The sequence below is a fragment of the Rhinoderma darwinii genome, chromosome 1 (assembly GCF_050947455.1).
Source record: "Rhinoderma darwinii isolate aRhiDar2 chromosome 1, aRhiDar2.hap1, whole genome shotgun sequence".
In the NCBI taxonomy this organism is placed as follows: Eukaryota; Metazoa; Chordata; class Amphibia; order Anura; family Rhinodermatidae; genus Rhinoderma; species Rhinoderma darwinii.
In genome coordinates this window covers 375,103,776-375,247,954 of record NC_134687.1, presented here as the reverse complement: position 1 = coordinate 375,247,954, position 144,179 = coordinate 375,103,776, and the positions used below count along the sequence as shown (strand labels likewise).

Here is a 144,179-nt window from a genome sequence, read left to right as displayed (position 1 = left end):
TGGCCCATTCTGGATGAGCGAAATATGCGTGCATCAGCAGAGCTTCCATACGACCCAATGTCTACCATTGTAAAACAATAATTACTGTCAGCCAAGGCCAACAACACGATGGAAAAATACTGTTTGTAGTTATAGTATCTGGAGCCAGAGTGGGGGGGCTTCTTCACACGAATGTGCTTCCCGTCTAGGGCACCAATATAATGAGGAAATTGTGTGGCGCTACTAAAATCTTCAGAAATACTAAGCCAGTGCTCTGTCGTGGGCTGAGGCATCACTGTGGTCTTTAATCTCTGCCACAGCACGACACAGGTGCCTGTCACAATGCCAGAAATTGTGCTCACTCCCAGAAGGAATTCAAAATGTAAGGAATGGTAACTATTTCCTGTAGCAAGAAATCTACATGCGTGAGAAAAACACACAAAAAACAATTATGTAGGACATGACACCCACACACCATCGTGTAAGCAGTAATTGTATAAACCTCACATACCTCAAGGTCACAAGGAGTCACTCCTCTGGGGAAATGCAGCGCTGCATGTTTGTGTCCTGGTAGGTGATTCCTGTACGAATCTCCTCCAGCAGAATATCAAACGTGGCCACAGACATGCAGCAAAACAACCTAAATTTCTCTGGGTGACGCCAGAGGTCATCATAGAGGGTATGAAAGTGCCCTTTTGAGGTGCGTTGTGCCACAAGAGGATGAACCCAAATCCTCCCTCTTCTCCGCGTTTGATCCTGTAGAATGTAACGGCGCTCGCAAATCGCAAATCGCAGAGAAACCGTCCACACTAGCAGCACACGGCCCAGCGGAGTATACGGCATCATTTTGAGGCGAAGAAAATAAGGCGGTAAACACTGTAAAGTACCCAAAGTATTTTGCAAGCAGCGAAAACTATGAGAACATGTGCACACAGCAAGCAGGTGTTTGTGAAGGGTGCCTTTTTGTAGGCTGGCCTCCCCATAACGCCAGCCTCCGTTTTTTTACGCGTGTGAAAAACGCATGCCATACGCGCGTAAAAAATGCAGCAACGCGCCATAAACGGATGACACACGCAGCTACAACGCGCGCAATACGCAGCGTTTTTTGCTCGCGCAAAGTGCACACGCTCGTGTGAATCCGGCCTTAGGCTGAGTTCACACTGAGTTTTTTGCAGGAGGAAAATTCTGCCTCAAAATTCCGTTTGAACTGCCTGCACGCGGTTAGCCGCGATTTTCGCTGCATTTTTCGCTCACACCCATTGAGTGACACGGGCAAAAATGCCGCGAAATACGCTTTCTCTGCCTCCCATTGATGTCAATGGGAGGTCAGAGGCGTACACGCCCGAAGATAGGGTATGACGCTTCTTTTTACCTGGAGAGTTTTTTACTGCCGGTTTTTGGCAAGGTTTCTGACGCGGTTTCCGCGTCGAAAAACGTGTTAAAAACTCTGTGTGAACAGGGCCTAAAGCTAGGTTCACACGCTGCAGTCAAAATGTTTTAGTTTTTTTTGTCATGACCACAGCACTTTACCGCGATTTTGCAAATAATGCATTTTCACGGCAAGACAACGCGGTCTCAGCAACAAAAAACAAAAAAACATTTTGACCTTGACGTGTGAACCCAGAATTAGCATAGCTTCTACTTATATAACATGACTACAGAGGAGATTATTGTAGTCAGAATCCACTAAATAATAGAAATCTGTAGGCCAGTAGTAAATACACCCAGGAGTGAAACGGTACTAAAATAGGTAATGAAGATATACTACAAAGTGATATGTTTTTATATTTTATAGCTGTTGGTCTCCACCGGTCTATAGATTCTCTAACTTTTGATGCATAGCATCCCTAAACATTGCACTTCAACACAAGGGGTTAGTTGAAATGTTTTACAATATTACCTATCGACCATATTGATGCTTCTCAGGCCAATAGATTTGAAACACTTTGCTTGCGAGAGGTATACTGGATCTACATGTTGAACACCTTAATTCCCACCGGCCTTAACGAAATCTCCGAAACAATACTTAAACACCAAAAGTTCCCACCAAACTACTACAAATACAAAAAAAGAATTTTCATTTTATACGCATTTGTCCCAATCGAAAATATCTATATATGTATTTATATCCTAAACACAATTTTAAACATATAACTTCTCCTGGTGACTCACACCTGCATATATAGGTCTATCCTTTTATTTAAACATGATTACATACATATTAACGTAATGAAGTTATCACTTTAATTGAATATATTCTTCTAACATTGATCAACGGACAGTTCAAACCTAACATTTTCCACTCTATTCGGGATTAGGCCAACTCTGTTGGAGTAATAAACTGACACAGTTAAACACAATGTAATGCAATATAATGAGACTTTCATTCAATTTGGATATACTGTAACTACAACAAGGAATAGAAATCTGCCACTACGGACATCAAAACAATGTGTTGATCAATTACAACAAATCCCCTGTGTTACGTACAATAGATTTGAACACTATTATAAAGTACCAAGACACCGTAATAATCTCCCTACTCTATTTACATGATCTGAGTAAAAGAAAAAACCTTCCTTATTGGATTTTTTCCACTTACACTATTAATTACGTAGAGCCTAGCAACAACGGCTGCTAAAGAGGCTGTACCTCCGACCAATGAGTGCATAGCTCCTGCGCATATACAAAACACACAAGCCGCTCAGACGTTACATTGTATCCAGCAGCTCCTCTCCCAAAACAAATCCCCCCCCCCCCCCCCCCCGCTGTACCCTAACTTTTATTTTATTTCATCTTTCAAATCATTTGACCTGCTTCTGTTTTAAATACGTAACCAAGCTATCCAGCAGGTCCGATCACCGGCCATGCTAGAAGAATGGCATTTTGCCGATCTCCAGAATTCAACATTAAACTCAAAAAGGGAGGATAGACATATTAAATATGGAGAAACAAGAAATAGTAAGATTGCAAAGAAACATTTCAGTATGAAATTTCACACTGATATTATACCATTCAAATTGGCATTGTTCAGAGAATAGGATGTCTTCAATATTGTCAATGTGGATGTCGGATTGTAGCCAGTGCACAGGATTCCTTTGAGGAACCACACAGATGGGGGACACAAGCCATTGTTTGGGGACTGCAGCTCAATGATCTATATATGTAAACTACAGAAATGATCCTTCTTGGTTACATCCCAGTCCATGGTCTGACATCATCATACACCGCGTTCCAAATTATTATGCAAATGTTATTTTTCGCTGATTTTCCTAAATAGTCGATGCAAATGACAGTCAGTATAATATTCAAGCCATCAACCGTTGGAGTATAATGCGAATTTTAGAACAAATCTCCTAATGATAACAGATTTTTTTTCAGACGTAAAAAACTCAAAATGCACTGTTTCAAATTATTATGCACAACAGAGATCAAAACATTTTAAAGGTTGTAAAGAGAACTAAAATGGTAATTTGTTGAATTTGCAGCATCACAAGGTCATATTTACAGAAATCAAAAGCTCTTTCAATCCAAAAAAAATTAGCAGGTCAAGTTACATGTTAACATAGGACCCCTTCTTTGATATCACCTTCACAATTCTTGCATCCATTGAATTTGTGAGTATTTGGACAGTTTCTGCTTGAATATCTTTGCAGGATGTCAGAATAGCCTCCCAGAGCTTCTGTTTTGATGTGAACTGCCTCCCACCCTCATAGATATTTTGCTTGAGGATGCTCCAAAGGTTCTCAATAGGGTTGAGGTCAGGGGAACATGGGGGCCACAGCATGAGTTTCTCTCCTTTTATGCCCATAGCAGCCAATGACACAGAGGTATTCTTTGCAGCATCAGATGGTGCATTGTCATGCATGAAGATAATTTTGCTACGGAAGGCACGGCTCTTCTTTTTGTACCACGGAAGAAAGTGGTCAGTCATAAACTCTACGTACTTTGCAGAGGTCATTTTCACAATGTCAGGGACCCTAAAGGGGCCTCCCAGCTCTCTCCCCATGATTCCAGCCCAAAACATGACTCCGCACCTCCTTGCTGACGTCGCAGCCTTGTTGGGACATGGTGGCCATTCACCAACCATCCACTACTCCATCCATCTGGACCATCCAGGGTTGCATGGCACTCATCAGTAAACAACACAGTTTGAAAATTAGTCTTCATGTATTTCTGGGCCCACTGCAACCATTTATGCTTGTGAGCATTGTTTAGGGGTGGCCGAATAATAGCTTTATGCACACTTGCAAACCTCTGGAGGATCCTACACCTTGAGGTTCGCGGGACTCCAGAGGCACCAGCGGCTTCAAATACCTGTATGCTGCTTTGCAATGGCATTTTAGCAGCTGCTCTCCTAATCCTATTAATTTGTCTGGCAGAAACCTTCCTCATTTTGCCTTTATCTGAACGAAACCCGTCTGTGCTCTGAATCAGCCACAAATCTTTTCACAGTACGATGATCACGCTTACGTTTTCTTGAAATATCCAGTGTTTTCATACATTGTCCAAGGTATTGCACTATTTCACGCTTTTCGGCAGCAGAAAAATCCTTTTTCTTTCCCGTATTGCTTGAAACCTGTGGCCTGCTTAATAATGTGGAACGTCCTTTTAAGTAGTTTTCCTTTGATTGGGCACACCTGGCAAACTAATTATCACAGGTGTCTGAGATTGATTACAATGATCCAAAGAGCCCTAAGACACAATACCGTCCATGAGTTTAATAGAAAAACTAATAATTAAATGTTTATGACACTTACATCCAATGTGCATAATAATTTGGAACACGGTGTAGAATCAAACCCTCCCAAGCAGTTCAGTCTTAAAAATCTTGTAAGTAGATGCTTCTCAAAGTAAGGTTGTAATGTCTATGGCTGCGGGCCGTCAGCTCCAATTCCCCCCTGACAGCTGCAGCCACGAGTCGGCAAGCGCTGGCCCCAGCCTCCTCCTCAGGAGACGCCAGCGCTCGCTTCCACTCACCTCAGCCGGATCCCGTAGGGGATTTTTGATGAACTTTTAACCGTGAGTACCCTGGACTATAAGAGGGGTCCAGTCCCCTGCTTCTATGCCTGAGCATTGTTGATGTTTCCTAAGTTTGTCTATATGATGGCCTCCTAGTGTGTTCCTGTTTCCGGTTTCCTTTTCCTGTTCCTTTACCTGTTCCAGTTCCTGTTCCTTGCATTCCATACTATCCTGGTCGAGCACTGTGCTGGGCCAAAGTCGTGTCGTGCTGTATCCCACGTCTGACCTGCTTCACCTCGCCTGATGTCTACCTGTTGCCTAGTCCCAGCCGAGCCTGCCTTACTGCTGTCCAAGCTGCCACAGGTACCTATACGAACTATAGACATTGACCTGCGCCCTGTTGGCCAGCTGCCATACCGCCAAGGCGGTACGGCCCAGTGGGTCCACAGACCCTTCGTGACAAAGGTGATACACTTTGTATGCATCGCATGGTACACAATGAATCATTGTAGCTGTTTAAAGGTTACATACCCAACCAAGCATTATTTTTCAGTTTATATAAAAATATACTCAACAAAAAAAGTTTAGTAACTCCGTATATTGCATTTGTACATTGCATTTGTACTGATCCTGGGCTACAGACCGTATTATAATCCAAAGCTGCATTCACAGTTCTGCTGGTTCTCATTAGAAACAGACAACAAGCTTTTCTACAGACACACCACCAATATTTGACTAAGCTCTTATAACACAATTGAAGACTTAAGGGAGCTTTACACTGGGCGATCGTCGGGCAGACAAGCGTTCATAGAACGCTTGTTGCTGATAATTGCCCTGTTTCAAAAGGGCAGTGATCAGCAGATGAACGAGCAAACGCTCGATCATCTGCTGGTCGTATCGTTTTAAAAAAGAAAAATATTATCGTTGTCGGCAGCACATCTCCCTGTGTAAACAGGGAGACGCACTGCCGACATGATAATAACATATGGGGACGAGCGATCAGTAACAACCGCTCGTCCCCATACATAGCTCCTTGTGACAGGAGCAAACGAGTGCCGATCAATAATGTCTCGTTGATCGACGCTCGCTGCACCGGCCGAATATCGGCAGGTGTACAATGCCCTTTAGTTTTCCCTTTATCAGTATGTTTTCCCTTTATCAGTATGCAAATTAATAAAGCACACTTGAAGCAGACATAGAGCCAGCAAGGACAATTGTGAGTAGAATTAAGCCAGTAGAATTATGAATACGGACTATAATACAGGCTGTAACTCCTGGATCAAATAAAGGATTGCACTATTTGCTGATAAAGAGTATTCGTTCAATTTTCTATAGAGTATCAACTGCAATGTATTTCTGGATCAGTACAAGATAAGTAATGCAATTTTTAAACTTACTGAAATTTTTATGTAACCTGTAAAATGTTGTTCAAACACGAAAATACAATTTTAATATAAAAATTAGTTTTGTACTGTAAACTGAGGAGTGGTTACATTAGAGTCCATGTTTTGACATCATCAGGCTAAAGTTCATATAACAGAATCAAAAACCCCTAGGCTTGATTGGATTAATGGTACCCGGTGTGCCAAAAAAAGTCACCAAAATCATGAATTAATTTATCTCATTCCAGGCATTGCATCTTTTACAGAAAAAACTCCAGATATGATATGAGGCCCATCAGCATCAAAGCATAGAAAATAGATTCGCAAATATTTGCACACATATGTTTACGCAAACATTTGCGACTAATTACCCTTTTACGCTGATCTCGCCACTTTAAAGCGGGCTAGGCCTAGTGGAAGGGACAGAGACACTAAAGCAGCAGGACAAATTTACAGTAATGTACACCTGAAATCGCTCGCAAAAAAAAAAAGCTCTTAGCTGGCATGGATTTCACTTTGTGGTGCACGTCAGGCCAAGATGCAACAAATTTATTAAGATGCGTGCACCTCTTTTGTCTTAATTTGTCGCATCTTACTCCAGTGGGCTTCAGTCTAAAACTGGCAGGCCAGTCTTAGTAAATCCGGGCCAAAGTTGATTATATAATATATTGTTATAGAATATATTGAGCTTGACACACTTGTACTTCTGTTATTTTCTCCTATTTGATGTTTTAGTTATACTATAATTACATCTACCCCAATGTTTGCCATTGTTATCTTTAAAAGAGCTCTAAATATTTGTTTTAAATTGTGTACACTGATTTAAAATGTACCTAGTACAAGTGGCAAATAAGGCTTGAATTTCTTTATATCATACTGCCACCTAGTGTGCAGTATGCAAACAACAAGCAAGTTTAAATGCTCTCTAGTACTGCAAAATGAAAGAACTGAATATATGGATAGAAAACATGTATTCACAAATTGTGAACATCTTCCATAGACTGAACTATACTACATAGCTTGGTGTCATCTGCAAAAATAGAAATAGTGCTATTAATCCCATCCTCTATATCAATAATAAATAAGTTGAATAATAGTGGTCCCAGCACTGAACCCTGGGGTACACCACTTATAACCGGGGACCATTCAGAGTAGGAATCATTGACCACAACTCCCAAGATACGGTCCTTGAGCCAATTTTCAGTCCATTTAAAAACGTGACTTTTTAAACCTATAGACCAAAAAGGGGTATTCCCAGAATCGACAAATATCACCTATCCACAAGATTGATGAAAATTTTCTGATCGCTGAGAGCCCCACCGAGCAAGAGAACAGGGGTCCCACACCAGCTGTTCCTCCTCACTACTCGATTACAGTGAGGAGGACATTAAATTGAGCAGCAGTTGAGCCATTCAAAGACTATGGGACCGACAGAAACAGCTCATCGCTGTACTCAGGTGTTTCTGTCAGCCCCATAGACAGAAAAATGGAGCGGTGGCCGCCGCTCAATTCAAGCTTCTCTTCTTTGTGGGGGTTGCAGTGAGGGGGATCTGGGGTTTTGGGACCCTTGTTCTTGTGATCGGAGGGGGTCCCAGCGGTGGGGCCCTAAGTGATCAAATAATTATCACTTATCTTGTGGATAGGTGATAATTGTCAATTCTGGGACAACCCCTTTAATTTACCCATTAGGTGTCTTTGGGGGACAGTGTCAAACGCCTTTGCAAAGTCCAAAAAGCTATGGTTTATTACTCTTTCTACGCCAGTTTTCTGCCATGGAACAGTCGTAAATGCCTCAAAAGCCGCGATTTGCTGGGAAAAAAATGGTGAATTTTGATTCATTTTCGACACTCACACCACTTTACTAAAAAGTGGATGGGCATAAATGATAGCGTAAATCTACAACAGCTTATTGTTGGACTAGATTTGATTTTTTTTGCCATATTGACGGCCAGAGATAAGTCTAATTTATTAAGAGGCTTGCGCGTTGTCTTTAACCCTTTCCCGCAAAATGACGTGCCAAGTACATCATAGTGCAGGGGGTGATGTATGGAGCAGGCTCACACGCTGAGCCCGCTTCATACGTTCTGGGTGTCAGCTGTGTATTACAGCGATCACGCTGATCCTGGTCGTTTAACCCCTCAAATACTGCGTTCGCGATTTACTGCAGCATCTGAGACCAGGGCGACCTTAGCTCCCCAAAAAGTTGGAATAAAAAGGAGCATGAACAACAAAGCACTAGAAAGACCCTGGGAGTCGGCGGCCACATGAACAATTTCTATACATCATTTGCCATAAGGCAAGAAAAACCCTGTTTCCCAACTACCTACTGTATATAGAGAAAATTTTTAAATATAACTTTTATTATTACTATTCAGAGGAACATTAGAGAACCACACATTATTAAAATAGTAATATAAACCTAACGGTGAGTAACCTGTAAGGCACAGTGCCTAGATTTTACTGTGTTTGATAGCACATTAAGCCCCCATTACACTGGCCGACTTTGGCCGATTCAGCAAGCACCGATCAACGAAACATCGTTGATCGGCGCTCGTTTGCTCCTGTCACAAGGAGCTATGTATGGGGACGAGCGGTCGTTATTACTCTGATCGCTTGTCCCCATACATTATTTTCATGTCGGCAGCGCGTCTTCCTTTTTACACAGAGAGATGTGCTGCCGACAACGATAATATTTTACTTTTTTAAAACTATATGATCAGCAGATGATCGAGCATTTGCTTGTTTATCTGCTGATCGTTCCCCTGTTTACACAGGGCAGTTATCGGGAAAGAGCGTTCTATGAATGATCTTTTGCCCGATAATTGCCCAGTGTTAAACCCCCCTAAGTGTCTATTAGTGTTTAAGCCAGCAGCTGCAGTACGCTGTATCAACACTATCTAACCATATTTGTCTGTCAGCTAAAACATTATATTCAAATCGGTCAGCTCCCCGACATTTTTCGCAACATATGTAGCGTCTTCAGAGGTTTGGGGCTAATGGCGGCGTGCTCCAAACTTCTCCTTTTTATAAACTCATTCCTAAGTTGCAGGATCGATGTCAAAGACACGCAGGACCTGCTGACACTGAACCCGTCAGTCCCACGGACCTGACAGATACAGGATTTAGCACTAGATACAGCTAAAAAAATATTTCAAAAAGATGTACATAGCCTTTAAGAGACCCTCAAATATTTTTCCCACGATGGACGTTAAAGGCTATGGACACCTTTGAGGGCATTTATTTTTTTTTATAAATAAATTAGTCAGTGTGTTTAGTGTAACTTTGTTCAGAAACGTAGATGTAATAGATTACAGGTAGATCCTGCATGCCGATACTGAACGGGTCAGGTCCGTGGGACTGATGGATTCAGTGTAAAACAAGCGATACAGCTGTTCTGTATATAGAATACAGAACAGCTGTATCTCCAAAAGTAAAACGATTTTTTTAATAAAGACTAACTTCAAAGTAAGGCCCCATGCACACGAACTTATTTTTTTCCTCCCGTAAATACTGGCGTAAATACGGGTCCTTTGTCACACGTATTCGACCCGTATTCCACCAGTATTTACGGACTCGTGCCCGTAAATACGGGTCCGTTGTCACCAGTATTACGCCCGTATTTATGGACCCGTTTTCTCTGCACTAATTGGCAGCCCCTTTTCTCTATCGGTACTGGATAGAGAGAAGGAGGCAGTCCTTTCGGGCAGAGTTTCCGTAGCGATTGAAAGTAAAAGAAGTTCATACGTACCCCGACCGTTGTCTTGGTGACGCGTCCCTCTTTTGACATCCAGTCCGACCTCCCTGGATGACTCGGCAGTCCATGTGACCGCAGCAGCCTGTGATTGGCCTGTTATTGTCTGCAGCGGTCACATGGGATGAAACGTCATACCGGGAGGCCGGACTGGTGGAAGAAGCAGGGAGCTCTGGGCAAGTTAACTTTTAATACTATTAACTCCAGTGGTAGTCACTGTCCCGGGTGCTGAAAGAGTTACTGCAGATCAGTTAACTCTTTCAGCACCCTGGACAGTGACTATCCCCTGACATCGCCTAGCAACGCTCCCGTAATTACGGGTGCACACACATAGCCACCCGTAATTACGGGAGCCCCATAGACTTCTATGTGCCTGCCCGTGCCGTAATTACGGCCTGAAATAGGACATGTTCCATATTTTTCAACGGCCCGGGCACCTTCCCGTAAGCATGGGCCCGTAATTACGTTAGTGTGCATGAGGCCTTAATAGATGCCTGTCAGAAACACGATATACTGCAAAAGTATTGCAGAATATCGTGAAAACGATCTAACGATCGCTGGTTGAAGTCCCCTAGGGGGACTAATAAAAAAAAGTAAAAATGAGTCAAATAAAGTTTTTTTGCATGTAAAATTTTTTTTTCAAAATTTAAAGTTCAAAAACCCCCCTTTTCCCCATTTTCCCCTAGAGCATAGTAAAATAATAAATAAACATAATTGGTATCGCCGCATCCATAAAAGTCTGAACTATTACAATATATCATTATTTAACACGCACGGTGAACGCCGTAAAAAAAAATTTGTAAACGGCAGAATCTCTATTTGTTGGTCAGCTCATCTCCTACAAAAAAATTAAATAAAAAGTGATCAAAACGTCGCATGTAGCCCAAAAGTTATGGCTCTCAGAATTTGGCGACACAAAATACATTTTATTTTTTACATTCAGGTTTTTACTTGTAAAAGTAGTAAAATATAGAAAAAAACTATATATATTTGGTATCGCCGTAATCATATTGACCCACAGAATAAAGTTAACATGTTGTTTTAATTGCACAGGGAATTCCGTAAAAACGACGCGCAAAAAACAATGGAGGAATAGCTGTTTTTTTCATTTTCTACCCCACAAATGAGGGACTGCAGACGGTGGGGGGGGGTGTCAATTCACTGCCTGTCCATACAAGTCTATGGAGAGGGGAGGCGAGCATAGAGAGAGTGAGTCAACAACACATGCTGCAGACAAGTTTATGGAGGGGGAAGGGTGGGCAGGGGGAGGAAGCAGGAGCAGAGTAAGTGAGACATCGGCTGCTGGTAAGATTTCTATGTCACACCAGTGCTAGATTCTCAGATACACTTTTTATTACTGCTGTATAAACTTCTTCATGCTGATATATACACTAGTCCTTCTCAATGAATTGGAATATCATCAAAAAGTTAATTTATTTCAGTAATTCAGTAATTACTGTAATTCAGTAATTCAATTCAAAAAGTGAAAATCATATATTATATATATGGGGTACTTGACGGGTGACGTCACTCTCTGGCCGGGGTGTGTGTGTGTGTGTGTGTGTGTGTGTGTGTGTGTGTGTGTGTGTGTGTGTTAGAAATAGGAAGGAGGATTTTACTGTTCTAAGTGTGCAGTGTATGGATGACATGATAGCTGTTAAACTCTGCCCACTAGCTCATAGATAACTGATAATTAGCGATACAGCCTGCAGAGGGGAAACTGCTGAAAAAAGCAGAATACAAGTCATATAGTGGCCAGACAGTGTTATTCCTCATATACACACACATGGCAACTTATTCTGAAAAGTCATCTGAAAAGTTAGGCACGCTTTAAAGATAAAACAAGTAGAAATATCGAGGCACTCACCGGATTGCAACAAACTTCTTTATTTCTGGATCTCGGTCAGGATGTGGAATAAAGCCTACGGCCGTTTCACGTGCGTACACGCTTTCTCAAGGCCTTGGCGTCACTTCCTCTACCTGCCTTTTTATCCACATAGCAATACAAAACGTTATGCAACAAATTACTAGAAGACAGGGAAATACACAATATATAATACGGTGGAACAGTACATCATGTTATATCAAAATGAAGTAACAATATGTTACTATTTATTCATTATGTTTAAAAACAACAAGGTTCTTTTATGTTAGAAAGGCACTAAGATCATTCCGGTCATTAAGGCCGAGAGGTCCTAGTGCCCCTGTCTGTGAGATGATTTCAGCCTCTTTCTGTAATAAAACTCGGTGCCTGTCTCCTCCAGCCAGTAACGGTTTAATGTGAACTATACCCACAAAACGCATGCATCTTGCATTACCATTATGTTCCTCCTGCATATGCTGTATCAATCTAGGACAGCCCTCACTTGTGACTAGTGATCTAATGTGTTCACGAAATCTAATATACATAGGTCGGATAGTTTTACCTATATAAAATCTGCCACAGTTACAGACAATAGCATATACAACATATCGAGTTCTGCATGTTATCAGCTCATTAATTTCAAACGCACAGCCCCCTAGATTAAGGTTCCTAGTGTGAATGATGGAGTTGCAATAATTGCACTGTCCACATTTGTGATTACCTTTTGGTCCTATGGCTGATAACCAATTGTCCTTTCCCTTCTCTTTTTGGGAAAAGCGACCTCTAACTAATATGTCCTTCAAATTCTTGCATCTACGGAAAGAAATTATTGGTTTCCTAACTGCAACTTCCATTAGTAAAGGATCATTTTCTACGAGATACCAATTTTTTCTAATGCTCATGCGGATAACATCGCTCATTGGACTGTGACCAAAGGATAGAACAAACCTTTTATCTTCTTTTGCATAGAATTTTTTCTTTCTCTTTGTATTGTGTTGTAATAGAGATGACTGTTTATTGTTACTAGCTTTATTTAAAGCTTCTTCTACCAATCTAGAGGGATAGCCACGAATTTCTAACCTTTTTCTCATTTCATCTGCCTGTTCAAGGAATATCACATCACTGCTATTAATTCTTCTTAAACGTAGAAATTGAGCATATGGTAAAGATTGAGTTACATGTTTAGGATGATAACTATCATAGCGTAAAAGTGTATTAGTAGTTGTGGGTTTTCGATATCCTTTTGTTTGTATCTCACCCTCCTCTATCGTCACATATACGTCCAGAAATTCGATTTCCTGATCACCAAACTTATGTGTAAAACTCATATTCATGCTATTTTTATTCAAGTACTGAACAAATTCTAAGAATTGTTCCTGAGTTCCAGACCACACTATAAATATATCATCTATATAGCGCAGGTATAACTGTAAATATATAGCATAAGGATTAGAAAAATTATAAATCATTGTTTCCTCAAAATCTGCCAAAAAAAAATTGGCGAAGGTTGGGGCCACTGGTGTACCCATCGCCGTTCCTGACTTTTGGCGGTACCAAATATCATCAAATTGAAAAGAATTATGACCCAACACATACAGTAAAGCTTCACAAATAAAGTCAATAAATGTGGGGTCACCTGTTGTGTGCTGCAATTGACGTCTGACTGCCTGTACACCCGCATCCTGTGGGATGCGGGTGTATAGGCTCTCGACGTCAATAGTAGCTACTTTAAAATCCTGCTGCCAACCAAAACCCATCAGAATGGATAGAAAATCCTGAGTATCCTGTAGATATGAAGGAATATTTTTTAATAGTAGGCGCATAACCCAGTCCAAATAGCGTGAAAGTGGCTCAGTAACTGACCCAATTCCTGCTATAATTGGACGCCCAGGAGGGACTTCAATTGATTTATGTAATTTTGGAATAAAATACCAGTATGGTCTTTTTGGGAATGGTATAATTAATTTCTCTGCAAAACGCTTTAAAGATGGGTGTCACTCCCTTCTTACAGGTAGGTTATCAGAACAAAAGCAATCAACAAGAATTTGTTTACTTAAAAAGGCTCTGTCACCAGTTTATAAGTGCCCTATCTCCTACCTAAGGTGATAGTCGCTGTAATGTAGATAACAAAATTTTGTTGTTTTTTGTTTTTCTTAAAAAAACGTTTATTTTTGACGGAGTTATGACTATTTTTAGTTTTGTGCTAATTTCTTCTAAATGCCCAACTGGCCGTTTTTTTTACTTTTGACCAAGTGGGCATTGTAAAGAGAAGTGTATGACACTGACCAATCAGCATCATACACTTCTCTTCATTCATGTTCAGCTGTACTCACAGCATAGCGTGATCTTACTCCCACATTAAAGAGGCTCTGTCACCACATTATAAGTGCCCTATCTTGTACATAATATGATCGGCGCTGTAATGTAGATTACAGCAGTGTTTTTTTTATTTAGAAAAACGATCATTTTTGACGAAGTTATGACCTATTTTAGCTTTATGCTAATGAGTTTCTTAATGACCAAGTGGGCGTTGTACAGAGGAGTGTATGACGCTGACCAATCAGCATCATACACTTCTCCCCATTCATTTACACAGCACATAGCCATATAGCTATATCGCTATGTGCAGCCACATAAACACACTATAACGTTACTGCAGTGTCCTGACAATGAATATACATTACCTCCAGCCAGGACGGGATGTGTATTCAGAATCCTGACCACTTCTGTAGCGTCTGTGATATTTACAGCACAGCACAGCGAGATCTCGCTGTAAATGACAGCTTACAGCGTAATCTCGCGAGACTACGCCTGCTATGCTGTAAATCACAGTGAAGTGCCAGGATTCTGAATACACATCACGTCCTGGCTGGAGGTAATGTATATTCATTGTCAGGACACTGTAGTAACGTTAGTGTTTGTGTATGTGGCTGCACATAGCGATATAGCTATATCGCTATGTGCTGTGTAAATGAATAGAAAGAAGTGTATGATGCTGATTGGTCACTGATTGGTCAGCGTCATACACTTCTCTCCACAATGCCCACTTGGTCAAAAAGTAAAACACGCCCAGTTGGTCATTAAGAAACTCATTAGCATAAAGCTAAAATAAGACATAACTCCGTCAAAAATGATAGTTTTTTTCCCAAAAGTTATGGCTCTCAGAATTTGGCGACACAAAATACATTTTATTTTTTACATTCAGGTTTTTACTTGTAAAAGTAGTAAAATATAGAAAAAAACTATATATATTTGGTATCGCCGTAATCATATTGACCCACAGAATAAAGTTAACATGTTGTTTTAATTGCACAGGGAATTCCGTAAAAACGACGCGCAAAAAACAATGGAGGAATAGCTGTTTTTTTCATTTTCTACCCCACAAATGAGGGACTGCAGACGGTGGGGGGGGGTGTCAATTCACTGCCTGTCCATACAAGTCTATGGAGAGGGGAGGCGAGCATAGAGAGAGTGAGTCAACAACACATGCTGCAGACAAGTTTATGGAGGGGGAAGGGTGGGCAGGGGGAGGAAGCAGGAGCAGAGTAAGTGAGACATCGGCTGCTGGTAAGATTTCTATGTCACACCAGTGCTAGATTCTCAGATACACTTTTTATTACTGCTGTATAAACTTCTTCATGCTGATATATACACTAGTCCTTCTCAATGAATTGGAATATCATCAAAAAGTTAATTTATTTCAGTAATTCAGTAATTACTGTAATTCAGTAATTCAATTCAAAAAGTGAAAATCATATATTATATATATGGGGTACTTGACGGGTGACGTCACTCTCTGGCCGGGGTGTGTGTGTGTGTGTGTGTGTGTGTGTTAGAAATAGGAAGGAGGATTTTACTGTTCTAAGTGTGCAGTGTATGGATGACATGATAGCTGTTAAACTCTGCCCACTAGCTCATAGATAACTGATAATTAGCGATACAGCCTGCAGAGGGGAAACTGCTGAAAAAAGCAGAATACAAGTCATATAGTGGCCAGACAGTGTTATTCCTCATATACACACACATGGCAACTTATTCTGAAAAGTCATCTGAAAAGTTAGGCACGCTTTAAAGATAAAACAAGTAGAAATATCGAGGCACTCACCGGATTGCAACAAACTTCTTTATTTCTGGATCTCGGTCAGGATGTGGAATAAAGCCTACGGCCGTTTCACGTGCGTACACGCTTTCTCAAGGCCTTGGCGTCACTTCCTCTACCTGCCTTTTTATCCACATAGCAATACAAAACGTTATGCAACAAATTACTAGAAGACAGGGAAATACACAATATATAATACGGTGGAACAGTACATCATGTTATATCAAAATGAAGTAACAATATGTTACTATTTATTCATTATGTTTAAAAACAACAAGGTTCTTTTATGTTAGAAAGGCACTAAGATCATTCCGGTCATTAAGGCCGAGAGGTCCTAGTGCCCCTGTCTGTGAGATGATTTCAGCCTCTTTCTGTAATAAAACTCGGTGCCTGTCTCCTCCAGCCAGTAACGGTTTAATGTGAACTATACCCACAAAACGCATGCATCTTGCATTACCATTATGTTCCTCCTGCATATGCTGTATCAATCTAGGACAGCCCTCACTTGTGACTAGTGATCTAATGTGTTCACGAAATCTAATATACATAGGTCGGATAGTTTTACCTATATAAAATCTGCCACAGTTACAGACAATAGCATATACAACATATCGAGTTCTGCATGTTATCAGCTCATTAATTTCAAACGCACAGCCCCCTAGATTAAGGTTCCTAGTGTGAATGATGGAGTTGCAATAATTGCACTGTCCACATTTGTGATTACCTTTTGGTCCTATGGCTGATAACCAATTGTCCTTTCCCTTCTCTTTTTGGGAAAAGCGACCTCTAACTAATATGTCCTTCAAATTCTTGCATCTACGGAAAGAAATTATTGGTTTCCTAACTGCAACTTCCATTAGTAAAGGATCATTTTCTACGAGATACCAATTTTTTCTAATGCTCATGCGGATAACATCGCTCATTGGACTGTGACCAAAGGATAGAACAAACCTTTTATCTTCTTTTGCATAGAATTTTTTCTTTCTCTTTGTATTGTGTTGTAATAGAGATGACTGTTTATTGTTACTAGCTTTATTTAAAGCTTCTTCTACCAATCTAGAGGGATAGCCACGAATTTCTAACCTTTTTCTCATTTCATCTGCCTGTTCAAGGAATATCACATCACTGCTATTAATTCTTCTTAAACGTAGAAATTGAGCATATGGTAAAGATTGAGTTACATGTTTAGGATGATAACTATCATAGCGTAAAAGTGTATTAGTAGTTGTGGGTTTTCGATATCCTTTTGTTTGTATCTCACCCTCCTCTATCGTCACATATACGTCCAGAAATTCGATTTCCTGATCACCAAACTTATGTGTAAAACTCATATTCATGCTATTTTTATTCAAGTACTGAACAAATTCTAAGAATTGTTCCTGAGTTCCAGACCACACTATAAATATATCATCTATATAGCGCAGGTATAACTGTAAATATATAGCATAAGGATTAGAAAAATTATAAATCATTGTTTCCTCAAAATCTGCCAAAAAAAAATTGGCGAAGGTTGGGGCCACTGGTGTACCCATCGCCGTTCCTGACTTTTGGCGGTACCAAATATCATCAAATTGAAAAGAATTATGACCCAACACATACAGTAAAGCTTCACAAATAAAGTCAATAAATGTGGGGTCACCTGTTGTGTGCTGCAATTGACGTCTGACTGCCTGTACACCCGCATCCTGTGGGATGCGGGTGTATAGGCTCTCGACGTCAATAGTAGCTACTTTAAAATCCTGCTGCCAACCAAAACCCATCAGAATGGATAGAAAATCCTGAGTATCCTGTAGATATGAAGGAATATTTTTTAATAGTAGGCGCATAACCCAGTCCAAATAGCGTGAAAGTGGCTCAGTAACTGACCCAATTCCTGCTATAATTGGACGCCCAGGAGGGACTTCAATTGATTTATGTAATTTTGGAATAAAATACCAGTATGGTCTTTTTGGGAATGGTATAATTAATTTCTCTGCAAAACGCTTTAAAGATGGGTGTCACTCCCTTCTTACAGGTAGGTTATCAGAACAAAAGCAATCAACAAGAATTTGTTTACTTAAAAAGGCTCTGTCACCAGTTTATAAGTGCCCTATCTCCTACCTAAGGTGATAGTCGCTGTAATGTAGATAACAAAATTTTGTTGTTTTTTGTTTTTCTTAAAAAAACGTTTATTTTTGACGGAGTTATGACTATTTTTAGTTTTGTGCTAATTTCTTCTAAATGCCCAACTGGGCGTTTTTTTTACTTTTGACCAAGTGGGCATTGTAAAGAGAAGTGTATGACACTGACCAATCAGCATCATACACTTCTCTTCATTCATGTTCAGCTGTACTCACAGCATAGCGTGATCTTACTCCCACATTAAAGAGGCTCCGTCACCACATTATAAGTGCCCTATCTTGTACATAATATGATCGGCGCTGTAATGTAGATTACAGCAGTGTTTTTTTTATTTAGAAAAACGATCATTTTTGACGAAGTTATGACCTATTTTAGCTTTATGCTAATGAGTTTCTTAATGACCAAGTGGGCGTTGTACAGAGGAGTGTATGACGCTGACCAATCAGCATCATACACTTCTCCCCATTCATTTACACAGCACATAGCGATATAGCTATATCGCTATGTGCAGCCACATAAACACACTATAACGTTACTGCAGTGTCCTGACAATGAATATACATTACCTCCAGCCAGGACGGGATGTGTATTCAGAATCCTGACCACTTCTGTAGCGTCTGTGATATTTACAGCACAGCACAGCGAGATCTCGCTGTAAATGACAGCTTACAGCGTAATCTCGCGAGACTACGCCTGCTATGCTGTAAATCACAGTGAAGTGCCAGGATTCTGAATACACATCACGTCCTGGCTGGAGGTAATGTATATTCATTGTCAGGACACTGTAGTAACGTTAGTGTTTGTGTATGTGGCTGCACATAGCGATATAGCTATATCGCTATGTGCTGTGTAAATGAATAGAAAGAAGTGTATGATGCTGATTGGTCACTGATTGGTCAGCGTCATACACTTCTCTCCACAATGCCCACTTGGTCAAAAAGTAAAACACGCCCAGTTGGTCATTAAGAAACTCATTAGCATAAAGCTAAAATAAGACATAACTCCGTCAAAAATGATAGTTTTTCTAAATAAAAAACACTGCTGTAAACTACATTACAGCGCCTATCAGATTAGGTAGGAGATAGGCCACTTAGAATGTGGTGACAGAGCCTCTTTAACGTTACCGTAGTGTCAGGAGAATGAAAAGACATCGCCTCCAGCCAGGCCTTCAAAGGAGATGGTCAGAATCACGATATACTGCAATACATTAGTATTGCAGCATATCATGCAAGCGATCCAATGATCGCTGCTTCAATTCCCCTAGGGGGATTAAAAAAAAATTAAACGACAGTTAAGAAAAAAAATGTATGTTCCAAAATAAAAAGTATTAAAAGTAAAAAAAAAAAACCTTTTCACATTTTTGCCCTAAATCAATGTTAAAAAAAATTAAAAGTTAACATAACTGGTATTGCCGCGTCCGTAAAAGTCCGAACTATCACAATATGTTGTTGTTGTTTAACCCGCTTGGTGAATGCCGTAAAAAATATATATATTAAACACGCAAATTGCTGTTTTTTGGTCACCTTACCTCTCCAAAGAAATTTTAATAAAAAGCGATCAAAAAGTCGCATATACACTAAAATGCTATCAGTGAAAACTGCAGCTCACCCTGCAAAATTCACACCGCTAAATTGATGTAAAAATTTAAAAGTTAAGGCTCTCGCAATATAACGACACAAAAGATTTTTTTATTTAGCAAATAGATTTATTTTTTTAAAAGTGGTAAAACATAAAACAAAACATATAAATTTGGTATCGCCGTAATCGTATCAACCTGTAGAATATGGTGTATATGTCGTTTTTACCGCCTGATGGACGCCGTAAAAACAAAATCCCCATTTTGCCCATTTCCCCCCACAAATAATTTTTTTCAGCTTCCCAGTACATTATGCAGTACAATAAATGGTGCCATGAAAAATTAAACCTTGTCCCGTGAAAAACAAGCCCTCATATGGATATGTCGACGGAAAAACCTCAAAAATGATAGCTTTTGGAAGGTGGGGAGGAAAAAACAAGGGAAGGGGTTAACAGTTGACTGGGGCAGATCAGGCAGATCAGAAATTTCACAAACTTACTTGTGGTAAAGGTGGCATCCTTTAAAATATTTGACTTTTTCCTTACCAAGGGTGTATCTCATACGTTATGGCAAAAAGGCACTTCAGCGGCGAATGATATATTTGATAATTCCTTGCTACTAATGGCTCTAATTTAGGCTGTCTTTTTTTAAATCTAAGATGCTTAGCTATCAATCAAGAACTGTATCGCGGATCTAGCTACGATCTAGCAGGAACTAGAGCAGGTTGAAGTGAGAGCTGCATATATTTTCAGTTCTTATTTCAAAACCCCTGCTTCTAATTATTTTTTTTTTTCAAATGTGCTTATCATGAAATCCTCACCATTCAAGTAGAAATCTATAAGTTGTGATGGTATCAAAACTTATACAAATATTATCAGAAAGAAATACTCCATTAGAATTAAGCAAGATATCAAATAGGGGTTCAACATCTTCAAAATGACATGAACCATAAACGTGTTCAGAATCATTCCTCAGACAAGAAGCAAACAATTAAACTAATCAACAATAGTAAAAACTAGTAAAAACAAGTAAAAATAAATAATAATAAACGACATATACATCGAATACACCCTATCAACATCTTCAACACTTTCGATATCTCCAGCTCCACGCAACCAGTTTTTATCTTACACTTTTTTCACATATATGTATTTTAACTCAATCCGTTTATTAGTCAATAAAACTCTGGCTTTATTTATACCATCCCTAAGAACCAATAATGCGGCACAATCTAAAATACCTGTAAATTTAAAACGAAATGAAGACAGGAAACACTATACCTGAATTAGCCGTTCCCGATTCCTGGATGTTATATCTATTAGATCAGCTGTCAGAGCAAAATAATGACGAAGCGTTCCAACATAGTAATTAGTGTGGACCGCAATCAAATTCACCTGCTCAACCGGATATAAAGTCCACTGACACTTGACAGAGTTTCTACGGAAAGCCATGATTAAGGACGCAGACCACGTCTGAAACGCGTAGGCACCTGCTTATTCATCCCAATGAACCACGGATACCAAAGACACACGGACTATCCACTTTTAATTTCGTTTGTCCAATAAAACTTGGAAGAAGTTTCCATTCTTAATAGACACCTTTGGTCTCAGAGCTGGATCCTTCCATTTGTTCTTCTTGTCTATCCAACACGTGTGCCGACACGAGGACCCGAGCGCTATAGGCAAGGCGAGTTGCCTGCACAGGTGAGCTGGAGGACTCCTCCTATCTTCTCTTACACTCTTGTTTTAAAGCTAAGCTTCTTGGCATAGCTAGAGCAGTAGAAATGAGAGCTGTATATATGCTTTCAAAAATAGAAGTGTTAATAGTTGTTTTTTTACCCTAACCAAATCCCCAACTGCTGAAATGCAGTCCATACTTGCAAACTACCTCCACCATGCTTCACTGTTGCCTAGTAAAAACGAAAAGAAAAGTATCAGCTCACTAATGCTTGAGGGTGGAGGTTCAGGCATGTATAAAGCAGGTGCATGGAACTCAGGTACTGGGCTGGGCCAGGTCAGATGCAGCCCAGACAAAAAAAAATAGGTGGTTCCAGCAGCCAAGGGAATTTTTTAATTCAAAAAGTTTTATTTAGAATAACATGTTAAAAACATGGACGTGTACACTCCATAGAAAGGGGGGTAGAATCGCTACCCTTGGCTGCTGGAACTACCTATATTTTTGTCTTCACTGTTGCAGACACTCATTATTGTACCACTCTCCAGCCCTTCGGTGAACAAACTTCTTCTGTTACAGCCAAATATTGCAAATTTTACTTATGTTTTTGTACATAGGCATGGCCTAGCAGATGCATGTCCGTTTTAAAACGGACAGACAGTAATACGCTGCAGTACAAAAGTATTGCAGTGTATTATAAAAGCGTTCGGAGGATCGCATATTAGAGTCCCCTAGTAGGACTAGTAAAAAAGTAAAAAAAAAAGTTTAATAAAGTTAATTAAAAAAAATGTGAAAAAAATTAAAAACCCACTTTTTCCCCTTACAAACTTCTTTACTATTAAAAAAAACAAAATAAAGTAAAAAAGTTACACATATTTGGTATAGTTGCGTCCGTAACAACCCTGACTATAAAGCTATTACATTATTTAACCCGCACGGTGAACGCCGTAAAAAATAAAATAAAAAACAATGGAAAAAAAAATTCTGTGAATCCTGCCTTAAATAAAATTTGATAAAAAGTAATCAAAAAGTCGCATCTAATCCAAAATGGTACCGATAAAAACTACAAGTCGTCCCACAAAAAAAGCCCTCATACAGCTGCATCTGTGGAAAAATAAAAACGTTATGGCTCTTCAAATATGGAGACACAAAAAACAAATAATTTTGAAAAAAAAGTGTTTTTTACTGTATAAAAGTAGTAAAACATACAAAATCTATACACATTTGGTATCGTTGCAATCATAACAACCCGTTGAATGAAGTTATTGTATTAATTATACCACACGGTAAATGGCGTAGATTTAGGACGCAAAAAAATGTTGGCGAAATTTCTTTTTTTTTTTTTTTTCTACCCCCCCCCCCAAAAAAGTTAATAAAAGTTAATCAATAAATTAGATGTACCCCAAAATGGTGCTATTAAAACATACAACTTGTCCCGCAAAAAACAAGACCTTATACAGCTATGTTGACACAAAAATACAAAAGTTATAGCTCTTGGAATGCGACGAAGAAAAACATAAAAAATAGCTTGGTCATCAGGGTTTAAAATAGGCTGGTCATTAAGGGGTTAAGTATGTAATTACATTGTGATTGATAACACTTAGGGAAGATACACACGAACGTTGCGTTTTTGCGCTTGCAAACAATGCTGCGTTTTGCGTGCGCAAAAAAACATTTGACAGCTGCGTGTGTCATCCGTGTCTGATGCGCGGCTGCGTGATTTTCGCGCAGCCGGCATCATAGAGATGAGGCTAGTCGACGCCCGTCACTGTCCAAGGTGCTGAAAGAGCTAACTCTTTCAGCACCCTCGACAGTGAATGCCGAACACAATATAGAAAAACCTGTTGAAAAAAAAGAAAAAGTTCGTACTTACCGAGAACTTCCCGGCCGTTGCCTTGGTGACGCGTCCTTGGTGACGCGCCTCTCGACATCGGGCCCCACCTCCCTGGATGACGCGCCAGTCCATGTGACCGCTGCAGCCTGTGCTTGGCCTGTGATTGGCTGGAGCTGTCACTTGGACAGAATTGTCATCCCGGGAGGTCAGACTGGAGGAAGACGCCGGGAGTTATCGATAAGTCAGAACTTCGTTTTTTTTTTACAAGTTCATGTTTATTGGGATCGGTAGTCACTGTCCATGGTGCTGAAACAGTTTAACTCTTTCAGCACCATGAACAGTGACTATCTCCTGACGTCGCGTACCGATAATTTTTTTGCCGGGTTCGGCCAAAACGAGTTCGGCCGAACCCGGTGAAGTTCGGTTCGCTTGTCCGGCTTCGCTCATCGCAAAGACACTCCGTTTGGATGTTCGGAAACAGAAAAGCACGTGGTGCTTTTCTGTTTACATTCATCCTTTTGACAGCTGGTGCGCTGTTTCAGTCGGTTCGCACGGAAGTGCTTCCGTGCAACCTGCGTGGTTTTCACGCACCCATTGACTTCAATGGGTGCGTGATGCGCGAAATACGCAGAGTTATTGAACCTGTCGCGCTTTTTGCGCAGCAGACAAACGCTGCGCAAAAAGCACGGACTGTCTGTACTGCCCCATAGACTTGTATTGGTCCATGCGTGCCGCGTGAAAACCACGCGGCCCGCACGGACCGAATACACGCTCGTGTGAATCCCCCCTTATATAAATATACTATGTTGCACACTGAATCACTAGCTTGAGAAAAGCCCCAGTGTGAGGACTGAAACGTTGCTGAATGAGTGAATAAACACCATTTCTATTTATTTCTAATCTGGAGTGCTGCCTCAACTTCTATTCAATTACATTGTGAACATAGACATCTGTAATATGTATCAACTCCTCACATCTTAGGCCCCATGCACACGAACGTGCTTTTGCGGCCACAATTCCCCCGAAAATCCACGGGAGAATTGTGGCCCCATTCATTTCCATGGGGCCATGCACACGACCATAGTTTTTACGGTCCGTGCACGGACCGGGAGCCCGGACCGCAGAAAGAACGGACCTGTCTTATTACGGCTGTCTTCTGCAGTCCGGGCTCATTGAAAATAATGGCCGCGGCCATGTGCATGTGTAAAGGCAGGAAGGAGGTGAAGGGAAAGTGAGCCCTAATCTACCCACCGCCCTGTCCCTGCCTACTTGCAACGACCCGCCCTAGGCGACGAGGTACAACTGGGCGGCGGTCCCTACGCTGGCTAAGTGCACAGGAAGACAAACAGGGAACACGCAAGGGAAGGGGCAGTAGCCACGGAACGCCACGAGGAAACGGGGCGGCGAACGAACAGTCAGGACCAGGACGAAGTGAGTACACCCGAGCAGGCACAGAGACAGAAGCAAGCCAGGGCAAGCAAGCAGGTCAAGCAGAACTGCAGCAAGGCAGAAGCACGGCAGAAGCAGGCTGGAGCAAGCAGCAGAGGCCAGGAATCCAAAAGAATTACAAGCACTGAGGGAGAGCACAGGGCAGGTAATAAAGGGCAGGGGGCGGAGCTAACTCCGAGAGACCAGGCCGCGATAGGCTCTCCCACTCCTGAGCCTGCCACCCTGGTTGGTGGGAGATGGTGTCAGTCGAGCAGGTCTGGCCTCAGGTGTGGATTGATTAATCCCAGGAGTATAGCTAGATGAAGTACCTGGCAGATCCCTAACAGTACTCCCCCTTTTATGAGGGGCCACCGGACCCTTACTAAGGGGACCCGGTTTAGTGGGGAAGAGGAGGTGGAACCTCCTGATCAATACCCCAGCATGAACATCATGGGCAGGTACCCAAGTCCTCTCCTCCGGCCCGTATCCTCTCCAATGGACCAGGTACTGGAGGGAGCCCTGGACCATCCTACTGTCCATAATCTTGGCCACCTCGAATTCCACCCCCTCAGGGGTGAGAACGGGAACAGGAGGTATCCTCGAGGGGGACCAGGACGGGGAGCAGCGTTTAAGGAGGGAGGCATGGAAGACGTCATGTATGCGAAAGGATGGGGGGAGCTCCAGACGGAAGGATACAGGGTTGAGGACTTCAATGATCTTATAAGGTCCAATAAATCGGGGAGCAAACTTCCTGGACGGGACCTTAAGGCGCAAGTTCCTGGACGACAACCAGACCAAATCCCCGACGACAAACCGGGGGTTAGCAGAACGTCTACTATCCGCCTGAATCTTTTGTGCGCTCTGGGACGCCTCTAGGTTCTTCTGAACCTGGGCCCAGACAGTGCACAGTTCCCGATGAACCTCCTCTACCTCAGGATTATTGGAACAACCAGGGGAGACGGAGGAGAACCTTGGGTTAAACCCGAAATTACAGAAAAACGGGGAGACCCCTGACGAGTTACTGACCCGGTTATTCAGGGAAAATTCAGCAAGGGGAAGGAATGAGACCCAATCGAATTGACAGTCAGAGATGAAACACCTTAAATATTGTTCTAGAGACTGATTAGTCCTCTCCGTTTGGCCATTAGTTTCGGGATGGAAGGCGGAGGAGAAGGACAGATCAATCTCCAACTTTTTACAAAAAGCTCTCCAAAATAAGGAAACAAATTGTACCCCTCTGTCAGAAACGATATTGACTGGGGCCCCATGGAGACGCAGGATGTGTTTCACAAACAAAGAAGCTAACGTCTTGGCGTTAGGTAGCTTCTTAAGGGGCACAAAGTGGCACATCTTGCTGAAGCGGTCGACTACCACCCACACCACCGACTTGCCCTGAGATGGAGGCAAATCGGTGATAAAATCCATGGAGATATGGGTCCAAGGTCTCTGGGGAATGGGCAAGGAACGTAGTAGGCCCGCAGGTCGGGACCTAGGGGTTTTGGACCTAGCGCAAACCTCACAAGCGGCGACGTAAGCCCTAACATCTTTAGGCAACCCAGGCCACCAATAGTTTCTGGTAATGAGGTGTTTGGTGCCCAAGATGCCAGGATGACCAGATAGAGCGGAGTCATGGTTTTCCCTGAGTACCCTCAGCCGGTATTGCAGGGGAACAAACAGTTTGTCCCCAGGGGCGTTCCCGGGAGCTGCACCCTGATCAGCCGCGATATCAGAAGCTAAATCAGAATCCGTGGCAGAGACGATTATACCAGGGGGTAAAATACAAGCGGGATCCTTCTCGGAAGGAGGATTGGCCATGAAACTACGTGACAGAGCGTCAGCCTTAATATTCTTGGACCCAGCCCTATAGGTAACCAAGAAATTAAATCTGGTAAAGAATAGTGCCCACCGAGCTTGTCTAGGATTAAGCCTCCGGGCCGATTCTAGGAAAACCAGATTCTTGTGATCCGTAAGGACCGTTACCTGGTGTCTGGCCCCCTCCAGGAAGTGCCGCCACTCCTCAAAAGCCCATTTAATGGCTAGAAGTTCGCGGTTACCAATATCATAGTTACTCTCCGTGGGCGAAAACTTCCTAGAGAAGTAAGCACAGGGGCGGAGATGGGTGAGGGAGCTGGTACCCTGGGACAAGACGGCCCCTACTCCCACCTCGGAAGCGTCAACCTCCACAATAAATGGCTCCTCTTGGTTGGGCTGAATCAGCACGGGGGCCGAGATAAAGCACTTCTTGAGAGTCTCAAAGGCCTGGACGGCCTCAGGGGGCCAATGGAGGACATCGGCACCCTTGCGGGTAAGGTCCGTAAGAGGCTTAGCGACGACCGAGAAGTTGGCAATAAATCTCCTGTAATAGTTGGCGAACCCTAAAAAACACTGTAACGCCTTAAGGGAGGCAGGTTGGACCCATTCCGCCACAGCTTGAACCTTGGCAGGGTCCATGCGGAATTCATGAGGAGTGAGGATTTGCCCTAAAAATGGTATCTCCTGTACCCCAAAGACACATTTTTCAGTCTTAGCAAACAGATTATTCTCCCGAAGGACCTGGAGCACCTTCCTGACATGCTCCACGTGGGAGGACCAGTCCTTGGAAAACACCAGTATGTCATCAAGGTACACAACAAGAAAATTACCCAGGTACTCTCTCAGGATTTCATTAATAAAATTCTGGAAGACAGCAGGGGCATTACACAACCCAAAGGGCATGACCAGGTATTCGAAATGACCCTCGGGTGTGTTGAACGCAGTTTTCCACTCATCCCCCTCTTTGATGCGGATAAGGTTATATGCCCCCCGTAGATCGAACTTAGAAAACCATTGGGCTCCCTGAACCTGATTAAAAAGATCCGGAATCAAAGGAAGTGGGTACTGGTTCCTTACGGTGACCTTATTCAGGTTACGATAATCAATGCACGGCCTAAGACCACCATCCTTCTTCCCCACGAAGAAGAAGCCAGCACCTACAGGAGAAGTCGAGGGGCGAATGAAACCCTTGGCCAGGCATTCTTGGATATACACCCTCATAGCTTCACGTTCAGGACATGAAAGATTAAATATCCTACCCTTAGGAAGCTTGGCACCAGGCACCAAATCGATAGCGCAATCGTAATCTCTATGGGGGGGCAACACCTCGGAGGCCTCCTTAGAAAACACATCGGCGAAGTCCTGAACAAACTCAGGAAGCGTGTTTACCTCCTCCCGGGGAGAAATAGTGTTAACAGAAAGACATGACATAAGACATTCATTACCCCATTTGGTGAGATCCCCAGTATTCCAATCAAATGTGGGATTATGCAACTGCAACCAGGGAAGACCTAATACCAGATCAGACGATAATCCCTGCATCACCAGTACAGAGCACTGCTCCAAATGCATGGAGCCAACCAGGAGTTCAAAAACAGGAGTATGCTGAGTAAAATAACCATTAGCAAGGGGGGTTGAGTCGATTCCTACTACAGGGATGGGATAAGGTAAATCAATACAAGGCATCTTTAGAGACATAGCAAAATCCACAGACATGATATTAGCAGATGAGCCAGAATCCACGAAAGCACTGCCCGTGGCAGACCGGCCAGCAAACGAGACCTGAAAGGGAAGCAAAATTTTATTGCGTTTCACATTAACGGGAAATACCTGTGCGCCCAAGTGACCTCCCCGATGATCACTTAGGCGCGGAAGTTTTCCGGCTTCTTATTCTTGCGCCTGGGGCAGGTGTTCAGTAGATGCTTGTCGTCCCCACAGTAGAAGCAGAGACCATTCATTCTGCGAAACTCTCTACGTTGTCGAGGGGACATGGAGGCCCCGAGTTGCATAGGTACCTCCGAGTCCTCCGTGGAGGGGCGAGGAGACGGGACCTCGGGGGGAAACACAGAAAAGTCAGAGGGGAGCACACTGAAGCGTTCTAGCTGACGTTCCCTGAGACGTCGGTCAAGTCGTACTGCTAGGGCCATAACCTGGTCAAGGGAGTCAGGCGAGGGGTAGCTAACCAGCAGATCCTTCAGGGCGTCAGATAATCCTAACCTAAACTGGCACCTTAGGGCCGGATCGTTCCACTGAGAAGCTACGCACCACTTCCTAAAATCAGAACAGTATTCCTCAACCGGTCTCCTACCCTGACGTAAGGTCACCAGCTGACTCTCGGCTAAAGCAGTCCTGTCAGTCTCGTCGTAAATGAGTCCGAGGGCAGAGAAAAAACGATCAACAGAGGAAAGTTCAGGGGCGTCAGGAGCCAAGGAGAAGGCCCACTCTTGGGGCCCTTCCTGGAGTCGGGATATGATGATACCCACCCGCTGGTTCTCGGAACCTGAGGAGTGGGGCTTTAGGCGGAAATACAGTCTGCAACTCTCCCGGAAGGAGAGAAACGTCTTACGGTCCCCTGAAAACCGGTCAGGTAACTTGAGGTCGGGTTCTAGAGGTGAGGTGAGGGGTACTACTAAAGCAGCGTCACCCTGATTGACCCTTTGGGCCAGGGCCTGGACCTGTAGGGAGAGGCCCTGCATCTGCTGGGTCAGGGTCTCAAGGGGGTCCATGATAGCGTCAGCGTAGGAGAAATGGTAGACTAGGTAAGGGCTTGTAATTATGTAAAGGCAGGAAGGAGGTGAAGGGAAAGTGAGCCCTAATCTACCCACCGCCCTGTCCCTGCCTACTTGCAACGACCCGCCCTAGGCGACGAGGTACAACTGGGCGGCGGTCCCTACGCTGGCTAAGTGCACAGGAAGACAAACAGGGAACACGCAAGGGAAGGGGCAGTAGCCACGGAACGCCACGAGGAAACGGGGCGGCGAACGAACAGTCAGGACCAGGACGAAGTGAGTACACCCGAGCAGGCACAGAGACAGAAGCAAGCCAGGGCAAGCAAGCAGGTCAAGCAGAACTGCAGCAAGGCAGAAGCACGGCAGAAGCAGGCTGGAGCAAGCAGCAGAGGCCAGGAATCCAAAAGAATTACAAGCACTGAGGGAGAGCACAGGGCAGGTAATAAAGGGCAGGGGGCGGAGCTAACTCCGAGAGACCAGGCCGCGATAGGCTCTCCCACTCCTGAGCCTGCCACCCTGGTTGGTGGGAGATGGTGTCAGTCGAGCAGGTCTGGCCTCAGGTGTGGATTGATTAATCCCAGGAGTATAGCTAGATGAAGTACCTGGCAGATCCCTAACAGCATGTCCCGCGATTTGCGGGCGGCTCGCGGCTGACAGTCCGCAGCCGGCCGACCCGAAAATCACGGTTGTGCACATGGCTACGGTCGTGTGCATGAGCCCTTACAGTTCTTTGCAGAGTACATTTCGTTTGTATAAAGGGTCTGCTTGAGTACGCATTTTAGTTAGAAATTTGACTTTTTATATAATTTTTGCTTATAATGACAGTTTGATAAAAAAATTGCATGAAGGTGGTTGCATGTATAAATTATTAAGTTGTATTTTTTACACGTGTTCTGTGCACTCTCAAAAAAAATGCTGATTTTGGTAGCATATTAGCGGTTTGCCATGTGCAATATATATTTTAGCATATTTGTGGATGATGGCCAGAAAATTCATGGCGTTTATTTTCAGCGATTTTGAGAGCACAAGCTCTTGTTGATGTATTCGCTCGCATGTTGTGTTTATAAACTTTTCACATGTTGGTCTATTATTTCAACATAGTTTATGTGTGTAAACCTCTTATTGTATTTGCGTTTTAAAGCCGAGGAAAGCATATGGTGGATGAAAGTGACTTTTACCCTTATTTTATCTCACGCCATACAGGGGAGCACTCTTTTTGTGTCCTTTTTCTTTAGTGCATATCCGCACAGAAACACAGCTGACCTCTTTCATGCTAAGGGTGTGTTCACACGCAGTGTTTTCAGGCGTAATTCGGGCGTTTTACGCCTCGAATTACGCCTGAAAAAACGTCCCTAATTTGCCTACAAACATCTGCCCATTGCTTGCAATGGGATTTACGATGTTCTGTTCCCACGAGCCTTTATTTTACGCTTCGCTGTCAAAATACGGCACGTAAAATGACGGCTCGTCAAAAGAAGTGCAGGACACTTCTTGGGACGTTTTTGGAGGTGTTTTTCATTGACTCCATTGAAAAAAAGCTCCAAAAACGTCCGTAAAAAATGCTGCGAAAAACGTTTTTGTTTTGTTTGTTTGTTTTTGCCTGAAAACAGCTCCGTATTTTCAGACGTTTCTGGTCACTGCGTGTGAACATACCCTTATAGTCTCATAAAAGTCAGTAAAGCTGCCCATATATTAGTGATTTCTCACCAGGTGTATGTGGGCTCTCGGGCAACAGTCACAGTGCGCCAGCTGTGTTATTCACATTCAGATTGACAAGTATAAAGTATGTTCACCCCGATCACCAATGGTCCATCAAGCCCAGTGAACCCTGGCATATGCTCAGGATACTCTATTAGTATTTAGTTATTAATTGTAAATCAGCAAACTATATAGAAATATAAAGGTAAACTAATCTCACATATTGCCTTTTAAGCAGATACATTTCCAGACATATTTTTCCCTATCTCAGCCCCCCCCCCCCCCCCCATATATATTGGCTATGACTGCACAGTATAATTGGTTCCTATTTGTGTTGGTTTTTTTTCCATTTTCAATTATTCATCATCTTCATCACACAGCACAGAATTTTTACTCCTTTCAAGCACATACTGCAAACACAAAAAGCAATTCAGGATATAATTAATAGAAATCCTAGTCTTTGGCCGGTCTAGACAGAAAATCGCTATTAATTTGTTCTTGCACTATGAATCTTTTGTATATCAAAATACATGCAAGGCTTCTAATTATACCCCCAGCTTTCAGTGTGGCAGGAACATGCCATGTTAGACAATTTCAAGGATTTAGGGGATTAATTGGTCTGTAATTTACTGCCATTTATTTGAAGTAGTATACATATTCTGCATGGAAAAGTGGTGGACGAATGAAAGAGTAAAATGGAAAATGGACCAGCTGCATTTCGGTTTAGAGGGCTACTGTATACAGGTAGATGTGTGGTTCACATGAGGACAATGTACAGGCACTTTTCTGCAACACAAGTATTTTCTGCCTGATATTACCAGATGATATATACATCCTGAAACCTCATTGTGTGCATTTCCAGGTCTTAGATGACTGAAGTTCTTCCTGTATAAATGGAAAGGATCCAAATGTGATTCATTAGATACACTACGCATATACATTGGAAAGGAAGTGTTATAATTCGCCCATTTACATCATGTTTCTGTGACATATTTGCTTGGCGTTACCGAGCGGTGGCACCTACATCAGCAGTTTAGTACTATGGTGTAATAGCATGGTGTTTTTAATCCAACACATCTACTGATAATAATAACATACCAAATACTAGCCACATAATAAATTCATATTTCTTGCATAATATAGCATTAATCAATGAAACCAAATACAACTTGAACATGCTCTGTACACAAATATAGCTCTGTGCCCACAGTTATACTATTGCTATATAGGAGCCGTATATTTAGTGCCAATGAGTGGATAGGATCCTGTCTTCACCTGAAAAATTGGACACAAGATGTGGCTGGAGAGAGGCATTGCCAAGTGGGAAGACGAGATGTCCAGCAAACAGGGAGGACGGGGATGTGCGGCAAAGGTTGAATAATGTGAATCTTTGGAGAGGCAAGTAATAGACATGTATGGTGGTGGAGGGGTGGGGCAAGATGGTGGAAATACCCTGCGGGGATGTTGCAGAAAAAGATAAAAGCAGGAGTTAGAGTGCAGAACTTGAAAACCTTACTTGCACTTTTAAATATATACAATTTCGACCGACGCTGATGGTGCACACGGTCATAGACCATATATACATTGCTTCCCACTCTGGGAGGCACAACTTAGTTATTTTATTTATAATTCTTCTCACTTCTGAAAGGCACAGACTTAGTTATGGTACAGGAAGGCAAGATGGCTCCCTTGTTCTAGTGACTGGCAGACACAGGACCAAGGACACCCATCCTTAATTCAATGGCTATCTGCTTGGGCCTTAGTCGGCCTAAGATAGTTGCTACTGCGTATTTCGGGCTGAGCGCCCCTTTAGCATCTGACTGCTTTGTAAATAGCCTCTATAAGCCTCCACATAAACCAACTTTCTCCTTAGTTTTGCCCTACTGCTGCCCACTGCTGGTATACCTCTCACTGACTGTCTTGAGCTACGTTTCTTCACCGCCCAGCCCGCTATCCTTACAATGGGACCTCACACACCACCCCTGCTCGCTCTTCAGAATCTGTCACCACCCCAGGCCCAACGATGGATACTGACCAGTACAGTCCTCACCGGTCCAACTCAGGCTCCTCAGTTCCAGCTCCAAAGCAGTTGGTCTTTCGCTCTCTCTTTCTCCACCTTCACAGCAGCTTTTACAACTTTCTCCTCCTTGCAGAAACACCTCTCCTGTATAGTACACAGAGCTCAGGTCATGCCAAGCTCCCAACACTAATCACTATTATTTCCCTTTTTGACTACTAAACACCACTATTTCATACTCTAAGCACCACCTCCAGGCTTGATGACGCATACACGCTCATGCGTCCACCATTACCCTGTTTTCAGAACGGTTAATGTAGCCTTTAACCCCTTAACGACATGTCACGTACTGGTTCGCGGCAGCCGTTAAGGTGAAGTATGGAATGAGCTCAAGGGCTGAGCTCGCTCCATAGACAGCGGGTGATGGCTGTGTTACACCTCACTGACACCTCACTGCAACGGGCAGAATCAAAGTTCACTTTGATTCCGCCCGTTTAACACCTTAAATGCCGCGGTCAATCGCGACTGCAGCATTTAAATTGTTAGAATCAGGGGGGCGCCCGCTCAAACATGCCATCGTGAAAAATACATTGGCATTAAAACTAATTCTATCATTTTTTTTGTTGTGTATTTATTTTTTTCTATACTATCTATGAACAGAAGCTCCTGAAAGATGCAGTTTGCACACTTGTTACTGAGCCCTCACAATAGGGAAAACTGCTCTGTTTTGGCTTGCTAAACAAGTGGTTTGTATATCAAGTGGAGTTACAAAACCGGAGTTAAAGCCCCTGTAAATACTCTTTTTTTCTTTTACTTTAACAATTGTTTACTGTTTTTTTGTAACTGGGATAATGGATAGCAAAATTGGAGGTTTTCTTCAGTGCACAGTCTGCCATATGTATGCACAACTGGAGCCGGAGTTCCTGAATACCTCTGTGGCAGATGTGAGCATGTTGTTCGCCTGGAAGATCGCATTAGAGATCTGGAGGAGCAAAATGCAACACTGAGGGCGATAGACAATCTTGAGCGGAGCATGCTGCTGACTGAGCAAGCAGTTAGTGGGGTAGAACTGGAGGGTGAAGACATGGGTCAGCAGGATCAGGCAAGTAGCTGGGTTAATGTAGTTAGGGGCAGTAGAAAGGGGTAAAAAAAAGGAAGGCCAATCCTGTTTCTGATATTCCAAGCAAAATTGCCAAGATGGGTGACGATGCGAAGGTGTCGGTCTCAGAAATGGCAGCCCTAGTGGATATTGATCTCCCTAACAGCCGGGATAACAGCCCAGCTAGTAGTCGGCGGGATGGAAATGCAGGTAAGGCAAGACAATTGGTAGTTGTAGGGGATTCTATAATCAGGAAGACGGATAGAATAATTTGTCACCAGGACCGCCTCAACCGAATGGTTTGCTGTCTCCCTGGTGCCAGGGTTAGGCATGTGGTGGAACGGGTGGATAAATTACTGGGAGGGGCTGGTGATGATCCAGCTGTCGTGGTCCATGTGGGTACCAACGGCAGAATAAATGGTAGGTGGAGGAACTTTAAGAATAATTTTAAAGAACTAGGCTACAAGTTGAAGGGAAGGACGAACGATTAAGAAATTGTTTATTAATTGTTATGATTAAAAATATGGCTCAACCAGCCACTAATTCCAGAACCAGGCATAAGCAAGTGATTGGCGACAGGGAAAGTGTTCCAGAGTGAATGATGTCTCTCTAACACTCAAGGACAAACTTTCCCTGCTTATTGTATAATATTTCGCTACACCCTTGCCAGTAGATAACAATCTATCCAGATCCTACGCATTTCAGCACCACAGTCAGAGTGATGCCTCATCAGAGATTCCTAGATAATGATTCTTATTGTATTATTAAAATTCAAACACTGGATAGCACTGTTCATGTGCTGATTTTAGCCTCCAGACGCGTGTACGGCTCTGATACACTGACCGCATAAAACACGACACATTGTGACGTGCCGGAGGCGGCGCCCCACAGTCTTGACAACCAATGAGGGTACCTGGACGACCAACGCGTTGGTCGTCCAGGTACCCTCATTGGTTGTCAGGACCGTGGGGCGCCGCCTCCGGCACGTCACAATGTGTCGTGTTTTATGCGGATTGGCGGCTTGCTCCGGTGACGACTTTAGGAGGGCGGGCTCTTGACCATATAAGCCTGCAGCTTCCCGGGCACGTGTGCGGTCAGTGTATCAGAGCCGTACACGCGTCTGGAGGCTAAAATCAGCACATGAACAGTGCTATCCAGTGTTTGAATTTTAATAATACAATAAGAATCATTATCTAGGAATCTCTGATGAGGCATCACTCTGACTGTGGTGCTGAAACGCGTAGGATCTGGATAGATTGTTATCTACTGGCAAGGGTGTAGCGAAATATTATACAATAAGCAGGGAAAGTTTGTCCTTGAGTGTTAGAGACATCATTCACTCTGGAACACTTTCCCTGTCGCCAATCACTTGCTTATGCCTGGTTCTGGAATTAGTGGCTGGTTGAGCCATATTTTTAATCATAACAATTAATAAACAATTTCTTAATCGTTCTTTCAGGCGGTGAATCCAATTTAATATTTTTGAACGACATTTGGTATCAATTCTACAGTGAATCATTGAAGGGAAGGACCTCCAAAGTAGTATTCTCAGGAATAATGCCTGTGCCATGCGCATCACAGGAAAGACAGCGGGAGCTCAGGGAGTTAAATGCATGGCTTAAGTCTTGGTGTAGAGGAGAAGGCTTTGGGCTCCTAGAGCACTGGGCTGACTTTTCATTGGGGTACAAACTGTATTCTGCAGATGATTTGCACCTAAATGGAAGGGGGTCCACTGTGCTGGGGGACACAATTCTAGCTGGGGTGGCGGAGTAGTTAAACTAGGGCTGAGGAGGGAGGTCAATGTAGAAAATAAAGGGGTAGTCCGGTTAGAGATGGGTCAGACTATATTGGAGGGGGGAGAAACAGACTGTGGGGAGAGGACTAGACAACAGGATAGGGAGATCCTTTTGTTATAAAACAGCAATGAAAATGAAAATAAAAATGCCCAAATAATGTCAAATAATCACATTTCTGATACTGAAAGTGAAAAACTGAAAGGCAAGTTAAAGTGTATGTTCACAAATGCCAGAAGTCTAGCAAGCAAAATCGGGGAGCTGGAGGCCTTGATACTGGAAGAAAATAAAGATATAGTTGGTGATGCTGAAACATGGCTGGACTCTTCGCATGACTGGGCTGTAAATCAACAGGGTCTTACACTTTTTCGGAAAGACAGGACAAATAAGAAAGGCGGTTGTAACGTCTGTGGTCGCTGACCATGAACTTCTACCATCCGGTCGACGCCCTTCTCTTCACAGATGTCTGCACATGCGGCTGTCCTGTTCCACAGTGACCACCAGGGTGCGCTCGCAAGCTCAGTCAGTCTTGGAGCGCACACTGGTGTGAGATTGAGCTGATTGCTTCCAGAGTACCCTGGACTATAAGAAGGGCTCTGCCCCTTCCTATCTTGCCTGAGCCTTGTTGTCGTTATCCTAGTAGGTCTATGCAAATGGTCTCCTAGTGTTTTCCAGTTCCCAGTGTTCCCTGTTCCTGCTACCTGTAACCTGTATCCCGTCCTATCCTGGTCATGTGCCGTGTTGAGCTGAAGTCGTGCTGTGCTGTGTTCCACGCCTGTCCTGCTACACCACGCCTGGCGCCTGCCTGCTGCCTAGTCCCAGCCGAGCCTGTCTTGCTACGGTCTGAGTTACCACAGGTACACTATACGAACTATAGACTGTGACCTGTGTCCTGTTGGCCAGCTGCCATACCATCAAGGTGGTACGGCCCAGTAAGTCCCCGTACCCCTCATGACAGCGGTGGTGTATGTCTGTATGTGAGAAGTGATATGAAGGCGAGTGTGAAAGAGACATTAGAGGGCGAAGATTGTGAGGAGGCTGAAACCTTGTGGGTGGAACGAGAAAGGGAGGTAAACACTGGAAAAATTACTTTTGGTGTAATCTGTAGACCCCCCCCCCCCCCAATATAACTCAGGAGATGGAAGGTCAGCTAGATAAACAGATGAAGCGGGCTGCACAGGCTGGTACTGTAGTGATAATGGGAGATTTTAATCACCGGGATATTCATTGGCGTCATGGTTCAACTGTAAAGGGGAGACATTTCCTCAACCTGTTGCAGGAAAATTTTATGGGCCAGTTTGTGGAAGACCCGACTAGAGGTGAAGCTCTGTTGGATCTGGTAATTTCTAATAATGCAGAGCTTGTTGGGAATGTCAATGTTCGTGAAAACCTTGGTAACAGTGATCACAATATAGTTACATTTTACATATACTGTAAAAAACAAACACAGGCTGGGAGGGCAAAAACATTTAATTTTAAGAAAGCCAATTTCCCCAGGATGAGGGTTGCAATTCAGGATATAGACTGGGAAGAACTAATGTCAAATAATGGTACAAATGATAAATTGGAGATTTTCAAATCTACTTTGGGTAATTATAGTGCAAAATTTATTCCTATGGGTAACAAGTATAAACGACTAAAATTAAACCCCACATGGCTTACACCTTCTGTAAAAAGGGCAATACATGACAAAAAAAAGGGCATTTGAAAAATACAAATCTGAGGGTACATCTGTAGCCTTTTTAAATTATAGAGAGCGTAATAAAATCTGTAAAAATGTAATAAAATTAGCAAATATACAAAATGAAAGGTAGGTGGCCAAGGATAGTAAAACAAATCCCCAAAAATTCTTCAAGTATGTAAATGCGAAGAAACCAAGGTCTGAACATGTAGGACCCTTAGATAGTGGTAATGGGGAGTTGGTCAAAGGAGATCAAGAGAAGGCAGAGTTACTAAATGGGTTCTTTAGCTCTGCATATACAAAAGAAGAAAGAGCAGTTGATATAGCCGGTGCCAGTGCTGTTAATATATCAGTTGTGTAAAGGATCTGCCAGGCACAGCTTCGGGGTTAACCCCCATAGATAATCAGTCTGCACCTGCTTCTGTGTCTGAGACTGACTCCGTCTTCCACCACTCAGGGTGGCAGGCTTAGGAGTGGGAGAACCTATCACAGCCTGGCCAGACGGAGCTAGCTCCCGCCCTCTGTCTATTTATACCTGCCTTTCCTGTTCCTCCTTTGCTTGTGATTCTTTTCGTTTGGTTTCCTGGCCCTGCTGCAGCGTCTTGTACTATTGTCCTTGCTTCATATTGACCCCGGCTTGCTGACTACTCTTCAGCTCTGCGTTTGGTACCACATACACTCCTGGTTTGACTCGGCTTGTTTACTTCTCTTGTTGCTCACGGTGTTGCCGTGGGCAACTGCTCCTTCTCCCCCTAGCTCTGTGTACCCTTGTCTGTTTGTCTGTCGTGCACTTATTGAGCGTAGGGACTGTCGCCCAGTTGTACCCCGTCGCCTAGGGCGGGTCGTTGCAAGTAGGCAGGGACTGAGTGGCGGGTAGATTAGGGCTCACTTGTCTGTTTCCCTATCCCTGTCATTACATAATCACAAGCCTATATACCTACTCTACCCTGGTCCCTCACACTACTATGGACCCCCTTGAGACCCTGGCTCAGCAAATGCAGGGTCTCTCCCTACAGGTCCAGGCCCTGGCTCAGAGGGTCAACCAGCCTGATGCTACCATGGTAGTGCCCCTCACCTCACCTCTTGAACCCCACCTCAAGTTGCCCGACCGGTTCTCAGGGGACCGGAAGACTTTTCTCTCCTTTCGGGAGAGTTGTAGGCTCTATTTTCGCTTAAAGCCCCACTCCTCTGGTTCTGAGAGCCAGCGGGTGGGTATAATTATGTCCCGGCTCCAGGAAGGGCCCCAAGAATGGGCCTTCTCCTTGGCTCCTGACGCCCCTGAACTTTCCTCCGTTGATCTTTTCTGCTCTCTGACTCATCTATGACGAGACTGACAAGATTGCTTTTGCCGAGAGTCAGCTGGTGACCTTACGTCAGGGTAAGAGACCTGTTGAGGAGTATTGCTCTGACTTTAGGAAGTGGTGCGTAGCTTCTCGGTGGAATGACCCTGCCTTAAGGTGCCAGTTTAAGTTGGGTCTGTCGAACGCCCTGAAAGACCTGCTAGTTAGCTATCCCTCTTCTGACTCCCTAGACCAGGTTATGGCTTTAGCGGTACGACTTGACCGACGTCTCGGGGAACGACAACGTGAACGTTTATGTGTTTTCCCCTCTGACTCCCCCATGATGCCTCCCGAGGTTCCGTTGCTTCGTTCCTCCCCGGAAGACTCGGAGGTACCTATGCAACTCGGGGCCTCCGTGTCCCCCCAACAACGTAGAGATTTCCGCAGGAAGAATGGCCTCTGCTTCTATTGTGGGGATGACAAGCATCAAGTGAACAACTGTCCTAAGCGTAAGAATGCAGCCGGAGAACTTCCGCGCCTAAGTGATCATCGGGGAGGTCACTTGGGCGCACAGGTATTTCCCGTAAATATGAAACGTAATAAAATCTTGCTTCCCTTTCAGGTCTCTTTTGTTGGTAGGTCTGCTGCCGGCAGTGCCTTCGTGGATTCAGGGTCTTCTGCTAATATTAGGTCTGTGGAATTTGCTATGTCTCTAGCTATGCCATTGATTGATTTGCCTAAACCTGTCCTGGTAGTGGGTATTGACTCCACTCCTCTTGCTAATGGTTATTTTACTCAGCATACCCCTGTTTTTGAACTCCTTGTTGGCTCCATGCATTTGGAGCAGTGCTCTGTACTGGTGAGGCAGGGATTATCGTCCGATTTGGTTTTAGGCCTTCCCTGGTTGCAGTTGCATAATCCCACGTTTGACTGGAATACTGGGGATCTTACCAAATGGGGTAATGAATGCATGACGTCATGTTTTTCTGTTAATTCTATTTCTCCCCATAGAGAATACGATTGCGCAATTGATTTGGTACCAGGAGCTAAGCTCCCTAAGGGTAGGGCTGGGTCTAAAAATATTAAGGCTGATGCACTGTCGCGTAGCTTCATGGCCAGCCCTCCTTTGGAGGAAGATCCTGCATGTGTTTTGCCTCCAGTTATAATCATTTCCTCTATTGATTCTGATTTGGTCTCTGAAATTGCGGCTGATCAAGGTTCAGCTCCCGGGAGCCTTCCTGAGAACAAGCTGTTTGTTCCCCTGCAATTCCGGCTAAGGGTACTTAGGGAAAATCATGACTCTGCACTATCTGGCCATCCAGGCATCCTGGGTACCAAGCACCTCATTGCCAGAAACTATTGGTGGCCTGGGTTGCCCAAAGACGTTAAGGCCTACGTCGCCGCTTGTGAAGTTTGTGCTAGGTCCAAGACTCCCAGGTCCCGACAAGCGGGCTTACTATGTTCTTTGCCCATTCCCCAGAGACCTTGGACCCATATCTCCATGGATTTTATCACCGATTTGCCTCCATCTCAAGGCAAGTCGGTGGTGTGGGTTGTAGTAGACCGCTTCAGTAAGATGTGCCACTTTGTGCCCCTCAAGAAACTACCCAATGCTAAGACGTTAGCTACCTTGTTTGTCAAACACATCCTGCGTCTCCATGGGGTCCCTGTCAATATTGTTTCTGATAGAGGGGTACAATTTGTTTCATTGTTTTGGAGAGCCTTCTGTAAAAAGTTGGAGATTGATCTGTCCTTCTCCTCTGCCTTCCATCCTGAAACTAATGGCCAAACTGAGAGGACTAATCAGTCTCTAGACCAATATTTAAGGTGTTTTATCTCCGACTGTCAATATGATTGGGTCTCATTCATTCCCCTCGTAGAATTTTCCCTTAATAACCGGATCAGTAACTCGTCAGGGGTCTCCCCCTTTTTCTGTAATTTTGGGTTTAATCCACGGTTCTCTTCCGTTTCACCTGGTAGTTCCAACAATCCCGAGGTAGAGGTCGTTCATCGAGACCTGTGCACAGTCTGGGCTAAGGTTCAGAAGAACCTAGAGGCGTCCCAGAGCATACAAAAGACTCAGGCAGATAGAAAACGTTCTGCTAACCCCTTGTTTATGGTCGGGGATCTGGTGTGGCTATCGTCTAAAAATTTGCGCCTTAAGGTCCCGTCCAAGAAGTTTGCTCCCCGGTTTATAGGGCCACACAAGGTCATTGAAGTCCTCAATCCTATCTCCTTCCGACTGGAGTTGCCCCCATCTTTTCGAGTACACGACGTGTTCCATGCCTCCCTCCTTAAACGCTGCTCCCCGTCCTTGGCTCCCTCGAGGAATCCTCCGGTCCCTGTTCTCACCCCTGAGGGGGCAGAATTCGAGGTGGCCAAGATTGTGGACAGCAGGATGGTCCAAGGCTTCCTCCAGTACCTGGTCCATTGGAGAGGATACGGGCCTGAGGAGAGGACTTGGGTACCCGCTCGGGATGTTCACGCTGGGATATTGGTCAGGAGGTTTCACCTTCGTTTCCCCAGTAAACCAGGTCCACTTAGAAAGGGTACGGTGGCCCCTCATAAAAGGGGGGGTACTGTAAAGGATCTGCCAGGCACAGCTTCGGGGTTAACGCCCATAGATAATCAGTCTGCACCTGCTTCTGTGTCTGAGACTGACTCAGTCTTCCACCACTCAGGGTGGCAGGCTTAGGAGTGGGAGAACCTATCACAGCCTGGCCAGACGGAGCTAGCTCCCGCCCTCTGTCTATTTATACCTGCCTTTCCTGTTCCTCCTTTGCTTGTGATTCTTTTTGTTTGGTTTCCTGGCCCTGCTGCAGCGTCTTGTACTATTGTCCTTGCTTCATATTGACCCCGGCTTGCTGACTACTCTTCTGCTATGGTTTGGTACCGCGTACACTCCTGGTTTGACTCGGCTTGTTTACTTCTCTTGTTGCTCACGGTGTTGCCGTGGGCAACTGCTCCTTCTCCCCCTAGCTCTGTGTACCCTTGTCTGTTTGTCTGTCGTGCACTTATTGAGCGTAGGGACTGTCGCCCAGTTGTACCCCGTCGCCTAGGGCGGGTCGTTGCAAGTAGGCAGGGACTGAGTGGCGGGTAGATTAGGTCTCACTTGTCCGTTTCCCTATCCCTGTCATTACAAGTTGATATACTGAATTGGATAAATGTAGATATGGTCCAAGCTAAATTAAATAAAATAAATGTACACAAGGCCCCGGGACCAGATGGTTTACACCCTAGAGTTCTTATAGAGCTTAGTTCAGTTATTTCAGTCCCCCTCTTCATAATATTAAAAGATTCTCTAGTGACTGGTATAGTGCCAAGGGACTGGCACAGGGGAAATGTGGTGCCTATTTTCAAAAAGGGCTCTAGGTCTTCCCCGGGTAATCATAGACCAGTAAGGTTAACGTCCATTGTGGAGAAAATGCTTGAGTGGCTATTGAGGGACTATATACAGGATTATGTGACAAAAAAAATTGTATTATAAGTGACAGTCAGCACGGTTTTACTAAGGACAGAAGTTGTCAAACTAATCTGATTTGTTTTTATGAAGAGGTGAGCAGAAGCCTAGACAGAGGGGCCGCTGCGGATATAGTGTTTTTGGACTTTGCAAAGGCATTTGACACTGTCCCTCATAGACATCTAATGGGTAAATTAAGGATTATAGGTTTAGAAAGTATAGTTTGTAATTGGTTTGAGAATTGGCTCAAGGACCGTATCCAGAGTCCAATGATTCCTACTCTGAATGGTCAACGGTTAGAAGTGGTGTACCCCAGGGTTCAGTGCTGGAACCACTATTATTCAACTTATTTATTAATGATATAGAGGATGGGATTAATAGCACTATTTCTATTTTTGCAGATGACACCAAGCTATGTAATATAGTTCAGCCTATGGAAGATGTTCGTGAATTGCAAGCGTATTTAAACAAACTAAGTATTTGGGCGTCCAGTAGGCAAATTAAGTTTAATGTAGATCAATGCAAAGTAATGGATCTGCGTACCAACAACCTGCATGCATCATATGTCCTAGGGGGAGATACACTGGGGGATTCACTTGTTGAGAAGGATCTGGGTGTACTTGTAAATCATAAACTAAATAACAGCATGCAATGTCAATCAGCTGCTTCAAAGGCCAGCAAGATATTGTCGTGTATTAAAAGAGGCATGGACTCGCGGGACAGGTATATATTATTACCACTTTACAAAGCATTAGTGAGGCCTCCTCTAGAATATGCAGTTCAGTTCTGGGCTACAGTTCATAGAAAGGATGCCCTGGAGTTGGAAAAAATACAAAGAAGAGCAACGAAACTAATAAGGGGCATGAAGAATCTAAGTTATGAGGAAAGATTAAAAAAACTAAACCTATTTAGCCTTGAAAAAAGACGACCAAGGGGGGACATGATTAACTTATATAAATATATTAATGGCACATACAAAAAATATGGTGAAATCCTGTTCCATGTAAAACCCCCTCAAAAAACAAGGGGGCACTCCCTTCGTCTGGAGAAAAGAAGGTTCAACCTGCAGAGGCGACAAGCCTTCTTTTCGGTGAGAACTGTGAATCTATGGAATAGTCTACCGCAGGAGCTGGTCACAGCAGGGACAGTAGATGGCTTTAAAAAAGGCTTAAATAATTTTTCTAGAACAAAAAAATATTAGCTCCTATGTGTAGAAATTTTTATCTTCCCTTTTCCCATCCCTTGGTTGAACTTGATGGACATGTGTCTTTTTCAACCGTACTAACTATGTAACTTTCTGTCAGTTTTCAGCTTGTGCTTTGTACACTGGGAGCAGAGTGTAACGGCCGCCACCATTCCCCGCAGCTGAATACTGACCTCTCCATGGCGTCCTCTGGCTCCTGGTCAATGCCACGTTCCTGTCTCCCCCACTGCTATTCGTGGCGTCCCTCAGTGCCACTTTCCTCCTGTGTTTTGTGCACTTTCTAGTTTGCGCGCACTGACTCCCTGTCTTAAAGGACAAGCGCACCACTACTACCCAGCTTTCCTAGGGTCAGAGGCGGGCTGGGACAGGGGCAGGAAGGCATGTGCCCCCCAGTGGATAATTAGGGCCGCGGCAACCCGATGCTGAAAAATTTATTTAAAAAACTGGGGCGGGGCAGGGGAGTGTTGACAATAGGTGCGGGATGTTCTAAGCAGTATTACACATCAGACATGACGTCATATTATGCAGCTGACCTCCGGCCGCACATTCTTGCATTGAATAGGTCCCGTTCCTCTCTCTAACCAGGTTCTGTGATAAAACATGAGGCCGGCCATTTTGCTGCAGTGCACGGTCCCATCTACACCGTGTTCCAAATTATTATGCACATTGGATTTAAGTGTCATAAACATTTAATTATTAGTTTTTCAAGTAAACTCATGGATGGTATTGTGCCCTTAGGGCTCTTTGGATCATTGTAATCAATCTCAGACACCTGTGATAATTAGTTTTCCAGGTGTGCCCAATCAAAGGAAAACTACTTAAGAAGGACGTTCCACATTATTAAGCAGGCCACAGGTTTCAAGCAATATGGGAAAGAAAAAGGATCTCTCTGCTGCCGAAAAGCGTGAAATAGTGCAATACCTTGGACAAGGTATAAAAACATTGGATATTTCAAGAAAACGTAGGCGTAATCATCGTATTGTGAAAAGATTTGTGGCTGATTCAGAGCACAGACGGGTTCGTTCAGATAAAGGCATAATGAGGAAGGTTTCTGCCAGACAAATTAATAGGATTAGGAGAGCAGCTGCTAAAATGCAGGTATTTGAAGCCGCTGGTGCCTCTGGAGTCGCGAACCTCAAGGTGTAGGATCCTCCAGAGGTTTGCAAGTGTGCATAAAGCTATTATTCGGCCACCCCTAAACAATGCTCACAAGCAGAAATGGTTGCAGTGGGCTCAGAAATACATGAAGACTAATTTTCAAACCGTGTTGTTTACTGATGAGTGCCGTGCAACCCTGGATGGTCCAGATGGATGGAGTAGTGGATGGTTGGTGAATGGCCACCATGTCCCAACAAGGCTGCGACATCAGCAAGGAGGTGGCGGAGTCATGTTTTGGGCTGGAATCATGTGGAGAGAGCTGGTAGGCCCCTTTAGGGTCCCTCATGGTGTGAAAATTACCTCTGCAAAGTACGTAGAGTTTATGACTGACCACTTTGTTCCGTGGTACAAAAAGAAGAACCGTGCCTTCCGTAGCAAAATGATCTTCATGCATGACAATGCACCATCTCATGCTGCAAAGAATACCTCTGTGTCATTGGCTGCTATGGGCATAAAAAGGAGAGAAACTCATGGTGTGGCCCCCATGTTCCCCTGACCTCAACCCTATTGAGAACCTTTGGAGCATCCTCAAGCAAAATATCTATGAGGGTGGGAGGCAGTTCACATCAAAACAGAAGCTCTGGGAGGCTATTCTGACATTCTGCAAAGATATTCAAGCAGAAACTGTCCAAATATTTACAAATTCAATGGATGCAAGAATTGTGAAGGTGATATCAAAGAAGGGGTCCTATGTTAACATGTAACTTGGCCTGCTAAGTTTTTTTTTATTGAAAGAGCTTTTGATTTCTGTAAATATGCCCTCCTGATACTGCAAATTCAACAAATTACCATTTTAGTTCTCTTTACAACCTTTAAAATGTTTTGATCTTTGTTGTGCATAATAATTTGAAACAGTGCATTTTTAGTTTTTTTACTTCTAAAAAAAAATCTGTTATCATTAGGAGATTTGTTCAATAAAATTTGCATTATATTCCAACGGTTGATGGCTTGAAGATTATACTGACTGTCATTTGCATCGACTATTTAGGAAAATCAGCAAAAAATAACATTTGCATAATAATTTGGAATGCAGTGTAGTTCCCCAGCATACAGGGAGGATGGAGGAAGTAAGGACTGGAGAGAAGCAGTAAAACACAGCTCTCCTCCTACCTGCATCTTGTATGAGGCAGCTTATAGGATGAAGATTCCTACAAGGAGCTCAGGACTGGTAAGTACAGCTGTTTATGTGCTGTGTAAGTAGGGGGAACTAGTCTTATGCGTGGGGAAGGGGATTCTTTATAAATCTTTTTTTGTGGGGGAGGGGGAATGTGATTGTAAGGCTACATTCATACGACAGTGAAAAATAATTGCCATTAAAAACTGATCAACTGTCAGTTTTTCATGGCCATTTTATATCAGTGTGTCTCCAAATTTTCATCCATTTCCAGTTTGTCTGTCCGTTTGTCATCCATTTGCCATCTGTTTTTCATGGCCGTTAAAAAAAAAAAAGAATGGATTTCAGGTCAGGTTTTTTTTTGTCCCAACCCCCTGAAAACACCACAGTGCCCATGTAGATAGTGCTGCAATGTCCCTGTAGATAGTGCCACAGTGCCCACTGTAGATAATGCTCACATAGTACCACAGTGCCCACATAGTACCACAGTGCCCACATTTAAAGTGCCAGTGCCCACATGGTGCCACATATAAAGAGCCACAGTGCCCACTGTAGATAGTGCCACAGTGCCCATATATAAAGTGACATAGTGCCCACATCCAAAGTGCCAGAGCCCACGTAATGCCACAGTGCCCATGTAGATTGCGCCAGTGTCCCCTGTAGATAGTGCCACACCCCCTATATAGTGCCACAGTGCCCATGTAGATACCGCCACCCGCCTGTAGATAGCACCACCCCCTGTAGATAGCAACCCCCTTGTAGATAGCGCCACCTCTGGCCAGGGATTCCGCTTATAGACGGAGCACCTGACGTCTGTGTCCATATATATACAGTGATGTCAGGGGCTTCCTCTAAGAATGGAATCCCCTGCCAGAGCCTCGGCAGAACTCTGGCCGGGGATTCCGCTTCAGGAGTAGCCCCTGACGTCACTGTCCATATATGGATAGTGCCAACAGGGGCTTCTCTAGGAGCGGAATCCCCAGCCAGAGCGGGGTCTGGCCATCGGGGATTCCGCTCCTACAGGGAGCTACAGTGGCGCTATCTACAGGGGAGTTTGCCATCTACAGGCAGGGGGTGCCATCTACTTAGGAGCTGGTGATATCTACACAGGGGTGCTATCTAGAGGGGGGGGGTCTTTCCCAAGACCGGAATCCCCGGCCAGAGATCTTGCGACTCCATAGTTGGTTGAAAGCCCTGACTTCACTGTCCATATATGGACAGTGCTGTTAGGGGCTTCCCCCGGGCTCAGCGCTCAAAGTAGAACTGTGTGCGGGGAGTCCTCGGCAAGGCTCCGTTTTTACCAGCCATTATAAGGATTGATTACTGAAAAACAGCCGGTAAAAATGGGTCCATTCACTTCTATAGGAGCAACCTGGCAGTGAAAACGACCAAAAATAGGACATGTCCTATTTTTTGACGGCTGGTATTCACTGGCCATTAAACGGCCGTGTGAATACACCCATAGAACTTCATTGTTCTGAAAACGGCCGTGTGACAGCCGTTATAAAAACTCTGGCAGTGAAAAACGGCCAGGAAAGAAGTAGACTCATTTGGAATATCTTAAAGGAGGTCGGGACGGTGGTAGAACTACTGATCCCAGCAAATATTGATACATCCATTGTGCCGGTATATTTCACTATTGCCTACCCTCAAGGTGGAGAAGAGAAAAGGAGTTTATTCTCAGGTGGATTGGACTTATGTTTGTGGACTCATTGGGTCGTCAGAGCGGCTAAGCATATATCTACTGTATATTTTCTGTGTCTTGATGAGAGCTTTTAGACGACTCTTTTACTTAGCCTGCTCTGATTCTCCCTGAAAAGTGTGCGTAGCTTTTCTTACATTTATATTGGTTGTTCAAATATATATTTATTGTCTTATGTACACCTTTGTAAGAATTTTTTTTAATTATTCAATTAAAGTATTAAGTGTTTTAAAGCAACTTTTAAAATAACTTATTAAAAAAAATTACTTTGTAAGATACAGCTTCTATGTATCCTGTTTAGATAGAAGGTATGTCATTCTGTCAAAGCCAATTTAGTCAGTTCAACTGAACTGACGGCTCGGCTGAAAGCTTGCCCTGCGTGTATCTGACACACAGGATCCAGCCAATAATAATCACATCTAAGTTCACATCTAAGTTGCTAACAAGGGCTAACAAAGGTGTAATTAGCCTTTAAGGCTCTGTTTAAATCTGCAACAGGTCCTCCATCATAGATTCATTCATATTTGACGTAAAAAAAAAAAAAAAAAAAAGCGTATTGCATGCAGCGCTATTTTTTCCATCAAAAAGGACAAACACCATGGTGGAACTCAACGGACACCATTTTAAGTCAAGGAGCTCTGTCGGCGGCGCAAGTGGTATCGGTCGTACTGTAATGGGGGCCTAGGATGGTGTATGGTTTTTGCAGGTTTGTCATGGAAGAGATGGAATAGATACTAGGCAACAAAAACTTTACTAAGCCAGTGTTAACAGCACACCCAGCCACATCAGGCAAATTAAAACTTCTCCCTATTTGAGAGGCACAGTGTTTTATGAGTGGGGGTTCAGACTGGAGGTTGATTGCTGGTTGGCTGCCCCACTCTTTTGTCAGATAGAGTCAAGGGCACTCCTCCCAGATTCAGGAGATGTAAAGTAAACTCAGGCCTACTAGGCCGCAACTAGCTGTACTTGATGCACCGTGTCATCTTGCACACGACCAAGTACCACTCGGACAGTTTTTTACGGCATCCGAGTGGCACGGACGGGACTCGGGCGGCACACACGGTCGTGTGCATTAGGACATGGGCAGTAGCCTATCACCCACTAACCACAGCTCACACAACACTGCACACACACACACACGTGGAGGCTCCTGAACAATCAGTGTTGAGCTTCCTGCTATGGACGGTGGAAGCTAGAGTGGAGTAGATGGATCATATGACTGTAGAAAAACAAGGTAATGTGAAAGAGGAGGCATGGGGAACAAGAATCCCACTGGAAACCAAGTACGTAACATCAACCCTTTCTCTGCCCTAGACCACCAGAGATACTGACATTAACCAGTTCTGTGCCCTAGCCCACAAGGATTTCAAACATCAAACCCTACACTGACCTAGACTATTAGGGTTGCAAACATTAATACCTAGTCTGCCCTGGACCCCAAGGACCATAAACTCATTAACTATCCTAGCTAATTATAGCTAAATATTTAGTGCTATTTAGCGATATTTATTTGCCACCATGTCACATAGTTTAGAGGGAACGTTGCCCAGGCCCCGAAATTTACCACTTACTTGCTACAAAGACTTAGAAGGAACATTGTTACTCTGGCTTATAAAGGGAGGTACCATGGGGGGGGACCCCCATCTATGACATTCATATAACCAATTAGGACATATCGTAAGGTGTTGTCTTAATGAGACAACCCTTTTAATCCTTGAGTTGGCACTGTGGAAATTAATTGAATCTTCCCCCGTGCACCTTTAAGTCATACGTACAGGGGTCAATATCTATGTTTTTCTACTAAAGGGCTGATTTAGGTGTCAACGGTGCATTCAGAGAAATTGAATATTATCTAAAATAGAAATTATGTTTATATTACAAAGTAGCATCTCTATTTATTTATCTAGTTACCAATCCCTTAAATAATAGAAACATGTTAATTTCAGTCTACAACGTATTAAGAAGGGTACAATAAAGCCTAAGCAATAAAACACAATTGAATAGACCATGGAAAATAGAAATTGTGAATGGTAATATCCTGAATGATGAAAGACGTCATAATAATAAAAAAAAGACCATTCAAAAACAGGGCAGTTTTCCGGTTTGAAGCATTGGTTATCGTCACATATGCACAATGTACATTTCTTTTGGACATCACATGATAATAACGGTACTTTGTGTCACTAAATCACCATCTCTGACTCTTTCAGCAAACAGCCCGGACACTGGTTATCAGGGAACCTTGCAGTCGCAGACAGCTCTGTGATGTCATCTCCTTCCTTTTAATATTTTGATTAGCTGTACAATTTCCTTTTCTCCTTGAGGTACAAGACCTAATCAGCAACTATTGTATATCAAGCCTTGTGTTAAACGTAGTTCCACAGATATGGTTCTCATGGTAGAAGCCAAGTTTTATCTCTCTCCACCCTATGCACAATGAAACAGTGGCTGCCACTTGACATTTCATTTCCCAGCTATTGGACTGCATGCGTATGATGTTACAAGTCAATTAATTCAACAGAAATTACCAAATTTCCAATTTTCCATACCTACAACGCTAGTTATTTCTCTATAATATTCTATTAAAAAATAAAGTTGATCGCCTGGACTAGAGATCCGCTTTGTTCTGCATGATAAGTACAGCAGTCCAAAGGCATAGAGAAGATTGAGATTGTATGTCAATTATATCATATGTTTATAAATATTAACACCTTAGGCACTAAAATCCATAATCTCAGAACAGGCAAAAAAAGAGCTATCAATTCCCTCTTCGAAAACACCAATATCGTAATCAGAAGCGCAGACAAGGCAGGGTGAGTGGTCATGCAAACTTACATTGGTGAGGAACTCCATTTCTATCTGACAAGGAATATTATATCCCACTTGATTCAGACCACACCACTCAATTTTTCAGCTTTCTTAGATGGAATACTCTCAAAAAGGGAAAAATAATTTCTATTCATACAGAACCCCAAAATTACAATATTTAATTTTTTACCAAAGGTTTGCAAAAGCATAATCAATCCATCCGGCAGACCAATTATTGCAGGTATATACTGCCTTACTAGCAATCTCTCCCAGTACGTCGACCTAAAATTACAAAGATTTGTGTTCCGATTAGACTTCCATCTCAAAGATACCCCGTCTCTCATTAATACATTCATATTTTGAAGGATGTCATATGGAAACCATCATATAAATGGGCATCCCTGGACATCACGTCCAACTATTCTATTATTCCGCACAACCAAGGAATTAAAATAATATCTTCCACACTGGAAGGCGATAACAGATGCCAAAAAAGATTCATTACGGAAAGCATTGAATTCATACTAAAACAAATTATTTATTTCTAAATCCTAACTGTACCTGCAAACCATAAGAGAAAAACAGGATTGCACGCAGGGTGTGGTTTCCTGTTGCCCAGAAACCCTCCCTGTGACTAGTCCCGGAAGGTCCACACATACTATGGAACTCTATTGTATCCGTGCCCTTAGGCACTATCTACGCTGGTTTTTACACTACTAGCAGTGGTCAGCACATATCCACTAGCCTAGCCCTTTTTTTTATTATTATTAGAGCTTGTAATATAAAGGGCTAGGCTGGTGGATGAGTGTAGACCAGTAATCGTAGCATAAAACCAGAGGATAGTGGGAGCAAGGCGAAAAGAAGTTGGTTTGAAATGTATGAATTTAGAACCCCCCCCTTTAAAAATCCTGCATTTGCCTTAGCTTCACAAACATTTATGTAGGCACATTCAAATAAATCTTTTTTAAGTGGGCAAAAAATATATATTCTTTAGAAACAGTATATCGACGATCTACTTTTTGTTTGGGATGTATCTACAGAAGACTGCAATTCTTTCAGAATTGCTATGACTAAGGGCCACTTGGGCCTGAATCCGGTCAGCTTCTGTTCTAGGTGTTGTCCCAGATTTTATGGAACCTCAATAAAAGCTGCAATTTGTTCAAGATTTTGATGCTGGAACCTTCTTGCCTTTTTGCTACAATTTGGTGCAGTCCTGCACCCTCCGTGCATCTATTAGTTTATATTGTATTGTGCTAATCTCTCCCTCTATATTCCTTTCCCTATTATCTGGTCGGTATTGTCCCGACGTACGTTTCGCTGATCAGAGTCAGCTTCTTCCGGGAGAAGTAGCAATATAAACTAATCTTACCATATCCAATATCAAGCTTTTAATCGCAGCTAGACCGAGCGAGTATAGTGGTGACACCACTCGTTTATGCTGCCTAGCCGTCGGGTGCTGATGACGTCACAGCACTCACTGCTGATACTTCGAATGTTGCAAGCGTGATACAGTTCACGATCTCGATCTCGCTGTTTGGAGGTGTGTGATCACGGACTGGGAGCTTGTCTCGTCTAGTGCAGTGAAAGCTGCGATCCCGGTCTCGCTGCTCGGCTGACAGGTCCTGAAGCAGCGACGCCCGGAATAATACATAAAGTCCTGATGCACACAACGACGGACTGGGAGACTTACCTTCTCCTGGTGCAGTCAAAGTGGTGATCCCGGTCTCGCTGCTCGGCTAATCGTTCCTGGAGCGGCGAAACCCGGGACAACACATAAGTCCTGAAACACGTAACCACAGACTAGGAAACTTGCCTTCTCCTGGTGCAGTACATCACAGCTGCTTGTCTGATACAGGCTGCAGCCCCAATCCTATGGTTACGTGAACACATGGACTAAGTTACAATCATAATAATAAGCTTTTTGGAGTACTCCCTCCTTTTTCCCATGGATAATGAATAGCCACACAATGGCTTTTTAATCAATGGGATTTGAAACACAAAAATATTTGCAACAAATAAAGCAATATTAAAAAAATAAAAAATAAAAACAAAGAAATAAATAATATAAACAGTTTGTGCATTCAAAAAAAAGGGGACATTGCACAACAAATTCCTTTTCCTATAACAGTCCGTATCAATAGAAATAAACATAATTGAAGGCGACATTGATCATTCTTGCTCCATTTTCACTCTCTCCGTATACCCACAATTTCGATAATAATTATGTACAGAATACATACATAAATTGCTTGATTGATTATAAATCTGCAGAAAGTCAATTTATGCTGCAAATTTGCTGCGTGTTTGTTGCATATTATTCCCATTGATTTCAATGGGAAGTCAAATACTGCAGCAATTGACATCTGCTAAATTTGCTGCGATTACACAGGTTAAAAAAAAAAAAAGCCTATACTTACTGCTGCCATAGCAAAGCGTCCCTACTTTTTTGGTAGCTGTGTCCAGGGGGTCTCCTGTGATGACTCATCACATGTGACCCCTGCAGCCAATCACAGGTGAGTATAGGCCTTTGTTTTTTTTCTGTCGTTTTACATAGCTCAAAATCCAGTCGAACATGCGCACCAGATTAAAGCCCCATTTGGTACGAATATTTGGCCTGGTGTAAAGGATCTGCCAGCCACAGCTTCTGCGTCGACGCCCGTGGTTAATCAGTCTGCATCTGCTCCTAGGTCTGATAGAGTGACTCGATCTGCTACCACTCAGGCTGGTAAGCTGAGGAGTGGGAGAACCTATCACAGCCTGGCCAGACGGAGCTAGCTCCCGCCCTAGGTCTATTTATACCTTCATTTCCTGCTCTCCTTTGCCTGTGATTCTGTCTTGTTTCCTGGCTCTGCTGTTCCTGCTAGTACTATTGACCTCTGCTTCATATTGACCCTGGCTTCACTGACTACGCTCCTGCTCTGCGTTTGGTACCTCGTACACTCCTGGTTTGACTCGGCTCGTTCACTACTCTTGTTGCTCACGGTGTTGCCGTGAGCAACTGCCCCATTTCCCTTAGTTTCTATGTACCCTTGTCTATTTGTCTGTTGTGCACTTATTGAGCGTTGGCACCGTCGCCCAGTTCTACGCCGTCACCTAGGCGGGCCGTGCAAGTAGGCAGGGACTGAGTGGCGGGTAGATTAGGACTCATCTGTCTGTCTCCCTACCCCGACATTACATAATCACAGGCCCATATATCTTTTCTACCCTGGTTCCTACACTACTATGGACCCCCTTGAGACCCTGGCTCAGCAAATGCAGGGTCTCTCCCTACAGATCCAAGCCCTGGCTCAGAGGTGCAACCAGCGTGATGCTAACCTGGTAGTGCCCTCCACCTCACCTCTTGAACCCCCCCTCAAGTTGCCTGACCAGTTCTCAGGGGACCGGAAGACTTTTTTCTCCTTTCGGGAGAGTTGTAGGCTCTATTTCCGATTAAGATCCCACTCCTCAGGTTCTGAGAGCCAGCAAGTGGGTATAATTATGTCCCGGATCCAGGACGGCCCCCAAGAATGGGCCTTCTCCTTGGTTCCTGACACCCCTGAACTTTCCTCTGTTGATCTTTTTCTTCTGCTCTCTGGCTCATCTATGACAAGACTGACAAGACTGCCTTTGCCGAGAGTCAGCTGGTGACCTTACGTCAGGGTAAGAGACCCGTTGAGGAGTACTGTCCTGACTTTAGAAAGTGGTGCGTAGCTTCTCGGTGGAATGACCCTGCCTTGAGGTGCCAGTTTAGATTGGGTCTGTCGAACGCCCTGAATGACCTATTAGTTAGCTATCCCTCTTCTGACTCTCTAGATCAGGTTAAGGCTTTAGCGTTACGTCTTGACCGACGTCTCAGGGAACGACGACTTGTATGTTATTGTGCCTTCTCCTCTGGCTCCCCCATGATGGCTCCCGAGGTTCCGTTGCTTCGTTCTTCCACGGGAATCTCGGATGAACCAATGCAACTCGGGGCCTCCGTGTCTCCCCAACAACGTAGAGCGCTCCGCAGGAAGAATGGTCTCTGCTTCTACTGTGGGGATGACAAGCATCAAGTGAACAACTGTCCTAAGCGTAAGAATTAGCAGCCGGAAAACTTCCGTGCCTAAGTGACCATCGGGGAGGTCGCTCGGGCGCACAGGTATTTCCCGTAAATATGAAACCTAATAAGATCTTGCTTCCCTTTCAGGTCTCTTTTGGTGGTAGGTCTGCCACCGGCAATGCCTTCGTGGATTCAGGGTCTTCTGCTAATATTATGTCTGTGTAATTTGCTATGTCTCTAGCTATGCCATTGATTGATTTGCCTAAACCTGTCCCGGTAGTGGGTATCGACTCCACTCCACTTGCTAATGGTTATTTTACGCAGCATACCCCTGTATTTGAACTCATTCTTGGCTCCATTCATTTGGAGCAGTGCTCTGTACTGGTGATGCAAGGATTATCGTCTGATTTGGTTTTAGGCCTTCCCTGGTTGCAGATGCATAATCCCACTTTTAACTGGAATACTGGGGATCTTACCAAATGGGGTAATGAATGCATGACGTCCTGTTTTTCTGTTAATTTTATTTCTCTCCCTGAGGAGGTGAACACTCTACCTGAGTTTATTCAGGACTTCGCTGATGTTTTTTCTAAAAAGGCCTCCGAAGTGTTACCTCCTCATAGGGAATACGATTGCACATTCGATTTGGTACCAGGAGCTAAGCTCCCTAAGGGTAGGATTTTTAATCTTTCTTGTCCCGAACGTGAAGCCATGAGAGAATACATCCAGGAAAGCCTGGCCAAGGTTTACATTCGCCCCTCTACTTCTCTGGTAGGTGCTGGCTTCTTCATAGGGAAGAAGGATGGTGGTCTTAGGCCGTGCATCGATTACCGAAACTTGAATAAGGTCACTGTAAGGAACCAGTATCCCCTTCCTTTGATTCCTGATCTCTTCAATCAGGTTCAAGGGGCCCAATGGTTCTCTAAGTTTGATCTTCGGAGAGCTTATAACCTTATCTGAATCAGAGAAGGGGATGAGTGGAAGACTGTGTTTAACACGCCCGAAGGTCATTTCGAATACCTCGTCATGCCCTTTGGGTTGTGTAATGCTCCCGCGGTCTTCCAGAATTTCATAAATGAGATTTTAAGAGACTACCTGGGGGTATTTCTTGTAGTGTACCTTGATGACATACTTGTGTTTTTCAAGGACTGGTCCTCCCACATTGAGCATGTCAGGAAGGTGCTCCAGGCCCTTCGGGAAAACAAACTCTTTGCTAAATCCGAAAAATGTGTGTTTGGGGTGCAGGAAATAAAATTTTTGGGTCAAATCCTCACTCCTAATGAATTCCGCATGGACCCTGCCAAGGTTCAGGCTGTGGCTGAATGGGTCCAACCTGCCTCCCTGAAGGCGTTACAGTGCTTCCTGGGGTTTGCTAATTATTACAGGAGATTTATTGCTAACTTCTCGGTCATCGCTAAGCCTCTTACGGATCTTACTCGCAAAGTTGTTGATCTCCTCCACTGGCCTGCGGAGGGGGTCCTGGCTTTTGAGATCCTTAAGAAGTGCTTTATCTCTGCCCCAGTGCTGTTTCAGTGTAACCAAATGGAGCCATTCATCGTGGAGGTTGACGCCTCCGAGGTGGGAGTGGGTGCAGTCTTGTCCCAGGGTACCAGGTCCTTCACCCATCTCCGTCCCTGTGCCTACTTCTCCAGGAAGTTCTCGCCCACTGAGAGTAACTATGACATGGGCAACCGCGAATTCTTAGCCATTAAATGGGCATTTAAAGAGTGGTGCCACTTCTTGGAGGGGGCTAGGCACCAGGTAACGGTCCTTACCGACCACAAGAATCTGGTCTTCCTAGAATCTGCCCGGAGGCTAAACCCGAGACAAGCTCGATGGGCGTTGCTTTTTACTAGATTCAACTTTGTGGTCACCTATAGGGCTGGGTCTAAAAATATTAAAGCTGATGCAGTGTCGCATAGCTTCATGGCCAGCCCTCCTTCTGAGGAAGATCCTGCTTGTGTTTTGCCCCCAGGTATAATCATATCCTCTGTTGATTCTGACTTGGTCTCCGAAATTGCGGCTGATCAAGGTTCAACTCCCGGGAAACTTCCTGAGAACAAGCAGTTTGTTCCCCTGCAATTCCGGCTAAGGGTACTCAGGGAAAATAATGACTCTGCACTATCTGGCCATCCAGGCATCCTGGGTACCAAGCACCTCATTGATAGAAACTATTGGTGGCCTGGGTTGCCTAAAGACGTTAAGGCCTATGTCGCCGCTTGTGAAATTTGTGCTAGGTCCAAAACTCCCAGGTCCCGACCAGCAGGCTTACTATGTTTTTTGCCCATTCCCCAGAGACCTTGGAGCCATATCTCCATGGATTTGATCACCGATCTGCCTCCATCTCAAGGCAAGTTGGTGCTGTGGGTTGTAGTAGACCGCTTCAGTAAGATGTGCCACTTTGTGCCCCTCAAGAAACTACCCAATGCCAAGACGTCAGCTACCTTGTTTGTCAAATACATCCTGCGTCTCCATGGGGTTCCTGTCAATATTGTTTCTGACAGAGGGGTACAATTTGTTTCATTGTTTTGGAGAGCTTTCTGTAAAAAGTTGGAGATTGATCTGTCCTTCTCCTCGGCCTTCCATCCTGAAACTAATGGCCAAACTGAGAGGACTAAATCAGTCTCTAGAACAATATTTAAGGTGTTTTATCTCCGACTGTCAATATGATTGGGTCTCCTTCATTCCCCTCGCCAAATTTTCCCTTAATAACCAGGTCAGTAACTCGTCAGGTGTCTCCCCCTTTTTCTGTAATTTTGGGTTTAATCCGCAGTTCTCCTCCGTTTCACCTGGTGGTTCCAACAATCCCGAGGTAGATGTCGTTCATCGGGAACTGTGCAGTCTGGGCCCAGGTTCAGAAGAACCAAGAGGCGTCCCAGAGCATACAAAAGATTCAGGCAGATAGAAGACGTTCCGCTAACCCCTTGTTTATGGTCGGGGATCTGGTGTGGCTGTCTCCAAAAAATTTGCTCCCCGGTATATAGGGCCATACAAGGTCATTGAGGTCCTTAACCCTGTCTCCTTCCCGCTGGAGTTACCCCCATCTTTTCGAATACACGACGTGTTTCATGCCTCCCTCCTGAAACGCTGCTCCCCATCCTTGGCTACCTCGAGGAAACCTCCAGTTCCTGTTCTCACCCCTGAAGGGGTGGAATTCGAGGTGGCCAAGGTTGTGGACAGCAGGATGGTCCAAGGCTCCCTCCAGTACCTGGTCCATTGGAGAGGATACGGGCCTGAGGAGAGGACTTGGGTACCCGCCCGGGATGTTCATGCTGGGGTATTGCTCAGGAGGTTCCATCTTCAGTTCCCCAATAAGCCAGGTCCACCTAGGAAGGGTCCCGTGGCCCCTCATAAAAGTGGGGGGTACTGTAAAGGATCTGCCAGACACAGCTTCTGTGTCGACGCCCGTGGTTAATCAGTCTGCATCTGCTCCTAGGTCTGATAGACTGACTCGATCTTTTTACCACTCAGGCTGGTAAGCTGAGGAGTGGGAGATCCTATCACAGCCTGGGCAGACGGAGCTAGCTCCCGCCCTAGGTCTATTTATACCTTCATTTCCTGCTCTCCTTTGCCTGTGATTCGGTCTTGTTTCCTGGCTCTGCTGTTCCTGCTAGTACTATTGACCTCTGCTTCATATTGACCCTGGCTTCACTGACTACGCTCCTGCTCTGCGTTTGGTACCTCGTACACTCCTGGTTTGACTCGGCTCGTTCACTACTCTTGTTGCTCACGGTGTTGCCGTGGGCAACTGCCCCATTTCCCTTAGCTTCTGTGTACCCTCGTCTGTCGTGCACTTATTGAGCGCAGGGACCGTCGCCCAGTTGTATGCAGTCGCCTAGGACGGGCCGTACAAGTAGGCAGGTACTGAGTGGTGGGTAGATTAGGGCTCACCTGTCTGTCTCCCTACCCCGACATTACACCTGGTTACCTGCTTGTACTGGGTCATATACCCCCTGTGTGAAAACACCCTTAAACATACGTGCTGCAGCAGGCCCACTCACATGCTGCTTGGCTTGTAAACACTGGTTGCCAGTACAGAATAAGTATTTTATTATTTTTGATGTACAGCTGTACATTATAGTATGCCAGAACACAACAATTTTCATAGATGTTATTATGCTGAAAAATTTCTCTAGTGGAGTTGTGCCGTGTTGACAACTCCCGCCCATAGGACCTATAAGAGGAGGGATGACTCTCTATAAGCCAGAGCAACTAGCAGCTTCTAGAGTGGCTCCCTCTCTGACAGACACGCAGGGAGATGAATAGCCAAATGCATATTCTCGTGGCAGTACCAGCTGACCGCCGGGAGGCGTTAAAAAAGCCAGACCTGTGGCAGGCTGATTTTTAAAAAATATCGCCACATCAGTAGTAGGCCCCTGCTCCCACTACCAATATCAGCCTGGATCCAAAGAGAAAAATCTGTGGCCCTTTTACAAGTTGAATACCAATTGCAGACACACAAGTACATTGTAGACAAAGACCAGCACCTTTTCAATGACTGCGTAGTTCACATATAGGCCACAAATGGGACCAGAGATTGTATTCTCCTAAACCAGGCTAGACCACATGACCAGGGCCACAATCATTAGTCCCATTTTTTGAGGAAATTTTCTATAAAGGCTTAATGTTATACTGAAATTAGGTTGTGATCTGCACAATCTGAGGGGGTTGCCGTGTACCTATACTTTATTTCATCTACATAGGTCCAGAATTTTCTGCCATTTAATTTCAAAATATATATTTACAGGGGTTGGAGATCCCTTTTTCTGATAGGTCGCTTGAAATCCAATGCTTCCATAATTGTAAAATTTTGACAGCTTGAAGTCACTATGGGGTGTTTACTGCATACAGATTTATACAGCTCCCATCAAACTCAATCTTAAACCTGTCTTCAGTATGCTGCTAAGCTCCCCCTAGTGGTGGCTGCTGGCAGCCCTTTTATTAAACTTTAGTTCTAGGGTGGCAGTCAGCTGAGCAGACCCCATATTTAGCTGAAATAATGAGGGCAATCAATGTAACAGCAGTTGGTGCTTAGTGCTATACTGCCAAGTAGATAGTGACTTTATTTTATTTTTTAAATCTTTTCCTTTTGTTTTGGTGGCAAATACAACTTTAAAGGACATGGGTAAATGTAGGTAATTTAAAAAAAACTCCCTTTTTATAATACATACTCCTAAGACTTGTAAACTAATAAAAAGTGATAGATAAAATAATACGTCTCTTGCTATGTTCATGGAGATTCATCATGCTCACACACCTATTTACAATATAATTTTGAACCGTTCTTATATCATGACTTGGAGTCCTATATCTATTACTACTGTACTATAGTAATAGGATTCTGGTCTGCAATGACATATGTTGTATCATTGCAAGGAGAAAGCCACCTAACACATTTTGTTGTTGCTCTCTTTTGAAGACCTACTAAATTCAACCACAAGAGGTCACTCTACACTAATGTGAAACCATAGAGCAGAGGTCCCCAACCTTTTGTAGGTCATGAGTCACTGCTCAATACAATAGACTACGTTAAACCACACTGAATATTAAAGTAGAAAAATATATATTTTTTTTAAAATGACCTAGCGATGGCTTTTACTTAGTGTTAACTTCCAGTGATACAGTTTAGACTCTAGTGCTAGTAATGCTTTATTCTCCGCGGTGCCACTACTGCATAATTGTATCTGCGCCTGCCAACAGCTGGGGATCCACATGCAGGTGGCCCAAGAGACACAATGAAATTGAAAATAGTTTAGTAATAAAATTGTTATTAAACTTTTATTATCAATTTTGTCCTTTTAAGTTGGTCTTAAATCCTGAACGATCATCGTTGGCATTACCCGGTCAAAACAATCTCATAACATTGTCCCTTTTTCTCAAAGTGATGTCATCCTGGGACTATGTAAAGCGTCGTTTTCACATCAATGTCATGGTGTTCAATTCCATTATAACAATTACCAACGGTGAAACATTTGTGACGGTATAGCACACATCCACCTGTTCAACAAAAAGTCCCTGTCCTGGGTTTAGCAAAGTTTTTATCACAACATCATTTCCTAACAATTTCCTTTAGTGTAGAACCCCTTTAAACTGGTGGTTAAAGATAGTCTCTAATGAAGCACCTATTCAGCGTAAAATGTAGTGTTCCTCTACAATTCAGTGATCCCCAAACACCGGGCCACGGAATAATACCAGGCTGCAGTATCCGTCCCGGAGGGCATTCCAGGCAAAAAAACACACCAAAATGTGGTGCAGTTTTTCGCCCGGAACGTCCCCTGCGTAAAACTGCTGAGCATCCCTCCTGGGATGATGTTTTATCCCAGGAGACCGATGCAGCCTGTGATTGGCCCAGGAAGCCAGCCCTCTGACATCATCCAGGCCAGCCGCCTGGGAAGATTCATCCCATGTTACCCTCGCTACAGCCTGTGATTGGCTGCAGTGGTCACATGAGATGAATTGTCATCCCAAGAGGCCGGCCTGGAGGAAGAAACACTTTTGAGTTAAGTATAAGATTTATTTTAAATGCAACAACTGCTATTTGTTGTGGGTATTACCTCCCCATTGAATTCAATGGGGAAACCACGCAATAAGCAGCGTATATGCAAATACAATTGACATGCTGCAGAATAAAACTCAGCACCGCGTGTCAATTTCTGAGTAGTTTTTACGCTCACTATTTACACAGTGTGTGGATGAGGTTTTATTCTCTCATCCACTTTGCTGCTACTGTATCATGCTGTGGATTTTCCGCAACAAATTCCATTGCGGAAAATCCGCAGTATTTACGCATCGTGTGAACTGACCCGATTTTGTCTATGAGACTCAAACTGATGTCAACGTGAATGTTTGCATCAGTCTCCTTATGATCAGTTTTTTTATTTGATCATTAAGATCAATGGTTGAAATAGTGGTGGGAAAAAAAAAACAAACAAAAGAAAACCAGGAAGGGAAATTTTCGGGATTATTGAACAGCCATAGAAACGTATATAAGACTTGCAGAAATGTAGAGACCCTTTAGAAATAAAGCCCAAAATTAAATATGAACAGAAAATGTATTGGACCTCTCTGGTCAGTCGTCTGGTTCTTTAACCTGGTGGCCTCTCTATTAACATGAGGTACAGCTTTAGGAATGCTTACTATCTGGCTGGAGCCGTTATTGCTGGATGTGTGGAAATAAGGACTTTTTTTTTTCTTCTTTACTATATTACTAAATACTTATCCTACAAAGGCAGCTGTCTAGTTTTATTTTGTAGAAATATCACATGAATAAAAATTAAAAAAAAAAAAGCCTTGAAATCTTCACCACATAAATCCCTTATGCCAAGCTCTACGAACGTAACATGACCAAAAAGATGCAGCAAAACGTTATATTTTCACGTGTGCCTTTTCCGGTGATGGTAAGCTGCAGGAGCATTCACGGATGCTGCGTGCGATGTAGAATATATAAATACTAACGTGCTCAATTACACTCACAGGTAACATCTATTTGCTCTGTGTGAACCCAGCCTTATTGGACGATTCACTGTAGTGGCCATCAAGTCTTGGATTAAATTCAAGGCTTTAACAATTGGGTGCCTAATCAGTTTCTTGCGATGATGACTGCACAGTTACAGAAATATGCTAATGGAGCTTCAAGTAATAGTAAAGCATTGAACAACCCTTTATTATTCAATTCATCATTTTCTAAAATAATGTATTAGATAAACCCTGAAAAAAAAAAAAAAAAAGGTACAACCCCCACTATGCACATGATGTGCAAAGATTCGTCTCCGACATTCCATGTGGACTGTAATGTTTAGTTACTCAAATACATGTGAAAAGTCTGAAAAAGTAAAAGGCCCCTCTCCTGCTGGCATAGAATGTAAAGAGTCCGCTGCTAAATGGTTCATTCATGGGCAATACATTATAGATAGATCAGCGTGCAGTCCTCATTATAAGGATCTCCTCCAATGTTAGCTGCCGATCACTGCAGTTTTTTTACACTGGGCTCTATGCACATCCTTAGTAAGGTCACCATCATCCTCTTCACTAGACTCTAAATCTATATGGAAATCTAAATCATCGTCTTCTGCATCAAAAGTGGCATCATCGCCTACATTAGGTGACGATGGGTCAGTCTGTTGTTCTTTAGCAATTCTAGAATAAAAAGAAAAAAAAAAGCGATAAAAAGATACTTCAGTCAATATGTTACATTTCAAAATAACAAAATGATATTCAGTAAGGAAGATGTCACAACTGGTCAACCACTTTTCTAAAAGCAGCCAGAGGTAAACGCATTACTGTGGGTCTAGCGGCAAAAATCCCCAGTGATCAGCTGTGACACCCAGGGGAAGCCATAGTTGGTCATACAATTAGCCTGCAAAATATAGTATGACATGGCACCCAATCAACAGTCCCAAATCTGCCAGGACAAAATCTGAGTGCAGCTTGCATGATCTCCCGGTGTTTGAAAGGGTTTTTTTCTGCACTCTCCAAAAACATACAGATATATTAAGCGGCTTTCTATGAAATTGTCCCTTAGTGCGAGTGTGTGGCTCTGTGATAGAGAAGTTAGATTGTAAGCTCCACCCTGCGATAACACAATACTTTTCCTCTGCATTGGCCACTGGAGAGGAAATATAGCATTACATGCTGGCCATTTATAGAAATGGTCATCCGTGTAATGCATTGGCGGGCCAGGTCTTAAAAGGGCATATGGAGAGGGGTAGTCTTCATGAGACAACCCCTTTAAGCATGCCGGATACTTTCCTACATGCCCCTGCAATCTCGGAGCTGCATTTTTTACTTTACGGTCTTTCCATTCAGTGAATTATGCACTATATAGAAGATAAAATATATTCAGGAAGACCGTCAGGAACTTGATGGGAGGTCCACTTTGACGCAAGATTTTGAAGCAGCAGCCTCACCTTTCCGTCATGGGGCTCTAATGATACTGTATTGAAAAGAATGCCAAAGCAAAATGAAATAAATGCTGGTGCTTACTCCAAAAACAGAGCAGGAACCAGCAGGAAGGAGATTTTGTTCTTGGTTCAATTATACATTTAGAATTAAAGGAATATTGTCGCCAGAAAAACATGTTTTTTGTTTTTTTTAATTAAACATTTAGTGTGTAGGTGATTAAACATTGTTCAAATTTTTTTAATTTTTTTCACGAGTCAGGAAATATTATAAATTGGATTCAATTGGATTCAAATTTATAGTATTTACCATTTCTGGTCACTAGATGGAGCCATTCCCAAAATTGCAGCATTGCATGTGGTAAAGCAACCACATAGCTTTTCTGCTGCAAAATTGGGTAAAAAGCCCTCGCTCTAGTGAGCTCTCAGCATCCCCCCCTCCTTTATCCTGGCTAGTGCCGGGATAAACGAGGGGTTTGAACGGTCTAACCTCCTACACTGTGTGTCGCCATTTTTTGAGCTAACACACAGTGTAGAAGGTTAACATACAGTAGTAAACGTACACAAGCACGAACATACATTGAAATCTCTTACCTGCTCCTGCCGCCGCGGCTCCCTCCGGCCCGTCCGCTGCCGCTGGTCCAAGTGCACAAGTCCGGAAGCCGCGACCGGAAGTAGTAATCTTACTGTCCAGCCGCGACTTCCGGTCCACAGGAAAATGGCGCCGGACGGCGCCAATTTCAAATTGGACTGTGTGGGAGCGGCGCATGCGCAGTTCCCACACAGACGCCGTACACACAAGTGAATGGGACGGGAGCCGTTCGCAGTCCCTATGGGACTGTGGCTGCCGTATTCCATGTCTGTATGTGTCGTTAATCGACACACACAGAAATGGAACAAAAAATGGCAGCCCCCATAGGGAAGAAAAAGTGTAAAAATAAGAAAAAGTAAAACACAAACACACAAATAAATATAAACGTTTTTAATAAAGCACTAACATCTTTAACATATGAAAAATAAATTTGTGATGACACTGTTCCTTTAAGGTTCCATTTCCATCTGCCAGTGTCCTCCTCTCTGTAATGTTTCTACAGTCCAATTTGCTTGGCTGCCAGGGAAACCATTACCTTACATTGTGCCATTCATCCATGTACAGTCATGGATACCAGCCAAGTATTAGAACAGCGCATATAATGTTGGGTAAGTTTTACTTGTATGAGAGTAAAAGGGGTAGGGAACAAATATGAAGTATAGAACTCTAGCAGAAGTTGGATTTGTCTTACTTTTCTACAGTTGTTTAGTTATGTCTTAACCTTTACAGTCTTATTTTTGTTTGCATGAGTTTTTCTTTGCTCAACAAAGGAATCTGTTCTGGATGGATATTGTTATTATTTGCCAAACAGCAATGCCAGGCAGAGGGCACACTGTCATAAAGAGCCTCACCTGCTATACTACTACGGTGGTTAAAATGGTCAATAATTGTTAAGGATCGCCACCTTTTAACACCACTTATTTTTTGGTCCAAAATTCTGTGGGGATTCATTTCTTAATATATTTTTTAGAGCAGTTGGAACTTTGTCTTTTTGCTAAAGAGCTCCAAATGCCCTGCATAGACAGATTTAGAAGATTACATGCTGGCTGCATGTAACCACCACTAGGGGGAGCTTACTGCATGCAGTTTTATGGAGTTAAATTTATAAACAGCATGCAGAAGTCTCCCTCTAGTGGCACGGAATTTTGCTCTGGATTATAAAAACAGAGGTCCAACAATATATTTAATTATTAAAGAGGCTCTGTCACCACATTATAAGTGCCGTATCTCCTACATAAGGAGATCGGCGCTATAATGTAGATGACAGTAATGCTTTTTATTTAATAAAACAATCTATTTTCACCACTTTATTAGCGATATTAGATTTATGCTAATGAGTTGCTTAATGGCCAAGTGGGCGTGTTTTTACTTTAGACCAAGTGGGCGTTGTACAGAGGAGTGTATGACGCTGACGGAACGTGGCGGAACGCCGGATGCCGGAACGTGGATGTGGCAGCATCCGGCCACCATTAAAATAGATACGATACAGCGCCGGACCTCCCTGGGAGCCGGAACCAAAAACGCTGCAGGTAATGTTTTTAGATCCGGCTCCCAGGTAGGTCCGGCGCCACAACTGATGTCCCTTCGTGCCAGAACAGATCCCATAGAAATCTATGAGATCCGTTCTAGCATCAGTTTGCCTCCGGCTTTTCTTCAACATGCCGGAGGTAAACTGAAGCGGACGCCGGACATATGTCAACGGCCCCTTAGTTGGAGGTGTAGGACATCCGCAGGAATTTCAAAATTTTGTAGCACTGAGGTTGTTTTCTGCATCTTAAAAACAGAGCATTGGAGAATTACGGTTAGAATATTCTCTAAAAATATGTACGGAAACTTGAGTTTTCTTATCTCAAGACGGAGTTTAAAGGCTATGTGCGCCTATTGAAATAGTTTTTTTTAATGAAAATATTAAATACTTTTTGAGATACAGCTGCTTTGTATCCTGTATGCAGAGCAGCCGTACTAGCGCTGAAACCTGTATCAACCAGGTCAGCGGCACGGACTGGTTCAGTGTCAGCGGGTCACGTAGGATCGAGCTGTTACCGATCACATCTAAGTTCATAACATAGATGTGATAGATAACAGGTGGATCCTGCATGTCAGAGATACACAGGACCCGCTGACACTGAACCGGTCAGTCCTGCAGACCTGATGGATTCAGCTTCTATGTATCCAGGATATATAGAAGCTGTATCTCAAATAGTAAAAAAATGTTTTCAAATAAAATGTATTTACAAAGTTGCACAAAACACACTGATGGATATTTTTTTTTTAGAAAAGATTTCAAAAGGTGTACATAGCCTTTAACTCCTTTCCTTCCTCCTTTTGGATAGCCTAGTTCTGCACTACCAGTTAGTCATTCCATTTCATTTCTATACACTACTTACGGCTGAACAATGACTTCTTTTTTTCCACACTTGGCACAAAGTTCGAGCTGAAGGGCACACGGTTTGCATATGATATGATAAGAATCCTTCACGGTCTTTTGCAGGCATTTCACACTAAACAAACACAAAACAGGAACACAGTAATGCATAAATCGTTAATACATTTTACATTCAAGTAATACAACCTGAGCAGGGAAGCCAAACTCACATGCTCACTCTCTAGGGGGAATTTATTAAGACTGGTGTTTCATAGCCAGTCAATCTAAAACGCTTTGTCGATAGATGTACCCAATTAATCTGTCAGTTTGTGCACCAGAAAGTCCAATCCACACATTGATTTGCGCTAGAATTTACGCCAGCTTCTGGTGTAAGTTATAGTAAATTTGTCAGGCCGCTGGCGGTCCTGCTCCTTCCACACCCATTTTTTTTTCCAAGTTGAGCGAGTGGCACAAAAGTATAATTTTTTGGTACAAATTGCGACTTTTGTGCAATTTGCACCTTCTCCACGACAAAAAAATAGTCGTAGAACGAGTAATAGATTCCCCCCCTCTAAAATCGGCGTAGCCTTTACTTGGTTTTTGTTCTAAAGTACTAATTAAATTAATAAAAAAATACGAAAACAGGTGCAAAGGAAAAAGTAGATTAATTGCCAAAAACAACCAGTCAGCCCCTCCCCCATCCTATGCGGTCCTCAAATAAGGTAGCATAGGTGCCCTGACAGGTCTTCTTAAAGGGGTTTTCCCATCATTCACATTTATGGTCAAAGTCCAAAAGATGCATGTCCTACCTCTGGGACCCGCACCTATCTCTAGAACGGAGCCCCCTAAACTCCTTTCTAACTTACTCGGCTCCCGCAGCCTCCCGGCCACATCATGGTTAAGTGGTCGGGAGTTACGGAAACAGTTGAGCTCACTGAGCAACTCGGTTTCCGTAACTCCCATAGAAGTGAATGACCTCGCAGAACACCGAGCTACCGAGTTCCGGAAGTCGCGTAACTCGCCGTGATATGATGTTTCAGTAACTCCCATTCACTTCTATGCGAGTTACGGAAACTGCGTAGCTCAGCGAGCTCTCGCTTGTTTCCGTAATTTCCGACCACCTAACTGGGAGGCAGCAGAGCAGAGTAAGATAAAACGGGGTTTAGGGGGCCCCGTTATAGAGATAGGTGCAGGTCCCAGAGGTGGAACCTGCATCTATTGGACTTTTATGGCATATCCTGTGGATAAATGTCCAAGATGGGAAAACACCTGTCCCTATCTCAGATTCTCAGCCAACAGTTCTGTTCATTAGCATAGCTCCATCACCATAATCTCATTAAACTATATTCGCATAGTTCCATCATAATAAGCACATTAAAGCTTATGAAGAAGCATGAACCAGTGCTAATAATATTCACATCAGGCTTATGAGATGAAGAGATGAATTATAGAACAAATTGACAACATTTCCCACTGTCAAAGTAATAGAAGACAGGACAAAAGTAAAAATAGGAGATTTTGAAAGAATTGCTGGATATTAAATCTTTAAAAGGCCAATACTTTGATTCACAATCTTACAGTGCCAGATGACAGTCTAATTATAGAACGCACGCAGAATGAAAAAAAACGTTTAAAATTAGAGATGACACTAATGCTCTAAACAATAGAGAGATTAAAATTGATTTGATTTTTACTGACGTCTTACTATAAAGAGAACGTCAGACAGATCTGAAACTAACCATCTTCTATAAAACCTTAAATAGTTTGAATAGAAGTTGCTCACTTAGCAAGTGGTGGTCAGGAGGGCCTTAACTGTACCTGGAGGCTGGATTCCACACCGCAATTACCGTGACTTACTTGATGGCATTTGTTTATGAACAGCTCTCTTAACCCCTTTAGGACTGAGCCTGTTTTGGCCTTGTGGACACAGCCGATTTTTTCAAATCTGACATGTGTCACTTTATGTGGTAATAACTCCGGAATGCTTTTACCTATCCAAGCGATTCTGAGAGTGTTTTCTCGTGACATATTGTACTTTATGATAGTGGAAAAATTTGGTCGATAAATTCAATATTTATTTGTGAAAAACACAAAAATGTGCATTTTTCTAAATTTAAATGTATCTGCTTGTAAAACCGATAGTAATACCACACAAAATAGTCACTAGTTAACATTTCCCATATGTCTACTTTATATTTGCATCATTTTTTGAACATCCTTTTATTTTTATAGGACGTTACAAGGCTTAGAACTTTAGCAGCAATTTCTCACATTTTCAAGAAAATTTCAAAAGGCGATTTTTACAGCGGCCAGTTCAGTTCTGAAGTGGTTTTGAGGGCCTTATATATTATAATACCCCAATAAATTACCCCATTTTAAAAATCTGCACCCCTCAAAGTATTCAAAACAGCATTTAGAAAGTATTTTAACCCTTTAGGTGTTTCACTGGAAATAAAGCAAAGTAGAGGGGAAATGTACAAATTTCTCTTTTTTTTGCCGAAATTCATTTGTAATAAAAAAAATAATTGTATAACACAGAAGGTTTTACCAGAGAAATACAACTCAATATTTATTGCCCAGGTCCTGCAGTTTTTAGGAATATCCCACATGTGGCCCTAGTTCGGTAATGGACCGAAACACCGGCCTCAGAAGCAAAGGAGCACCTAGCGGATTTTGGGGCCTGCTTATTTTTAGATTATATTTTAGGCACCATGTCGAGTTTGAAGAGGTCTTGTGGTGCCAAAACAGTGGAAACTCCCCAAAAGTGACCCCATTTTGGAAACTACACCCCTCAAGGAATTTATCTAGGGGTATAGTTAGGACTTTGACCCCACAGGTATTTTGCTATATTTATTGGAGTTAGTCTGTGAAAATTAAAATCTACTTTTTTCTGAAATAACAGACATTTTTAATATTTACAAGGAATAAAGAAGAAAATTCACCCCAACATTTGTTAAGCATCTTCTCCCGATTACGGAAATACCCCATACGTGGTAATAAACTGCTGTTTGGACCCACGGAAGCGCTCAGAAGGGAGGGAGCGCCATTTGGATTTTGGAGCACAGATTTTGCTGGATTGGTTTTTAGTGCCATGTCGCGATTGCAACGCCCTGGAGGGAACAAAATAGTGGAAACACCCCAAAAGTGACCCCATTTTGGAAATTAGACCCCTCAGGCAATATTTCTAGGGGTATAGTAAGCATTTATACCACACAGGTCTTTTGCAGAATTTAGTAGAATTAGGCCGTGAAAATGAATATAAACATTTTTGTCCACTAAACTGTTGAATTTTTTCATTTTCACAAGGGATAAAGGAGAAAAAGTCGCCCTAAATTTGTAACGCAATCTCTCCAGAGTACGACAATACCCCACATGTGGTAATAATTTATTTTTTTAATAGAAATTAATTAACCTTTGCAGGACTGATCCTTTTTTGCTTTCCCATTTTAGTTTTTCACTCCCCGCCTTCCAAACGCCATAACTTTTTTATTTTTCCATGAATTGAGCGGTGTGAGGGCTTATTTTTGGCAGGACGAGCTGTAGTTTTTATTGGTAACATTTTTTGTTAGATGCAAATTTTTGATCACTTTATTACATTTTATTTAGAGCTTTTGTGGCCAAAAACAGTGATTTTGGCGGTTTAAATTCTTTATTTCTTACGGCGTTCATAATGCGCTATAAATGACAATTTTACTTTATTCTGCGGGTCGGTACGATTACGGTGATACCATATGTATATAGTTTTTATATGTTTTGCAGCGTTTGCACAATAAAATCTCTTCTTTATAAAATAATTTATTTTCTGTGTCACCATATTCTGAGAGCCGTAACTTTTTTATTTTTCAGTAAAAAAAGCGGTGTAAGGGCTTGTTTTTTGCGGGACGGGTTGTAGTTTTTATTGGTACTATTTCCGGGTACATGCGACTTTTTGATCACTTTTTAATTCTATATTTTGGGAGGGGTGGTGACCAAAAAATTGTGATTCTGGCATTGTTTTTACCATGCGGTAAAAATAACATTATAGTTTTATAGATTGGGTCGTTACGGACGCGGTGATACCAAATATGTGTACTGTTTTTTAACGGTTTCATTTTTTTCCCTATAATAAGAGACTTTATAGAATTAAATTTTTTTGCCGAAATTCATTCGGAATAAAAAAAAATTCTGTAAAACACAAGATTTTACCAAAAAAAGGCAACTAAATATTTATTGCCCAGATTCTGCCGTTTTTAGAAATATCCCACATGTGGCCCTAGTGTGATAATGGACTGAAGCACAGGCCTCAGAAGCAAAGGAGCACCTAGAGGATTTTGGTTCCTCCTTTTTTTTTTTATATATATTTTGTGCACCATGTCAGGTTTAAAGAGTTCTCGTGGGTCCAAAACAGTGGAAACCCCTCCAAAATTTACCCCATTTTGGAAACTACCTCATGGAATTTATCTAGGGGTATAGTTAACATTTTGACCTCTTCGGGGCGACATTTGGAGCGCAGATTTTGCTGAAATGTCTTGCGGTGTCATGTTTGCAATGGCCTGGAGGGACCAAAACAGTGGAAATCTCCCAAAAGTGAACCAATTTTGGAAACTACAACCCTCAAGGAATTATTCTAGATATATAGTTAGCATTTTGAGCACACAGGTTTTTTGGCAGAATTTAGTGGAATTAGGCCGTGAAAATGAATATCAACATTTTTGTCCACTAACATGTTACGTTTTTTTCATTTTTACAAGGGATAAAGGGAGAAAAAGCCGCCCAATATTTGTAAAGCAATTTCTCCAGAGTATGGCAATACCCCACATGTGGTCATAAATGTTTTTTTATTAGAAATTAAGCCTTTCAGGACTGATCCTTATTTTGCTTTTTCGTTTTTCACTCCCCGCCATTTAAATTGCCATAACTTTATTTTTCCATCAGTAGAGCGGTGAGAGGGCTTATTTTTTTGTGGGAGGAGTTGTAGTTTCTATGTACACTATTTATACTACCATATAATGTACCGGGAAAGAGAATTTTTTTTTATTTACGGGCTGAAATTGAGAAAAAACTTGATTCCTCCATTGTTTTTTGGGTTTAATTTTTTTTTTTTTTTTTTTTTTTTTTTTTTTTTTAAGTGCGATAACTTTAATCGCCATTTCAATAGGATTACGGCGATACCAAATTTATCGTTTTTTTTTTATGTTTTACTACTTTTACAAAGAAAAAACGATTTGTTGATAAAAAATAAATAAAAAAAAAAATAGTTTTTTTATCACCAAATTTTGAGAGGCAGAACTTTATTTTTCGGTCGATTGAGCGGGGTGCGGGCTTATTTTTGGCGAAACAAGCTGTCGTTTTTATTGGTACATACAACTTTTTGATAATTTTTCGTTACATTTTCTTTACAGCCAAGGTGACACAAACATCGATTTTGGCGTTTTAAAGCACACCGTGAATGCCTTAAGAATTTAACTTACATTTTGCTTTATTCTCCGGGTTGATACGATTACGGCGATACCATATGTATATAGCTTTAGGTTTTTAGACCGTTCACGTTTAACAACACATTCGATTAATTCATGTTATTACGGTCGTTTAGATACCCAATATGTGTAGGTTTTTTTGTTTTTTAGTGTAGGGGCAATAAAATATATTTTATGCAAAATAATGACTTAATTTAGGTTTTGTTTTTTTTAATCCCATTAAGGGATAACTTTATTTATAACTTCATTTTTTACTTGTAAGTTATTAGCATACTCCTGTATTCTAATACATTACACGGTGTCACTATGACACAGGCTGCTGTTAGGGCACACTATGTGCTTCCCTAACAGCAGGCAAACTGAACAGACAGCCCTGGGGTCCTTTGTAGGTCCCCAGGGCTGACTGCAGAGGGATTCCCCGGTGTTTGATCACGTCACCGGGTTTCCGAGGACGAGATCAAAGCGGGGAGTTCCCTTTGATCTTGCCGCGGTCACGGACTGCGGCGATCAAATGGTTAAACAGCGGGGATTGGCATGTTTTCCGACCCAAGCTGTGTTCAGCAGGCTTCTCTAAGATAAGGAGCTGTAAGTTACAGCTCCTACTTAGAGGATGAGCGCTCACAGGAGCGCTCATCAGCCTCTTCTACAGCGACGCCAAAATACGTCGATGTAGACTAAGGACATGCACTGCCAGACAGTAATTAAGGGGTTAAATAACTCTGTTCGAGGTGTTGATAGGCAAGTTTAGTAAAATCCGGGCAGTCTTTTTTTGCTCTTGATAAGTGGGGATCGCTCCGTCCACAAGGATGGAGTCATAGGGGCTTTGTAAAGCCGCTTTCGGTAAGACCGGGCAGTCCGATGGATGTGTAGTTTGGGAAAGTATCAGGTCTCTAATTGTCATTAGTGGAGAAGGAATCTGATGTAAGGTACGTATATGTTTACGTGTATGCCACGTTTGGGTACAAGCTAGAGTCAGTATGTTTTTTGTGAGTACGGTAACGGCTCCAGGGCTGGAAATCCAGAGTAGGGATTTCAATGGGAGTCTTACCATAGCCTCCTACACGGGTACTCGTTTCACTTTTTTTTTTTTACCTGCAGCTCTGATCGCTGCTAGAACACATTACAGTACCTACGCAGTGTAATGTATTCCAACTGTCATTGTGACGTGACAGTCACTCTGACAGTAAGCCTATGAGGACCAGCTGGTCCTCATAGGCTTCCGTAGATGGCATACCCGGTTGCCATGACAACCATCGGCCTCCCCCCACCTATGTGCGAACGCAAACGATCGCCGCATTTAAGGGGGTTAATAGCCTAAATCAGCAGCGATGCACCGCTGATCAGCAACAGTGGAGTGAGTGTCAGAAGGCCCAGACAGCGAACCTCCCGGTTCCAGTCATTCTGATCTCGTGGGTACTGCTACTGTACCCACAAGATCAGCAGCAGTACCACGCTGTTATACACAGCCAGGCTCCTGTGGCAATTCGAGAGTTCTCCGATTCTCGCAGTTTATCCCATTAGATGCCACGGTCATTAGCGACCACAGCACCTAATGTGTTTGACAGAGGGAGCTCCCTCCCTCTGTCACCACATCGGCACACATGCGACAAGATCGCAGGGCGCTGATGGGTTTGCATGGCAGCCGGGGGCCTAACAAAGGCCCCCTTGGTCTGCCTTCAGCAACTGCCAGAGGCATGGCCTAATAGCTTGCCTGTCAGTTTTACACTATTATAATACAAGTATAATATCTGCGATCAAAAGATCGCAAAGTAAAGTCCCCTAGTGGGATAAAAAAATAAAACAAAGATTACAGTAAAAGTAAAAAAAAAACAAACAATAAAACATATACACATATATGGTATTGCCGCGATCGTAAGGACTCGAAGAATAAAGCTAAACTAATTAATCCGCAGGGTGAACGGCGTCCAAAAAAATTAAATAGCAAAATTATTTTTTCTCCCATTCCCCACGTAAAAAAGTTAATCAATAAGTCCCACGTACCCCAAAACAGTACCAATGAAAACTACACCTTGTCCCGCAAAAAACAAGCCTACATATGGCTACGCTGACAGAAAAAAATAAAAATAAAAATCGAGCCGACACAGCATAAAGGTAACATGTTAGTTACGCTACATAGTGAAAAACAATGCTAGAATACCGGTTTATTTTTAATTTTCTAAAATAAAGTTAATAAAAAGTAACCAATATATTATACATATCCAAAAATGGTGAAATTGAAAACTTAAACTCGTCCCCCAAAAAACAAGCCCTTATACGGCTATGTCGACGGAATAAAAAAAAAAAAAGTTATGACCCTTGGAATGCGACAGTGAAAAAACAAAAAATAATCCTTGGTCATGAACACGCAAAAAGGCCGGTCATTAAGGGGTTAAACAAGAGCACATCACAACCAAATCAAAATCGCCCAGTATGGAAAACCCACTGTTCTAGAAGCAATCCATAAAAAATGCCCTGATTTAGAGATTGCAATCAGGTACCATTCAACCTGGAATACATGTTAGGCCTCATGCACACGACCGTAGCCATGTGCACGGCCGTGATTTTCGGGTCGGCTGGCCACGGAGTGTCAGCCGCAAGCCGCCCGCAAATCGCGGGCCGTGCACATGGCCGCGGCCATTATTTCAATCAGCCCGGACCACAGAACACGGCCGTAATAAGACATGCCCGTTCTTTTTGTGGTGCGGGTTCCTGAGCCATGCACGGACCATGGAAACCACGGTCGTGTGCATGGCCCCATAGGAATGAATGGGGCCGCAATGCTCCTGTCTATTTTCGGGGGAATTCGTGAGAATTGCAGCCGCAAAAGCACGTTCGTGTGCATGGGGCCTAATTATAATTCTTCCATACTGGCCAAAAAGGAGCTGGTTCCCAATCCTGAGACAGTTGGCATTGGAAGACCCGATCATACTCCCGGTAAAAAGAGACCTCCTCTCCCAGGGCCCCTTATTTTATCAAGTGGAAACTCTCTAAATCTATCAGCATGGATCTTGAAAGGCCAATCCTGAGAAATCATGGGCTTTCAGTAGAGGTAATCTCAAACATTCTTTTATGCCATAAAAAGGTAACTTCAAAGATCTACCGGAAAATCTAGAAAAAATTCTGTACTTGGCATGAAAATCCAAGACCCATACCCTTTATCGCCAAATATAGCGAAAATCCTAGATTTTCTACAAGCAGGGTTCAAAAAGAGACTTCGTCCTAGTACCCTAAAAGTACAAATTTCAGCTAGGTTATTCTTCAACGCTCCATTAAGCTGAACATACTGTATTTTTCGGACTATAAGACGCAGTTTTTAGCAAGAATAAATCTTGCTAAAAAGTCCCTGCGTCTTATAGTCGGCAGTCAAGGGCCGACTGCTCATTACTTACAATAGAGCTATGCACAAAAATGTGAGAGAACATTTCAAGAACTCAAACAATTACCATAAAGAGGAGACGGTGGGGGAGATATTCACCAACGCTACTCCTGGATAGTATCTGGCCTTTTATTAAAGGGGTTTTCCCATGAGAGACATTTAGGACATATCAACAGGATAGGTCATAAATGTTAGAACCTCTCTCTAAAACGAGGCCCCCTAAACCCAGTTCTGCCGCTCTGTGCTCCGGCTGACTCATATGATTACCGACCATGAAGAAGGAAACCGCGTAGCTCGCTGAGCTACGTGGTTTCTGTAAGTCCCATCGAACTGAATGGTGCTTACGGAAACCGTGTAGCTCGCACGATACGCTGCTTCTGTAATTGCCATTCACTACTATGGGAGTTACGGACTTACGGAAACAGCGTAGCCCAGCGAGCTACGTGGTTTTCATAACTCCCGACCATATAGTCAGGAAGTGGCCGGGAGGCAGCGAGAGCAGAAAGAGCTAGAACGGGGTTCAGGGAGCCCCATTCTAGAGTTGGGACCCGCATCTATATGACATATCCTGTGGATAGGTCATAAAAGTCTCGGATGGGAAAACCCCTTTAAGGTTGGGCATATATTTATGATAACTGATGGGCTAATGATTATTCAGCCAACATGCATATTAAATCTGTTGAGGGTTTCTATTTCATTTACAACGGAGCTTACAGATACACATATAAAACAGAACCTGTCCTGGTGACAGGCTTCCTTGGACGCAATCTAGAAAACATGTAAAATATGTCAAACTCAACAGTATTTTCAAAAACTAAAGATAAAAGGTTAGAAAAACATTTACTTGAGGAAAAAACTAAAAAAATAAAAAATAAAAACCTCATAAAAGCAGCTAACATGGTAGTGGCAGGGTAACTCACCTGAAATTGTCTACATACCATCTTAGAGACTGTTAGCACAATGACTCATTGTGACATCACATCTGAACTGAAAGGGAGACTACACCCATAAGCAGTTCAGTCTTCTCAGAAGTTAGTTTCTCTAGATAACTGACCAGCAGAAGTCTCCTAGCCTTCAGGGATAATGTTTTTCTAAGGCGGAACCGACATTGTTGCACCTTTTTAGCTCTACTTCTTTTACCACGAAGCAAATAACACTCAACATTTACGGTATACTGTTGGTGTTAGAACACAATTCATAAACGTACATAAACTGTATTTGCATCAAGCAGTTGACTTTCTATTAGATAGGCAACAAGATTTCAGAATAGCCATATACATATACCAATAAAAGATCATATTGAAATAGTCTAAAAATTCCCACAAGTATTAGAGAGAGAGACGGTGGCACGTGGTCAGCCCATTGTACTTCACATGATTCACGCAGATGATAATTCATAATGATAATAATAGTAGTATAATAATAATAATAATCTGTCAGTCTAGAATGAATGGGCACTTTTAGCGGTGCATAGCTCCTAATTTCTTTGCCTTGGTTTGATAAAACAAAAGCTGAGCAACAGAAAGGAACACAGGCACATTTCTGCTTCACTGACGTATATGTTCACCTTTGAACACTATTTTAGTTTACATACAGATATAAACTACATGAAATATTCAAAAACATGTTGTATTACATATATTGTATAGATACAGAGTTTCAGCAGGATTTATAGTCCAGAGCTGCATTCAGAATTCGGCTGCCCTGAGAGCTGAAATCGCCCAGCATACCTTGTTGATGCACAGCTTGCTCTGGTCTTGTATATTCTGGGAAGTGAAGTCCACATACAAGGCAGTGAACCGTTATCCAAGTAGGAAAACTAACTGCCCCACTGTAAATATAGGAGCTCAGCTTAGCGTTTAGGGATGTTACGGTTGACAGGCTTGTTGACTGTTTCTAAAAACAACCAGTAGAATTGTGAATTAATCTCGGAATTATAATACAAGATGTAACTAAAGACCAATACTGATCAAATAATGCAATGTATTTGCACAATTAATAAAACTATTTGAGCTGTACTATGTATGTTTATAAACTGCAAAATAGTCTTCAAAATTGGACATACACTTAACAGTTCATGTCTTGAACACTGCGCTTTTATCCTTCCAAATACATCTTTAAGAGGTCTAAGACCAGAACATATGGAGGGGTGAGAAACAGAAATAGTGTGTGAACAAATTATGGAAGGTTGTTATCTTCGATAGGTGGCAATATGTCTACACATATGCTAGTGTGTCTCCGTACGGGAAACAGTCGACTGCGCTGATTAAGCCAAAAAAAACTGAAACCTTACGGAACGGAGACAAAAAACGAAAACCATTTGCAACGTAAGCATTACCATTGAAATCAATGGTAATGCAAACGGATAGCTATGGTTTCCGTTCAGGGGTTCCCGACGGAAAAGTCTGACGGAACCCACGAATGGAACTCCGACACGGATGCGAACACACCCTTAACCCCTTAATGACCGCCTATACGGGTTTTCACGGCGGCCATTAAGGGTACATCTGCCAGAGCACCGCCGTTTTCACGGTGGCGCTTTGGAATAAGATAGCGCCCCCGGGAAGCGCTTAAACTCCGCGGACTCAGCTACAGAGGCAGCTGAGGCCTCAGCGCACAGACAGAGGACCATTTTGACCGGTCCCGGGTCAAGTGATCACCGTTATTCAACGAATAACAGCGATCGCAGTAAAAACAGCGGCGGTTCGTTCTCTCCCTTTTAGAAAAGGTCTAAATAAGGGCCAGCACCCCCGATCAATCGCCCCCCCGTACCTGATCCGGATCTTCAAGATGGCGCGTGACTGACTGTCCCGTCACAATGGCAGAACACATTACACTACGTAGGCAGTGTAATGTTTCCTAGCAGCGATCAGAGCTGCAAGTCTAAAAAGGTCCCCTAGTGGGACAAGTAAAAAAAAAAAAGAAGTGTAAAAATAAGTTTTTTTCCTATAATAAGTCTATCATAGGGAAAAAATGGACATGTTAAAAAAAGTACACATATTTGGTGTCACCGCGTAACGGCCCCAACTATAAAGCAATAATATTTTTCCCGCACGATGGGGAAGGAAAAAAAAATAAAAAATAAAAATAAAAAAAAATCGCCCACAACGAATAAGCCCTCAGATAGCTCCGGTGGAGAAAAAAATAAAACAGTTCTGGCTCTCAGAATATGGCGATGCAAAATGTGCAGTGTTCCAAAAGCAGATGAGATCGGGCACCATTTATCAGTGCGACGATGGCCACATATTGGCGGATTATTTATTTACCCCATTATACCTTCTTATTATGCCCTGATATTCTCCGCACAGATTACGTATGCCCCCACATTATAAACTGAAATACCAGCAAAAAAACAGAACTACTACCAAGCAAAATCTGCACTCCAAAAGCCAAAATGCCACTCCCTCCATTCTGAGCCCTACAGCGTGCCCAAATAGCAGTTTACATCCACAGATATGGCATCGACATACCCGGGAGAACCCGGTAAATATTTTATGAGGTATTTGTCTTCAGTGGCACAAACTGGGCATAACATAGTGCACTAAATGGCATATTAGTGGAAAATTTTCACTCCGCCCCATCCGTTGCAAATTAACCTCTTCGCGCACCCCGACTTAATAGCATGTTGTGGTGGGGGGGTGGTGTATGGAGCGGGCTCACGCACTGAGACCGCACCATACACTGCGGGCGTCAGCTGCGTATTACAGCTGACACCCGAGACTAAAACGGACAAGAACAGCGATTGCGCTGTTACAGGAGCCTGTAAAACTTAAAATATACTGCAATACATTAGTATTGCAGTGTATTGTACCAGTGATCTAATGATCACTGGTTCAAGTCCCCAAGGGGGATTAATAAAATGTGTAAAAACGTAAGTAAATTAAATATTTATTTAATTTTTTTTCACTAATAATAAAGTCCAGAAAAAAACCCATTTCATTATTTTTTATCTAAAGTAATGTAAAAAATAAATAAAAACAAAAAACACAAAATTGGTATCGCTGTGTCTGTAAAAGTCCAAACTATTACAATATACCCTTATTTAACTCGCACGGTGAATGCCGTGAAAAATAAAGAATTTAAAACTGCAAAATCGCTGTTTTTTGGTCACCTTGACTACCAAAAATATGTAATAAAAAATGCTCAGAATAGTTGTATGTGCCAAAAAAATGGTACCAATAAAAACTACAGCTCTTTCCGCAAAAAAAAAAAAAGGGCCCTCGCACCACTCTATTGACGGAAAAATAAAAAAAGTTATCGCTCTTGGAAAACGGGGAGAGAAAAACGAAAAAGAAAAAAATGGGTCAGTCTGGAAAAGGGTTAATTACTTTCTAATGAAAAAAACATTTATGACCACATGTGGGGTATAGCCGTACTCGGTAGAAATTGCTTTACAAATGTTGGGGTGCTTTTTCCTCCTCTATCCTTTGTGAAATTGAAAAAATTCAACATTTAGTCGAAATAACGTTGATAATCATTTTCACGGCCTAATTCTAATAAATTCTGCAAAAGACCTCTGGGGTCAAAACGCTCACTATACCCCTAGATAGATTCCTTAAGTGGTGTAGTTTCCCAAATCGTGTCACTTTTGTGCGGTTTCCACTGTTTTGGTCTCTCAGTGGCTTTGCAAATTCTACATGGCAATCGTAAACCATTTCAGCTCAATTTGAGCTCCAAAAGCCAAATAGCGCTCCTTCCCTTCTAAGCCCCGCTGTGGGTCCAGACAGCAGTTTATTACCACATATGGCATATGTCCGTAATCGGGAGAAATTGTTTTTACAGATGTTGGGGTGCTTTTTCTCCTTTATTCCTCGTAAACATTAAAAATGTCTACGTTTTTTCAGAAAAAAAAAGTAGATTTTTACCTTTACAGACCAATTCCAATGAATTCAGCAAAAAAACTGTTTACCATTGGTAGTTAAATTCTCTTCTGATTGTTTTTTTTGCTCCATACTTTATTATTATCACCATACTCTTGTGATTGGAGTGACCTGTCACTGTAGCGATATTTACATTAGCTTCTTAGCGTCCTGGTTTTGTTATTATATGTATACACGTCTTCTAATCTACCTTTAGGGTGCATGTTTCACTGTATGAGGACCTATTATTGATGTTTTCATATCTATGATCTTTTGAAATTCATCATATAACACCTGGCATATATATTTTAATTATATTTTATATGTCTATAGTATATACTTGGGAGGGGGGTTATTTTTGTCTTTTTTGTATTCATGTGTAATAAATTATTAATAAACTTATTTTGATAAAATAGTATTATATCAAGATTTTTCTTTTTGGTTTAATCATTACTGAAGTAAGCTTAATGGTGGCCTGGGAGTCAGATACAGTATGTCGCCAAATACTACTACGCAGCTCAAATTGACCCACTAACGAAATACCATGCGGCCACTGAAGCACCTATATAGCTTACACTGAAAGCACTCGATTGTGCTTCATCCACCCTTCCCTCATCAGCTTTAGTAGATCAAATGGTGTATTATTTCTAAAAAAAGAGGCAGTGATACCTATACATTTCAATGGTTACTGTTCTGGTGACTTTTCAGAATAACCTGTCATATGTGTGTACATGAGGAAGAACACTATTTCTGGCCATTATGTGACATATTCTGCATTATTTAGCAGTTTTCCCCTCTGCAGGCTCTACGTCTAATTCTCAGAGCTAGTGGATGGAGCCTAACGTCTATTATGTCTTCTACAAACTGCACATATAGAAGAGGAGAATCCTGCTCCACAATCGCTATATATCACAAATATAGAAGCTTCAGCAGCATAGAGGAAATTATACAGCAGTAATGAGCATTGTAGTGGCGAATCCAGCACTGGGGTGATATATAATCCTTACCAGCCAGCAGCCTGTCTCCTCTCTGTCGCTCTCTGTGCACCCTCTTATATTTGGACCTTGAAATTTCTAGAGTATTTCCCGTGTATTTTAAACACCAGCAGGATTACCAGAGTAAAGCTTTATTACTAAGCTTCAATGGCAATTACATTACCATAAATGGACCTCTAAACAGGTTCTCTTTCCAGTTTCACCAACATCCGGTCTTATAACAGATTTCACATTGCATCAGATTCAATTTAGGATAAAAGCAGTCACAGACACATAGGACTTTGATGGTGATTGGAGACCATCTATCCTGTGCATAGAGAATCTGCATTAAAAAAGGTAAAAAATAAATAAAAAAGGGAGGCTGGTCAAACTATACTATACTATACACAACCTCCCCAAAAACATGCATGCTCAGTCGTGTATGTTTATTCAACAGCGGAGAGAGAAATAAGCTACTGCCAGACATTTCTGACAATGGCTCATCTCCCAGGACACAAAGTTGTTGAAATTCAACATGCCGATCTTTATTTCCCTTACAGATACCATTAGGGAGCAGTCAGGATGCCCCCCATACACATAAGATTGTTGAGATTCCACTGAAATTGGTTGGATCCACTAACTTTAATGTAATGTGAATAGGCAGCTTAATGGATTGTTGTTGCAGACTACACAGGAAAAGTTACACTGTAGAGGGAAGACCACGCAAACTACACCATTAAAATAAAAATGTTTAAAAGGCATTTGCACGGTCAGGTTGGCATAATGTAGACAATGGGCCCATGTGTACAACATAAATGGTGCTGGGGCTCAAAGATAAAGCTATCCGGCCTCACAGGTGTAATTCCCTTTTTACGTTGTGTTTAAAGTTACATCATAGTCTATTTTAATGATAGATTTCTTTGAAGAGCAGTTTTATTACTATGATAATGTTCCAGCCACACACTTTATGGAAGACGTTTCAGATTTCAGATAAAAGCTTTATTGTTTTCCCAGCTCATTTATGTTTTCCCCAAAGGCATTAGCAGGAAGCTTGCGGAGACGGTGTAAACTCCCTGGCTCTGGAGAGTACACACTACTGTCACTTACCACTTCTTCGGTTGAGACAAGGATTTGTACTTGCTGTATTTCACACGCCATTCCAGCACATCTCTGCAGTGCTGGCAAACTCCATCATGTTGCTTGGTGTTTATCTTCTAAAAAGGCAAAAACAAATTAGAATATAAAATCTACATAAAAAAGCGAGTATCTAAAAAATAAAATAGAACCTTTTCGCTGCAATCCTACATATTCAGGTCAAATGCTGGCACAGTTTTCAACGTGCACTGAACTGGATATGCAAATATTGGACATACTACTGCATACAAGGGACATTTACTGCAAATTAAATGTCACTCATATCTATCTTTAGATCAGAGATTCATTCTGATTAAATCACTGCTAATTGAGGTATACTTTCCAGATGATAATTAATAAATAAAGTCATTTTCAATTCTACTTCACAAGCAGTATAATGATGTGCTGCTATTTATAGGACCATCTATATAAGCACGAGTTAAAAAAAAAAAAAAAAAAAAAAAGTCCAGTAAATGCATTACAACTGGCTATGTGCATAGTAGGACTTCTACGTCACAGACCATTTCTACTAGAAGTGATGGAGGTCGATATGATCAGTGACAGCATCCAGCTCCATTTAGTATTTATCACTGAGTGGAAGCGCCAATTTTGTAGTCCTTGTAGTAACATGGTGTTTAACCAGCCCTGTGTTAAGAATAAGAAATAAATCAGTCAGCAGGCAGAAGGTGTAACCATGAGAACTTTCTTGGCACATTTGATTAGTAAAGAGGTCTTGGGCTCCCTAAAAAGCACAAAAAAACGTTAGCGGAGCTCTTATAAGAAAATTATTTCTATTAGGGTCAGTTCACGTAGTTTCTTTGCCGTGTTTTTTTTTTTTAATGCGGAGACCGCGTCGGAAAACACGCCAAAAAACAGCCGAACATGCCTCCCATAAATCAATGGGAGGAGGAGGCGTTTTTTTTTCCCGCAAGCGGAAAAAACGGCTCGCGGGCTAAAAAAGGGACATGTCCCATCTTCGGGCGTTTAGGTCTCTGACTTCCCATTGACATCAATGGGAGGCAGAGAAATCATATTTTGCGGTGTTTTTTTACCCGTGGTGCTCAATGGCCGGAGCTGAAAAACGCCGCCAAAATCGGCGTGGAGGCAGAGCAAAACCTGCCTCAAAATTCCAAACTGAATTTTGAGGCAGATTTTCTGCCTGCAAAAAACTGTGTGTGAACATAGCCTTAGGCTATGTTCACACGGAGTATTTTGCAGGAGGAATATCTGCCTCAAAATTCAGTTTGGAAGTTTGAGGCAGATTTTCCTCTCCCTGCACGCCGATTTTCGGAGTTTTTCGCCCGCTGCCATTGAGCGCCGCGGGCATAAAATACCGCGAAATACGCTTTCTCTGCCTCCCATTGAAGTCAATGGGAGGTCAGAGGCGGAAACGCCCGAAGATGGGGCATGTCGCTTCTTTTTCCCGCGAGGCAGTTTTACTGCTCGCGGGAAAAAGACGCCGACGCCTCCCATTGAAATCAATGGGAGGCATTTTCGGCCGTTTTTGCGACGCGGTTTCCGCGTCAAAAAACTCGGCAAAATACTCCGTGTGAACCCAGCCTTAGGCTATGTTCACACGGGGTATTTTGCCAAGTTTTTTGACGCGGGAACCGCGTCGCAAAACTCGGCAGAAACGGCCCGAGAACGCCTCCCATTGATTTCAATGGGAGGCGTCGGCGTCTTTTTCCCGCGAGCAGTAAAACTGCCTCGCGGGAAAAAGAAGCGACATGCCCTATCTTCGGGCGCTTCCGCCTCCGACCTCCCATTGACTTCAATGGGAGGCAGGAGAAAGCGTATATCTCGCTGTTTTATGCCCGCGGCGTTCAATGGCCGCTGGCGAAAAACGGCGCAATAATTGCTGCGAAAATCGGCGTGCAGGGAGAGGAATATCTGCCTCAAAGTTCCAAACGGAATTTTGAGGCAGATATTCCTCCCCCAAAATACTCCGTGTGAACATAGCCTTAGACTGGATTCTGGGAGAGGTTTCTCATGCGGATGTAAAAAGACTATACATCCCAAAATGTAAATCATCAAAAGTAAGCTCTATGCAGGTGTTGCAAGCAGGGAGAGAGTGGAAATTTGAGCTTATAAGGGTATGTGCACACGATAACGTCAATTACGGCTGAAATTACGGAGCTGTTTTCAGGAGAAAATAGCTCCTGCATTTCAGACGTAATTGCATGTACTGGCGTTTTGCGGGGCGTCAATTACCGACGTAATTTGGAGCTGTTCTTCATTGGATTCAATGAAAAACGGCTCCAATTACGTCCCAAGAAGTGTCCTGCACATCTTTGACAAGGCTGTTATTTTACGAGCCGTCTTTTGACAGCGACGCGTAAAATGACAGATCGTCGGCACAGTACATCGGCAAACCCATTGAAATGAATGGGCAAATGTTTGCCGACGTATTCGAGGCTTGTTTTCAGACGTATTTCGAGGCGTAAAACGCCTCCAATACGTCTGAAAATAGGTCATGTGATCCCAGCCTTAGGCTGCACAATTGTGAACAAGAAGACTTGCTGAAACTTAAGAACATTATAGGATAAGTAATGTAGTGAATTTTCTAAGCTGCTAAATGTACATACAATGAATTCGGAAAGTCTTCAGACCTTTTCAGTTTTTTCACATTTTGTTATGTTGAGGCCTTGGGCTAAAAATATATATATTATAAAAAAAAAACAACGTTTTGCCCCATCATTCTGCACTCAATATCTCCTAATGACAAAGTGAAAACAGAATGTTAGTAAATCTTTGCTAATTTATTGAAAAGGAAAAACTATAATATTGCATTGACATAAGTATTCAGACCCTTTACTCAGTACTTTGTTATTGCTGCCAAAGGTGCTTCAACTATCTCCAGTCGTCCTGGGTATGATGCCACAAGGTTTGCACACCCGGATTTGGGGATTTTCTGCCATTCTCCTCTACAGATCCTCTCAAACTCTGTCAGGTTGAATGGGGACTGTCGGTAAACGGCCATTTTTAGGTCTCTCCAGAGATGTTCGATTGGGTTCAAGTCCGGGCCACTCAAGGACATTCACAGAGTTGTCCCTAAGCCACTACTGTGTTGTCTTGGCTGTGTGCTTAGGGTCATTGTCTTTTTGAAAGGTGAACCTTCGGCCCAGTCGGAGGTCCAGAGCACTCTGGATCAGGTTTTCATTAAGAATATCTCTGTACTTTGCTCCATTCATCTTTCCCTCAACCCTGACCAGTCCCCGTCCCAGCCGCTGAAAAACACCCTCACAGCACGATGCTGCCACCACCATGCTTCACTGTAGGGATAGTCCTGACCGGCTGGGATCTCGGCAGCAGCACTCATCCATGACTTATCTACCTACTACAAGCTCCTGACCTTTCCACCTGTGGTAAGCCTCCATCTGTCAAACATAGTTTGTTATTTCCTGGGCTTACTCACACTATGTGGCGCCGTGCTTTTCTCTTTCAATTCTCACTGTAGGGATGGTATTGGGAAGGTGATCAGCAGTGCCTGGTTTCCTCCAGGCATGAAGAAGAATTGAGGCCAAAAAGTTAAATCTTGGTTTCATCAGACCACAGAATCTTGTTTCTCACAGTCTAAGAGTCCTTCAGGTGCTTTTTTTGCAAACTCCAGTTGGGCCTTCATGTGTCTTTTACGGAGGAGAGGCTTTTTTCCTGGCCACTCTGCCATAAAGCGCAGATTGTTGGAGTGCTGCAGTGATGGTTGACCATCTGGAAGTTTCTCCCATCTGTACAAAGGATCTTTGGAGCTCATCCAGAGTGACCATTGGGTTCTTGGTCACCTCTTTTACCAAGTCCCTTCTCCCCGGTTACTTAGTTTGGTGGGGCAACCAGCTCTAGGAAGAGTCCCGGTTGTTCCAAACTTCTTCCATTTAAGAATTATGGAGGCCACTGTGCTCTTGGGAACTTTCAGTGCAGCAGAATTTTTTTTGTACCTTTCTCCAGATCTGTGCCTCCACACAATCCGGTCTCTGAGCTCTACAGGCAGTTCTTTCCTTCCTCATGGCTTGGTATTGTCAGCTGTGAGACCTTATATAGACAGGGGTGTGTCTTTCCAAATCATGTCCAATCAAATGAATGTACCACAGGTCGACTCCAATCAAGGTGTAGAAACCTTTCAAAGAGGTTTCAGAGCTGAATTTAAAGTGTTATAGAAAAGTGTCTGAATACTTATGTACATGCAAAACTTTAGCTTTTAATTTTTAATAACCTTGCAAAAATGTCCTAAAATGGTCATTATGGGGTATGGAGTGCAAAATGATGGGGAAAACCTTGACATTTTTTTTTATTTTAGCACAACATAAAATGTGAAAAAAAAGTTCAAGTCCTTAGACTTTTCGAATGCACTGTACACCGATCAGCCATAACATTAAAACCACTGACTGGTGAAGTGAATAACATTGATTATCTCGTTACAATGGCGACTGGCAAGGGGTGGGATATATTATCCTTTTGCTGCTCCTGGACGTACCATTAGGTCATGATGAGAACATCGTTCGCGCTCCATGACTTAATAGTACGTCCTGCATGAAAAACAGCGCCGGTCGCGTTCGTGAGCTGTGATAGCCTGCTGTCGGAAGGAGCAGCTATCACAGCTGAATGCGCCCGGATCAATCGCGATAGTCCCGCCTCCGTGGTCGCCGCTATTGGTTAGTCAGTGACTAACTGACCAATAGCAGCGATCGTTGTCATCACTTTCTCTCAGACATTAGTTCCTGCTGCAACCGCCCTGAACGTCTCTGTTGGGAGTTAGGGGAAAAGGAAAAGGAAAGGGAAAAGGAAAGAAAGGATAGAACGAGAGACCTTCTTGTGGTCCCCCCCCCCCCCCATGTTTTTAGTCAGTGATCTCGATCACTGACCACACTTCTTAGTCTTCAGGACCAAATTTCTTGGTCCCTGGGGATTTTTCTCTCTTTTTTTCTTTATAAAATATATGAAACAAAACAAAACCCAGTTCATTTAGACAATTCAACTAGCTAGTTTAGTATAAGGCTTACTATCAGGGAACCATCAAAGCGTAGTTGGGTATAGCATCAGGGAATTTACAGTCCGGAATATAACCATAGTTAGGTTTAGGGTCAGGGTAGTTCACAAAATACAGTTAGATTTAGTGTCAGGCACCCATCACCGTAGTTCGGTTTAGCGTCAGAGAGGCTCGGAATAATTTAGTTAGGTTCAGGGAATGGTCGCCGTAGTTAGGCCAGATTTACACGAGCGTGTGTATTTTGCGCACGCAAAAAAACGCAGCGTTTTGCGTGCGCAATAGGCACTTAACAGCTCCGTGTGTCATGATCATATGGTGCGTAATTTTCGAGTTGGGCAAGTTCTGGGGACTGCTCTTGAACATCGGGCTTCTGAAAAAGCGATTCATTAGGGCCTACTGGAGTACAGACCTGTTGTACCACACCCCGATGTACCGCATGGCCATGTCCAGGATGCGTTATGAGGCAATACTTCGCTTCTTACATTATACTGATAATGAGCAGTGCCCACCCCGAGAGGACCCCAGTTTTGATCATTTGTATAAAACAGAGACCCCTATTAGACCATTTCAGTGCCCGGTTTTCCCAATCATACACCCCCGAGAATTGTATTTCTATTGATGAGTCATTGGTACATTTTAAAGGGAGGGTTCAATGCCACCAGTACCTGCCGGGTAGGAGGGCAAGGTATGGCGTGAAGATGTATAAGCTGTGCGAAAGTGCATCAGGGTATACTTACAAATTTAGGATATATGAAAGGAAGGACACCAGTATTCAGCCCCCAGAATGCCCCCGCTTACTGGGAGATAACGCAAAAATGGTGTGGGATTTGGTGCACCCACTGCTGGACCAGGGTTACCACCCCTACCTGGATAATTTTTATACCAGAGTCCCACTCTTCAAGTGCCTCGCTTCTAGAAGTACTGCGGCACTGCTAGGAAAAAAAGGCCTCCCTAAGACATTGCTTGGGCAAACACTCATAAGGGGTGAGAGCAGGGCACATTCTAGCAGCAACATATTGTGTGTCAAGTACAAAAGAGATGTCCTTGTATTGACAATACATGGCCACACCAGTACCCATGTACCTGTACGAGGTACCAGTACAGAGACCCCCAAACCAGACTGCAATATGTACGTGGGAGGGGTGGACTTGTCAGATCAAGTCCTGAAGCCCTACAGCGCCATGAGGTGTGGTATAAGAAGCTGGCCATGCACATCATACAGATGGCATTAGGGATGTCACGTACCAGAATTTGGACTTCGATACCGATACGTTGTTTAGTATTGCGATTTCGATACCAATTCGATACTTTGCCAACAGTAATAATAGAAAAAAGTTCTTCAGTTTTCTGATGTGAGGCGCGACGTGTGATGAATTTTGAATGTGCGTCACATGAATAGTAATTAACCCCATCATGTTTCTCAGTCATAATGGGTTAATGTGTGAGGTACATGATGGGGTTAATTACTATTAATGTGAGGCACATGGAGGTTAAATTAATCACACCTCACAATAAGTGATAGAAAGTAGTTTTTATTTTATTTTTTTACAGCGCACACATCATAAATGATGCAAAAAATTGTTGTGCAGGTTATTACGGCCGCACCAATACTGAATGTGTATATTTTATGTATTGAGACTTATTTTAATGTTTATTGTAAAAAAGGTGTATGTGTATTTTTTTATTTATTTAACATTACTTTGTTTTTACTTTATTTTTTAACTTTAATGTACTGTCATAGATCTATACGCCAGTACATTAGCCTGTGTACGGATAGTACACAGGCAGTTGTTAGGACATACCTAAGTATGCCCTAACAGGAAATATGGTGGGACAGCCCTGGGGTCCTCCAATGGATCCTGGGCTGTCTGCCCATATATGGTATGTCCCTCAATCGCATCACAGGAATTCCCTGTGACGCGATCCAAGGGGCATCCCCCCCCCATCTCATTTTCCCCTGAATGCTGCAGTCCGCTGTGATTGCAGCATTCACGGGAATAACGGCGGAAATGAGAGGTCTCTCTGATCTCTGCCGTTATAAATCGGGGCTGCGGCTGTGTAATACAGTCATTGTCCCGCTCCTGACAGGAAGTGCTTGCGCGGTCAGCATGAGGAGATGCGGCCAGCGCTTGCAAGACAACATGAGGGTGTTTTGTAGTGCGCCCGCCATGTTCTGTCTTCAGTGTCGGCAACCATTAATGCAGCGCCGGCCGTATCGCACCATCCTGACAGCGCGCACTTGTCAGGACTCAGGAGCGCAGCAATGACTATCACGCAGCCCCGCTCTTATACATTCATGTGTTACTATACTGCGCTGTGCAGACGCACCGCTAAGTATCGAAATACCGGTATCGAACCGTTTGGGGATGCAGAGTATTGAAACAGTATCGAAGTTGTGACGCATTGTGCATCCCTAGATGGCATTTTACAATGCGGGAACTTTCCTGGAATTTCAAAAAGTGGTTATCAGGAACCTAATTTTTACGGAGCAGGAAAGGGGTGAACCCAGTACTTGTGGAAGCGTGGCCACACGCATAGTACCAGGGCAACCCTTTCTAGAAGTTACCCAAACTGGTGGGAAAGGAAAAAAAAAAAAAAAAAAAAAAAAAAAAAAAAAAAAAAGAGAGTCAAAAGAGGTGCAGGTGCAGAGTCTGCTATAAGGAGGGGGATAAGGAAGGACACAATATATCAATGTGACACGTGTCCCGAAAAACAAGGGCAAAGTATATAAGATTGTTTAAAAATCAAGGGATGTATGGTAAATTTTAAATTTACCCTGATGCGCACACCGAACAGCTTATCACCCTCATCTTTCCCTTCTGAGCCCTGCCGTGTGTCCAGGGCGCTAACAACCGCCACATGTAGGGTATTGCCGTACCCGGGAGAAACCTCATTACAAATATATTGGGTGTACATCTCCGGTGGCACATGCTGGGCACAATATATCGGACACTGAAATGGTATATATATATATATATATAATATAGAAAATTGCAAACCTCACTCTGCACCGCATTACCTTTTACACAATAACTGTAGGGTCAAAATGCTCACTACACCTCTAGGGTGAATGCCTTAAGGGGTGTAGTTTTAAAATGGGGTCACATCTTGGGGCTTTTGACTGGACTGGTACCTCAGGGGTTCTGCATACATGACTTAGCTCCAGAAAAGCTCTAGTTAGCCCTCCCATGGGCCCAACCGACAGTTTATCACCACAAATGGGGTATGGCCACACTCAGGAGAAATTGGGCAACAAAATGTGGTATTTTATTCCTTGTGAAAATAAGAAATTTTGAGCGAAAATTACATCTAACATTTTCTTTTCATTTCACAGCCCAATTCAAATAAGTGCTGTGAAAAAACTGTGGGGTCAAAATGGTCACACCTATAAATTCCCTGAAGGGTGAAGTTTTCAAAATGGGGTCACTTTTGGGGGATTCCTACTGTTTTGGCACCACAAGACCTCTTCAAACCTGGCATGCTGCCTAAAATATATTCTAAGAAAAAAAAAAAAAAAAAAGGAGGCCCCAAAATGCACTAGGTGCTTCTTTGCTTCTGGGGCTTGTGTTTTAGTCCACTAGTAAACTAGAGCCACATGTGGGACATTTCTAAAAACTGCAGAATCTGGACAATACATAGTTAGTAGTGTTTCTCTGGTAAAACCTTCTGTGTTATAAAAATAAACTGAAGAAAGTTGAATTTCTGCAAGAAAAACGAAATTTGCAAGTTTCACCTCCACTTTGCTTTAATTCCTGTGAAAAGCCTAAAGGGTTAAGAAACTTTCTAAATGTTGTTTTGAATACTTTGAGGGGTCTAGTTTTTAACATGGGGTGTTTTATGGGGGTTTCTAATACATAGGCCCCACAAAGCCACTTCAGAACTGAACTGGTACATTAGAAAAATAAATAAAAAGCTTTTGACATTTTCTTGACAATATGAGAAATTGCTGTTTATTTTCTTGTAACGTCCTACATCTATATATGGATAGTGACGCCAGGGGCCTCTCCAGTAGCGGAACCCCCGGTCAGAGTGTCTGAAATGGACAGTGACGTCGGGGGCTCTCTCTAGAAGCGGAATCCCCAGCAAAGAGCGATCTGACACCTGTGAGCCCGCTCCTAGTGGGAGTTTAGGTGGCGCTAACTACAGGGGGGGCACAATTTATGGCGGAAATGGAGAGACGTCGGGGACTCCCTCTAGGAGGGGAATCTCCAGCCAGGGAGAAGGCCGGGGACTCCGCTCCTAGAGGGAGCTTAGGTAGCGCTTTCTGCAGGGGGTTTTGCGCTATCTACAGGGGGTTGTGTGTGAAGCCATCTACAATTCATGTATTTCAATAATAAGCTGTGAGGCCGCAGAGCTTAGTATTGTAATACATGAATTTAAATCACTATTAGGGCAGGGCACTTAATCGAAAAAAATAAAAAAAAACCATATACCGGCGTTTTCAGGTAGTTTGTTGGTCCACGGAGTCCTCAATGCCCGCCTCATTTATTTATTCTTTAGCCTCAATGCGTGCCCCAATGGTATATACGCGAATGACGGGAATCTGGTATATACGCAAATGACGGGGGTCCCTGTAAAGGGATGATGGGGGTTATATACAGCGATGATGGGGGTAATATACAGAGCCCCCGTCATACCTGTATATAACAGTCATGGAAAATGGAAATCCAGTGACATGCCTTATATGGACAGCCAGCCCAATAAAGGACCCCTGGGCCGTCTCATCACATTTCCTGCCCCCTTGCCAGTTCGGCAGACAAAGTACAAGACTAATCTCTCGCAAGAGCTGAAGAGATGAGAGCGCGCATTTCTCTCCACAGCTCTTACACTGTCCGTAGCAGTGACACGCCCCCTTGCCAGTTCGGCAGAAGAATGATCTTGAAAGCTGAAGAGTGAGAGCACGCATGCTCCTCGCTTTTGAGCCTTATTTACACGAACGTGTTAAACGTCCATGGGACAGCGGCCGTCCCACGGACCTATGTAATTCAATGTGGCCGTTCACACAGCCATTGTTTCAACGGACCGTGTGAAGGGTCTGTGCGAAAATAGGACATGTCCGTTCTTTTCGCGCATCATGCATCCCTCCATAGACTCAACTATGGGGGATGCGTGACATCGTGTCTAGCAGCGCTGAGCACGGATGCACCTCGGATGTGAAAAACTGCAGTTTTTCACGTCGGAGATGCGTAGCGCTCGTGTAAATAAAGGCCATGCTGTAATACCGTCTGTATCGGATTGGACAGTGTCACAGCCATAGTAACACGACCCCTTGCCAGTACATGCCCCATTGACAGTTCAGGGGGTTATTTAAGCATCGGGCGCCAAATATAACGGCACCGATATCTAAATAACGGAGGAGGGTAGAAAAAAGAATGTAAAGTGCCCCAGGGTTTGTGCAGCCCTGCCCATTACATGCTGCACACGTATGTGGAGGTGAAAAGGTTCTCTTTAAGGTCCAGTTCACACTGAGCTCATTGGCGTCGCTTGACACGGAAACCTCCGAAATAGGCCTCTCATTGATTTCAATGAGAAGCAGATTAGGTTTTTTTCCCGGGCAACTTTAAACCGCTCGCAAAAATTTTTTTAAAAAAAATTGGCATGTCCTTTCTTGCTGCGGTTTTCTCAACTTCTTTTTCTGACCAGTGAAGGGAAGCAGGTGCTTTATAAACGTGGCGTTCAGCCCAAATATATTTTCTATGCAATATTCCAGAAAACTAGAGTAAATACATGGATAAAATCCTGATTTTTAACCTCTCAATGACAGCTCACTTACAAGTGCTCCAATGAGCAACTAACAGCTCCTGAACTAAGAGCAGAATTTTGATAGTTTTTGGGTATCGTTGATGAGGACCTGTTGAAGATCTTTGGATTGGTATGAAGTTACCTGAAATTTTTCGAGTTTTCCCCCCACACTCCTGACATCATTGTTTTGTGGGTTGGAAAGAATTGTTGGGGTTGAGAAGAAATCCTCGACCTCTTCCCCCTTTGGGGTAATCTCCAGCAACCAGATTTCCGTTACATCTATAGCTCAGTTGTTGACAAAATCTCAAAAACTGGAGATTTTCTTTGGTAACCCTTTCTTTTTATCAGATACGTTCTCCAAAATATCAAAAGGAGTGGACTGAACATCAAGGATCCCGAGAAAGGTATAAAACACAATTTTTTTGATTTGGTGTCCCCCAACCACGTCTTGAGCCACAACGCTCTTCTGGCGGCATTTCTGGCAGAAAACCTGACTAAGGCCTCATGCACACGACCGTAAAAACACCCGTTATTGCGGGTCATAATTACGACCCGCAATAACGGGCCCATAGACTTCTGTTAGCCACGGGTACCTTCCCGTTGTCTCACGGGAAGGTGCCCGTGCCGTTAAAAAGATAGAACATGTTCTATTTTTTTATTTTACGGGCCGTGCTGCTATACTTTATAATGGGAGCACGGCTCGGAAAAACGGCCGGCTGCCCGTGGCCGGCCGTGCTCGTAATTACGAGTTGTAATTACGAGCACGGTCGTGTGCATGAGGCCTAACTGCTGATGCGTCTGCCAAGAAACCTGTCGCCATTTTAAGTAGAGTAAGAGTTTCTAGAATGTCTTCTCGAAGTCTTCATTATCAAAAGGTTTTCTAATTGAGTTAACCATATGAACATTGGTCTTGCTACTGATGTAGCTGCAATGTTGGTTGAGACTATGGCGGATAAAGACTCCAACGCCTTTAGAAGACCGTCTGCCTTGCGGTCCATAAGACCTTTTAGCTGTGAGGTATCCTCAAAGGGTATTGCAATCTTGCAAGCGGGATGTCTACTTTTGGAATTTTAGCCCAGGGTTTTGTATCTTCGGCATCAGAGAGAAGGCCATTTTTAAATTCTCATGAGATAAATAGCCCCTTTTCTGAATCTTCCCATTATGAAGAAATCATTTTCATGAGGTTCTCATTTATAGGAAAGACTTGTTTTCCTTTCTGTAAGGCCTCTGAACATTTCATCTTGGATAGAACGGGGCTGACCTTCTTCCTGAACACCCATGGTTCCTCTAATTGACTATCAGGGTATCTGACATTTCTGAAGAGAAATAGAATTTATTTTCTTGCGAGAATGAGGATGAAGGTGACGGTTGTTCACCCTCTTCTAATTCCCGTTCAGACAGATAAAAGCATTCCTGCTCCGAGTCTGATTCTTGAGCAGGGAGGCCCCACTTCTGATCTTCTTCCATTCTAGATCTTTTTGTCTGAGACATAGTTGGAGTCTCTTGAGGTGGCGTAAAGAAGGTCACTGACTGCTTCACTTCCTCTCGTATTATAGTCCTCAGTTCAGACAAACGAAGGTTGTTCCTCCTTCAATAATTTTACTATGCAATCCTGGCATAATTGCTTTTTATATGTGTATCCTGCCGTTTTTTCCCACAGGTAGCAAATTTTTTATTTTTGAGATCTGACTGTCTCAGAGGGTTCTTTTTCCTAAAAGAGACAAGGAGGGGAGGGTGGGAGGTATAATACCTGTACAAGTATAAACTGAGTAGTATCCGATCACCCTAGGAGGGACTCACATGACCCTGGGACATTTCTGGAATACCATCCAATCGGGAAGGATCCGTAACGCACAGGAGACCAATCCAACAAATTTGCAGATAAATATTAGCCTGAAAAAACTAACAAGTTATCAATCTGCTTACCTGTGTGGGTCCCTTTATAGCTAGGAAGATTTCGAAATTTCCCCACTCTCCCCCAAGATGGCCGCCGACCGGAAGTGCTACCTATCACTTCCAGTGATGCTGTAGTCTATACTGCAAGACGCGCATCAGCCATCACTTCCGGTCTTCGATACTCCGGAATCTAGGGAAAAGACCTGATATTTGGTCTTCCCCAAAACGGCCACGTCTTCAAGCCATGCCGCCGGAGCTACATTGCGGCCATCCAATTTCTTTCAACCCCGGCCTGCCTAGGATCCAGCTTAGGACCCTGCATGGGCTCAGGTTAGCAACCAGGGTTGTGGAGCTAAGAGACCTCTCCAGTGAGGGGTGTTCGCTTGAAGCAATATTTGCTAGGGAAAGGAAGGAGACGCCTGGCTCCCCGATCTCGCCTCTTGTTTTTCCAGGTAGCGGATCTCACTTTTCTGCACCTGTCCACTGTAGGGACAGGAAGAACACTGGCAAGTGGGTGGGGCCCTCTTAACCTCTCTGTCTTCCTGTCCCTATAGAGGTCAGTAGGGCAACCTCCTGTGGTGCTGTCGTGCGGGACATACTGGAAAAGCAATTATGGATGTTAATTGTGGGAAACTATCACACAGGCAACATCCCCATTGTCATATTCATCGATTTCATGCTACAAGTAGTGGTTAGCTGTATAAGGCTACATTCACACGACAGTGAAAGACGGCTGCGTGACGACTGTTTTTAGAACGGCCGTCACACGGACTTTTTCAGAACAATAAAGTTGTATGGGTGTATTCACACTGCCGTTTTTTAACAGCCCGTTAATACCAGTCGTCAAAAAATAGGACGTCCTATTTTTGGCTGTTTTCACAGCCAGGCGGCTCCCATAGAAGTCAATGGATCAGTTTTTACCCGCCGTTTTTCGGGAATCAATCCTTGTAGCGGCCGGTAAAAACTGATCCTCACCGAGGACTCCCCGCACACAGCGCTACTTTGAGCGCTCAGCCCGGAGAAGCCCATATATGGACAGTGAAGTCAGGGCTTTCAACTATGAAGTTCCCGGCCAGGGCATCGCAAGTTCTCCGGGCTTGGGAAAGTCATTGACGTCACGGTCACATATGGACAGTGGCGTCAGGGGCTCCCTCTGACCCCATGTAGATAGCACCCCCTGCCTGTAGATAGCACCCCCCCCCCCCCCCCGTAGATAGCTCCGCCGTAGCTCCCTGTAGGAGCAGAAGCCACGATGGCCAGACCCCGCTCTGTCCGGGGATTCCCCTCCTGGAGAAGCCCCTGGTGTCACTACCCATATATGGACAGAGACGTCAGGTGCTCCGTCTAGGAGCGGAATCTCCGGCCAGATGGTTTCCGCTCCTGCAGGGAGTTAAAGTGGCGCTATCTACAGGGGATACTGGCGCCATCTACATGGGCGCTATCTACAGGGTACACTGGTGCCATCTACATAAGCACTATCTACAGGGGACACTGGCGCCATCTACATGGGCGCTATCTACAGGGGACACTGGCGCCATCTACATGGGCGCTATCTACAGGGGACACTGGCGCCATCTACATGGGCGCTATCTACAGGGGACACTGGCGCCATCTACATGGGCGCTATCTACAGGGGACACTGGCGCCATCTACATGGGAACTGTGGGATTGTGCTGCCAACAACGATGACTTTGGGACCAGCATCTATCTCTAGAATGGTGCCCCCCTAAACCCTGTTTAACCTTTCTCTGTTCCCTCTACCTCCTGGGCCACTTCGAAATTTTCGACCATGTAATCAGGGAAACAGAGTAGCTGTAACTCCTATAGAAGTGAATGGCAGTTGAGGAAGCAGCGTGGCACACGAGCTACACGGTTTTAGTAATTCATGACCATGTAATCAGGAAGTAGCCCGAGAGGCAGCGGAAACGGAGAAAGGTAGAACGGAGTTTAGGGGGCCCATACTAGAGATAGGTGCAGATCCCAGGAGGTGGGACCCACATCTATAAGTTATCTATGGCATATCCTGTGGATATGTAATAAATGTCCCTGATAGGCAAACCTTTTTAAGTTGTATCCCAATACTTTTGTCCATATACTGTATGTGACCTCGCCTGTGACTAGTTGATAAATGCGAATAGTGAGCAAATCACTTTGTTGTTAGGGATGTGGACAATGACAAGTTGGTCGACTGTTTCCAATAACAACCAGCAGAATTAGGAATGCAGCTCTGGACTGGCATACTAGCTGTAACTAAAAGTCAATAAACTTAAAACCGGTTTCTTATAATTATGTAGAAATGTTCCTGGAGAGTCTCAGAACTGGAGATATGTGACAAAACGGCAGACATTTATATGGTCTTATCGGTTATTCCATTGATTAAAAAAACAGTTTCGCGCCAGTCTGCCAGTGTCTCACCTTGGTTTTTGTGCTGCTGTCATACTTGTCGTTCTTAAAAACCGTCACATTCCGGTGTTTCGGAGGCCGGGAGCGTTGCACGTTTCCCCTCTGAGAACTCATGTTGGATAATTTGACCTACTTGGGCACTCGTACTCATAGTTCCCATACTACACGAAACTACTGGCTAGTCACTATTCGTGGTCGCCATGCTATTGGACTATACGACTGCCCGTCAAGCTGACGACAGGACCCGCCCCTCGATAAACAAACCTAGTTTGGCAAAGCGCCACAGTCAAGGCGACCTGTGATTGGATGCCAGGACACCACTCTTTTCATCTCATTGGTAGAACTTTGATCATCCCGCCTTTGAATTCATACTCTGACGTAGCCAATTTTCTCACGATCTAATTGGCTGTAGCGGGCGCTAGTGCCCCGCCCACTAGTAATAGCAGAAGCGGCGCCGCCTGGGGACTCCTCCCCGCTCTCCCCCCTCCGGGTCACTCGGTGGTGAGTCTTGGTGCTATCACTGCTGAGTCCTGTGTGTTACACTGCGGCAGCGCTTGTGTGGGGAAAACAGCGGGGGGGTGGAGACGTCACGCTGCAGCTGTCACATTCACGGACAGCACAGCTAGTGCCTTGTTGACCTGTGGTGCCGGCGGGACGTTTTGGCTATTGCATGTCCGTGACAAAGTGCTAATTTTCCGGGGTATGACGCATAGCGACGAACAAGGAGGGAAACATCAGTGACGTCATTGAGTGTGAACGGAGTGACGTCACGCAGAGACCCCCGCCGCTTATCACAGGCCCAGGATCTTATCAGCCGCTGTCAGCAGGTCAGTATTGAGGGTATTGACACCATGCGCCCCATTTATTGCGGGGCGTTCTATAGTCTGGGGCATTGCTTTACCAGCATCCTCTGGTTTCGGTCGGCGACCTAGTCGTTTGAGGTACCAATCGACTTTATTGTATGGAAATGGGAGGGCATCCTAGGGGTGATCCTATTCCTGTGACATCCCATTCCTGCTGGATCATGTGCTGCCCGTCTGTTATGTTGTCATGTGAAACTTCTCTGTAAACTTTGTCACGAGTAGAAGTCTATCAGATCTCTACTGCTCTGTTATTAGCCAGGCTGACTGTAGTGTTCTTCATTGGGTTTTTAAAAATGTCTGCCCCGTGATCACTACTTCATCTCCAATATCCTCCTACACTGGCATACTGATTGTTAGCAACTGATCTTACAATGGCCTATTCTCATAGGTTCCCTTATGAGACCAGTGGGAATATATAATACAAATTCCCTGCAACCCTGGTCTGTTTTAGGGCAGCCTGTGCATGCTTCCGCATAGAACTATGAATTCCTCCCAGCCTGGTAGGTTTAGATCTGGAGAAATCCCGGTGATTGACATATATTAGGTAATTGTTCCTCATTGTGTTCTAGTTTATGCCGCAGAAATAGTGCATGGCACCTGAGTGGTGCTGGTCTTGCCAGACGCAATAGAAAGTATTGTGACCCCCCCCCCCCCCCCCCCCTGTGCCTTGATACCAGTAGCCCTGGATTTCTCCCTTTGTATTCCCCCCTCCCCCTACATTACCCCCCACGTCTAATCCTGGGAATGATTGGTAGCGAGAAGTCTCACCAGAGTGGTCTTTGTCATGTAAAGTATCATTGAGACTGCCAGAATTACATTCCAGTTTAGAGGCAACTCTAGGATCTGTGACCGTCCAGTGTTGTGAAATGTAATTGGACAGTGCACAAGTTGGGCTACCTCCATGTGACCAATGGCATCTCGCCAATAAAGCTCTGCATTTGTCTTTGAGGTTGCTTCAGGTCATGCCAGCTTCTACTCTACTGGACGATTCATTACTGCCATCCTATAGTTGTATGTTGTTCTTAACCCCTCATCCTCCAATAAGGTCTTTCTCCATAGGAAACAATGTATGGATTAGCTCAGATTAAAATCCCTTGCTCGCTTCCCAGCATCTCACACACACAGAGCTTTGAAGTATCCCAGCACCCTCCCCCCATGGTGCTGCGTCTTGTATTAGTATCCATGGATTGGGATGAGGGGGCGGATGTGGTGTAGGTGGTAGGCACAGGCGGATCCACCCTCTCATGTCTGGATTACATTTTGTAGGATATGCTACTAGAATTATAGGACGGTAGTCTGGAATTCCAGAGGTCACATGACTGCAGATGGATGAACATGTGACTCTATTTATCTAGGACAAGCCTAGCACTCTAATCACGGCTTTATTGTTATAGGACATACACGGATGCCTAGAAATCTTATGTATAAATATCACTAATTATTCATATATCTTCTAGCTCAGATGATAGAAGAATTGTCATGTTAGGAAAATCAGACGTGTTCCTCGACAATGGGGTTTGATGAGATCCAAATCTTTAGTATGGAGACCTATTGTATAGCAGTGATCCGTGAAGGGTTTATCTGGCTGCATATAAAAAGGAATTGGTCATTCACCTTTTGATTTACAGGGAACCCGTCAGCTCCACTTTATTAGTAAATATTTGTACTCCACGTGAAGCAAGTTTTTTAGATCGTCTTTTTTTGTGTATCCTGTTCCTATTATTCCTCCTGGAAATGTATGATCAAATTGACATCAATAGGACGTGTCCCTACTGTGTCTGCTTCTGTCGACAGTGATTTGACATTGTAAGGCCAAGCTCACACGTTGCGTAAATACTGCGCTTTTTCTGCAACAGATTTACTTGCAGAAAATCCGGTAGCAGCAAAGTGGATGAGAGTTGAACAAATCAAATCCACACGCTGTGTAAATGATAAGCGGAAAAAAAACACTCGTAAATTGGCCTGCAGTTAATTTTTTTTTATACGCAGCACGGCCATTGTATTTGCCTAATCGCTGCTTTTTTTTGGTTGTGAGTTTTCCTCATTGAATTCTATGGGAAGGTAAAACTCAGGGGAGAAAAACAAAAATCATACTTACCCAGAATTCTGTGCTGCTTCGTCCAGGCCGGACTTCTGGGATGACGTTTCGTCCCATGCGACCACTTCAGCCAATCATAGTTTTAATATTACTCCCCATAAAATAGCGATTTTCTTTCTTTTCAGAGAAGATGTACATTTCAAACAATTGTCTGAGTTCAACTCGGACCTATTCCCTATTCGGGTATGTTTACATGGCCTAAATTCAGCCGTAAACACCCCGAAAAAAATGTCTGAAAATACGGGGGGCTGAACGCCTCCAAACATCTACCTATTGATTTCAATAGGAAAAACGGTTTCGTTCCCACGGGGTGTTTTTTTTTTTTTACGCGCTGTTTGTAAAAACGGCGCGTAAAAAAGTTTGTCACTTCTTGAGCCGTTTTTCATTGACTCAATAGTAAAACATCTCTAAAATACAGCCCTGTATTTTATGACCGTTTTTGGTTTGCCGTGTGAACATAGCTTCAAAGTGAGCTTAGATAATGACCTCTTAGGATCATATCCATAGCAACCAGGGAAGCCAGAACAGTGAAAGGAATCCCAATAAACACTAAGGCTGAGTTCACACACGGCAGATACGCTGCGTAAGCGCACGCAACGTGTATGCCCTGTGCACCACAGGGAGTTCCGTGAGTAAAAAACGCACCAAACTGTGGTGCAGTTTTTAGTTTGCAATGTCAGCTGTGGAAAACTGCAGCACTTAGCAGGCCGGCCTCCTGGGATGACATTTCATCACAGGATACCTGTGATTGGCTGCAGCTGCAGTCACATGGGTTAAAGCGTCATCCCTGGAGGTCGGCTCTCTGACGTCATCCAGGCCGGCCTCCTGGGATGACGTTTCAGCCCATGTGGCCGTCGCTGCAGCAGTCACATGGGGTAAAACGTCATCCCAGGAGGCCGGCCTGGAGGAAGAAACGGACTCCTGGGTCAGTATAAGTTTTTTTTTTTTTCTATGTTATGTTTTTTTGCAGTGGAATCGCTGCAAACCCGTTGCAAAAAGCGTAACAACTGCCATTTGTTGCGGGTTTTACCTCCCCATTGAATGGGGAAAACCCGCAACAATTACGGAGCGTTTACGCAAATACAATTGACATGATGCAGAAGAACGTTCCGCACCGCAGGTCATTTTCTGAGCAGTTTACGCTCCATATTTACGCAGCGTGTTTTGTTTTTATCTCTTCCACTTTGCTGCTACTGTTTTTGCTGTGGATTTTCCGCAACGAATTCCGTTGTGGAAAATCCGGAGTATTTGCGTAACCTGTGAACTGACCCCTATAGTGAAACAGCCAGCGCAACAATACAAATCTTTAAACATTTTCACCTAACCGTATACTGGCGGAACAGAAATGTGGAATACAATAGTATGCGTCCTTCCATCGATATTCGTCTAAGACAAAGACTTTATACACCACGGGTTTTTTATGATTTCAAAAAACGTTCGGTCCCACACTTAATTTAAAAAAAAAAAAAAGGAACTGTCTCCCTTTTTTTCCCAGTCTTTTTATGTATAAAATAGTTTACACATGGATAGTGCACCAAGTCCTAATGAAGGGACCTGTTCGGTCCTGAAACGCGTATCCCACAGACATCTGTTGGCCACGAGTACCTTCCCGTTTGCTTACGGGAGGGTGCCCGGGCCGTTGAAAAATATAGAACATGTCCTATTTCAGGCCGGGCAGGCCCATAGAAGTCTATGGGGCTCCCATAATTATGGTTGGCTACGTGTGTGCACCCATAATTACGGGAGCGTTGCTACGCATGGTACTTACTGTCCAGTGGGAGTCACTGTCCAGGGTGCTGAAAGTTAAACCATCAGTGCTAGGTAGAGAAGGGGGGCTGCACTGATCGGCAGTAACTCTTTCAGCTCCCTGGACAGTGAGTACCATGTGCGGCGCTCACAATATAGATTTTGTAATGTTTCCTTCAAAAACCCGCAACAAAAAAAAGTTAATACTTACCCAGAACTCCCTGCTTCTTCCTCCAGTCCCGCCTCCTGGGATAACGTTTCATCCCATGTGACCGCTGCAGCCAATCGCAGGCTTCAGCAGTCACATGGACTGCTGCGTCATCCAGGGAGGTTGGACTGGATGTCAAAAGAGGGATGTGTCACCAAGACAACGGCCGGGGTATGTATGAACTTTTTTTTTCTTTTCTATCGCTGCATTCCGCTGCGGAAATTCTGCCCGAAAGGGCTGCCCCTTCTCTCTATCCAGTGCTAATGGAGAAAAGAGGCTGCTGATCAGAGCTGGCTAGAGAGAAGAGACTGCTGGATAGAGAGAAGGGCTGCCGATTCATGCAATATCTCTCCCTACGTGTAAAGAGAAGCAGGAAAAACGGGTCAGTGAATACGGGTGACTGCGGACCCGTATTTACGGGAGGGAAAAAATACGGTCGTGTGCATGGGGCCTAAGCAATGCTTACCAGCCAGGTGCCGTGACAAGAACACTGCATGCGTTTTATTTCTTTTTCTGAACTGCGTGGGACTAGGGAATGGTTTGAGCAGGGGCTTTTAAAGGGAGGTACAATGTTTTATTTCAAAGCGTGCTCCGTTTATTTGCAATTATGGCCGAAAAAGTATTTGCGTTTGCTTTATATAAAAGCGACATCAACGATGTGAATGATCCTGAGTGACGGGACACACTGACACTGGTATTTCCCCTCGGGAAAACAGGTGCAGCTGTTAATACATACAGCGGAGACTATTTACCTGAGTCATCTGTAACGCTTGATAGTGAAATGATCCAGTAACTTTCTTCCTCTTTCATGTCGTGTTCACAAGCGGTTTCAATGCAGAAAATTACAGCAGCGTCCAGATGTTACACAATATGAAATGCCTATCACATGGTATGGTTAAAAGCACTTTGTTTTCAGAATATGCTGCTCGCTAATGTCTCTGTTTGCCTTTGTGCCACGTATGAGCGTACACAGAGGTCGCAATATTGTTACATGTTCCCACAGGTCAGATACGCTGGTTGAAACTACGCAGTGTATCCGACGCAGAACCATCAGGGACTTCCGGCGTAAGAACCGCACTAAATTGTGGCGCCTATTTTCAGCTGGAATCACTCTGAAAACAGAGCTGGGAAATAAAAATAAAAAAAACCTCTTCCCTCACTGGTTTTTCCATATAGTAAAGTGTCCCTCTATTCTCTGTGAAGCCCGGCCTTCTGTGTTATCCTGGGTTCACACGACCATGTTACATCCGTAATGTACGGAACGTATTTCGGCCGGAAGACCCGGACCGAACACAGTGCAGGGAGCCGGGCTCCTAGCATCATAGTTATGTACGATGCTAGGAGTCCCTGCCTCTCCATGGAACTACTGTCCCGTACTGAAAACATGATTACAGTATGGGACAGTTGTCCTGCAGCGAGGCAGGGACTCCTAGCATCGTACATCACTATGATGCTAGGAGCCCGGCTCCCTGCACTGTGTTCGGTCTGGGTCTTCCGGCCGAAATACGTTCCGTCCATTACGGACGTAACATGGTCGTGTGAACCCAGCCTAAATACTGCAGCCCATGTGATTGGCTGCAGCAGTCACATGGCATGAAACATTATTCCAGGAAGCCGGGCTGCATGAAGAACAGCGGGAATAAAAGGAGCAGTTGCTATTACAATCCCATGGGAGGGGGGGGGGGGGGTTAAGTATAGACTTTAAATTTAATCTAATCAAAAAAAAATAAAAAAAAGTTGTCGTTTTCAAACTTTTTTTTTTTTTTTTTCTCTGTCGGAATCGCAGTTTTTTGCGCTGCAAAAATTACAACTTTTGGTATTTGTTGGTTTTACCTCCCCATTGAACTCAATGTGAAACACTCGCAACAAAAGTGCATCGTTTCCACGGCGTATGTTGTCAACATATGCTGCCTATAAAAAAAAAAACGAACTGCAGGTCAATTTATGAAAAAAAATAAAATATATGTATCACATTTTCCACAGCATGTGGTTGAGATCTGCTTAAATCTCATCCACGTTGCTGCTACTGTAAATGCTGTTTATTTTCCACACAAATTCCACTCCAGACATGTAGCGTTTACGCTTTGTGGGTACCCAACCTTTGTGGAATTTTGCCTCCTATGCTGTTGAATGTTGCCTGGTCCAGAGACAGTGAGTGGCTGTACCTGTAAGAAAGGGTTAAGCTGGTCACACCTTTCGTGGTCTGACTGCAGTGGTTTTTGTTTTGTTTTATGTACTAGAAATGTAATGACTGCTAATAACGTAGTCCTTAGAGCCCTCTTCACATGTGTGAACTTATTTCATGCTTTCCTATGGGAGCGGTTTTGGCATCTGTTGTGATGCCGGAGAGAAAAATGCTGCATGTAGCGTTTTTCTGTCCGACTATGGACGCCAGACTGGTGCACAACATTCATGCAAAACAAGGAGAGCTTATCACCGGATCGGAGACACAAAGCGAAACATAATACGATGTGTGCAAGCCTCAAAGGAACCTGATCCAAAGTCCCACGAATGGAAACCACAAACCGAGAGCAACATGGCATCACATCCAAAACAAATGGAAATTTATTCACCCACAGGTGCGACGTTTGCTTGGTGCTATGGCGCTTATTCCCCATATTTCTCCATTGTGACCCTCTGGGCAATCTTATTTTACACGTTGGGCCCAGATTCATAGGAAGCTAATTGATCTATTGGTGGAAGGATGTGAGGAAACACCAGATACGTACGGGCCTTATGAATGTTCCCTGGCCAGATTGGAAAATGGAAATGTAAACCAATGCACCAGCATATAATTCTTTAGGATACATTACTGTATTTCAATGGTCCCCAACTTGTGGCTTTCCAGCTGTTGTAAAGCGAGCATCCATCATGTCCTGGTAGCCAAGGCCTAGCAGGACAGGCTTGGAGTTGTAGTTTCTAAGCTGCTGAAGAGCGACAGATTGAAGACCCCTGTAATAAACTATATGGCCAAAAGTATGTGGATATCTGACTATCACACTTATAGCTGCAAAATGAGGCCCAACTCCAATGGCCATGGTTTTTTAATGTGTTGTCCAACAAGCTAATGAGAGCCCCCACTCTTCTGCGAAGGCTTTCTACAAGAGTTTGTAGTGTCTGTGGGAATTGGGGTCTAGTTCACAATCGGCATGGAATGCTAAATCACAATTCGTAATAACCGCTAACATTAACTACCAGAAACTACTGCTCAAAATAAATGACACGTGGAACAATAATTAGTGGGGATGAAACTGGCCACGGCATCTTTCTAAAAGATCAAGTACATCATTTAAACTCAGTCAAGTAATGTAAAAAATACTTCAAATTATTATGCACGTCCTAGTACAGCCATAAGCTTGGACTAAACCGAGTTACCTACCTGTCCATTCACCAAGGTGAGCAACTTACCCATTTCTAATAGTCTGTGACCACAATATAGATTATACAGCCAGTCTTTATATAAAGGCACAAAGGGAGCTGCAGTAGCCAGCAGTCCTGAAATGTTGTGAGATGGCAGCTCTCAGCCCCAAGAGCCTTCCTTAAATATTAAGGGGTGGGTCACATGGATTTACCAATCCAATAACTCGCCTGTATCTGGGCAGAGGATAAAATCTTTCCCAGCAACCCAGTCACTTGGGTCAAGAGTCTTGACCCAATCAGCTGGACCTTCATGTTGCCCACTTCCAAGCAGTAAAACAGCTGACTTTTAGCAGTATAATTCCCGCTAAAACTACACCTGAGGCCCCATGCACACAAACGTGCTTTTGCGGCTGCAATTCCTCCGAAAATCCAAAGGAGAATTGCAGTCCCATTCATTCCTATGGGGCCATGCACACGACCGTTGTTTTCACAGGCCATGCATGGCCCAGGAGCCCAGACCGCAGAAAGAACAGGCAAGTCTTATTACGGTCGTGTTCTACGATCCAGGCGCTCAGCAAATAATGGCCGCGGCCAATGTGCACAACCCAGGATTTTCAGGGCGGCTTGCGGGTGACACTCGGCCGTGTGCATGAGGCCTAAAGATGAGCAAAAATTCACATCATATGATCGTAATCCCAGGCGCATCCCTGCTTGTGGTCCGGAATGCCTATATTTCAATTCATCCCAAAGTGATTCCACACCAAGTTCTTCCACATAAAACGTGTGAAGCCATGTCTTTGTGGACCTCGCTTTGTGCACTGGGGCACAGCCATGCTGGAACAGAAAACTGCCTTCACCAAACTGTTCCCTCAAAGCTGGAAGCAAGCAATTATCCAATATGTCTTGGTATGCTGAAGTATTAAGATTCCCCTTCGCTGGAACTAAGGGGCCTAGGCCAACCCTGAAAAACAACCCCATGGTATTATTCCTCCTCCACCAAACTTTACAGTAGGCACTGTGTTTGTCAAACCCAGATTCATCCATCAGACTGCCAGATAGAAGTGATTCATCACCCCAGAGAATCCATTTCTACTGCTCCAGAGTCCAGTGGCGGTGTGCGTTATAACACTCCAGCCGACTCTTATCTTTGCGCGTGGTGATGCGTCCACCTGCTCGACCACGGAAATGAATTTGCATGAAGCTCCCGATGCAGCTCTTGTGCTGATGTGACTTCCAGAGGCAGTTTGGAATTTTGAAGTGAGTGATTTAACAAAGAATAGTTTATTTTTCTTCTCCGCATGCTTCGGCACGTGCCGGCCCTGCTCTGCGTTTGCATGGTCTTCCACTTCATGGCTCAGCTGTTCCTTCTAGATGCTTCCACTTCACGATAATAGCACTTACAGTTGACCAGGGCAAAAAATAAATTTTTCAAACGGACTTGTGATAAAGCTGGCGTCCTACGAGATCACGTTATTTGCTGTCGGCCCCTTAACTTTTCCTTTTGTTTTAAATTTTTGCCCTGAAACTTCTGTGATAGCACTTAGAGTACTATATACTTGAGGAGCCAGTTAGACCACATATGTATTTTCTTGCTATATGCACCATGCTTTGCATTATTTTTGTTTTTGAATTCCGCAATGATAACATTGTAGATGCTACGATGATACGTTTTTAGTTTCAGTGATTTTTAATGACTTTTCTGCACTGTTTTAGCACGGTGGATCTCGGTGAAAATGACCACCTCTCTCAACCCAATGGGCTTCAATGACTGGAAATAATGCAATAACTGCAGAGACTGCATGTGTAGCGCAGACTCCATTACTGCCGGCGAGTCATTGAAATTGTCATAGCGCCGGCCTATAAATACGTGAAAAGTAGGCACAAACTTGTCCGCTCGAATCTTGGAAGATTTTTATTTTCTTGTAAGTGGTCTGGTGAGACCGTTCTAGGCCGGCTGTCTGTACTTTCCCACACGTTTCTAAGCTGTTTGCTAATTGTATATCCGTTTTATATTAAGAAATTGACCAGCGCTTAAACCCTTGACCCTGGCAACTTCTGTAAGGGATTATTTTAGTTTGGCTAATCTATTATGGAGTCTCTGCGCATGGCTGACATGTAATTGGATCAGAGCTGTGTGTTTCGTTTCATTTGCTTTTCAACCAACAAACTCTCATACGATCCATAAGAATCTTGAACTTCATGTCCCTCTTGCCGCACTACATAGACTTGTAATAGCACCTCTATGGTAATTCTACGTCATGAAATGCAGGACCTCCGTACAGAGGGTGATGTCACTGCCGCTGTTTTGTTACTAAGCTTCAGTGATCTCATCCACGTAAGACGCTTAATGGCTGCAGACTTGTTCCTGAGCTCCTGTCTAGGCATTTATTTGAGAAGTGTAGCAGAATGCAGACTTGGCATTCATTGATCTGCTGCATGGTAATGGAGCCAGCCCTGGCCTGTTTAGTATTAGCTGAGGGATAGCCTGTATAAAGTGCTGGCGTCTTTATTTGCACAGGGCATTGTTCAATGGTGCCTACCTGCCAGTCAGCCAGCAGAGGTTAGTAGTTTACAGCCAGAAGATCTTCGACCCTTGCATTTTTAAAGTTAGTTTAAAAAAAAATAAAGTAAGACATAAAAAAAAACAGCTGAGCCAATCCCCTGCTTACAAGACATCTGAGTTTTCCAGTTTTATGTAAATTTATCAATAGCTCTGCACCTGTTCTAGGCGTAGAAGTTGTATTTGGTGCAAAAAAGGGACTTTTGCAGCATTTGGGCCCCTTACGCCGTTTTACTGGGAAGTGGGCGGATCTTAGTGAAAGAGGGATGGGGCCTTCCGCAGCCCAACAAATTTACTGTCATTTACTAAAGAAACTGGTGTAAATTAGAGCTACAATTTACACCAGTTACATATATTTTCCTGTCTGGCACACAAACAGCCAGAGATGCGCATTATTTATTGAGTATTTATAACATGGTAGTGTTCCGCCAAAAGCTGCTGAATAAAGTGTGTCTTTTCGAATGCCGGTCAATGAAATGGCGAATTCCACGTTGTGTTTAATGTCAAACCAGCGACTATTTACTGCAAACATGACACGCCTAACATACGTTTTAATACAAGTCTTGTCATTTGAACATGGTTCTAAGGCACAGAACGGGGAGGGGTGTTTGACGCTACTATTCATAGTTAGTGTCACGCCAGTTAGGCTCTGTTCACATCACGTTTGTGGTAAACAGCGACGCATACGTATTTAAAGTTGCAATAAGAATGCGTTTGTAACATACATAATTTTTTTGTGGTATAGCTCCTATATGTTTGTGGCCGTTCTTCTAAAAACGTATACTTTTTTGTTCTTTACCCAATTCAATAAAAATTTGGATAGTGGAAGACATAAAGGAGGTAGTAGTGAGTGGCTGCGGTGTTTTTCTGGTGCCAGTACTGAGGGGCTTGGCAGGGGGAGGCCCTTTTTTTTTTCCCCTCTCAATCTGGGTAATTTTCCAACTTTGGTCACCATTGACTTCAATACAAATAAAAACGTTTGTGTAGTATACGTTAGAAAAAGTACTGAAAAGCGTAATAAAAAATAGAAAATACCTTAAACGTAATAAAAAAATTTAAAAAAAGAGGACCGAACATGTAAACAAAACGTATGCACAACCTATACCATTGGGGCATCAGTCCTGACCATAGAAATCCATTTACACATTCTGACACTGGTTTTTCATGCCAAAACGTGCACGTCCGATGTCCAGTGAAAATGAGATGTCAACTTCTCCTTACTTTTACTATGTCACTGGCTTTACTACACACCTCAAAGGAGTTTTTTTCCAGTATTATGTAGTTGAAAATGCAAGAATGGAGTTTAGTCTTGTGCTCTGTATGCTTGTCTCCACTATTGGGCATCTCGGTATAGCTTTTATTTAAAGGCGGCCATAGACATAGGATTGCTTTATTCTCCCTTGGCTGAATTTGCTCAAAATCCTAACCGAGCAGTGGCTGCCACCTGGCTCCTCTGAAGAAAAGGACTAGACCGGAAAAGCCCATCATGTCGGATCCTTGTCTGAGGAGCTGTCAGTCAGCTTTAGCGTGCGTGTAGATTTTCTTCCCTTTCTTGCCATGTAAAGCATATCTGAAGTGTCCAAGTTGAACTTGTCATGGTTTGTGGTGCTTTTTACATTCTGCTGCGGACTACATTACAGATCGGTCGCGATTACCAAGGTTTCCCCAGTGTGCGGAGAAGAATGCCGTCTTTAAGACATGTTTTGTTATACAGCCAAGGTATTTTCTATTTTTACATCTCTTTTCTGTGGCATTTGGTCTGTGCAATGTGTAAAATACAAATCCTAAAAAAAACAGAATCCTTCGTGGTCATGGTAACCGGAGTCAGGTCCACCCGCTATTCACTATGGCGGAGCACAAAGCTGGATTCATAGATTTCTACCTTAATTCCCTTTTGCTCAGAGGGAGCACGTTACTGCCATTCTGCGTACAAGGTTTGATAAACCTAATCTTGGCAAAAGCCTTCATGTGCCTCCCGTTCATAGACTGGCTATTTACAATATGCTGTAAAATGATTAGAATGTTACAGAATGGCAAAATGTAGCCTGACGTTGCTAAACCTTACAGGGGTTGTCAAGGATAACTTTTCATTGTCCACTTAGATTTAATATCGTCGTATCTGCCGGCTTTAATGTCAAGCGTTACGACCTCCATACAGTACTGCGGTAATAGCGTGACCTTAAGGCTGTGTTCACACGGAGTTTTTTGCAGCAGGAAAATTCCTCCTGCAAAAACTGCTCCAGACGGTTTTTGCACAGTGGTTTGACAAACTTGTCAAAACACTCGTCGAGGTTTTTTTTTTCTTCTTTCTGACCGATTGAAATGGGGTTTTGGAGGCGGAAACCGCCTCGAGATGGGTCATGACGCTTCTTTTTACCGCAACACGTTTTTTTTACTCGCGGTAAAAAAACACATCCAACTCCCATTGATATCAATGGGAGGCATTATCGGGCGAATTTTGAGGAATTTTTTTGGTGCGGTTTCCGCGTCAAAAAACTCGTCAAAAAAACTCTGTGTGAACAGGGCCTAAGTTCTGCATTGCTGATCATAATGAGTAATATGGTACTGGTGCTCTCGCCACTTCTACACTTTCAAGATCCAGTGATGGTAGCACTAGAGACTTATAACTAGCAATTATCACCAAGTACTGGTGAGTCCTTGCTGTGCCTGGTGCCAATCACCCCTTTCCTGCCCTAAGATCCTACTGGTAACGAGTTCTCTACGCCTCCTGTTGCCTTCCTTTTTCTTCCCTCTATTTATTGTAACGCATGTAATTCCTAAAACTTTGTCCGCTACAGTTTAGGGCTAGGGCTACACGGCGCCTTTTGGCTATGACACTGGTCCAATCCCGTTAGATTTCTTGGTAGCAATTTGTGGGCCACAAAGCGACCACATTTGCTTTCATTACTTGTGATGCAGGCAGCACAGCAGTTATCTTTGACCGTGTAACGCGTCGCAACCAAAGTCACAGTGTAGTTTACCTAGCCCAAACGTTCAGATCTGCACTTTATTTGTGGTACACCTTGATTCTGCCAAGAACATTTATACTTTAGTGTCATGGTTAGGCCTCAAACACAATGGGGGAGATTTATTAAGACTGGCGTATCATATTCCAGTCTTAAGAAAGAAATTTGGAGTACAAAGCGGTTTTTTGTTTTTTTCTTTGGTAGACTAAGCCTACATATATACCTGGGGATGGTAGGATCCAGCATTAAACTAATTAAAATCACCCAGGGCAGAGTGGGAGGAGTGCAAGATCAAAAATGGAGGCAGTCACTAACCCCACATATATGGATCCCATAAACAACAATAGTTTGAACAGCAAATTCCAACTAAATGATACAAAACGTGTATGCAGGTGCAAGAACACCTTCGCTGCTGATATTGATCTTTTAGCCGCCGCTTTTGCCAGTTTACAAAAATAGAAGTTTGACGATAACCACAGAGTACAGGAGGTTTCATGATGGTCAAGTTGTTACAAAAGCAATGATCACGGGGTGGAGGGTGCAATGAAAGTTTTTTTTTTTTTTTTCTTTTTTTTTTTGGTTTGCTTCATGTATCACAATTCTGTTATAATAATTGTTTTATACAAAAGCACACCCCTGAAGACAGTCTGTATAGAGCATGTAAAGCCTTGAGTTGACAATCTCCACAGATATCTGAGGTCACACTTGTTTTGCCAAAACAATGGATGAACTGTGTTTTGTGAGGGTTAAAAAAAAACATATTTTTGTCTAGCCTAGTTATGCCTACTTAGACTAGGTTCTCCATTAGCAGCCTCCATTGCAGATTCAGTCAGTGACCAAAACCCAACGGAAGCTAGTCTTCACTCTGTACTAACAAATACTGTTCACATCTGCGTTGGAGGCTCCATTAGGGGCCTCCAACGCACATCATGACAGAAATTACCAGAAACAATAGCGCTATTTTCGGTAAAACGATGGACACCTGACCGTAAGCTGACGGAACCCATTAAAGTCAATGGGTTCCGTTGGCCACCAGTGGTGTTAATGCCACAACGGAAACGTTGCGTCCGGCATTCCCATTTTCTCCTCTGATGGAACAGAATATCTGAATGCCTTGACGCAGATGTGAACGGGGTCTAGGAGGAATAAACCAAATGTTACATATCTGTAGGGGAGGAGTATGCATTTTAGAGTCCGCACTGCTAGGACTAAACCAATATAAAAGAGAAATCCACACGCTTATACCTCTCTGGCAGCACAATTACATTTGCACAGTTTGTGCCTTCCACAGGACTCTTAGGCCAGAATCACACCGTTTTGATGCAGTATTTGTAGCAGTTTGGCTGTTTTTTGGGGATTTTTTTGAGCCAAAGCCAGAAGTGGATCCAAAGGAGAGGTATAATGGAAAGTTATGCATCGCCTTTCTTTTGTGTCCAGTTCTGTTTGGCTAAAAAATAACTGCGCCAATAACTGCATTAAACCTTGTGTGATCCTGGCCTTATTCTGTAATCCAGCCGTTGCTGTGATATGCAAGAAATGGGGGAGAGGGGGGAATATATTAAACTGACGAACTTTTCAAACAACTTGTGCTGATCTAATAGTATACCGAAGTGTATGTCGGTTTCAGAATTATTTGGACAATGACACAATCTCCATGATTTGGGCTCTGCATGCCACCACATTAGATTTGAAATAACAACTGAGATGCAATTGAAGTGTAGACTTTCAGGTTTAATTCAAGGGGATGAACAAAAATATCCTGTGAAACGTTTAGGAATTGTACAATTTTTCTACACAGCCTCCTCATGTCAGGGGTTCAAAAGTAATTGTAATATTAACATTATCATAAATAAAATGTTTTAATACTTTGTAGAGAATCCTTTGCAGGCAATGACTGCCTGAAGTCTGGAACCCGTGGACATCACCCAACGCTGGGTTTCCTCCTTGGTGATGCTTTGCCCGGCCTTTACTGCAGCGTCTTCAGTTGTTGCTTGTTTGTGGGTCTTTCTGCCTTCTGTCACCAGATTATAAGTGCCCTATCTCCTACATAATCTGATCGGCGCTGTATTGTAGATGACCGTGGTTTTTATTTTGAAAAACGATAATTTTTTTAGCAAGTTATGAGCATTTTTAGATTTAGGGCGGATTTACAGGAGCGTGTGCGTTTTTGCGTACGCAAAAAACTTGGCGTTTTGCGAGCGCAATTAGGCACTTAACAGCTCCGTGAGTCATCACATAGGATGCGCGGCTGCGTGATTTTCGCGCAGCAGCCATCATTATGACTCTCCATTTGGTTGTTTGTAAACAAAAGCACGTGGTGCTTTTCTGTTTGCAAACATACTTTTGACTGCTGTTGCGCGAATCACATGTGTCCCACGGAAGTGCTTCCGTGTGGTGCGCGTGATTTTCACGCACCCGTTTATTTCAGAGGGTGTGTGATGCGCGAAAAATGCAGAAATCTAGGACCTGTCGTGAATTTTACGCAGCGGACTCACTGCGCAAAAATCACTGACAGTCTGCACTGCCCCATAGACTAATATAGGTCCGTGCGACGCGTGTGAAAAACGCGCTTTGCACGGACGTATTACACGTTCGTCTAAATAAGCCCTTATGCTAATTCGTTTCTTAATAGACAACTGGGTGTGTTTTTACTTTTTACCAACTCGGCGTTGTACAGAGGAGTGTATGAGGCTGACCAATCAGTGACCAATCAGCGTCATACTCTTCTCATTGTTCCAGCCCAGCATGATCCACAGCACAGTGTGATTGTGCAGTGAAAGAAGGTGGGATGGAACAATGAGAAGTGTATGATGCTGATTGGTCACTGATTGGTCAGCGTCATACACTCCTCTGTACAACACCCAGTTGGTAAAAAGTAAAAACACGCCCAGTTGTCCATTGAGAAAGTCATTAGCATAAATCTAAACTAGCTCATAACTTGCTCAAAAATGATCGTTTTTCAAAATAAAAACCACTGTTATCTACATTACAGCGCCGATCAGATTATGTAGGAGATAGGGCACTTATAATTTGGTGACAGAGACTCTCTAAGTTTTGTCTTAACCGCTTCCCGCTTTTGGGCGTGACTGTACGTCCAGATACAAAGTGCGTTCCCGCACTCGGGCATACAGTCACGTCCTGTAGGTAAAGCGAGCACAGGAGCTGTGCGCGCTTCATCTTGAGCGGCTGTCAGATGTCACACACAGCTGACATCCCGCTGCGATGGCTGTTACCGCCGATCGCAGCCATTTAACCCCTTCAATGCAGCTGTCAATGGCGTCCGCCGCATTGCAGTGGTTGACAGTGAGGGAGCTCCCTCTGTACCCCCGGGCCCCCCCGATGGATCGCGGATGGCGATGGTTGCTATGGCAACCAGGAAGCCGTTGCTATGGCAACCAGGAAGCCGTTGCTAGGCTTCCTGGTTGCCCAGGTACGGAAGCCTATTAGGTCCTGCCCGAGGCAGGACCTAATATGCTAACTGTCAGATGATGAATGACCGTTACAATACACTGCACTACATAAGTAGTGCAGTGTATTGTACCGGGGATCAGAAGACCAGATCTTCAAGTCCCCAGATCAGTGTAAAAGAAAAAGTGAAAAAAGTAAAAAAAAAAAAAAAAAAGTTTTAACTAATAAAAACAACACTTGCCCTGTTTCCCTGATCAACTCCTTTTATTATCAGAAAAAAAATGAAAACCTGAAAAAAAAACTATACATAATAGGTATAGCCGCGTTCGGAACGGCCTGATTTATAAAAATATTGCATTATTTTTACCGCACGGTGAACACCGTAAAAATTTTTAATAAAAAACAGCATTTTGTTTTTTATATTTTAAAAATTTAATAAGTTGCAAGCAAAATGGTACCAATCGAAACTACAGTTCGTCACGCATAAAACAAGCCCTTCCGCAGCGATATCAACTAAAAAATAAAGTTATGGCTGTCAGAAAATGGCGACACGAAGACATGATGTTTTTTTTTTTAGAAAAGAGTATTTTCATTGTGGGAACGTAGTGAAACGTAAAAAAACAATATCAATTTGGTGTCGCTGTAATCGTATCGACCCGCAGAGTAAAGTTAACGTTGTTTATACTGCACGGTGAACACTGTAAAAAAGAAACGTGCTAGAATTGCTGCTTTTTGGTTTCCTCATATCCCAAAAAATGGAATAACTAGTGATAAAAAAAAATCGCATGTACCCCAAAACGGAACCAATAAAAATGACAGCTTGTTCTACAAAAAACGTGCCCTCACACGCTCCGTCACCTGAAAAATAACACGTTATGACTCAAACGCAATGATGCAAAATGACGGCCCAGACTGCTTTTTTAGGTCCAGTAGAATTTTACTAAATACCCCACATGGTCATTTTCTGGACCCCACAGGTGGACCCTGTAGATGCAGCGGAGATGAGGAAACTTTAGGGCCTTGTGCGGCTTATAGGGCTAGTGAAGAAGTCAAAGACTAGGCAATACTGGAGCGCCGATATTTTGTATAATACCCAATAAACCCGGCCTGTGCATAAAGTATTGGTTCAAAGCATAACACACCAAACCATGGATTATTCATTCACCCCATTATTACATCATCCTATTATGCCCTGATGTACTCTGCCCAGCTTACATATACCCTGATGTACTCCACATAGCTTACATATACCCTGATGTACTCCGCCCAGCTTACATATACCCTGATGTACTCCGCCCAGCTTACATATACCCTGATGTACTCCGCCCAGCTTACATATACCCTGATGTACTCCACCCAGCTTACATATGCCCTGATGTACTTCACCCTGCTTACATATGCCCTGATGTACTTCACCCTGCTTACATATGCCCTGATGTACTTCACCCAGCTTACATATGCCCTGATGTACTCCGCCCAGCTTACATATACCCTGATGTACTCCGCCCAGCTTACATATACCCTGATGTACTCCGCGCAGCTTACATATACCCTGATGTACTTCGCGCAGCTTACATATACCCTGATGTACTTCACCCAGCTTACATATACCCTGATGTACTTCACCCAGCTTACATATGCCCTGATGTACTCCGCCCAGCTTACATATGCCCTGATGTACTTCGCGCAGCTTACATATACCCTGATGTACTTCACCCAGCTTACATATACCCTGATGTACTCCGCCCAACTTACATATACCCTGATGTACTCCGCCCAGCTTACATATGCCCCCACATTATAAGCTGAAATACCAGTAAAACACCAAGCAAAATCTGTTCTTCAAAAGCCAAATGGTGGTCCAACTGAGCCTGGCAGTGTGCCCAAACTGCAATTTATGACCACATATGGGGTATTACTGTATTCTGGAGAACCCGCTTAACAATTTATGGGATGTGCGTCTACGATGGTACAAGCTGGGCACAACACATTGGGCACTGAAATGTCATATCTGTGGAAAACAGCCATTTTCAATCTTCAACATCTATTGTTTACTCATTTTTGCAAAACACTTGTGCGGTCAAAATGCTCACTACACCTCTAGATAAATTCTTTGAGGGCTCTAGTTTCCAAAATGGGGTAATTTTTCGGGAGTACCACTGTACTGGTACTATAGCTCAATGCAACATGGTGTCAAAAAATGAATCTTGTAAAATCTCCAAATACTAAATGGCGCTCCTTCCCTTTAGAGCCTTGCTGTCTGTCCAAATAGCAGTTTATGACCACATGTGGGGTATTTCCGTACTCGGGAGAAGTTGATTTATAAATGTTACGGTGCTTTTTCTCTACTTGTTGAGAAAATGAAATATTTTGACCTAAAGCTACATCTTAGTGGAAAAAAAATAGTTTTTAATTTTTACTGCACAATTCTAATAATCTATGAAACACCTGGGGGGTCAAAATGCTCACTACACCCCTTGTTAGATTCCTCTAGGGGTGTAGTTTCCCAAATGGAGTCACTTTTGGGGGGTTTCCACTGTACTGGTTAGGAGCTTTACAAATGCGACATAGTGCTGAGAAATGAATCCAGGAAAATCTGTACTCCAAAAGCTAAATGGCGTGCCTTCCCTTCTGAGCCCTGATGTGTATTCATACAGTGGTTTATTACCACATATGGGGTATCTCTGTACTCTGGAGAAGTTGCTTTACAAATGTTAGGGTGCTTTTCCTCATTTATTTGTTGAAAAAATTTAAAATTCTGAGGTAAAGCTACATCTTAATGAAAAATAATGTAATTTTTCATTTTCACTACCCAATTCTAATGAAATACCTGTATTGTCCAAAATGCTCACTACACCCCTTGTTGAATTCCTCTAGGGGTGTAGTCACTTTTGGGGGGTTTCCTTTGTTTTTGCACCACAAGACCTCTTCTAACTTGACATGGTGCCTGAAATATAATTTAAGAAAAGGAAGGCCGAAAAATCCACTAGGTGCTCCTTTGCTTCTGGGGCCTTTGTTTCAGGCACACTAGGGCCACATGTGGGATATTTCTAAAAACTGCAGAATCAGGGCAATAAATATTCAGTTGTGTTTCTCTTGTAAAAACCTTCAGTATTATAGGAAAAATTGATTAAAATGGAATTTCTGCAAAAAAAAAATGAAATTTGCACATTTCCCTTCCACTTTGCTTTAATTCCTGTGAAACGCATAAAGGGTTAAACTTTCTAAATGCTGTTACGAATACTTTAAGGGGTGCAGTTTTTAAAATGGGGTGATTTGTGGTGGTTCCTAATATATAAGGCCCTCAAAGCTACTTCGGATCTGAACTGTTCCCTAAAAAAAATATCCTTTTGAAATTTTCTTGAAAATATGAGAAATTGCTGCTAAAGTTCTAAGCCTTGTAACGCCCTAGAAAAATAAAAGGATGTTCAAAAAATGATGCAAACATAAAGTATACATATGGGGAATGTTAACTAGTCACTATTTTGTGTGGTATAGCTGTCTGTCTTAGAAGCAGATACATTTGAATTTGGAAAAAATTCTACTTTTTGCAAATGTTCTCTAAATTTTGGTGTTTTTCACAAAATATTGAATTTATCGACCACATTTTTTCACTAACAAAGTACAATATGTTACGAGCAAAGAATCTCAATCGCTTGGATAGGTAAAAGCATTCCGGAGTTACCACATAAAGTGACACGTCAGAGTTTAAAAATGAGGCGGTGTCATTAGGTCCAAAAGTGGCTGCGTCCTTAATGGGTTAAAGCGGCTCTGTCACCACATAAGTGGCCTATATTGTACATGATGTGATCGGCGCTGTAATGTAGATTTCAGCAGTGATTTTTATTTAGAAAAACGATCATTTTTGACGGAGTTATGACCTATATTCGCTTTATGCCAATGACTTCCTTAATGGACAACTGGGCGTGTTTTACTTTTTGGCCAAGTGGGCGTTGTACAGAGGCGTGTATGACGCTGACCCATCGGCGTCATACACTTCTCCCCATTCATTTACACAGCACATAGTAATCTTACTAGATCACTATGTACACGCACACGCTTGTCTTGCTGTAAATCTCACACAAACATTAGCGAAGTGTCAGGATTCTGAATACACATCCAGTCCTGGCTGGTGGTAATGTATATTCACTGTCAGGACACTTCAGTAACATTAATGTGTGTGTGTATGTGGCTGCACATAGTGATCTAGTAAGATTACTATGTGCAGTGTAAATGAATGGAGAGAAGTGTATGACGCTGATTGGTCAGCGTCATACACTCCTCTGTACAACGCCCACTTAGTCAAAAAGTAAAACACGCCCAGTTGTCCATTAAGAAAGTCATTCGCATAAAGCGAAAATAGGTCAGAACTCCGTCAAAAATGATCGTTTTTCTAAATAAAAAACTGCTGTAATCTACATTACAGCGCCGATCACATTATGTACAATATAGGCCACTTGTAATGTGGTGACAGAGCCTCTTTAAGCAAGTGAAATGCAGCTCGATCGGGTTGAGATCTGGATATTGACTCGGCCATTGCAGAATATTCCACTTCTTTGCCTTAAAAACCTCCTGGGTTGCTTTCGCAGTATGTTTTGGGTCATTGTCCATCTGTACTGTGAAGCGACGTCCAATCAACCTTGCTGCATTTGGTTGAATCTGAGCAGAAAGTATATCCCTGAATACTTCAGAATTCATCCGGCTGCTTCTGTCTTCAGTCACATCAATAAACACTAGTGACCCAGTGCCTTTGGCAGCCATTCATGCCCATGCCATCACACTGCCTCCACCATGTTTTACAGAGGATGTGGTGTGCTTTGGATCATGAGCCGTTCCAAGCCTTCTCCATACTTTCTTCCTCCCATCATTCTGGTACAGGTGGATCTTAGTTTTATCTGTCTAGTGAATTCTGTTCCAGAACTGGGCGGCTTCTTTACATGTTGTTTGGCAAAGTCTAATCTGGCCTTTCTATTTTTGAGGCTGGTTAATAGTTTGCACCTTGTGGTGAACCCTCTGTATTTGCCCTCATGAAGTCTTCTCTTTATGTTAGACTTCGATATTGATACACCTATTTCCAAGAGTGTTCTTCACTTGGGTAGATGTTGTGAAGGGGTTCTTCTTCACCATGGAAAAGATTCTTCGATCATCCACCACTGTCTTCCGTGGATGTCTATGCCTTTTGGAGTTCACAAGATCACCAGTGCGCTTCCAAATGCAAATACCACACCTGGAATCAACTCCAGACGTTTTACCTGTTTAATTGATGATGGATTAATGAGGGAATAGCCCATCCAGCCCATTAAATAGCTTTTGAGATAATTGTCCAATTACCTTTTGGTCCCTTGAAAAAGAGGCCGCTACATATTAAAGAGCTGTAATTCCTAAACCCTTCCTCAAATTAGGATGTGAATACCCTCAAATTAAAGCAGAGTCTGCACTTTAAGCCCATATTCATTATATAACTGTATATTCAATATGTTTTGGTAGACGGCTAAAATGGCAAAATGTCACTGTCCAAACAATTATGGACCTAACTGTATATCAACTTTATTTGCTTAGTGTTCAAATTCATTGGTTTAACCATGCAAATTCTGTGTGAAATTACTGCCACTTAGTTTTTCCCTTCCTGTAATCTGCTGTCCAACCCTGTTGTCAAGCAAAGTCCGTCCCTGGTTACAGAGCAGAATTGACACGCTGCAGAAGGTGGGGGGGGTGTCTCTTCACTTCTTACCTATACCAGTCTATGGAAAAGGGAGGGGGAGCAGGAGGAAGGAGCAGCGAGCGAGTCGGCATCACACGCTGCATGTAAGTTTATGGTGAGGGGAGGAGTGAGCTGGAGGAGGAAGCAGGAGCAGAGAGACACTGGCTGCTGGTAAGACTTCTATTTCACCTTAGTGCTGGATTCTCCGCTACACTGCTTAGTACTGCTGTATAACGTCCTCTGTTGCTGCAGCTTCTATATATGTGATAGATAAAGGTAGGAGGAGAGCAGTATTCTTCTCATCTGTGTGATGGGTATAGAAGACATGATAGAAGTTAGGCTCCACCCACTTACTCAGGCAGCTGACAATTATATAGACCTAAAAACGAACCAAAAATGGGACACAACCCTAAAGCAAATAATGTACTCAAAAAATAAAAGTACAAAAAATCTTTATTAAATATAATAGCAATGACAAATAATAGAAAAAGAGATTTGATACAATAAACACGGAGACATATACAACAGGGTCAGATGAAAAAGACCAGAACCAACAGAATCAACCGTCCACTAGAGACCCAACACACGCTCAATTATAGGTAAGTAATAAGTGAACCCGGGGGTATGGGGAGGTAAGTCCCATACAAAGTGCCATGTAATCAGCTAGATGAGCAGCATGTAAAGTATATCAATATACGTAGCCTGCACAATATATAGTGCATATAATAATACGTGCACAATCAGTAGTACGTAAAAAGGTATTACTAAGAAACATATGCAAACAGTATAAAGGCTCAAATAGCCAAGAGAAATATGACTAGCTGAAATAGCATAATATTGTGGAGGCTACAAAGGGCTGAAAAAACCTGTGCACATACCCAGAGACATGATGAGGAGCGTGGAGGATCGATGGAGTGGATGGGTGAATAAACGCCTCGACGTGCGTTTCGCCCTGTGACCGGCTTCGTCAGGAGGCTACATACAATAAAAGACTAGGGGTTTAAATAGTAAAGGGACAGAGTTAGGCTCACCTGCGGTGAGTGAAAATCGGCGCTCCACACGCCCACAGGGCGGCGCACGCATCACGGGACGCGCCGCGCGTCATGTGACAGGTGCCACGTGATGTAAACACCACCATGGCAACCCTGGACGCCAAGCGGCACTCCCGGATACCTGCCCCGCCAAGGGTGCGCGGCCGAGCGTCTGTCCAGACACCGCAGGAGAGACAACCCACAATAGCAATGAATGGAGGTTGCTATAGCGAAGGGGCCAGCTAACAGTATGTATATACAGTTAGAATGAATATATACAAAAGCGCATTTAGCGGCAGTTTATACAAATGAGGCTAAAAATACACATATTAAAGAATATACATACCACATATAAAAAATAAAAAGCAAAAATAAATTAAAAGTGATAAGTGAAACGTGCAAATAAAGAATAAGTAATAAAATAAAATAAAGATGTATATAGTGATAGGTAGTACAAATAAATATCAATAATACAAATAGACAAGTGGAGAATGAAAATATATACACCAGAGATTCTAGTGATTAAAGTGCTAAGTGATTAACTATATAAGGATGAAGACATTGCTAAAAACAAGGCAATGAAGATAAAGTGCAGTGCACAAAAATAAAAATATATAAAAATAATAAATAAATAAAAAGTAAAAAATAATAAATAATAAATAATGTAAATAACTAAAATAGACAAAATAGAGATACATATATGCAATATATAATATATAAAGTGTGTATAAATAAATATATATGTGGATAAAAAATAATAAAATAAAATAACATAAACAATTATTCTGCAGAGATGTGAAGAAATAAATACATCTACAGATAATTTAAAGAGCACAGTATATAATACTAATAACTCGTAACTACCACAAGTATACCAAATATCATGTCAGTAAGTATATTCGAGACACAATGCTGTGCAATCTACTATAAGTATATATACATACGGAACTCCAATACTTTTTAACCAAAAATATAATAGTAATAATACAAAAATATAAAAACATATACACAGATCAAAAAACATATATATCGTACAAAATTATATATATATATATATATGTGTATCTTCTATACTCCAAATTTTCAACTGCAGCCAAGCGAGATCTTCACCAATGAGAGGACCCATTCACTATGCCCATTCGCTAAAAGGGATAAACTGTAACAGAAAAAAAGAATAAAACACAAGAAAAAAACCCTAGACAAAATAAAATTCACGCAAGGTTAAAAAGTTTACAAAAAAGGCCTGAAACTAGTGGCTTCATTTAAACCAAGTGGGGCTATAGTATTTAATAACGTAATCCACTTCATTTCTTTCTTTAGCAAAGCCAAACGTACATCACCACCTGTACAGCCCAAGGAGACCCTATCAATGCCACGCACCTCAAAACCCCTAGGGTTACTAGAGTGAAATTCACGGAAGTGTCGTGCGACAGGCTGGAGTTTATCCACGTCCAAAATATTTGAGGCCGACTTAATTTTGCAGACATGCTCCAGTACCCTCACCTTCAGTTGCCTAGTGGTCATACCTATATAGATAAGACCACAAGGACAAGTGGCAAAATACACCACAGCTACTGTGTTACACGTGATGTTATAGACGATTTTGTATTCCTTCCCTCTATCAGAGCTGTAGAAGTTGGAGGTACGTGGAACATATCTGCAAGCTGAACATTTGCCGCAACTATATGACCCCCAGGGGGGACCCTTACTCCCAAATGGATTCGGGGGGGCGCTAGGAATGTAATGACTGGCTGTCAAAAGGTCCTTCAAATTTTTAGAACGCCTCCAAGTAATGGAGGGGTAATTGGGTAAAACCCCCTGCTAAATCGCGATCGGTGAGAAGTACCCGCCAGTGCTTCTGCAGGATATCACGGATCTCAATCCAATGGGGATTAAACGTAGTAATAAATCTGACACTCTGATCTATTTTATGTTTCTTGGGCTTACTTACCAGGAGTTCATCACGAGTCGAGTTTTTAGCTCTAAGATAGCCTCTTTTAATGACCCTCTGACTGTACCCACGACTCTGAAATCTTGCCGTCAAATCCAATGCTTGACGCTCAAAGTTGCTATCACTAGAGCAGATGCGCTTTGCCCTCAAAAACTGGCCCACAGGAATAGATGTTGTAACCTTCGGATAGTGGGCAGATGTAGCATGGAGGAGGGCATTAGTGGAGGTTTTTTTCCTAAAAATATCGGTAGAAATAAAACCGCTGTCATCTCTACAGATACAAATATCCAGAAAGTCAACACGAGTTTGACTATACTGCCACGTGAGTTTGATATTAATATCATTCCTATTTAAGGAACCAAGAAACGATTCCAAGTCAGACGTGGAGCCCTGCCAGATGAATAGAATATCATCTATATACCTCGACCACAGGAGCACTGAATCATGACCCGGAGTCTGCAGCACAGTGTCTCTCTCCCACAGCCCCAGGAACAAGTTGGCATATGAAGGTGCACATGTGGCCCCCATTGCTGTCCCCTGGAGCTGTAGGAAGAGACGATCCTTAAATACAAAGAAATTATGTGTTAGTGCAAAATCAAGGAGACATAAAATAAACTCTACAAGGTCCGGGTCATGATTAGTCATCTGTAAGAAATATCTAGATGCTCGGATCCCGTGGTCGTGGCATATAGATGTATACAAGGACTCCACGTCACACGTGACCAAAAGCATATCATGCTCAAGGTGCAACCCATCGAGTCGTAACATATCTGTGGTATCCCTAATGTATGACGGTAAGGTCTCCACACATTTCTGCAGATAAAAATCCACAAATCTGCAGATATTCTCACACAAGCCGCCAATCCCCGATACTATCGGACGACCGGGGGGGCAGGTGACATTTTTATGCACTTTAGGCAATAAATAGAATGTGGGCTTAATAGGAAAATCCACAGATAGGCCCTCCCTCAATTTAGAATGGATGATGTTAGCATCAACGCCCCTTTGTAATAGGCTATCGAGTTCTCCTTTGAAAGCTGGCGTTGGATCCGATGGGAGCCTGCGATAGCAATGACTCATGTTAAGTTGGCGAAAAGCCTCACATTCATACATCTGTGCCGGCCATAATACAACATTCCCCCCCTTGTCAGCTGGTTTGATAATCACATCTCTGAGTTTTCTGAGCTCAAGAATAGCTTGCCTTTCTTTAAAATTAAGATTACGAGGTGTATCAAAGTCGGAGATGGTTTCAAGATCTTTTTTAACCAATTTGAAAAAAATGTCCACTGAAGGGCACAGCGCAAGAGGGGGGAAATATTGAGAACGGCGGCACAGATGCATGGGGAGTCTGGGGTCAGTTTTGACCTCCTGTTCTTCTAGCAGTGAAAGGAGGGCATCAAATGCCTGTTGCTCTACCGGGGAGCACATGGGTACACTATGATCCCTTCTACCGAAGTGCTTTTTGCAAAGTAATTTTCTAGAAAAAAGAGCCAAGTCTTTAATAATAGTAAAAAGATCAAATTTGCCCGTGGGAGAGAAAGACAGGCCCCTTTGCAACACATTAATTTGGGAGGATGACAAAGTATGGGAAGAAAGGTTAATTACCTTCAGAGCCTCCTGTTTCTCTTGTCCCTGTTGAACACTCCTCTGGTCTTTCTTTTGATGGCTGGTGTTCTGGAGTTGAACAGGGGGTCTCCATCTCCTGCGGCCTGAGGTTTGTCTAAAAAACCGCCACATTCCTCTTCAGATATGAGGGAAGTGGAAGAGACAGAACGGGACAGGGACCGTGCTCTATCCCTCTTAAAATGCCAACGATAGATCTTATTAGACTGAAAGTCACCTAGATCACGCTGGAATTTTCTGATTTTAAAATCTTGTATTTCTCTTTCCCACTTAGTAAGCTCCTCCTCCAATGCTTTATCAAAAATACCAAGCTCCTCTGTGCTAAGGGATTGATGAATCTTATCTTTAAGAGGATCAATTTCTTTTTCCAAAGAATCAAGGGTTCTGCGATCTGCCCCAATGAGCAACTCAATGAGCGTGCGTGAACATTTAGTTAGGGAGTCCTCCCATTTGGTAACAAACGAAGGATCTTCTGTGTCCAAAGTGGGGAACACCTGCAGACGTAAACCACGGGGTATGATATCTTTCTGCAAATAATTCTCTAAGGCTGCCTTGTTCCACCAAACCTTAGTACGTTTTTTTAAAAGATCACGTATTTTAAGTTTCAGGCCCTTAATGTTACTACTTTCTGTGGTCACTGTTGAATTCTCTCCGAATATAGTACCAAGTTGTGTAATCCAATCCTTATCTCTTTTCCTGAAATCCATATATCCTGAGGTATTTTCTGTAAACACAGACAAGAATAGTCAAACAACCTAAACAAATTGGTGCGAGGTTTTGTTTAGGTTAGCTGACAATTATAGCCTGCACAGTGGAAAAGTTCTTTAACCCCTTCCCGACATTTGATGTATCCATACGCCGCCGAAATCAGGTAGGGGGAAGTATGGAACAGGCTCACTGAGTGAACCCGCTCCATACGATGCCGGCTGTATGTTACAGCCGACACTTCAGAGTAACGAGAGGCATAGCGCTCGAGCCCGATCCCGCTCGTTGAATGCTGCGGTCAATACCGACCTCAGCATTTAAATCGTTAGAGGGGGGTCGCCCACCTCTTTCGAACAGCTCATCGCGCCCCTTGCAACGCAATCGCGCGGGGGGGTGCGATGGTTGCTATGGCTGCCTGGGGGCCTAATGAATGCCCCCAGGTCCGCCATCTTTGTGCACCTATTAAGCCCTGCCTCCGGTAGGGCTTAATAGATGCCTGTCAGAAGCACGATATACTGCAATACATTAGTATTGCAGTATATCGTGCAAGTGATCCAACGATCGCTGGTTGAAGTCCCCTAGGGGGGACTAATAAAAAAGTAAAAATGAGTTTGTTTTTTGTTTTGATGTAAAAATAAAATTAAAAGCTTAACCCCTTAATGACCGCCGATAAGCCTTTTCACAGCGGTCATTAATGGGCTTTATTCTACAGCGCCGCCATTCTACGGCGCTGCTGTAGAATAAAGTAAACAGAGCAGGGAGCCGTCAAATCTCCCTGCTCTCAGCTGCCAGAGGCAGCTGAGGGCTGGGAGCGTCCCTGCTCTGCCGGGTGAGATCGATATTCGTATCGATCTCACCCGTTTAACCCTTCAGATGCGGTGCACAATAGCGTGCACCGCATCTGAATGGTTTTGGAGAGAGGGAGGGAGCTCCCTCTCTCCCCCACCGACACCCGGCGATAAAATCGCCGAGTGTCAGTGTCTTCTATGGTAGCCGGGGGTCTAATAAAGGCCCCCAGGTCTGCCTGGACCGAATGCCTGCTAGATCATGCCGCAGGCATGACCTAGCAGATGCCTGTCCGTTTTAAACGGACATGCAGTAATACACTGCAATACAAAAGTATTGCAGTGTATTACAATAGCGATCGGAGGATAGTGAAGTCCCCTAGTGGGACTAGTATAAAAGTAAAAAAAGTTTAATAAAGTTAATTTAAAAAAAAATGAAAAACCCACTTTTTCCCCTTACAAAATGCTTTACTATTAAAAAAAATACAATAAAGCAAAAAAAGTTACACATATTTGGTATTGCCGCGTCCGTAACGACCCCGACTATAAAGCTGTTACATTATTTAACCCGCACTGTGAACGCCGTAAAAAATAAAATAAAAAACAATGGAAAAATTGCTGTTTTCTGTTAATCCTGACTTAAAAAAAATGTGATAAAAAGTCGCATCTACTCTCAAATGGTACCAATAAAAACTGCAAGTCGTCCCGCAAAAAACAAGACCTTATACAGCTATGCCGACGCAAAAATAAAAAAGTTACAGCTCTTCGAATGTGACAATGGAAAAATGTAAAAAATGGCTTGGACATTAGAGCCCAGAATGCAAGCAGGGGGAAGGGGTTAATAAAAAAAATAACCTTTCTCATTTTTCCCCCTAGAGCATAGTAAAAAAATAAACCTGATTGGTATCGCCGCGTCCGTAAAAGTCTGAATTATTACAATATATCATTATTTAACCCGCACGTTGAACGGCGTAAAAAAAAAATAATTGTAAACACCAGAATCTCCTTTTTTTTTTTTTGTCACCTCCTCTCCTACAAAATATAAAATAAATAGTGATCAAACCGTTGAATGTACACCAAAATGGTATTATTAAAACGACAGCTTATCCCGCAAAAAATAAGCCCTCATACCACTTAATCGACGGAAAAATATAAAAGTTATGGCTCTCGGAATTTGGCAACACACAAAATTTTTCTTTTTTACACTTAGGTTTTTACTTGTAAAATATAGAAAAAACTATATATATTTGGTATCGCCATAATCATATTGACCCACAGAATATAGTTAACATGTTTTAATTGCACAGTAATTTCCATAATAAAAACGGCGCGCAGAAAACAATGGAGGAATCGCTGTTCTTTTCATTTTCTACTCCACAAATAATTTTTTCCCCGTTTCCTAGTACATTATATGGCACAATAAATGGTGCTACAAAAAACAACTCGTCCCGCAAAAGTCAAGCCCTCCTAGGACTATATCGATGGAAAAATAAGGACGTTATGGCTTTTGGAATGTGGGGAGGAAAAAACAAAAAAGAAAATCTGAAAAGGGGCTGTGGGGGGAAGGGGTTAAAAAAAAAAATACACAATAAAAGCCCTATAACAGAAATGTTATTCCTCATTGTACACACAACAGATTATTCTGAAAAGTCATCTGAGAAGTTGGGTCTGATTCAATCGGAAATGCTCCAAATGTATTAAGAGGTGAACGAACACCTCTTAATAATTTTGGGAAATCTTAGGCTGTGCAACAGAAATTAAAATCTACGCTTGCTTTGAGCAGGTATGAATTTGCACTCAAGCCTCTGTTCATTGGCGGCCCCGCCACTGTATAGGCCACTTTTGGAATGTGGCGAGAGAAATAGTCAGACATTTTTGAATGTCCTGCATCAATGTGCAGCTTTTTTTTTTTTTTTTAAAGCCAGGAAAATAGTGTAACAACTTTTTAAGCCGTTTTACAGGTTTTCGTTTTCTTTTCTTGCCGCATTACAAAAGCCATAACTTTTTTTTTTTTTTTTTTAATCGACCTAGCTATAGGAGTGCTTGCTTTTTACAGGACAAGTTGTTTTTAATGGTACTATTTAAAGTCTTTGCACTCCTATGCACTACATTTTTTGTTATTATTAATTTGCTTACTAAATGCAAAGGTAAACCTATTTCTAAACGGTCTTCATTATAAATTTCCTACTGCTTTGCTGCTGTAGAGTCTGTGCAGCTCCTGTTGATAACTGGCTGTGCTGCTGATTCAAACTCCAATCAGTCAGCCCACTGCTACTGACATGGTAATGTTCTCTTCTCTACATGGTAGATCATAGTGTGGAGAAAGGGGAAAATATCTAAGTGTTCAGGGGGGGGCAGATAAAACAGGCTATCAGTATCCGTGTAGATAGGAAGGAAAGCAGAGGGGGAGTCACACAGGCTATCAGTGTAGAGAAAAAGCTGCTCTGATGCATGACAGCTAGTGAAGGCCGAAGGATTGTGGAGACAGACCTCACATCCAGCATGTATTACTGGAAGGGAAACGCCACGTGAGAAATGTCAAACTTTAGCAGCGTGCAAACTCAATATCGGGGGGTTCTGAGAACTAACGAAAGAATGGAGATTGCAGCCTGACACTTAGTACAACATTTTTAACTCCAGCTAACCATATGTAAAAATAAATTACATGTCGAAGGTTACCATAGCCTTTAACGCTCGTTTGCCCGATAACTGGCCAGTGTAAAAGAGCATTTAAGACCCTTTTACACGGGCCAGTTATCGGGCTAACGATCGTTCATAGAACGCTCGTTGCCTATAATCGCTGTGTAAACAGGGCAGCGATCAGCAGATGAACGAGCAGATGCTCGTTCATCTGCTGATCGTATAGTTTTTTTTAAAAAAAAAGTAAAATCGTTTTCTGCAGCATATTTCCTGTGCTGCCGACATAATATATGCGGACGAACAATCAGAGTAATAAGCTGTCTCGTTGATCAGCGCTCGTTTACACGGCCCAGGATGGGACCTTTACTCAAGATCCGTACAAGATGTTATGTACATCTATCTACTCAACTTTTTTTTTTTACTTTCCTATTTTGCAGTTTAAAAGTAAAATAAATTCACAAGTTTACTAAAGTCTAGATAATTTTATATAATATAGATTTAAAAGGTTTGTCTTATTTGACTGGAGTAAAAGCTTTACTTCTTACTATAACTTCCTTGAGAGATTATTTTTCTGGGGAATGAGATTTTTGTCTACGAAGTAAAAACAATCTAATTTTAGGCCTCGTGCACACTACCGTCCTCTGTCCGTGTGCTATCCGCTGAGCCGTGAATAGGACTGAAACACTGATGCACTACAGAAGGTATTTTGCGGATAAATGGACCGCAAAACCACTGCGGTTGTGTGCATTAGGCTTTAGCCACTAGTAAAGTATAAAAAGCACTTGCCTCTCAACTATTGCCTACGTTGTAGATGGCTACATCTTGAGCATTTTAAAGGCGTTGTCCACGATCGGACGATTGCTGACCTATCCCCAGGATAGGTAATCAGTATATGATTGGTGCAGGTCTGACACCCGAACCCTGCACTGATCCGCCTTCGTGCACTGGATCTTTTGAACGGTATGCAGTAGTTGGAGTCGGAAGCAGATAGCTCCAACCACTATATAGCTGCTGTTCTGTAGAATGGCCGCTATGCAGTTGTTGGAGCCATCTGCTTCCAACTACTGCATACCGTTCAAAATATCCGGCCGCCGGAGTGGCGGATCGGTTTGAGGTTCAGGTGTCTGACTCGCACCAAACATATACCAGTTTGGTCGTGGACAACCCCTTTAAGTCCCTATTCTACGTATGTTGTAAGTAGGAAGAACTATGAAGTTCTTTTACACGACATGTTTTTATCTGGCTAAATATCTATTAGCTTTAGTATGGTGGTGAAATTTAGGACGCTTTTATTCAGAATGGTTACTCTTTGCTTTAGATGTTCAGCTAGACTGACCGTGTAATGTAAAACAAATAATTTTTGCCCACTTTTGTGCTTGGTTTCCTAGGATTGTTTTATTTTTATTTTTTTGCTAGCTTTAACTTGAATGAAGCATTTGCTTTAGCTTTTGCTATTGGTTCCCTTTTATTAATGTAAAAATGTTAAGTAACTTTGTATATGATCAAAATCGTTGGCGTCCGGAATTACATTGTCCTCTTATTTTGTTCACAGACCAGGATGAATAATCTTTCGTTTAGTGAGTTGTGCTGCCTCTTCTGCTGCCCTCCGTGTCCAGGGAAGATTGCCTCCAAGCTTGCCTTTTTACCCCCTGATCCCACATACACCCTTATATGTGACGAGAGTGGGAGTCGCTGGACTCTTCATCTATCGGAACGAGCAGACTGGCAGTATTCTGCGAGGGAAAAGGATGCTATAGAGTGCTTCATGACTAGGACCAGTCGGGGGAACCGCATTGCCTGCATGTTTGTACGTTGCTCGCCAAGCGCCAAGTACACACTGCTATTTTCTCATGGAAATGCTGTAGATCTTGGTCAGATGAGCAGCTTTTACATAGGACTGGGCTCTCGGATCAATTGTAACATATTTTCTTATGATTATTCTGGATATGGGTCAAGCTCTGGAAAACCAACAGAGAAAAATTTATATGCAGACATTGATGCTGCTTGGATTGCTCTAAGAACGAGGTAAGTGGCTTGTAGAGATGGTTAAGGGGACTACTCATGATCCCATTGCATTAAAAAATGTTTAACGTATATATTGGTAGAGATATAGAACCGTCAAACGTAGGCTGTGACGCATGCCTGAACAGTGGAATCCGTCACCATACAGTAATGGTATACGTCATGAACGCTCGTGACTTTGTTCAGGACGCATGCGTTAAACGGAATACCACTATCTATGGGTGATGGATGCCACTGTAAGACATATGTCGCCCATTCACTATAATGGTATCAGTTTAACGTATACGTCGTAAAAGGCTATTGAAAAGCCCATGGTATACTGTTTTTGTTTTCGGGATTCCTAGGGATGGAAAAGCTAGTATACCAGCTTGACTGAGGGGGAAAAAAGGGCTTACGGTACTTTGCTATTCTATAATGGTCAAGTTCAGTCACCTGTTTATGGTTAAACTGGACATTGTTCCTTGATCCAAGTGTTTTGTTTTTTTTTACATTGGCTTCAACAGTGAATCTACTGAGCTCAACAATAGTTGATCACTAAGCACAAAATGCTGTATTACTATGTCTCAGTAAATTAATACCAGCAGCGGTCAGTAAGTAGGTGTTTTCTTCTGCAGTTCTAGATATTTAGGGGTTAGCATTAGAACGCCTGTAAGATGTAGTAGAGCATATATGAAGGATCATAATTTGCAGTTTGTATTTTGTTATTTTTCTTCCCCTTTATTCCTTTAACACAGAGGTTTAGTGGTTACAATTCTGCAAATATTAGACTAGTTCTGTGTCTGCTAGTTTCATAGTGTTGGGCCACTCGATGACCGCATGAAAAAGCTGCAAAGTTTGCTCACATGCTAAATATTTGAGTAGTTGACATTCACACTTAACGTGTATGCGAAAGTCTCGTCTCTCTGCGTTTGCAGTACATGTCGGGAGTATATCTTGACGGATGCCTCCCTATAGGCATACAGTGGCAGCAGTTGTCCAAAGCTCCCATGTAACATAAGTTTTACTTAATTTAAAAAAATTAAAAAAAAGCTGCGTGCGTGCGTGTGCCCAGACAGCCTTTTTAAGTTTGTTTCTGAGTACTAAAAACCCCATATCGCCGTAAAAATGAACAACTTCCTACAACAAAGATACATGGAACTGTGAATAACCTTATTTGTACAAGGATATATTTCATCAAATTATTCCTATGTGAATAAAATGACAAATAGTGATTTGATAAAAACACAATGAAATAAATGTATAGCCTTTATATATGCTTCAGTATTACTAACCAGGGAATGATCACTCAAATTAAAAAGCCTGTTCTCCCTCTTTGTTGGGGGAGCCACAGTGTTCTATGGATTCCCTTATGTGTGTGTAACTATGATGTCATGATCAGGTGGTGACGCGTTCTAGAGAAGTCTTCTCTCCAGAACAACACTGATGGACATCAGCAGGATCACCACTATAATTCTGGACAGAAGGGTCGGACCGTAGTCTAGTGTAATAGCAAACGTCCACAATAATATTGTGGAAGAATAGATGTGTGTAGATGATCGTGAGACTCAAAAGTCCCTGCGATGACCTATGTTTCGTCACCACTGGTAAGTCACATGACTACTGCTATCCAATACACTGGGGGACTAAATATGTCCCTAGTTACTATTATGGATACTGTCTTGTTTTCAGCAGGGGCATATACAAAGGGAGAGATGGGGCGATTTGCTTCTAATAGCAAGTGCTCATGCCCTCGAGGTGCTGTTCGTGTCTAAAGCTATTTACAAGGGCTTCTGCTTCCACAGCATGGTGGTAAGCGCTAGTGCAAAAAAAAAACGGGTACAGTAGCTTCACTGCTCCACAAATCGAAGGCAAGCTGAGGTAGTCTGAAATACACCTCCTGTCTTATTGCTCTCGGCCTCTTCATATTTTCCTCCACAAGCTCACCAGGAGTTTAGCACATGGAGAGCGGATTTCTATTACAGAGGGGGCAGAAAAAGCTTATTGGGTAATTGTAACGCATGCACTTAGGGAATTGAGCCTGGGGAGAAGCTTTGAAGTGTAGCTAAACGTTTGACAAACTTCTGACATGTCATAGTGACAGAAGTTTTTATTGGTGGGGGTCCGAGCACTGAGACTCCCACCAATCGCTATAATGAAGCAGCTGAAGCGCTCGTGTGAGCGCTCAGCCGCTTCGTGTCTGTTCAGCTTTTTCCAGAAATAAATGTATCGGTGTACAGACTCGATACAAAGTCTATGAGCCCGTACTCCGATACATCGACTTTCCGGAAAAAGCCGAACAGAAACGAAGCAGCTGAGCGCTCACACGAGTGCTTCAGCTGCTTCCTTCTAGCGATTGGTGGGGGTCACCAATCCAAACTTCTGACATGTCACTATGACATGTCAGAAGTTTGTCAAACGTTTAGCTACACTTTAAGGTCTCCAAACATTACGATGTCTGCTTACTGCAGTAGGCCTAATATTGCAGTGCATATGAGCGTAAACGGAATTAGTCACTTGGGGCTATGCTCCGTTGTGGTGGAAAATAAAATCTGCAGATTTTTCAATGCTGTGGATTTGCGGCCTAAATATATCCTTACTCTTCTTGGGGCTCCAGCAAAAGCAGAATGCAAAACACAGGCCTTTCCCAGACTGGCCAGGTAGGAGCGGACCACGTGGCTGCATCGCTGCTTTCTGCGATGGATGTGGTTCTCTAGTGTACTTTTGGCCAGTCAGGCTGAGAGCGACCTCTGTTTTGCATGTGGTGTCCATCCCCCTCTTGTGGCCAGAACGGGAGTTTAGGGTGCGGATTGGCAAGTGCAGTAGCACTCTTACATGTTTTTGTAAGACTATGTTCACACGTTGCAAATTGGCTGCAACATCAGGATCTTTAGTGAATCAGTCTATCCGCTCCAGGCTACTGTATGAAAGGATCTATCACTGCTTTTATAGATCTAAACAAAGGTGTGTAAATCCTCTATTAAATGAAAGGAGGAAAACCCTCTAGTGTCGAAATTGCTGTATAGATAAGATCTTAGCCCTGAAGGTCGCAGTCTTTTTGCTCTTGCTAATTCTTGCTGTACACCATTCCACTTGTCATGTGGGGCTTTTAGCCAATTACTTGACAAAAGGCAATAGTACACGATCATGTGATAGGCTAAAAGCAATAGGAAAGCATACTTCTCTCTGCCTTCTGAAAGCATGATTTACAGCAAGAAGGACTTTGTCACCCCCGAAGAGGACCTGTGCACTGCACTATGCTTAAAGGGAACCTGTCACCAGTATTTCACCTATTGAACTTTACTTCTCCCTCACTGGCCGCTGCTATAAAAAGTTCATTGCCGTTATCCCCCCTCCTAAACTCCTCCTCCCACTGTAAATAACGGTCTGCAAACGTTTTGCGCATTTTATCGTAATAATCCGGTGTCCCTTTGTGTGCACACACCAGAAGAGGACATCAATGCACAAGCACGGGATTTTGTGTGCTGGGGGGAGGAGAGGAGCTGTCAATCAAAAGTAAGGAGGCGGGATAAACTCGGAAAGACTTGAAGAATGAAGAGATTACTGTTTTCAAACTAAGATATGACACTTTTGCTCATTAGCATACGGTGTGGGAACACTAAAGCTAAATACTAAAGCTACAGATCCGGCTAAGAAGACAATTATAGGTTATATAGAAATGAATTTTCACCCACTACCACCAAGTATTGCTGGTTCAATAGGTGAAATGCTGGTGACAGGTTCCCTTTAAACCGAAACGGTCACCACTTTTCTCTAAGATAGATCTCAATCGATCCCTACACCTCCATCCTTGTGCTCGTATTCCTCTAAACTTATGGTTGTTGGCCAGTAGGAGAAAGCACTTCCAGATGAAACCCTTTTATAAAGTCCTATGCTTCTAATTTCATGATCCCCGTATTACTCATATCAGTTATGCATATAAGGTGGTCATTGTCGTGACTTCTTGCTCCATGAGCCACAACTGTCTCCACTTCCCGGTTGTGCTTGATGTGTCATGTAATACAAGTCTTGGCTTGGCCGTTTGATATTAAAGTAACAATAAGTAGGTGAGGCATTTCCGTTGTGGTGGCAATCCAACCAAACGAGTCATATAGAGGTGTAATGATCAGCCGTCCTGCTACAATCTCATAATAAGACTAGCTTCACAATGCCAAGCCTCCCATTGTTCTCTAAGAAATTGGTCTATTGTCTCATCCTGGTGTGTAGAAGCTAGGTTGGGACACCCATACGCCAGTGCATTTTTTTTATTTCTTAACCACATAATTATTTATTTATTTTTTTACATGTACTACTTTAGCATTCTTTAAAACCCATCATAAAGATTACGTAAAATGTAAAAATCTTTCACACAGTCAGTGGTTCTTTAACCAGTCGAACACTGAGAATTGTCTTTTGGCAATCAAATCTAGGTCATAGTAAAATGTGGTGTCCTAGTATCTGCGTTAATAAGAGTGACATGGGGAAGTCCTCGTGGATTGCAATTGTCTTGTCACACCTCACTTTATTTGTAGTGACCATGTTAATAAGAGGTGTAAAAAAAAAAAAAAATCCATTCGCACAAGTGAAATTGGCCATAGATCTCAAGCTGCTAATCTGAGCTGTATGTAGTAATACAGAAACTAAAAATAGTCCAATAGAAACTAGTTTTACTGTATGGTTTTCCCAAACCCTTTCCGCAATGTAAACATAGATGTGTTCTTATATTCTGCCTGTCATATCTATATCCAGGCTTGTATGTATTAAAATTCCTATGATGCTCACTGTATATATGCATGTAAATATAGGCTCTGATCTGCATATGTAACAGAATATTTCCAACTGATCCTAATGGGTGCCGTTCATTTTAGAAGGGCTTTTTAAGGGGGCAGAAAAATCTATTTGAAGGTAAAATCCGTTTTAGTTCGTCTGAATAAAATGAAATCCATAAACAGCCACATTCAGATGTATAGAATTTATTTTCAGTCAGACATTTCTGCCATGTGAATTCACCCGAAGGCCGGGTTCCCACAGGTCGGACACTCTGCGTAAAAATCAGTGTGTCCGATCCGGGACCCGCAGTACATTCCATCCGAAAAATCACACCACGTTGTGGTGTGGTTTTTTGAATGGAATTTCTGCTGCGGAAGTAAGTGCTCATACTAACCCCCTCAATCTTTTCTCTGCGTGTAGTCTGGCCTCTGATGTTGCAGGCTGTATGACCGCTGTAGCCTGTGATTGGCTGTAGTGGTCACATGGGATGAAATGTGATCCCAGTAGGCCAGACTGCAGGAAAGAGGGTGTTCTGGTGAAGTGATTATTTTTTTTTTCTCGTAGTTGCGATTTATACACCACAAAAGTCTCAAGACTTGGCTTCTTTCTGTTGCGGTATTTGCGTCCCCTTTGAGTTAGATGGACACCGCAACGGAAAATCGACTAAAGCGCAGCATAAATTGTCATGCTGCGGAATTCAATTACGCAGCATGACAATTTATTAACGTCTACACTGCAGGTTTTTTTTCGCAGCGTGAGCATGAGATTTTCGAAGCCTCATACTCTGCTGCTAATGTAAATGCTGCCGGTTTTCTGCACTGTATTCCTTTGCGGAAATTCCGCAGCGTTTACGATACATGGGAACCCCTCCCTGGCCTTAGGCTGGAATCCTACATGCTGTGTTGTTTTTTTTTTGGGGGGGGGGGGGGGGGTTGTTCTAAAGCCAGATGTATTGGAAAGACTGAGTCCTCTCTTTTGAAACCACTCCTGTATTTGGCTCAAACTGCATGTGTGATCCAGCCCTAGGTTTCCAGGCTACGCTTTCCTGCCTGCTGTAAACTTGACAGAATTAGAGGCCACCTGATGGAGTTTTCCTTCAGAAAAATTCCATTAATATCAATGAGGATGTTATCCGGAAGCATGCAATTTTTTTGTATCTCTATCATTCATAATGTACTGCCGTTGTTAAAGGGGTTTTCCCATCAGACCTATCCACAGGATATGTCAGATGCGAGTCCCACCTCTGGGACCCCACCTATCTCTAGAACGGGGCCCCCTAAACCCCGTTCTACTGCTGTATTTCGGCTGACTCGTGTGATTCCCGACCATGAATTATGGAAACGGCATAACTCGCTGAGCTACACTGTTTAAGTCCCATAGAACTGAATGGTGGTTATGGAGACGTCGTAGCTCGCATTCTACTCTACTTCCGTAACTGCCGTTCACTGCTATGGGAGTTACGGAAACAGCATAACTCAGAGCTACGCTGTTTCCATAATTCATGGTCGGGAATCACGAGTCAGCCACAACAGAGAGCAGTAGAACGGGGATTAGGGGGCCCCATGTTAGAGAGAGGTGCGCAGGTCCCAGAGGTGGGACCCGCATCGATCTGACATTTATGACCTATCCTGTGGATATGTCAAATGTCTCTGATAAGAAAACCCCTTTTTAAGGGCAGCATATTAAGCGACATTTCTGCTTTAAAATGGACATCTATACATGTCTTGACATAGCGATAATAAAAACGCATGTTTTCATTGCTGGCTGCATTTAAGACGTGTATAACAGGGCAAAATAGAAATAACTTCTATAAACTGACTTGTGCTGTTAAATACAAGGACCGCGGGCGAAAAAGCGCCATGGGTTATTACTGCCTCCTATTGATTCCAATGGGAAGTCAGAGGTGGAAACCGCGGCAAGAAAGCACATGCTGCTTTTTTACCCAGGAGTGACCAAAAGCCGTCCGTGAAGAAAAACACTCCCCTGCCTCCCATTGAAATCAATGGGGGACGATATTGGCAGTGTTTTGGGGTTTATTCCGACACTGTCAAAATCCGTACAGAAGAAACTCTGTGAACTGAGCCAAAGGGTTATTCCCATCTTATACATTTATGGCATATCCCAGCTTTAGGACCAGCACCTATCTTCAGACCTGGGGTCATGTGACCCCCGCCCCACCTCATGAGGCGACTGCCGGCTGTCTCTTCCATAATGAGAATAGAAAAGGTTGCCACGCAGATGCATGGTTATTTCCTGAACTCACACAAAGCAATGTAGAGCCAAGCACACGCCAGCCACCTCTCTACTTGTTCTCTGTCTGGATGCAACGGGCACTTCACCAGGCGGGATGGTAGTCGGGTGACCCCTGATCTAGTGATATGTTCAGGTCCCAGAGCTGGAAATTGCCATAAATTCTATAAACTCCTTATTTATAAAACGGTTTAGATCCCTTTTAGACAACCATTACAATAATGTAGGTACAACTTATTATGTTTTGGTCAAATCCTTCTCGGACAACTTTTTTAAAAGGTTGATTTGAGCTTTCAATTTTGATATGTAACTTTTTTTTAGTAGCTAAATAATCTAGAAACTGAAGACTCTGTTCACACTTCGTTTTAAGCGCTGCGTTTGGAGTACATGCCAGGAAAAGCTCCCAGCATCTATGGCAAAATGTATCCATAGGGCTTATTTTACCCGACGCAGGTCAAAAGCGTGTTGTACTGCTAATGTTGGTATACCTTTTCTTCCCACTGTGAAGACCGGCCATGCAGGGGGTGATAACCATAATAAATATAGTGGTCTGTCACTAGCATTTAGGACCTATACCCCAGGGACTTAAGATCCTTTCACAATCTGTTATTTTAGATTGGTGCAGTGTAATATGGGTAGGTAATTCTATGCAGCTTATACTTCATACACATTGCACATGTTAAGGATGTAAATCTAAGCTGCAGCTGAATATGGAAATGGCGTCTTGAGACGTGCAGACTGCTGGTTTTGGCACAGCTAGTGAGAGTTCATGAGAAGGGTCTGCGAGTCACGGTACTGGGAAGTGTGTACCAGTACAAAACAAATGTCTGCTACAGCACTGTCCGCTCCTGTGAACATTCAGATGAGCGTTTCATTGTTGGTCCGCCTACGGAGGGAATGGTGGAAATCTTACCTAAAATACAAGACCCGCTCCTGCAGTGCAGAAGACGCCCTCGCCAGGTTCTTACATGGCCTGATACAGAAGAATACACTGATCCCACAGAAGGATTATTTATTCTCTCATTCTCCTCTGGAATGACTTGGACGCAGGCATAACGCAAACTTGGAAATTTCAGGCAGAAAATGACAGATTGTATTCGCTCACATTTGTGGTTAATGACCATTACTGGAATACCTTTTGAAGATCTTAAAGTAAAATGCCAGTCCTCATATAATTTTACATTGGTGACTTCCCTTATCGACCGGATACCAGTGACTACGTGAAAATTCGGTAACTTATTAAAAACCTTATTTGGTATTTTTAGCTAGAACACTGGGCAGGAAGTGACCGTTAACATACAATTCACACAATTTCTGACCTTGAAATGGAGGTCACAACCCACCAATTGCCTCAATGTAACAAAAAAGCAGTAATCGCAAATATCGGTGCATACAAAAGGCCTCCTGTTTAGGCTGGATTCACAAATTGCGTGTTTGTTGCAGATTTTTGGGCCAAAGCCATGGAATTGATATAGAAGGTGTTGAGAAGTAGAAGTTCGTTTTTGGTTTTTTGTTTTCTTTTATATTTCCCATTCCTTTTTGAAGCCACTTATTCAAGATCGTGAACAAATGTATGTGTGAATGTAGCCTAAAAGTGGAAATCCAGGCAAAAATGTACAAATCCTAAAACGGTCTTCTCCTGTTCTACCCAATGGCTCCTCCTTATCAATTTGCTGTATGTAGAATTCAATCTGTTCTATTCCGGTGTTCCCAAGCAGCAGTCACGGGCTACCCGGGAGTCTTCACAGGAGAAAACCTTATGTGAATGCAGTTATTTCCTGGGCAGGTTGCCGGGCAGCCTGACTAATGCTGCTCGAGAGCTAAACAAAGGAGATGGCATCAGGTAGTGCCTGCGAGGAGGGCAGCAAAGTAGCCTGTGCCAACAATGTGTAGTATAACTGGCGGGGTGGCTAGAGAGCCTAAACTCCAGGCAAAGGCTGTCTAGCGTATTGGTGGGTTTTTGAAGGTTTGAAGACTGTGGGATAGATATTGATCACCCGTTGCTACTGTTTGCCCTGCCCTCTGTACTTTTTGGGATTGTTAATGCTACTTGTAGCTGTATGTTTTGTGTTCTACCACTAATGTATGAATTCTTCTGACTCTTCTTATATTCTAAGGTATGGCATACGTCCTGAACATGTCATTATATATGGCCAGAGTATAGGAACTGTCCCATCTGTGGATCTTGCTGCTCGATATGAAAGTGCTGCTGTGATTCTTCACTCTCCTTTGACGTCTGGGATGAGGGTAGCCTTTCCAGACACTAAGAAAACCTATTGTTTTGATGCATTCCCCAAGTAAGTATTTATGGTTTTGGATATTAAATAAAGTTGTTTTTTTTTTTTTTTTTTTAACCAGTTGCGGCCTGCCCATAGACTATAAATGTCCGGGCGGTTTGCAATTAACGCTGCAGGGATGTTCCTGGACATCCTACAGATTAACCTAAAAAAATAAAGGGCTAAAATCTTTCATATGTCATTAAACAAATACTTTTTGGGGGGTCTAATTTCCTAAAGAGTAAATTTGGGGGTGTTGATAGTGCTCTGGCACTTGACAACTTCTGTAATGGTCGTATGGTGTCTGCAAACTGGCTTTTGGAGTGCAAATTTTCCAAAGCTGGTTTGTGTACCATTCATTGTAAGGCTCCGCCTTGCGGCCAGCATGTAAGAATTGCACACACGTTTTGGTATCGCTAAGGGCGGATTTACACAAGCGTGTGCGTTTTGCGCGTGCAAAAAAGCAGCGTTTTGCGTGCGCAAAAGGTCCATAACCGCTTCGTGTGTCAGCAGCGTATGATGCGTGGCTGCGTGATTTTCATTATGACACGCTGTCTGTATGTTTGTAAACAGAAAAGCACGTGGTGCTTTTCTGTTTACATTCATAGTTTTACTGCTGTTGCGCGAATCACGCGCATCACACGGAAGTGCTTCCGTGTGCTGCGCGTGATTTTCACTCACCCATTGACTTCAATGTGTGCGTGATGCGCGAAAAAACGCACAAATATAGGACATGTCGTGTGTTTTACGCAGTGGACACACGCTGCGTGAAACTCACGGACTGTCTGCATGGCCCCATAGACTAACATAGGTCTGTGCGAGGCGCGTGAAAAGCACGCCCATTGCACAGACGTATATCACGTTCGTGTAAATCCGCTCTTAAGTCGGCAGAAGTTGTTAAATATGTTTTCGGGTGTGTTCACCCAGCGGCATGAACCAGATAAAAAAAACAATGTGAATGATTTTATTTTATTTTTTTACGTTTTTTTCCCCCCACAAGATGGAAGCTCTATGATCTGAGGAAAACAATACCAAATACATGTAGGTTGGAAGGGTAATAGAAGAACAATTTGCTTTTATATTGGCACATGGCTAAAACTTGAAAATGTGCCGGGTCAGGAAGTGGTTAATGTCCATTATAATGACGTACTCCATGATTTGTCTGTGTGAGTGACTACGATTAGAAAGAGGTTGTAGGCACTGCAGGGATGGGTGAGCATCCAGCTTGTAGCAGGATCAATCTCCTCATCGGGAAAATAAGTTGGTTATAATACGGTCTGGTCTACAAGTTTTGCGATCTGGGGAGCCATTTTACGTTTACAAAGATCCACCTGTTCTTGTTGGCTTATTTGTAAGGAGTCTCTACACAATGCCCGTGCCTCATTTCCAAATTAGTGGGTGTTCCCTGTTTGATGCCCGACAGTCAATCAGTGCTTCGAGCTTGGCTCTGTCCTTTAGCTGATCAATAAGAATCCAGATTGGATCCCTATGTATTGTTAGCGAAACCTACCCTAGTATGGCATGGGATTCTCCCCAGCTGGCTATCTTGTGACTGGAAAAAAAAAAAGTTCAAATATTGGGATCATTTGATTAAAGCATAACCATTTCTGGTAATCGTGCCAAGTTGTTGTATTAAGGGGTTTTGTGTTATTGCATCCGATTTGACCGGCTCATGCTTAATTAGTATTCCTAAAACAGCCAACTTTTTTTTCTTTTTTGCAGCATCGACAAAATTTCCAAAATAACGTCTCCAGTTCTCATAATCCATGGCACAGAAGATGAAGTCATTGACTTTTCACATGGCCTGGCACTGTTTGAGCGCTGTCAGAGGCCAGTGGAACCACTATGGGTGGAAGGAGCCGGGCACAATGATGTGGAACTTTATGGACAATACCTTGAGCGATTAAAACAGTTTGTCACACAAGAGCTTGTAAATTTGTAAACGACTACTTTGTAAAAGAGAATTTTCTCCCTATGGCAATGGAAGGTTTGCATCGAGTTTCACAAAAATGCTTTGCAACTCTCCCAAGCCATTAAAGGGTTTAACCGACCACGTTTCTATTTTCTTTTGCTGGACTGTGAGCCATAGTTTTTTGTTTTTGTTTTTTAAACCTGATGGTCTGTTTGCAAATTATATTGGTTGCCTTAACAGATGTACAGGTAATGTAATAATGGGGATGTCCACTGGGGGCTATTTTTTGCAAGGTTATGACTACCCCTCCTACGTATCATATTCTCGAAATGTAAAAGAATGATTTCCCCCCCCCCCCCCCTTTATTCTTGGGCTGTTGGTGATTTTCATACAGCAGTGGTCCTATTGTCCACTGTCTGAGTCTGTATCCATTATTGATGAAGAAGTCCTCCGTTCTAATCATTGAGGTGAATAACCCTGACTGGACATCCCCTTTAGCGCCAGTAATGAAGGTTTTTATACCAGTATTAGAATGTGGAATGTGCAGTCAGGCTTCTGTACTTTATGAAGCCGTTTTTATATCTACAAATTCAGATTGCTTGTCTCTTCCACATCACCAAGAGTTCCTAGAAGAAACCGCTCATGATCATGAAATGGGCACGTCCATATGTACTGTATCTAGACTAATCAGTCATTCTTGAATTTTCCACTATCATGTTCAGCTGGATCAGCGTTTGGCAAATATTTGTAGGCGGTATATTGGTGAAATACTGGACATATCACGTGAGTAGTATATTGTTGCCAAGTGACTTTTATATGGCCCTTCCAGAGGGATTAAGCGCTACAGACTTGTATCTACAGGTCTGTTCAGATATCTTAAGGAACATCCATGCTGAGGTCCGTTGACCACACCGGTCATTAAGACGGTTCTTCCTAGCGTTTGGAGACACCTCATGCATGGAGTTCAAAACCACTAATACAATGTCTGAATTTACTTGAGGAGACGACTGTTGTATAGGGAGCATTCATTTATGATGGCCTGACTGCACTTTTTATTGTAATGTACAAATTAAGTAGTCCATATCATGTACTCAATTACATTGCCCATACTGCTGGTAAAGTCTTCATTATTTTTCTACATGTCTTAATGAGACTACGTGGTTGGTGGGTTTGTTTGATCCCATTTTAATAGTGGAATACTGGTAAACACGGATACTGTGAGTAATGATAAAGGGAAGACCAAGTCTGTCTTCTGTTGCTGTGCAACACGCTCTTGAAATGTAGACTAAGCTCAATAGGCAAAGTTCTCTGAATGAAGTTAGTCGGGAATTCAAGCGTTCTCTTTGGACATATTGGGCTGGAATCCACTTGCTCCAAAGTGGGACCTTTTTTTTTTTTTTTTTTTTTTAATTGTCAAATCTGCCAATTTTTTTTACAATAATGTTCTTAAAGCAATGTTTTTTGTGGTTTTTTTTAACCAGCTGTCCAATCCCTTTTACTCTGACAGTCGACCTAAAAGATTCAAATGTGAACCCGGCCATAGTTGGTTTTCTTTCAGTAGTTTATGAAGTATGGTTCAAACCTCTGTGCACTGAGAACCTATGTAACATTAAGATGCTGCTTTTATAGCAAGTGCTGGGACGGCAAACTTCACAACCTCCGATACCACTGACCATTAACCAGTCGATGCACTTGCTGGAATACATTCAGGTAGATCGCTCTTAAAGTGCAAGACAGCATTTTGTAGATTTCACTGACAACGCTAACGACACCTTGTAATAAATTTTTCAAAGAAATGACATTAAACAATAAATTCTAGGCGAGATGTTTTATATTTTCTTTCATGTCAATTTACAAAACAATGTTTTGACTTTTTATATTGAAAGACTAATGTTTTCTTTTTGTTCCCTTTTATTAAGTTGCCTATCCTTCAATTTGAGTTTGCTTAAAGTGTCAACGATGAATGCAACTACAGTACAATGTGATGATATGTAGTACAGTTTGTGAATGGATAATACACTGTGGATACATATAAAGGCCTTATTTAGCGTAGTAATTGTTGTGGCTGTCTGGGATTGTATACAGTTTAATCCTATATTATACAGCATTGCATTGGTTTAGATGTTACCCAGTAAAATCTATAATGACTATGTTTCAGTTGTATTTCTAAACATTGTTGCGGCCAAACTTTAAATGAGCCATTTGGTGTAAAACATCAATAGTCCTATGCAGTTCTAGGCTTGGCTTGGTACAAGATTTCCATTTATTGTTCTCAACTGGCCTAGGACTGCCCACGGTGTATATTTATTGAAGATGGTCCTGGTCCTCAAAGCCCACGCCATACTATACTATATTTATGTCACTGGCTTAAGCCGGGGGACCCTGGAGAGAAGACTGAAGTGGTTTTCATCGC

The 144,179-nt window shown here is 42.9% G+C and overlaps 2 protein-coding genes across 6 annotated transcripts; one reads left to right on the top strand and one right to left on the bottom strand.

The window, feature by feature from the left end:
* Nucleotides 1-61,876: 61,876 nt before the first annotated feature.
* On the bottom strand, nt 61,877-97,684 carry C1H9orf85 (chromosome 1 C9orf85 homolog). 4 transcript variants are annotated; one of them, XM_075828076.1, is made up of 5 exons: nt 96,928-97,015; nt 82,415-82,538; nt 81,867-81,973; nt 66,117-66,230; nt 61,877-62,376 (listed from the first exon to the last, which is right to left on the bottom strand). In XM_075828076.1, the coding sequence occupies exons 2-5, from the start codon at nt 82,415-82,417 to the stop codon at nt 62,193-62,195; spliced, it is 408 nt and encodes a 135-aa protein (XP_075684191.1). In that variant the 5' UTR covers nt 82,418-82,538; nt 96,928-97,015; the 3' UTR covers nt 61,877-62,192. The 4 variants fall into 4 exon arrangements, 3 of the variants coding, with proteins under 3 accessions (XP_075684191.1, XP_075684187.1, XP_075684199.1); XM_075828072.1 differs by lacking the exon at nt 82,415-82,538 and having other exon boundaries at nt 96,928-97,647; XR_012847855.1 differs by lacking the exons at nt 61,877-62,376; nt 82,415-82,538 and adding an exon at nt 80,793-81,102 and having other exon boundaries at nt 66,165-66,230; nt 96,928-97,684.
* Nucleotides 97,346-143,918, top strand: ABHD17B (abhydrolase domain containing 17B, depalmitoylase). 2 transcript variants are annotated; one of them, XM_075828055.1, is made up of 4 exons: nt 97,346-97,742; nt 130,113-130,585; nt 139,696-139,875; nt 141,577-143,918. In XM_075828055.1, the coding sequence occupies exons 2-4, from the start codon at nt 130,119-130,121 to the stop codon at nt 141,794-141,796; spliced, it is 867 nt and encodes a 288-aa protein (XP_075684170.1). In that variant the 5' UTR covers nt 97,346-97,742; nt 130,113-130,118; the 3' UTR covers nt 141,797-143,918. The 2 variants fall into 2 exon arrangements, with proteins under 2 accessions (XP_075684170.1, XP_075684178.1); XM_075828063.1 differs by having other exon boundaries at nt 97,359-97,416.
* The last annotated feature ends 261 nt before the right edge of the window (nt 143,919-144,179 follow it).

Coding starts and splice junctions, on each gene's coding strand:
- C1H9orf85 (XM_075828072.1), bottom strand. CDS start 97,029: ATGAGTTCTCAGAGGGGAAACGTGCAACGCTCCCGGCCTCCGAAACAC. Junction 66,231..81,866: donor TTGTCTCAACCGAAGAAGTG/GTAAGTGACAGT, acceptor GTGTTTGTTTAG/TGTGAAATGCCTGCAAAAGA. Junction 62,377..66,116: donor AAAGAAGTCATTGTTCAGCC/GTAAGTAGTGTA, acceptor TTTTTATTCTAG/AATTGCTAAAGAACAACAGA.
- ABHD17B (XM_075828055.1), top strand. CDS start 130,119: ATGAATAATCTTTCGTTTAGTGAGTTGTGCTGCCTCTTCTGCTGCCCT. Junction 130,586..139,695: donor TGGATTGCTCTAAGAACGAG/GTAAGTGGCTTG, acceptor TTATATTCTAAG/GTATGGCATACGTCCTGAAC. Junction 139,876..141,576: donor TGTTTTGATGCATTCCCCAA/GTAAGTATTTAT, acceptor TCTTTTTTGCAG/CATCGACAAAATTTCCAAAA.